Here is a 144,179-nt window from a genome sequence, read left to right as displayed (position 1 = left end):
TGGAGGTTGCATTTTTTCCTTGTGAATGCTTGTCGAAGAAAATCAGAGCAGGGTCGTGCAGGAGTGGAGATCATGCCTCCCTGCGATACAGAGTTGCTCTGCCTCGATGCTGTGGCGAGGACCGTCCCCTCCGAGAGAGAGTTGAGGAGGCACCTCAGTTGGAAGACCTTCGGCTTGCTGCTGGATCACCACCGAGAAGGAGGTGGCTCAACTACCGAAACAGGCTTTCGATCTCGATGTATGATCTTCACCACCATGGAAGCTTCGTGCCACTGCGCCACCGACAGAGGTCGATGATCACCACCCGAAGCCTGCCCACCCAACAAAAAACTTCTGGCTCCGCCACTGGGATACCGTACTTTTTCCAAAATTTCAAAGTTAGAATTGCATTGTCTAGCGATTTCGATCTTCAATAGCCCAAAACCACTACATTTTGTGTTTTTTTGGGCAAACCAGCTTTATCATCTACTTAGTGTTGTCCCATGGAGAGTATGCCATCTAGCAACCTTTGTGTCATCCAACACTCTTTGCACTGTGCAACATCCTTTGTAACATCGACCTATTTTTTTGTCTTCTAATGCAGGCTTTGCCATCTACAAAGCATGTCGTCTGGCACTCTATGTACCGTCTACCTTATTTTCTTCTTTCTATACAAGGCACTGCCATCCATAGAGCCCGTCATCTGGCATTCTCTATGTTGTATGCCTTATCTTTTTTCTTTGTCTCATGCTATGCCATTTACAAAGCCTATAGTATGGCACCCTTTGTGTCATCTGCCATGTTTTTCGCCTTTTGTCCCAGGCTTTGCCAGCCACATAGCCTATCGTCCAGCATGCTTTGTGTCATCCATGTTTTTTGCCTTATGTCGCAGCTTCTGCCATCCACAGAGCCTATTGTCCTGCATAGTTTGTGTTGTCTGACCCATGCCATTAGCAGAGCCCTTTTTGCAGGTTGTGTCATCCCAGGCAAAAGCCACCCTTGCCCTTTATCGTATGTGCCCTTTGTGAACTATCGTCTATCGTCTTACAACCCCTAACTCATGGGGTCTATCATCTAAAAGGCCCTGATTCATAGGGTCAGTCATCTAGATCCCTAACTCACATGGTATGTCGTCTCCTAAAACTTGAGATTTTTTTTTTGGTAATTAAAATGAATAAATGATAAACTTTATGTGCATCTATGACATGAGTGCAATTTCTTGGTTTTCTTGAAATTTTTGAATTATTATGAAATTATGTCTCAAGTTATGCAGAAAATTATAATAATAATTATAAAATTTAAAATATGTGGACTAAACAAGAAAGTAATTGATTTATATATTTTTAGATTATAGATACTAGATTTAGATCTTGATCCTATCATTCGTATCCAATATAGATTTTGACCTTAAATTGGGTAGTGAGTTTAACTCATGGTATTTTGGATTCAACCCAATTAGGTTGGACATAATTCATAATATTTGAATCTAACTAGTGATGGATTTGATTGGATATAACTCATCCAATTTCATTGGATTGGACCCACAGGGTGGGACACTCTAATAACGTCATTATTATTTCGACAGAAATTTCAGCTGATTGGTGACTCACCTACTAAATTATATTAGACATTCATATTTCTCATTTCGAGGGCATCAAAATCGACTATCTACACGTAAATTGGTGTTGGTTTGAACGTTTTATCATCGACCGAAGTTCATGCCTAATTATAGGTCAAAAATTAACGTTCTTCAATATCGACTAAATTTTCTTGTTGATTCGTATGTGTATGATTAAATATAATATCACTACGATGATCTACGTTTTGAGGGCTATCAAATCGATTATTTAAACATCAAATTATATTGAGTCTTTGGCTCTATAGGCCTTCCGAAAGGTTAACATGTCGCTAGAGCTCAAGCCAGGGTAAGTAGTTTTCGCTTTTCTTTTATAGCTTAAGTAATTTTGAAATCTAATAAATTATAACTCATAATTTATTTACTTATTTTATTAATAAATAAAATTAATAGATATTAATCTCTTATAAATGTGACTCTTGTCTAAGCTCATCTATAAATATAAACTCTCATGAGAAGAATTAACAAGTTAGTTCTTTCTCCCTCTCCTCTTCTTATTAGAATTCTCTATTTTCTTTTTTTTTCATAGAACTTTTCTTAGCAACCATTGAAGTTGTTCCAAGGTGTTAGGATAGAAGACGAAGGTCTTGGTGGTTCCTAAAATATGTTTTAGGTAGGATTCATCCTACGCGTAGCATAGATCAAATGCAAACACATAAACTGTGCGTCTTGTCGATTCTATGGGTTGATCCATGTTGGATTAGATCTGAAATAAGTTTAAAAAATATTTTGAAAGTGTTTTTAATTCAATATAATGCATTAAAATAGATTTACAAAATCATGATTGTATAGATTTTTACCTTGAATTTTGTTTTTTCTCCTTCGATCTTGCATGAGATTGAATCTTGGTTATTCTGTTTTCATTTTTTTATCCTAACCCGTTTCAAAAACAAATCAATATCTCTATAAAAATGAAGTTAATAAATAGAACTAAAAATATTAAAATATTTTACACATTTAGGGCTTGAATTTAGAATCTTGTTTCACTTCGTTTGAATCTATTTTAAGGTCGAAACATCCATTGCAACAAAGCATAGGTTTTCTGTCCTATTAGCAAGACTGTTTCGACTAACAATTTTGATAGTTCTAAAGACCCAACCAACACTGATAAAAAAAAATAAAAAAAAAACTGGGTGAAAGGTAACATGTATAAGATGATTATGTAAAAAGAGTTTTGTTAAAAGATTTTTTTGTAAGTTTGGAGAAATTTTCCAAACCAGGATAAATTTTTGCAATTAACCGGATCTGTCTTATAATTTTTCTGAACATGGTTTAGTCCCAGAATTTTTCTGATTTTATTATAAAGAATTTTTTGGTTCTATTTTTTGAACTGTTTTCTTGAGTCATGGGGCTTTACCAATAAAATTGAGAGAGTGTAATTCGGTTCCTGTGATTTTTGGTGAGTTTTTTCAAAAATGGGTTAATAGGGATCCGAATTTATACATTATGACATATATAGATGCTTAATTGTATTTTTCATTATGCGGTATGATTAAACAACATATTATTGCATAAAGAAATCATGTTTTAATGATTGTTTAGGGTTTTTTATGATTCTTGTATAGATAAAATCATATTTAAGATATTTTTTAAAGAGTTTGTGATTCTTGGATAATGTATTTTATTGTTTTAGCAAGATTAGCATGAATATGATAAAATATGCATTATATGAAGATGTAACAATGTTTAGAGCATAAAAAAATCATAATATATTTTGATAGTTTAGATTCTAAAGCATGTATTATGATCATATGACATCTTTTTATGATTGTAGATGATGTTTAGGTATTGTCCATGAGCTTATGCATGATAAAAACCTGATATTCCATATTTATACTTGATTTTTCTTGTTTTTTTCATTATTTATATTGTATTTTCTATGTTGTCTTGATTTCTTGGTCGATATATTTTGGTAAAATAATTATACATCTCAAATCAGATTACCAATGACCAAACTCTTTCATAGAGACCTTTCAAACATCCGTGAGGTGTCTCAAAAAAATATTGGGCCTTACTGGTGTATGAAAGTGAAGGTTATAATTGCTGCAACCCAAGATAAATTTTTTGTCTTGCATGCAAAGTGATTCTTGACAGTCGGTTTTGATAAATCAATGATTTTGAGTTAATGGCTGATTTTTGCATATGTCATTCATATTATATAAATAGATCTAATAAAAATAAAATAAAAATATGTTTCTTTTTTTGTAAATCTTGAAGTTTCACACACATCATGAAATATTTAAGATCTTGTAGAAAACCTGGATCTGGAACTGTCTCAGGTAGGGTCCGATCCAAAAAACCTAGAAAATTCATATGCTGGAGTTTTTTTGCTAACTCAAATGATTCTAAAAGCTAACAAACATACCTTTCACTAGAAAATTTGAAAGGATGAAATCTCTTTTGGATTGGGCCTGGTTATTGCTTCTTTGAGAAACAAGATTTTGGCAGGTTCTGTCAAGAATAAAAAAACAGTTCCAGTTATATAAATTTTTATGGGCAAACAAAATCGTTGTTTTTAGATTTATCACTTAAATTTAAAGTTAATATCTTCTGACATGATGGTGAATTTTTATATAGTTATATATGTTTATTTTGATAGGCTTTCTGATATTATACAATTCTTGATTTTAGATAATATCTTGACTTGTGAAATTATGTTTCTAAAATCATTTGTTTTTTTCGGGGTTTCTCACTTTGGAGCCAAACACATATGTTCTATGTTTTCCATGGGTTTTCACCTTGGGAAGAAACTTTCTTGAGAGCCATCGTGGGCATTCAAGCAAAACATAAGGCTCACTCACCAACCACCTTTCTTGTACCATGAAGACCCTATTTGAAGCATTATATCGTCACCAACCTCCCACTATCACATGCCTTAAAATGATACCACAGCCCATCTCAACTGAGTCTCTCTTACATGAGAAAGAACAACACTTGAGAAAGTACGATATATCCTCAAGGAGCTCAAAGGGGAAGGCAACATCAATCCCACAAGCACCCACATGAGCAAGCATTGCAATTGGATGAATCTCTAAGTTTTGGCCTTGATGACAAGGTGACTTTTCAGAAGGCAGGATTGATAGCATACCATTTTATTGGGCATAGACTGCTTGTAATAAGAGGGCTATTGAGTGGTATTTTGGGGTCCTCTCATGAAATGTATGAAATTCAAGATCCAAATATGAGAGAATTGAACCATGAGTGTATTCATTTGGTTTAAACTTTTTGTGCTTTTGGTCTTCTTTTATATGGAACAGGTCTTGTATAACCTCCCACTTCATATATTTGGATCCAAGGATCCATAGAGGGTGTATGAGGTAACTTGAGACAATGAAAGAGCAATTTTAGTCTTTGAGTTGCATGGACTCTTGATATATATCCATGTTAGCGTTTGATCATACTTTTTAATAAGAATTACTCTTTTTTAGCCTCACTCTTGTAGAGTGGATTGACTCATCTTCTTTGTGCTTGAGATTAGCTCATTAGGATTTCTTAGTGAGAAATACCCTTCATTCTTTTCCAAGTCACCTCCATCAACCCATCTTCTCTTTTGTTTCTACCCATTTCCGTCATCTCCTCGTGATCGGCTACCAAATTATGCATAAGACAATAATTGTTATAAAATTTAATCCAAATCCAACATTGTAGGCTTTGTAACTATTTCTTTACGGCATAATATTTGGTGATATTAAAGGCACAAAACTATTAAGTACAAATCACATATTTTTTTTTTTATATATTTTATATATTTTTTATAGACTAGTTCTTATAGATGTGATTTACAAGGTCTATTTAGTAAATAATGAGTTTTGAATCATGTTTTGTGACATATAAGCAGGTTTTTTAAATGCTTCAAAAATCAATGGTTCACAATGCACTAAAATTTTGACTAAAAAAATCATATTTTTATTCCAAAATAGCACAACCCAAGGTTTGATCCTCGGGTAACAATCCATGCTGAACACATCCATGTGGTCAGATTGAGTTGATAATGCTTGAACTTATATTTTTCAGCTCAATAGTTTTAGTTTTGATCCTTCAATAACACCAAATATTAAACCTTCATTTACGAGCTTATATTTGGTACAAATGAAGGTATGAAACTATTGATGGAGCTAGAAATTATAGGTTCAAGTTGTATCAACTTAACTTACTATTTAGACATATTCAACATAGTTTTTTTTTGCTAAGGATCAAACCATGAATGATGTTTTTTCAATATAAAAATATGATTTTTTGATTTGTGAAATTTTGGTACATTGTAGGCTATTGATTTTTGAAGTCCTTAAAAATACCTGCTTGCATGTCACAATCACATTATTAAAAACTCATTTTTTACTAAATAAACTGTGTGGGTCACATATATAAGATTTGATCTACAAAAAAAATCTAAAAATATGAAAAGAAGGTATTTTTCACTCAATAGTTTCGTGCCTTAGTTAGCACCAAATATTGACCCTTCTTTTACTGTTCATCTATCACATATCTGTGTGTGTCTTTATTATTGGAGCCAAATCCATCTATCTTTCTTCAAAATGAATGAATAAATATAAAAGTTGTTTCTTAAACAAAGATCTAAAATGAATTCAATAATAGAAATGATCAAAGCCATTGAAATACAGTTGATTAGGATTGAGTAATTAAATTGAACTATTTTATCATAATAGACAAAAGTAGAAGTTGCATCATCATGATCGTTTTTTTTCTTTGCTTATCACACTTTGACACTATAATCGAAATGATACTCGTGAAATTTTAAAACCTATTCTGTGCTTCATACATGATTTGCAGAAATACTTCTTCACCTTGGACCAGAAAAAAGGTGTACAACTCGATCCAAATAGTGGCTAAATAACCTTGCATTTAACTTTTCTCTATTTAATCTTGGCAAAAGTTGTAACTTCTTAAATCATAATTATTATGTTAATCTTATGTTGAACCTATTTTGACTATAAAAATTAAAATTAAGATCAAAAGCCTTAAAAATTAAAAGTAATCTCCGGGTTTCTCACTTCAAAATTAAAAATCACTTTCTTTTGTGTAAGATGTTAGTTCAAAACTTTTGATTTATAAAGCAAATGCACACACACACACACACACACTCTCTCTCTCTCACGCAATAAAAATAAAACAATTAAAGAATTTTCTAGTTAGATTTTGTTAAACAACGTTGAAGGTTCTCATTAACATATACACGACATTAATTATTCCCATAGTTGCGATTGAAAAAAAATTAATTAGGTAGAATTCCATTTAGAATCTCACCTTTTTTTTTGCGTGATATTTCAAAAAGAGTCAAGTATTTGGGAAAGATATTTCAAACTCAACTTTTCACTAAAACTGTCAAATACAATATTAAAATACAATATTGAGGTTACTTGCATGCTTAAGAACCATATAAAATATCATTTTTAGCATTTGGTTTGGTTAGGTGTTTTGCCTATTTACCTATTCACTAGGGGCAATTCCATAATTTTCTTATATGCAATGCAACTCACAGACAACTTAAGGAGAGAGGATCATGTAGGGGCAGCCGCATATAGGAACAGCACCAAGGCACCTTGAATGTCATCCACGAGTAGGGGTGGCAATCGGGTCGGGTTGGCGGGTCAGCATACCTCAACTCAAACCCGACCCATTTATTAAACGGGTAACCCGACACAACCCGCCAACCCGCTTAATAAACTGGTTGGGTCGGGTAAACGGGTTGACAGTTTAGCGGGTCGGGTTGGTGGGTTGGCAGGCGGGTTGACCCGCCCGCCTAACCCGTTTATTAAACAGGTCAGCCGGGTTGGCAAAACCCTAACACGAACCTGACCCGTTTAATAAACGGGTTAGGTGGGTCGACCCGTTTATTAAACGGGTTCATTTTTGCCCAACCCGAACCCGCCTAAGAGGCGGGTTGGCGGGTCGTGTCAGGTTTTGCCACCCCTATCCATGAGGGGCATGCGAATGACGCATTGTGACATTTTTAAACCCTACAATCGTTCATCCTAAGCATGAACAACACTAGAAAAAAAGAGTGACCCGCATTTTTCTCTTAAGGGCGAGGGTGTGTGTGTGTTAAGGTTTTACGCAATCGAAGAGGCGATCGTAGGCTGGCATGCGTATGTTGATTCCTATCATATGATAAATCTTGAACAGTACGGTCTTTGATGTGAACGGGCAGGGTTAACATATGATATTGCAGGTCATATACCGTATGACTTGATCCGCCTTGCGCGAGTATACAGTCGCCGCCCGTCCAATGCCCAACGGCCAAAATGTTCACAAAGTATTTGAAACTCCCGAAGGCTCGCCTGTTGCCGCCGTCCGCGTGTCTGCGGCAGCGTTGCTACTCCGGCCGAAGCTTCCGGGCGGTCCGATTCCAGCATCGGAAGGAAATCTGGGGACGACCCTAATTCCTTCTTCTTCTGGGGCAGCAATTAGCTAAATGACAAGGGCATCGAGGCCCAAGAGGAGGAAGAACGGCGCACAGCCACGGGCTGAGACGGTGGTCACGGAAGAGGAAATCGGGCCGTCGGATTCTGCCGGAGCCAAGCGCCGGAAATCCGTGACCGTAAGAGCGGCAAATTCCTGCAACGTTGAGCCGGAATCTCCGGCCGTACTAGCCGAGCCCTTCCTCCCGTTGGAGGGATCGACGAGAATCCTGAAGCCGGAATTTTTCCGAATCGACGCGCTCGATTTGGCGCCTCGCCTCCTCGGCAAGCTCCTCCGGCGCGATGACGTTGTTCTCCAAATCACGGAGGTACGACCCCGTGGTTTCTCCTTCTCCCTTTTCCGTTTCTTTATCCATAGGCTCTTAGATTTAGGGTTTCAGTTTTCTGCTTCGACTGCGTCTGCTTAGTAACTCTTTGTTGCTTCATTTCCGGATCCAAAAAGTTTAATAAGAAGGAATAAAGAGAAAGAAGAAGAAAGAAAAATGGGGGTTTCTCCCAACCTTCCAAACTTGTTTGTTTAGTTAACAATTCATTCATTCGGAATTTATTGCTCATTGGCAGGTGGAAGCTTATAGACATAACGATACAGCTTGTCACGGCCGTTTCGGTCCTACACCCAGGACGGCTCCACTGGTATGTCATCCTCTTCGAATGGTTCTGTGATGCACCCTCAAATCCGGGAATGCGAACTAAGCTATAGTTACGCCAAAATAAAACTGAAAATTCAATTGAATAAATGAAAGTAATAGGGGAGATCAACAAGGAAAAGAGAAAGGGTTCAGAGTTTGAGAGAAAGAAAAGAGATCACAATCAATGTCCCTTACCAAATCCCTATAATGAGCATTTATAGGGAATATAAAAAACCTCAATCTTAAATTGGATCTGAGAGAGATCCATTACATACTTAAGATTCAAATAAAACCTAAATTAAAAACTAGATCCAAATGAATCCCTTGGATCCGGATTGCTAGTTGCTCCTCCCCTGAATCATTGTGTTGTTATGATTCCCAAAATGTATGTTGATGCTTTGATTTTAGTTCGGGCCAGGAGGGCATGCCTATGTATACCTGTGCTATGGTCTCCATGTCATGCTCAATGTGGTAGCAGATAAGGAAGGAATTGGTGCTGCAGTCTTGATTCGGTCATGTGCACCTATTAGTGGTACGTTATTCCCTGCCCCTCCTTTCCTTGTTGGCTCTTTCTATCTACTCTGCTTGCTGGTGAAACGTATTCCCCTGTTGAAAAGTGTGATCACTACACTTTTATTTCTGTGAATTTTCAACAACAATTTAAGGTAGTGAATCGTGAATGGCTACTACAACTATCTCAAATCACATTAGCCATGAAGTGGAGAAGTTGGACTAATTTGATGGCACTAATTTCAAGCATTGACAACAAAAATTGATGTTTAGATTGATGGATTTGGAAATTGCCTATGTCTTGAATAATCCGTGCCTTGTGGTACCTTCCACTCCAATTCCTCCTTTAATACCAACTTCAATGGATCTGATACAACCCGGACTCCATCAATGTCATTGATTGAAGCATCGAAAAAGAAATGGGAGCATGATGACTACTTATGTCTGGGCCATATTCTCAACACCATTGCTGATTCACTTTTCAATCTTTATTCAAGCATGGCAATAGCAGAAGACCTATGAGAGGTATTGGAGATGAAATACAAAACCGAAGACTATGGAAGTAAGAAATTTCTTCAGAGTTCTTATTTACATTTTAAGATCCATGACGATAAGGCGTTCTTGCTCATGTGCATGAACTCCAACTTATTGCTCATAAGATCAAATCTGAAGGCATGCTTCTTGGTGAGGCTTTCCAAGTTTAAGTTATTATTGTGAAATTGCCAAAACCTTGGAAGGACTATAGAAATATTCTCAAGCATTGTAGAGAGACCATGGCTTTAGAGAATTGCTCCAACATATAAGAATTGAAGAAAATAGAATTTGTGACAAGAGAGAAGTTATAGTGGAGCAAACTTCTAAAGTTCATGTCGTCGAAAGCAATAGTGAGAAGGATTCCAATTTTAAGTATGCAAATCCTAAGCTTCCCTATAACCCTGAAAAGAATTTCAAGTTCAAGAAAGGCAAACAAAAAAAAGACCATGTTATATTTGTGGATAGAAATGGCATATTGCCAAAGAATGTTTACATTGCAAGAGGAATAAAAATCAAACAAAGCCATAAGAAGAGAAGTTTGTTGCCATGATCTCTGAAATAAATGTAGTAGGGGAAGAGAATGAGTGGTGGGTGGATTCGAGATTCACTAAGCATGTATCCAACAATGGAAATATGTTCAAAACATATGAAATGGTGGAAGATGGCCATAACTTATAGGAAATTTGTCTTCGGCAAAAGTGGTTGGTAAAGGGAGTGTGGATTTGTTTTTCACCTCCAGGAACATCCTTACTTTGAGAGATATGTATCATGCACCTGATGTTCGAAAGAACTTGGTATCTGGGTACTTATTGAAAAAGAGTGACTTCAAACTTGTATTTGAGTCTGATCACTTTGTACTTTCTAATAATGAAAAATTTGTAGGCAAGGGATATGCCACTAATGGAATGTTTAAGATTGATGTTATGAATAAAAATAATAATTCGGCTTATATGATATGTGAAAAATTCTCTTTATGTCATGATAGATGAGAGGACATGTTCACTATGCTTCTATTAAGAAAATGGTACATGATGGTTTGTTGCCTAATGTTGCTAATAATAATTATGAAAAATATCACGCATGTGCTTTTTCTAAATTTTCTATTCTAATGATTTTGTATAATTTTGTCATAATCATATAATAATTCGCCAAACCACCGCACCTAATACACCCCAAGAAAACAGAACTGTCTAACGTAAAAATAAGAAATTGATGGAAAATGTGAATGCTTTAATACTTAATTCAGGTGCTCTTTTTTATTTGTGGGGGAGTGTTATTTAATGGATATTACATATTAAATAGAGTTCCATATTCAAGAGAACACACTACACCTTATGAGAGCAAGAATTGTTAATAACTTAAGACCTAAGTTAGGACCAAAATTCATTATATGTGCATTCATGAGATATTCTCTAAATAGTAAAGCATATAGGCTTCTTAATTTTGAAACAAATACAATCTTTGAAACTATTCATGTGATTTTTTTTAAAAATGTTATGTCATTTAAGAATAGAATGAGTCATATACAAAATATAATAGAGGATAATACATCTCATTATCATAACTCAAATATCGATAATGAAGAGATTATGAAACTTAAAAGAAGTAACCGCAAAAAATAGAGGAAAGTTTGGGACTAGACTTTTATACATATTTAATTGAAGTCTATCTTAAAACTTATCAAGAAGCCATGTTCTCACATGATGCGTCCTTTTGGAAAGAAGCAATTAAAGATGAAATAAAGCCAATAATGTATAATAATACATAGAAATTAGTTGGCTTACGACCCGGTGCCAAACGCATAGGATGTAAATTGATATTTAAGAAGAAAATGAGATCAGATAGAACTATGCACTAAACTATTAGATTATTGATTGCTCTTGCTGCTGTTTGTCTTTATGTAGATGACATGTTAATTTTTTGTTCTACTTTAGAGCATATTCAAAATACAAAGAATTTTTTATGTTCTAATTTTAATATGAAGAACATGGTTGTTACAGATGATTCTTAGAGTTAGACTTATTAAAATAAATATTGGATTTGCACTGACACAATCCTATTGTATTGAGAAAATTCTAAGAAAATACATTCATTTAGATTGTAAGGAAGTATCTACACCTTATGATCTAAATATCAAATTAGAACCAAATAAAAATTTGTGTATTTCTCAATTGGAATATGCTACTATTATTGGTAAATTGACGTAGGACATGAATTGCATTAGGCCTGACATAGCATATATTGTGCAAGTTATGTATATTTACCCATAATCCAAGATATATGCATTGTGATGTGATACATAAAGTTCTTAAATATCTTAATGGAACACTGAACTATGGAATTCACTTTAGTGAATATCCAGCAATATTAGAAGGGTTTAGTGATGCTAATTGAGCTTTAGTTTCTGATGAATCTAAAGCTACAAGTCTATATATTTTCATTCTTGGTGGTGGTGCTGTTGCATGGGGATATAAGAAACAAACATGTACATTGCATTTTAATCATAGAATATGAATTTATTGCATTATCAATAGCATGTAGAGAGGCTGAATGACTTGGAAATTTATTGATGGATATTTCATTAATAGAAAAAGGTTTACATGATTTGTGCATGCATTGTGATTGTAAGCCACAATATTAAAACAAGTGAGGTTTATGGTGGAATATTAGTCTTAGACATAATTACATTAAAAAATTACTTAATAATGGAGTAATTAGTTTGAGTTATGTGAAATTAAGCCAAAACATGGTCAATCTACTAACAAAAGGTTTTAATAGAAATTTAATACATATAACTTCTGAAAGGATGGGGCTAAAGCTTATAAATTCTCTAAATCACCAATAATGGAAACCCTACCTAGGGTTCTTGGAGATCCCAAACCCTGGGTTCAAAGGAAGAAACAAGTTATGGAGTGATTGGAAATTCAAGCACTTAATTATAAGAAAATTAAAGGGAATTTCTTAAGGAATTATAGAGAATTTTCTAGCCTCATATATGGAAGAAAGTGCTTCATGTGACTGTAATGAGAAAAACAGGTTGAAAATTTATTTCTCTTAGTAAGTCTATAGGTCTATGTGGCTACAGAACTTTAGTCACAGGATTCTTCTAATATACTTACCTATGTATATGTTGAAGCAAGGCCGCTTCCTATAAGACTTGGGCAATCTCTAAAGCATCTATTAGATAGGAAATAATATGTGTAATATTTGGGCTCATCATATAAGGTCGTGAAGTTCCAGATTTAATTCACTTCAACACTTTGATGAGCTTTAACTTATTTTTACTAAAGAAAGGTTCAAACCTTAAAGGTACCTTCCTTTATGCATGTTATTTCACTTTATGCCTTGAATGCCATTTATTTCTCATTATTTTGAAACTAGGGAGAAATGTTATAAAATTAGTTTCAAATAATTTGTAAAATCATATATGAGTTTCTAACGTTGATTTGAGGTTAAATGTGATTTCTAAAAATCATTTGCAAAATCTCTTGTTTTTTGTCCATTTGTGGTACATGGCCATTGAGGGTTATAGTTGTCCAAGTCGTATGGCTATGGACTTTGCCATAGGTGTATAGAGTCAAACTTGCCCATCTTTAGTACTTCACAAGGAGGGTAGAGTAATAATTTGAATTTAAAGAAGCAAGCACGGACTATTTGATGTCTCTTTATAAGGTGACTTTTAAAAATTTGACTTTAAAACTTGAAAGTTAAATAATATGTTGACATATGTCAAATTCAAAGAGAAGAGGCCCTCAACCATTGGCATGGTTGGTGTGTCTTCCTCATCCATGTAGATGAAAATGTATGACACCCATTATAAATGGGTGTCAACACCTATCATAAATGAGTGTCAACCAAGGTTGCCAAACTAGGAAGCGGAAGCGAGAAACTATACAGGAAGCGAAAGCGAGAAGCAAGGCATTTTAAAATTTATACGAAGCGGGAAGTGAAGTTTCAATTTAAAAGCGAAACATGAATAAAAAATGAAGCAATATGGAATCAAACAAGAAACAAATAAAAACTAAAATAAAATTGATCATTCTTATATTTCATGATTTTTCTGTAAAAGAGTTAAATTTTTGTTAAAATCTAACAATGATGGTTACCAATTTAAAGAAAGTACATGAAAAGTGAGTGAAAGCGTAAGAGAAAATACATGAAAAAGATGAAAATAAATGTGAGAAAAGTATATAGTATGCATAGACCATGTGTATGAGAAGCATAGAAGAAGCGTGGGGGAATCAAGCTTCCCATGAAGTTTCGAAAGCGAGGAGTGTTAAAATGTATCATGCAATCTTTGTAATCTTATATATATTTTATATATATAAAGGATGATACATATACATATATGGTATATATGCATATGTATCTTCCTAATTATATATATAAAATATATATTTCTCTATTATTAGGCATAGGGGTAGTTTAGTCATTTCCCCTTTTTACGCATATTCCATTTGGAATATGTTTGTAATTTTATTTTTATTTTTATTTTGTTATTTTTTCCTTTTTGTGGTTTGCGCCACCTAGGGAGGCTCCCCAAAGAGTCGTTGGGGAGCCCCCAACGGTCACAAATGTGACCGTTGGGGGCTCCCAACGACTCCTTTGGGAGCCCCCTATGTGGCTCCTCTCTTGTTATAAATAGGGGTCTCTCCCTTGTAATTTATTCACTCCTTTGGAGGAGCCTTTGCTCCATGTAATGGGTGTTACACCCTTCCTCTTTTCAATAATATCAACTTATGCGTTATAGGCATTTTTGCCCCTTTGTGGGTTTATGTGTTAGCACATTATGTGCTTGTGTTTTCCCCTTTAGTGGGTATATTCACACTTCATGTGCATGTATATTGGTTCATTATTGAACCTAATATATTCAAAGCCGTTTCCTTACATGGTATCAGAGTGAGGTTGGGATCGAGTTGCTCTTTGTTGCATTGGGAAGCATGCTATTCAAGAAATTTTAAAGAAGAATGGTGATGTTCTCGTTTCTCTCTTTTACTTCTTAAAATTATTTGATATGCATTATATTTCTTTAAGTATTATGCATTATGAAGAATTATATGTTTTTTTCATATGTGTTTCTCTCTTTTGCTTCTTAAAAATGTTTGGTATGCATTATATTTCTTTAAGTATTGAGCATTATAAAGAATTAGATATGCTTTTGCATTTGTGTTCTCCATGTCATTATGAGTTTGGATTCTTAACAATTCCATTGAACTTTTTATATTATTCTCTTTCGTATGTCTTTTCTTGAAAAATAAGTTTTTTAAAGAAAGTTATGTTAGAAGTAAAATGTTTGTGAGAGATGTAGCATTGCTCACATACTCTCATCATAATTATTTCATATTAAAGGTATGTGTTTATCCTCTAAAATGTCCTATATGAGGTTTTTTCATAATAACATGTGTCTTTGAAAAATGATGTTTTATTTTCCTACCTAATGAGTTCTTTTTCATACGAGCAATGTTTGATTAAGAAGGCATTTTTATAATATCGGTTGAATTAAGTTTTAAAAATGATCTCATAAAATATGGTTATCCTCTTTTCATTCTTCAATTCAATTTCAAGAATATGTTTTATTATAAGATTTATGGTCTTCATTAATGTTGCATACTTATTACATAAGTTTTAAACATTTCATGTTGTGTTTATTTAAAACATATTCATGCCATTGGTTATAATCTATTAAGTCATATAATATTATGAATTTTTGTTTATAGATTTATGCCATAACGCAATCCTAGTATTCTCTTTGGGGATTTTCTCCACTTTAATAAAGTTTTTCCTCTTCATTTCGTATGTATCCTCATTTGAGAATCTTGTTTGTTGGATCTCTCTTTGAGAGGCCTTTTTATCCTTGTGAATCTTCTTATGAGTATATACTCTTTGAGAAGATTTCATGATTGTTATAAGCTTCTTTTTAATATTGGTTTTTTATGAGATTTTTTTAATATTACCATCTTTGTGAAAGCTTGAGAGTCTCAAGCATTTGCATCTTTTATGAAATACATGCATTATTGCATGTTTGCTATTATTACACTTTTTGCGTATTTTGTTCAAGTGTTGTGAGAGTGTCTTCGTATACTTCTTTTATAAAGTATTTATGCTTGTATGCGTATTGTCTATTCATAGACATTTTCACATGGTACTCTCTTTTCAATAAAGAGATGATATATATTGCCTTCCTTAGGGCTTGTTTTGTCCCTTAGTGGACTTGTGAGTTTGTTCCTTTTATCATTACAAGTGCTTCCGCAATTTCTTGTTACATGTTGTCCTAAATTTGCTAATTTAAGATTATTGTCATTTGTAAGGAAACGACTTTGAATATATTAGGTTCAATAATTAACCAATACACATGCACATGAAGTGCGAATATACCCACTAAAAGGGGAAAACACAAGCACATAATGTGCTAACACAAAAACCCACAAAGGGGCAAAAATGCCTATAACGCATAAGTTGATATTATTGAAAAGAGGAAGGGTGTAACACCCATTACATGGAGCAAAGGCTCCTCCAAAGGAGTGCATAAATTACAAGGGGAAGACCCCTATTTATAACAAGAGAGGAGCCACATAGGGGGCTCCCAAAGGAGTCGTTGGGAGCCCCCAACGACTCTTTGGGGAGCCTCCCTAGGTGGCGCAAACCACAATAATGAATAAAAAAAAAAAAAAAAAAAATAAAGTTACAAACATATTCCAAATGGAATATGCATAAAAAGGTGAAAAGACTAAACTACCCTTATGCCTAATAATAGAGAAATATATATTTTATATATATAATTAGGAAGATACATATGCATATATACCATATATGTATATGTATCATCCTTTATATATATAAAATATATATAAGATTACAAAGATTGAATGATACATTTTAACACCCCCCCTCAAACTTTGCGTGGGGGAACGAAAAGATTGAAGAATGCAAGAGGAAGAATCGCAAGGCTTCAAACGCCTTCAGTCCGAATGCCATTGAAATTTGCAAATGTCTTCCTCCAAAGTCTTTAACGATAAGCACCTTTCATGATCTATCCAAGGTACTTCTTTTCCTCTCATCTTCAAGATCCTGTGGAACAAATCAAGAAGAAGTCCAAGTAAAAGATATCTTTGCACTTGAATCAAGTGAAATATTCCAAATAAGATGAATTAACCAAAAAAATCATATCATATAATTCATCCAAAAGTAATGGTGCAAAAAGATATTCTATGCATAATTCATCACAGGATTTGATGGGACAAGATAATTACTTATGTATGCAAAATTATTTTACAAAACCAATTTTTCATTATCATATACCATGTTGAAGAGGGAGCGGAAACAAATTACAAGAATGCATAATGCATTCATAAAGTCCAACATTGGACAACCACAACCTCATAACGAGGAATAACATAATGGTCCACAAGAAGCCTACGAAGAGGCACAAGTTGCACATAATTTATTGAATGAGGGCCAAAACGCCATAATGAGCATATGCATAAAATATCATGAAATGAATCAACACCTAAAAGAGTCATTAATGATCATGCTCCAATCATACTTTAGTCAAGTAATATGAACCGATAAGATAGAAAGACAAGTGTTATTGATTTTAGCAAGTCCTTTAAAAGCGATTTCAAGAGGGAAATGCTCAAAAGAGTGTATAAAACACAAGAGTTCAAAAGTTTTTAAGTTCACTTAAGAGGCAAAAAAAAAAAGTTATTTGAGTAGAGAACCTTACACATTTAGGAACATCTCACTCAAATTATTGCAATTAAAAAAACTCATTTTGCATATCAAATATAAAAGATGACCAAAAAATCAATTTGATTTTAAAATATGCATATTGATGATATGATTCACTTGTATTTTTAAAAGACAAAATATGAATGAAATTTCACAAATTTCAACAATAATTCATCCATTACAAGCAACTACCACATTAGTCCTCCAAAACCCACAAATCAAGTGTGTAAGCTACTAGATCAAAAACATAAATATAATGCCATTAAAGGTCAAGGACACACACAACGGTGTCTAAAAGAACCTCTTGTCTACATGCAATAATACTTGAAATGAGTGCATCAACGATAAGAACAAGAGAATACACGTCAACATGGACCAAAAACATCTCTTGTCTACGTAAAAATACACTCAAGACCAAGTATGTTCAACTACTAGAACAAGAGTATCAAGCCAACCATGGGCTAAAACACAATACATCTCTTGTCTACATAAAATGGCACTTGAAATGAGTGAAAGAAGCCAACCATGGGCATACATCTCAGCGACTAGAACAATGACACAAATGCCAACATGGACTAAAATCACACACCATGGTGTGAATCAACGTGCCTTGTCTACATATAATAACACTCAAGATAAGTGTGTTCAACTACTAGACCAAGAGAGCAAAGCCAACAAAGGGCTACCAACACACAATGGTGTAATAATATGTCTTGTCTACATATGATGACACTTAGATAAGAGGCATAAGAGGAGAAGACTTTTGAGGCAATAAAACTTTGTAATGACAAACATATAAATAAAACCTTGGACAATATTTTGAAAATAAATACGTGCACATACGCACAACAAGAACACTTGGAACACTTGTGCATAAAAGTATGTAAAAGTATCTTTAACAAGATACTATAATCGATGGAACGATATAAATGTAAGAACATACATATACCAAGAACACTTGGAACACTTGTGCACAAAAGCACAAAACACGAAATCACAAATGTGTAAATGCACTCATAAGATTCATAAGTAATAAAAGGTTGGGCAATAATCCCCAACACCCTTGAATTAAATATACCTTAAAACATTTAAGGTTCCAAGACACCATATATCCATCACATTTATATATAAATAAGAGCATCCATAAGATCAATGGCCAAAAGAAAATGAGTGACACACTCATAATTAGAGATCATATAACAAATCATTCTAGAGTCCCAAGGTGCTCATAACTCACCTCAACAACCATCTTTAACATGATAATTGGACAATCTAAAATAACATAACACAAGGTGCCCTTAACTCACCTCAACAATTATCTCTAATATAACAATAAGGCCATACAAAAAGGATTGATGCATCATATAACTTGTGATGGATAAAAATAAATGTCATAAAAAGGCAATAAACACTTGGGGAAATCATTTTCCAAATATGTGATTTTACAAAGAGGGCCGATTCAAAGGTCCAACATAATTAATCACAACAATATGCCTTATAATAATTTTGCATAAATACGAAACTATGTTCAATCATGATCATTATCAAAAGACTCAATAAACACAACATGAAATATTTAACCAATGTCATGTTGTGAGGACGGATTTGGAATAATCCAAGAATCAAATCAAGCCTCTATAAATTGCAATTATATGCATACCAAGATGTACAATGGCAATAATCTTAAATGAGCAAATTTAGGACAACATGTAACAAGAAATTGCGGAAGCACTTATAATGATAAAATGAACAATCTCACAAGTCCACTAAGGAACAAAACAAGCCCTAAGGAAGGCAATATATATCATCTCTTTATTGAAAAGAGAGTACCATGTGAAAATGTCTATGAATAGACAATACGCATACAAGCATGAATACTTTATAAAAGAAGTGTACGAAGACACTCTCACAACACTTGAACAAAATACGCAAAAAGTGTAATAATAGCAAACATGCAATAATGCATGTATTTCATAAAAGATGCAAATGCTTGAGACTCTCAAGCTTTCACAAAGATGGTAATATTAAAAAAATCTCATAAAAAAACCAATATTAAAAAGAAGCTTATAACAATCATGAAATCTTCTCAAAGAGTATATACTCATAAGAAGATTCACAAGGATAAAAAGGCCTCTCAAGGAGAGATCCAACAAACAAGATTCTCAAATGAGGATACATACGAAAGGAAGAGGAAAAACTTTATTAAAGTGGAGAAAATCCCCAAAGAGAATACTAGGATTGCGTTATGGCATAAATCTATAAACAAAAATTCATAATATTATATGACTTAATTGATTATAACCAATGGCATGAATATGTTTTAAATAAACACAACATGAAATGTTTAAAACATATGTAATAAGTATGCAACATTAATGAAGACCATAAATCTTATAATAAAACATATTCTTGAAATTGAATTGAAGAATGAAAAGAGGATAACCATATTTTATGAGATCATTTTTAAAACTTAATTCAACCGATATTATAAAAATGCCTTCTTAATCAAACATTGCTCGTATGAAAAATAACTCATTAGGTAGGAAAATAAAACATCATTTTTCAAAGACACATGTTATTATGAAAAAACCTCATATAGGACATTTTAGAGGGTAAACACATACCTTTAATATGAAATAATTATGATGAGAGTATGCGAGCAATGCTACATCTCTCACAAACATTTTACTTCTAACATAACTTTCTTTAAAAAACTTATTTTTCAAGAAAAGACATACGAAAGAGAATAATATAAAAAGTTCAATGGAATTGTTAAGAATCCAAACTCATAATGACATGGAGAACACAAATGCAAAAGCATATTTAATTCTTTATAATGCTCAATACTTAAAGAAATATAATGCATACCAACCATTTTTAAGAAGCAAAAAAGAGAAACACATATGAAAAAACATATAATTCTTCATAATGCATAATACTTAAAGAAATATAATGCATATCAAATAATTTTAAGAAGTAAAAGAGAGAAACGAGAACTTCACCATTTTTCTTTAAAATTTCTTGAATAGCATGCTTCCCAATGCAACAAAGAGCAACTCGATCCCAACCTTGCTCTGATACCATGTAAGGAAACGGCTTTGAATATATTAGGTTCAATAATGAACCAATACACATGCACATGAAGTGCGAATATACCCACTAAAAGGGGAAAACACAAGCACATAATGTGCTAACACAAAATCCCACAAAGGGGCAAAAATGCCTATAACGCATAAGTTGATATTATTGAAAAGAGGAAGGGTGTATTACCCATTACATGGAGCAAAGGCTCCTCCAAAGGAGTGCATAAATTACAAGGGGAAGACCCCTATTTATAACAAGAGAGGAGCCACATAGGGGGCTCCCAAAGGAGTCGTTGGGAGCCCCCAACGACTCTTTGGGGAGCCTCCCTAGGTGGCGCAAACCACAATAATGAATAAAATAAAAAAATAAAAATAAAAATAAAGTTACAAACATATTCCAAATGGAATATGCATAAAAAGGTGAAAAGACTAAACTACCCTTATGCCTAATAATAGAGAAATATATATTTTATATATATAATTAGGAAGATACATATGCATATATACCATATATGTATATGTATCATCCTTTATATATATAAAATATATATAAGATTACAAAGATTGAATGATACATTTTAACACCATTCTACATCTTGGTATGCATATAATTGCAATTTATAGAGGCTTGATTTGATTCTTGGATTATTCCAAATCCGTCCTCACAACATGACATTGCTTAAATATTTCATGTTGTGTTTATTGAGTCTTTTGATAATGATCATGATTGAACATAATTTCGTATTTATGCAAAATTATTATAAGGCATATTGTTGTGATTAATTATGTTGGACCTTTGAATCGTCCCTTTTTGTAAAATCACATATTTGGAAAATGATTTTCCCAAGTGTTTATTGCCTTTTTATGACATTTATTTTTATCCATCACAAGTTATATGGTGCATCAATCCTTTTTGTATGGCCTTATTGTTATATTAGAGATAATTGTTGAGGTGAGTTAAGGGCACCTTGTGTTATGTTATTTTAGATTGTCCAATTACCATGTTAAAGATGGTTGTTGAGGTGAGTTATGAGCACCTTGGGACTCTAGAATGATTTGTTATATGATCTCTAATTATGAGTGTGTCACTCATTTTCTTTTGGCCATTGATCTTATGGATGCTCTTATTTATATATAAATGTGATGGATATATGGTGTCTTGGAACCTTAAATGTTTTAAGGTATATTTAATTCAAGGGTGTTGGGGATTATTGCCCAACCTTTTATTACTTATGAATCTTATGAGTGCATTTACACATTTGTGATTTCGTGTTTTGTGCTTTTGTGCACAAGTGTTCCAAGTGTTCTTGGTATATGTATGTTCTTACATTTATATCGTTCCATCGATTATAGTATCTTGTTAAAGATACTTTTACATACTTTTATGCACAAGTGTTCCAAGTGTTCTTGTTGTGCGTATGTGCACGTATTTATTTTCAAAATATTGTCCAAGGTTTTATTTATATGTTTGTCATTACAAAGTTTTATTGCCTCAAAAGTCTTCTCCTCTTATGCCTCTTATCTAAGTGTCATCATATGTAGACAAGACATATTATTACACCATTGTGTGTTGGTAGCCCTTTGTTGGCTTTGCTCTCTTGGTCTAGTAGTTGAACACACTTATCTTGAGTGTTATTATATGTAGACAAGGCACGTTGATTCACACCATGGTGTGTGATTTTAGTCCATGTTGGCATTTGTGTCCTTGTTCTAGTCGCTGAGATGTATGCCCATGGTTGGCTTCTTTCACTCATTTCAAGTGCCATTTTATGTAGACAAGAGATGTATTGTGTTTTAGCCCATGGTTGGCTTGATACTCTTGTTCTAGTAGTTGAACATACTTGGTCTTGAGTGTATTTTTACGTAGACAAGAGATGTTTTTGGTCCATGTTGACGTGTATTCTCTTGTTCTTATCGTTGATGCACTCATTTCAAGTATTATTGCATGTAGACAAGAGGTTCTTTTAGACACCGTTGTGTGTGTCCTTGACCTTTAATGGCATTATATTTATGTTTTTGATCTAGTAGCTTACAAACTTGATTTGTGGGTTTTGGAGGACTAATGTGGTAGTTGCTTGTAATGGATGAATTATTGTTGAAATTTGTGAAATTTCATTCATATTTTGTCTTTTAAAGATACAAGTGAATCATATCATCAATATGCATATTTTAAAATCAAATTGATTTTTTGGTCATCTTTTATATTTGATATGCAAAATGAGTTTTTTTAATTGCAATAATTTGAGTGAGATGTTCCTAAATGTGTAAGGTTCTCTACTCAAATAACTTTTTTTTTTTGCCTCTTAAGTGAACTTAAAAACTTTTGAACTCTTGTGTTTTATACACTCTTTTGAGCATTTCCCTCTTGAAATCGCTTTTAAAGGACTTGCTAAAATCAATAACACTTGTCTTTCTATCTTATCGGTTCATATTACTTGACTAAAGTATGATTGGAGCATGATCATTAATGACTCTTTTAGGTGTTGATTCATTTCATGATATTATATACATATGCTCATTATGGCCTTTTTGCCCTCATTCAATAAATTATGTGCAACTTATGCCTCTTCGTAGGCTTCTTGTGGTGTCCCTTGTGGACCATTATGTTATTCCTCGTTATGAGGTTATGTTTGTCCAATGTTGGACTTTATGAATGCATTATGCATTCTTGTAATTTGTTTCCGCTCTCTCTTCAACATGGTATATGATTATGAAAAATTGGTTTTCTAAAATCATTTTGCATACATAAATAATTATCTTGTTACATCAAATCCTATGATGAATTAGCATAGAACATCTTTTTGCACCATTACTTTTGATGAATTATATGATATGATTTTTTGGTTAATTCATCTTATTTGGAATATTTCACTTGATTAAAGTGCAAAAATATCTTTTACTTGGACCTCTTCTTGATTTGTTCCACAGGATCTTGAAGATGAGAGGAAAAGAAGTACCTTGGATAGATCATGAAAGATGCTCATCGTTAAAGACTTTGGAGGAAGACATTTGCAAATTTCAATGGCATTCAGACTGAAGCCTCTTGAAGCCTTGAGATTCTTCCTCTTGCATTCTTCAATCTTTTCGTTCCCCCACGCAAAGTTTAAGGAGGGGTGTTAAAATGTATCATTCAATCTTTGTAATCTTATATATATTTTATATATATAAAGAATGATACATATATGGTATATATGCATATGTATCTTCCTAATTATATATATAAAATATATATTTCTCTATTATTAGGCATAGCGGTAGTTTAGTCATTTCCCCTTTTTACGCATATTCCATTTGGAATATGTTTGTAATTTTATTTTTATTTTTCTTTTGTTATTTTTTCCTTTTTGTGGTTTGCGCCACCTAGGGAGGCTCCCCAAAGAGTCATTGGGGAGCCCCCAACGGTCACAAATGTGACCGTTGGGGGCTCTCAACGACTCCTTTGGGAGCCCCCTATGTGGCTCCTCTCTTGTTATAAATAGGGGTCTCCCCCTTGTAATTTATTCACTCCTTTGGAGGAGCCTTTGCTCCATGTAATGGGTGTTACACCCTTCCTCTTTTCAATAATATCAACTTATGCCTTATAGGCATTTTTGCCCCTTTGTGGGTTTATGTGTTAGCACATTATGTGCTTGTGTTTTCCCCTTTAGTGGGTATATTCGCACTTCATGTGCATGTGTATTGGTTCATTATTGAACCTAATATATTCAAAGCCGTTTCCTTACAAGGAGTATCGCGCTTCCGAAGCGAGTTTTCGGGAAGCGAGCTTCCCACCTACCTAAGAAGCTTCTGGTAACTCTAGTGTCAATACCATCCCTAAAATGCAAAGCTATGTCACACATGAGACACAACTTTTGACATTACTACCCATGCATGTCTATATAAATACAACAAAATCGACTATTTGTACATGAGTTTCTTCTCATATCTCCCTGGTTTTCTACCTAAATTCAAATCAATTTTTTTGCATCGGATTATTAAAAGTTTAGCTTCTAATTTGCAATAAAGAGACATTTCTTTTAGCGGTTTAAGAAGTTATAAGCAAGACATTGCCAAAGTATTCCAGCGTATTATAACACTTATAAAAAGTCATGCAAGCCCAAGGAAATACAACAAGTAGGGTTGGCTCATTGAATCCCTAAGGTAGACATCAAAACCCCTCACACTATTGAGGGGAACATGTATCATGCCTCGAGTTGGATCCCCTATTGGAAAGTGTGATCCCTATACTTCTATTTTTGCAAATTTTCAACAAGTTATGATAATGAGCTGTATTATCATCTATTATATGTGGAACATTATTGTATTCTCAAATAGTATGACATTTTCAAAAGATTCTACATGAATAGTTTCAAAGATTGTATTTGTTTCAAGATTAAGAAGCTTATGCGTTTTACCATTTAGAGAATATCTCATAAATACACATGTAATAAATTTTGGTTTTAACTTGGGTCCTAAATTATTAATAATTATTGCTTCAGCAAGACAACCCCATACTTTAAAATAACTACGTTTAAGCCTTTTGTTTTTCCATAACTCATAAGGTGTAGTGTGTGCTCTTGAATGTGAAACTCTATTCAATATATAACATGCAATAAATAAAGCTTCCCTTCACAAATCAAAAGGAGCACTCAAATTAAGTGTTAAAGCATTCACTATTTTCATTAATGTCCTATTGCCAAAGAATGTTTCTATCGCCTGTGGAATGGAAATCAAGCAAAGCCACAAGGACTGACATGAAATTGTTGTTGAAAATTCACAAAAATACTATAAGGGTCACACTTTTCAACAGAAGATTTGGCTTGAGACACACATTCGCTTCTTTAAGATAGTGAATGTCTCCCCACAATGGTGCAAGGGGTTTTGATGTCTACCTTAGGGATTTAACGAGTCATCCCTACGACACTTTCTTGGGCTTGCGCGGCCTTTTAGAAGTGTTATAATACGCTGAAATAATTTGATAATTCCTTATGACAACTTCTCATGTCACTAAAAGCGAAACCTCTTTACTGCATATTAGAGACTAAACTTTCAGCAATCTGATGCAAATAATGCATTTGAAAGTGGTTAAGAAACTAGGGAGATATGAGAGAAAGAAGGTAGGAAAAATAGAACTCATGTACAAATAGTCCATTTTGTTATCTTTATATAGACATGCATGGGCAATAATATCAAATGGTATGTCTCATATGAGATATCCCTTTGCATTCTATAGATGAGTGTTAACACCCATTTATGATGAATGTCATACCTTTTCATCCACATGGATGATGAAGGGACACCTACCATGCCAACTGTTGGGTATTTCTTATCTTTGAATTTGACACATGTCAATATATTATTTGACTTTTAATTTTTAAAGTCAAAATTTTAAGCGCCACATTGTGAAGAGGCATCACATAGATCATACTTGCCTTTTTAAGGTTAGATTACCACTATGTCCTCCTTGTGAAGATGTACTAAGGATGAATAAGTTGACTCTACACCCATGACAAAGTTCATAGTCATAAGACTTGGACAACTATGATCCTCAATGACAATATATCACAAATGGACAAAAAAAAGAGATTTTGTAAATAACTTTTAGAAATTACATTTAACCTCAGATCAATATTTAAACAACTCATATATGATTTTATAAATTATTATGAAATTAATTTTACAACACATACAAGATTCCCTTTTTAGTCCTCTTCATTGGTTAAATTCTAGGAAGAAGTTCCAGGATTGTTTTAAGATCTTGTTTGTCTTATGAAAGTGATGCAGTCCAGTCATACTGTGAGAAGAGTTTAGGGCACATTCTGCTTTGTGTGTTGCCATGGTGCCAAGCTTGAGATCGTAATTGATGCAGTTCTAGGAAGATTAATGTTTTTGTGTATGCAAGTCATATCGTCTTTGTGCAAAGTATGTTACCTGTATCGAAGGTGCTGCAATGCATAGTAATTTTAATGGGGAAAAGCTCAGTAGAAGTAAAAGATGAAATTGTATTTATCTTGATAGACTACTCACGATAACATCAGAGAAGCATCTTATTTGTATCTTACTAAAGTTGTGTCATGTTTCCCATGTTGATCCGAGTTGTGTCCTGCAGATGTTTATTCAATATTCTGGCGTGTAGTTTTGTTAAAAAAAAAAGAGAAGTAGAAGCAGCCTTGACAGCTGATCGCTGCCATGTGCAATTTAATAAAAAACTTTCAACAAAAAATATTTCTTTATTAATTTCTAAAATGTCTTTGAATTTTGTATAGCTGGAGCCATGAAATGATGAAGATATAATATTTGGGTTCAAAGCTCAAACCTAGTGATTGTCATTGTAACATCCCTAAAAGATCCAACCTTTTAAATTTTTTTTCAAAACTCAAAATTTCGAGAAAATTTAAAAATTTTCATTTGTTATAAAGTTTTACATGACTCCCAAAAATAATGTGTCAACGAGTTCATATAGGGCCATGTTCCAACCATTCCAAATAGTGGACAACCCACTTGAGCACAAGCGCGAGCGTATATTAGCTTCCCAATAGTAGATACAGTATCAAACCATCCATAGACATAACTCGATTGAGGTCATTAATCTAAGAAAATCACATATAAAAATGCGGAAGACAAAATTTATTTAAGGGTTAAGATCAGAGTTACCGGAAGCACCCTTGGGAGTGGGGAAGCGTGAAACATCGTGCTTCTAAAACGTGCTGAGAAGTGCACCAAAAAAATAAGAATCTCGCTTTCTTCTTTTTTTCATTTTTTTTGTATTTTTAATTTTTTTTTATTTTTTTTTCTCTTTTTTCTCTTTCCCCTCGCTTCCTAGGTCACTTCTGGTTTGCTTCCTAGGTCGGTTCTGAGACGATTCCTGATTCACTTCTAAGTCGTCCCACGCTTTCCGCTTCCTAAAATTTTGAAAGTGCTTCGCTTCCCGTTTTCGCTTCCCGCTCCTGCATCCTCGACTGACAACTCTAGTTAAGATAGTTGAAGAGTTATGTAAAAATTGAGATTTTGCAATCATATCTTAATCTTTGCATAAAGGAAAGGACAACATCCATGAATCACTCATTCTAAAATATTTACAAGTCATTGAAATAGAAAATGATCAAGAACAAAAGTGTTTACAAGTTTGAAAAGGAATCAAGTCTGGATCCCCAAGAGATCGTATCCGCAACTTGTCTTTCAGTATTGACGAACTCAGGCTCAATCTCTTTTTCTTCAACTTTCTGTCTCACAAAGTATTGGTCAATCTCAATGTGCTTAGCACGACTGTGATGTACTGGATTGAATGACATGTTTATAGCACTTTGGTTGTCACATAGCAAGATAGTGTGGGAGATCTTTTCTCCTACTTCAGTTAGTAGATGTTTGATCCATGTGGCTTCGGCAGTAGCAGCAGCCATAGATCTATATTCAGCCTTAGTACTTGATCTAGCGATAGCCTTTTGTTTTCTACTGCTCCAAGAGACTAAATTTCTTTCAATGAAGGCACAATATCCTGATGTAGATCTTCGTTCGTCAGGGTCTCCTGCCCAGTCTGCATCACAATATACAGTGAGTCTGTGCTCATCTTTGCCATATGGCTGTGGTGAGTATATCAATCCCTCCCCAATAGTCCCTTTCAGATATCTAAGGATCCTCTTGACGGCCTCCATATGTCCAGTACGTGGCGCATGCATAAATTGCGACACTTGATTGACTAAATAAACAATATCAAGTCTAGTGAATGTGAGATACTGTAACATTCCTATTATGCTTCGATACCTGGTGGGGTCATCACACAGATCTCCATCATGAGCGCTAAGTTTTTGATGAAGCACACTCGGGGTTTCTAGATGTTTGCAGTCTTTCATGCCTGCCTTGCTGAGAACATCTACGGTGTACTTGTGCTGAGTAAGTGTCAAGCCATGAGCCTGATTATCAACTTCTACACCAAGAAAATAGCGCAGAGCTCCAAGATCTTTCATTTTGAACTTCTGACCTAGTAAGTCTTTTACTTCTTGGACGTGGGCCGCAGAGTTTCCTGTGATAACAATATCATCGACATAAATTAATAACAGAGTGGTCACAGTCTGACTTCTGAAAATAAACAATGAGTGGTCCAGCATAGAACGTGAAAATTCATGTTTCTGAATCTCTAGTGAGAAGCTATCAAACCAAGAGCGAGATGCTTGCTTCAGACCATAGATAGCTCTTTTTAACCTGCACACATGAGTTTTATAATTTTGTTCTTGATATCCAGGGAGTTGCTCCATGTACACTTCCTCCTTCAAGTCCCCATGCACGAAAATATTTTTTACATCAAGCTGACTCAACTTCCATCCATGTTCAACAGCCAGAGAAATAATAATTTGAATTGTTCTCATTCTTACAACCGGACTAAAAGTCTCATCATAGTCTTGCCCTGCTTCTTGAGTGAATTCTTTTGCCACGAGCCTTGCCTTGTATCGTTCAATGGTTCCATCTGGCTTGTACTTTATCTTGTAGACCCATTTACATCCGACAACATTTTTGTCAGGTGATTTGGGAACAACTTCCTAGGTTCCACATTCATGCAAGGCTTGCATTTTATCATTCATGGCTTCTACCCACTTGGTAGAAGTGGCTGCCTGGTAGTACATAGTGGGCTCATCTTCCTTATTGAGAGCAGTTAAAAATAGTTGAAGATCCAAGGAGAAGTTGTTATAGCTAACCCACCTGTCAATGGGATGTCGTATGCGGCTTGATTTTTTGACCTCAAGAGTGTGAGAAGGAGTCAGATGGCTGACTGAGACATGATCTGAGTGACTTGATGTTGTCGGTCTCTGTCTAGAATAGACAATGCCTTTGTATCTGCCCGGTACTTTCTCTGAATTATGTGGCCCCGATGTCTCAGTGTTCTCAGACATCTCTTCTTCTTGCTACACGCAATCTGATGAACATGCTTCATTGGAACCAACAAAAAGTTCTGAACTCAACCAAGGATAGTAAACTTCAGTTGGTATATTCGTTGCATCAGCTCTGTCATCAAAATTTTGTTCATCAAAGAAAACATTTCTTGAGATTCTGATACGTTTGTTGGTGGGATCATAACACCTATATCCTTTGTAGTCATCTGTGTATCCCACAAATCTACATTTCTGGGCCTTGTCCTGAAACTTGTTTTTCAGGGACCAATCAATATGCACATAGCAAACACATCCAAAAACACGCAAATCATGATAATTAGGATGAGCTCCAAAGAGACAGTGATAAGGAGACTTATTTTCCAGAACGACCATGGGCAATCTATTTATCACATGCACGGCATAATGAAAAGCTTTTGTCCATAGGTTGATAGGAAGATTGTTGTCATGAAGCATACTCATGGCACTTTCAATGATATGTCTATGTTTTCGTTCAGCAATCCCATTTTGTTGAGGAGTGTGAGGGCAGGACACCCTTCTTCCTATTCCGTTATTTCGAAGAAAAGAAATAAAATCACAGGATGAGAATTCCCCACCTCCATCACATTGAAAAAATTGAATGGACTCAGAAAATTGATTTTTGACCAAGGAAAGGAAATTTTGAAACAAAGAGAAGACTTCTGACTTATTTTTTATGAAATATATCCAAGTGTATCGAGAATAACTATCAACAAAGATTAGATAATATCTGCTTCCAGACCCAGAGACAATTGGGGCGGGTCCCCACACATCAAAACAAATAATCTCAAAAGGTTTTGAAGCTCTCTTATTAATGGAATGGAAAGACAATACATGACTCTTGCTTGAAAGACAACTAGAACATTTATGACTACTCTCATCCCCATTAAGACTTTCTTTTGGAATGAGATTATTAGAAGCAAGTTTCTCAATAAAATGACTCCCACAATGTCCTAACCGACTATGCCATAAGAATGACTTATTACATTCAGAGATACTAAAAACACTGGCAGAAGAGGATGAACACGACTCTAATGAAGGCGTCGAAATCAGGTGAGCAGGGCGAACATCATGACATGAAGCTTCTTAAAGACATACATGTTGCCTCGTCTCTTTCCTTCAGCGAATATTTCCCTCGTGTGTAGGTCCTTGACCTGCACAGAGAAGGGAGTGAATTCAACTGAAGCATTATTATCATTAATAAGTTTGGAGACAGAGACAATATTTTCTTAATGTCAGAAGTATGAAGAACGTCAGGAAGAGTAAGAGTGGAATGTGACATGGGAATGACAGTCTTTCCAACATGAGAAACAGGATGGTGGGATCTGTCTCCAGTGACAATCTTACTTTTTCCGAAATAAGGAATAGGGTTAGAAATTTTACCTGCATCGCTGGTTACATGAGTTGCTGCCCCTGAATCGACAAACCATGTGCCTTCATCACTCTGCTTCAATTTTAACTCTGACAAGGCAGATATGAGCAAATCTTTAATCTCTCCACTGTCTCTGGTATTTGTGAACTTTCTTTTGGTTTCTGTCTGTGGACCCTTTCCTTTATTCTCTAAATTATGCCAACAATTCGCCTTGATATGCCCCTTCTTGTTACAAAGTAAGCAAGTAGGAATGGATCTTGGTCCCTGCGCATGAACTAACATGTTTGGAGTGGGAAGCAAACCATGCCCTCCGTGTCCACTTCGCCCTTGTCCTCCTTGTCCCCGTCCTCTATCATAAGTCACTCCTATGGTCAAAACTTCTTGAGTATTTGGATGATTATGAGTTTCTTCAGAGAATCCCTTCAGAGTCATTTCATACTGGATCAATTTGGCTCGTAGCTCATTGAAGGTAGGAAGAACCAGAAGACACAATAGTGATGTAACTATCATATTGTAGTCAGATCCCAATCCACTCAGAGTTTGTTGCATCATGTCATTATCACTAACAGCACACCCTATAACTGCAAGTTGGTCTGTGATGATCTTTATCTTGTTCAAATATTCCATGATGGTCATAGAATCTTTCTTTAGCAACTGAAATTCCCTTTTTAGAAAAACCACTCTTGCTTGAGAAACCTGCGAATACGTCTGAACCAGTCGTTCCCAGAGTTGTAGTGTTGTACAATTGTCAGGAATGACAACAAAGACCTCTTGAGACAGAGTAGAGGTGATGTGTGCAACAACTGATTGATCTTTCCTTTCCCAATTGAGAAATTCAACATTTTTGACATACACGATTGAACTCACCCTTTGGTCATCTTTTTCTTCTCTCGGGATAAATTCTGGTGGGACTGAAGTGGTTCCATCCAGGTGACCTAAGATGCCTTGACTCCTTATGAAAGGAATAATTTGTCTCTTCCAAATCAAGAAATTTGAGGTGTTTAACTTTTCATAAACAAGCTGGTTGAAAAAACTTGAAGAAAGGTTTGATTGAGAGTGATAAGAATCCATTGAGAATGAGAATCAACAGGAGTATCCACGAAAAATTCTAACTTTTTTTTTTTGGAACAGAGGGTCGTAAATTGTCAGAATCGGAGGATGCAGAAACTGATGTTCAACTTATGAAAACTGCTATTCAACGACGTGCGAAAAACATCTTCACACGTTAAATATATTTGCAGAAATAAGAACCAGGAAGGGAACTATACAGTAAACATATATTTGAATGTGCAAGTACGAGGAGAAGGTTGGACACAGGAAGATCGAACAGACAAGCAATAAAGAAATGTCAAACAGGCAATATCAATAAAATGAAATAGGATCGTGATTGGTCTGGTGTTTCACGTGAGTCGATTTCAGCGATTCATGTGAAACACAACCACTCCTTTTACAGTCTGGGTTCATGTGAACATGATTCACGTGAGCCTCAGATCCAAGAGAGAAACAGACCCACTTGAGGTGTGGGTGCACAGAATAATTCAGGAAAGAGAAGAAGAATGAGGGAAGAAAAAGAGAAATGAAGAAGAGTAGATAAGGGGAGAAGCGAAAAAAAAAACCCTCAAAATTCCGATTGGATGTCAGAACTCCTGTTTAGAAGAGATGAGGGCTTCAAATTGGGTTGTTGATGGGTTCAACTGAAGAAGATGAAGAGGACTCGTTGAAGGATCTCGACCTTTGATGGTTCAGCTGAAGGAGATGAATGGGACTTGCTGAAGGAAGAAAAGATGAAGACGTGCTAAACTCCGATTGTCGCACCTGACAGAAACTTTTTCCGGCCCTTAGACAGATCTCTGCTCTGATACCATGTTAGAATTCCATCTTGGTACCTGTATTGAGAAAACGAGAGAGAGAGACGAAGAAAAGATTACAAGAGGGGGGCTGCGGCTATCACGATTTCTCTCATCAGAGAAATCGTAACCTAATGGTTATATTAATACACTTAAAGATTACATTATGGGTCGGGTCGGGTCTGGTGTAATATCTGAACCCGGATACAAATAAGAATACAAGCTTATACATGAATGAACTCGGGTCTGGTACAGGATCCAGACCCGAAACACTGTTCACCTTTTTCAGAGAGCCCCTCCGAGTGCGCAGTAACCCGTCTTTCGCTCTAATCTTCTTGTATGATATTTGTAATGTGGTAGGGCATTAACAATGTTCTCGTAGGAAGCCCAAAATCGAACTTGAAGAATACAAATCAAGTTTGTAATAGTACAACCAAAGTGTGGTTTCCATTATTTATAAAATGAGGTTCAAGAGAATCCACATCAACATTCATTCATTCATTCACGTCTATAACATTCATTCATTCATTCACATTCATGACATACATTCACATAAATGAATAATAATTAAGCAATTCAAATATAATTGCATAAAGTAATATGTTAAATCCCATTGATCATGTCCAACATAGCACTCTCCCGCTGACGAAGAGTGATACAGGTTTGCACGCACAACAAGGTGGTGCTGAAAAGTATTTTCGCACAAAAATCAACATGAATTTGAGATCGGGTAGGGGAAATTTACTCAAAAAATGGCCCAAACAATAAGGGCTGAGATGGTTGACTATGCTAGGTGTCTTCTACAGTCTGCACACATTCTTAGACACCTTCAACGTTGTTGCACGGTTCTCGAGGCACCCAATTCGCAATAAGAACCCAATTTCCTTGGAAAATTGATTGAAAATCGAAGAAATGAAAGAGGAAAGGGATGACGTGAATGGGGATGGTATTGTTGAACATAGAACAAAGCATAAATTAGTTGGGCATGGTCCCCAATGCTGGGTATGTGCACAAAATTCAAGAAATCCATTTTAGAGAGATAGACTAGTAGGGAAAATGCTCAAAAAGAGGGAATTGATGGCTAAGATGATGGAGGAGGAGGAATACATACCTTTACATGTCAAAGGGCTTTGGGTGGTACAAATCTGCTGGGACACGGTTCCCATGGCTGAAAATGGGCATAAATCCCAAGAAAAGCCTCTTTAGGGAAAACGGCTAGGAGAAAATCCTATAAAAGAGAAGAAAAAGAGGAAGAAAAAGAGGAAGAAGAAGGAGATGGGGAAGAATCAACTCACTTATGCATCGATGGGGTTGTGGATGGCACAAATCCCAAGAAGAAAAGCTGGGCACATTTTCCAATACAGCCGGCTAGGGTAGAAGAAGAAGATGGGTTTTCTTTCAAAACCCAAAAGAGAGAGTGAGAGAAATGAGGGTGTCGACCTCTAGGGAAGGAAAATAAAAGTGGAAAAGCGGTTGGGGTGCCCTAGTGAACCCCACGTGACCACTTATTAACCCCCCTTGTGCGCCTATTCAAACCAGGTCCAAATCGGATGCGCTTCGGATCCATTTTGACACAAAACCCTAAATCGGGTTGTGTTGAAATAAATACAAAAAAAATAAAACCAAAAATCCTGTATCTTACATATATTATTTCTAGATTAAAAATAGAATAATTTAATTTTCTTTCATTATTAAAATCCCATAAAAACCTAATTTTGGATCGACCCAATTGGGTCCAATCCAAACCCATATGGACTTTGGGTCCATACTAAAAGTCTACTTCTTTTCCAAATTTAAATCTCACATTTTTCTAAAAAAAATAAGTATTCTAACTCTAAATAGTCCATTGTTTAGTACTTCTAAATTAATAAAAGTTATTTGATTAAAATATTTTACTTAATTTATTTATGACCAAAATACCCTTTTGATCAAAATCCTTTTGCAGGCTTCCTATATACATCTTGTTCAACTCAAAACACTTTGAAAACACCTTGATGAGTCATAACTCACTAAAGTATAAAGTTTTAATTATAAATTAAATATTTTTAATAGTGAATTGTCTGAAATGATTCTAAAAATACCAATTATTAAACATGTAAAATAACAGTGAATGAAATTTAAAAGCTAGAAACACATTTATAACTCAAGGATAAAATGTTTTTCTTTATTTATTTATAATCCTCAAAATTTACAGGTTTTACAGTCACTGCTTGTGAATTTTTCTTCTCTCAATTTAAACAAATTAATTCCATCTTTATGTGTAGTGCATTAATAATCAGCACAAATATGTTGAGCAAGTCATTGGCATTTTCAGTCGACCTCTCTGTCATTGTAGTTTGTTGCAATGTGTTTTTTAAGATGGGAAATTTCAAATTCCCATCAAGTTATAGAAGAAAAGTATGTCAAATGATGTTTTATATCTGACAATATCAATAACTATTTGATCTTTCCTGATCAAACATGAACATTTTAATGGGTAAAAAGATAAGGTCTTATATGCATGTGAAGCCGTTTCCTTCCTTTCATTTGGCATTCTACATTTGATCACCCTTTAGCTGCATTTTTATAGTGGCCATTATTTTTCATACACATACTCTTTCAGGTCCCACTAAAGAGTCTAATGTTTGTTATTAGTGGATTTTGTCATGGGATATATACAAGTACGCTTCCTTATAACCAATTTTTGTGCTTGTTTATGACAAATTGAAACCTGCTTCCAGGTAAATATGCTTTACTCATCATACCTATATGAAAGTTTGCATTTTGTTTGTGCTAAATAATACCAAAACATTTGGGTCTTGGAGCACTTCTTACCTAATTTATCTTAGGCTTTGTGCTTCATGGACAATTTCAGGTTTGGAGACCATACAAAGTCGTCGTGGTCAAAGGACAGAGAAACCCATCCTCCTTACTGGGCCTGGGAAGGTGAACTTATTATTTCATATACATTGGCTTCATTTACAATGTTTTCTCCTAAGTCCTATTGTATTTTCATGCCATTTATTTCTTAAGTTTTATTCTGAGTTTATGTGATTGTTGTTATACAAGTAATTTAAACATTGTCTTCATGTATATAGTGTAAATTTAATTTCCAAATGTGATAACCCTTGATGAATTTTCCGCATACTTGTAGGCTTAAAAAGTTTGAAAGGTTCAAAGCTCATTCAGTATGATCTAGATAGTGAAGTTGATCTTATTTTAACTATTGCTTTAATTTGAAGTTTTAAAAATGTGGAAAATTTTGGCATATTTTCCTATAAGCCAGATTAAGATTATAATTGATACTAACCATTTTTTAAAATCCTAGCTTTTGCATCTCCTTTTTATTGAAGGAAGGCAAATTAATTTACCCTATTCTCTTGTTGACTTGTTATATATATTTATGGGGATTGTATTTGGTCATGTCGCCATTACCTACGAACATCCCTATTTTTTATTTTTTTCATTTTTTTGTTGTTTTTCATGAAACTAACCTTACAGATGTGATATACATGTTTCACTTAGTGGGAATCGACTCTTGAATCGCTCGATTATGACACATAGGCAACATTTTATAAGGCTTCAAAAATTGATGGCCTACAATGTGAGATACTTTCCTGGTAATAAAATCATATTTTTCATTGAAAAACATGATTCAAAAGCCGGTTCCCACTGTTTTGAACATGTTGAAGCCATCCATGAGGTCAGATTGGATCAAAACAACCCGCACATGGGAGATCTAGAGGCGTTTGTACGTAATGCTGCCGTTACCAAATGTTATCCCATCTCTCTCTCTCTCTCTCTATGTATATATATATATATATATATATATATATATATATATATATATATATATATATATATATATATATATATATATATATATATATATATATATATATATATTATGGTGCTCCAGGGGAACCCTCACCTAGTAGAAGTTACAAATTTCTTGAGTTTTTTTTGTTGACCAGACCTTATAAATATGGTTACATATATTTTTTAGTAGAAAACAAGTTTTGGATCATGTGATTGTGAGATGTACGTTTTTTAAGATCTTCAAAAATTAACGACCCACAGTGTACCAAACTATGATGAGTACATCTTTGAGGTTTGATTGAGAAGATGCAATCCCCTTTTTTTACATTTAACCATAAAATCAAGAGGTAAAAAAGAAAAAAAAAGTTCTGATACTTACCCTGTGGGTTTCAAACAAAAGTGTTTTATGTCTCATCTCCAGGACTTGTCATCATGTAAGGATGTAAAGTATTCAGATTCTATTCGGTGTGAGCATCACTTAATCCTGCATAATCGAATGACATAATTCAGATTTTGCTTTAGTATTGGATAAGGAGAGACTCTACCCTATCTGGATTGCATTAGCTTGTATTCAATTTCAGTCAAACCCACATTCTTTTTCAATTGCTGATGTGAATACCAAAAACGAGATTCAACAGTTTAGCTATTGGATATGGATTGAGCTTACGGAACCCTGTTAAATGGTTACCAGTTTTTGATATCTGAACCAAACTTGATTCCTTGACATCCCAAGCAATGAGTTTTAACTTTATAAAATATTATGTTTTATGCAATTTTAATTTTGATAATCAATTAAAATGAATATTTTCTATGAAAGACTCGTACTTCAAAGAGGAAAGGATGTAAAAAGAGAAATGGAGGCTGGGATGCAATATGATAAACTTCTGCCTTTGTTCATTGGGTTCTTTTTTTTTTTACTGCTATAAGATTCTTTAGTGCTGCTTCATTGGTGGTGTGGCTGCCTACTTCATATTCTTTTTATACAGGTTGGTCAGGCACTAGGGCTTTCAACGACGTGGTCAAATCATCCTCTCTGTGTTCCTGGTATGTTTCATTTGAATTGCAAGGTTCAGAATGAAATTTTGTGCTACTTTTTATTTTTAAATGTTTGGAATACTCCAGGTGGTTTGGAAATTCATGATGGGCCTGAGCCAGAGAAGATGTTGGTGGGTCCACGTGTTGGTATTGAATATGCATCTCCTGAGCATGTAAATGCATTATGGAGGTTTGCTATTGCTGGTACTCCATGGATAAGCGCTCCTAGAAACACCCTTAGATCACCTTGATGATGTAGCAAGTTACTGTGTTTACAGACAAAAGCAAAAGCAGCAAGAGTGAAAAGATTAAAGCTACTTGCTTTGGAAGAAAAAACATGTATTTATTCTGCAGTTGATGAAAGAAGTACGGAAGGCCTTCCTGCATAAGTTATTTGAGTGGAATCCTTTTTTTTTACTTTGTGATACCAAACGGGAAGCAAAAGTAGTGATGCAATCCAGAAGCCGTGTGATCATGATATTTTTGGATATACTGTGATGCAGGAAAATGATCCACTGTTATGGTCACTTTTTGGAATATTTTGAGATGCGTTTTGTCCCTAAGCAGGTTTTGTTAGTACAAATTGTGTTTTGTTGTTATTCTTACTATTTCCATGTTAAAAAAAATGGTTTATTTGTAGAGTAGCTTGTAGCATCTTTTTTTTGCATTGAACATTTGTGTAATTTACTCGTGTTTTGCATTTAAGAAATTGTCCATCTTTCTGAGATAGTGTGAATTCAAGATTCCTTCGAAAAATCCTTTACCATTTATCTTGATGGAAATAGGCTTAATAGTCATATGTTCTTTAGTTTGCTGAATATTCAAAATACTTGCATTTACAAAAAAACCTTGCAATTTAGAAGTTGCTCTTCTAAGAGATATGAACCAGACAAGAAAAAGCTCTGTTATTCTAGATGGTGATCTGTAAGTCTAGAGATGTCCCTGTTCCAGCAAGAGAACCAAAACAATCACAGTGTGCTGTTTCCTATGGTTCTCTTTCTCCACGTCCATGTGTTACTATTTACACAGATACTCCACTTCCTGAGCTACAAACAACTGTAATTGATTTTCAGTCCATGGTGGCTGTTCATTAATAGTAGTCAATCCTACTTAGTATCGGTGGCACTTCTTTAGATAATTCAGTATTAGAGCTTTTTGTAAGTTTGAGATGTTTACATGCTTAATCTTCTTGTCACGTTCTTTATGAGCTCATCTTTTGGAGATCTCTCCACTGTGTCCACTTTCATCTCTGTAAGCCTTTATCATCTTAGCCAATCATTTGTTATGCATGTGGTACTTTTCCATAGGGAAATGAAAACCGACAAAATGAGCACCAGTGCTACATGAAACATGCTATTGGATTTTTGTTTTTTTAAAATTTCAACCCCATAGATGTGTTCAGCATGATTAATTTCTTAAAACACTTGATCTTGATGCATTAGGATGGTTGGAAAATTTCTTTTTCACCCATTTAACCTTACATTTCCTTCAAAGCTTTCCTGATCAATCATTATTATGAGACGGCCCTAAAAGAAATCCAACGTCCTTGAGCGTGGAAGAAAAGATTGATCAAACATTTGATCTATGAAAAGGATCAATAACTGGAGACCCAACTTATAGCAAAACATAAGCAGATCGAAGATATCTCCACAAATCTCGATCAAGGTGTAACCATGTTTGCTAAAAAACCAAGCTATCGATATGGTTGCCGCTACACAGCTTAAGGGGTGATGCTAAGCGCAAAAGTGCAGTCTTTTGTTTTTTGCTTTTTTGGCTAGGCCAAGGGGAAAACCCCAATCACTGACCGTGCAGGCGTCCTGTTGGTAAAACCCTTGAGGTCCTCCCTGTCAACCGGATAGTACACGAAGCTTTGATCTTGCATCAAGAGACACTTGTGGGTTTAGACCAAAGTACAGTTTTGTTTTTAGAATGTACTTTATAGCAATTTGTCATACTAATCAGGAAGTATAATAGTCAATCTGCGCTTAGCAAATTTTGTATATGTCAAAAGAAGGCTCATAGGGTCTTTGGATGTTTCAGAGTTGAATATTGAGATTCTTTCCCTTCACAAACAAAGGGCAACATATATGAAAGGTCCAACATATTTTTTGCTTCCATAATCGATTGGTACAGCGCATGAATCTATTTTACAGCACTTGGAAAAATGTTCTACGACAGCATATATATATATATATATTCGATTGGGCATATTGATGGACGCCCAATTGTAGAACGGGGGGTCAACGCAATCAGCGCGTCCGATTCAATTTTTTTAGGTTTCTTGACCTTTAGCAGCAGTCTAGACCACCGCTAAAGGTTTGGGTGGAAATAGATGAATTAGTGGCGGTTGATTAAAACATGCAAACAAAATTTGTAGCCGCTGATCTGCGCGGGATCAGTGGCGAAAAAGCGCCCACTAACAGTGGACACTTTGTGTGTCCACCAGTATGCGCAAATCTGCGCCTTTAAATACAAGCGTAATGCAAAATAGGTAGGAGTATGCAAAATTGTGTACCTGACAAAATCATATATATGTATATATGATACATATATATCACAGCATAAGCTTCTGCATATTTCAGCGTGACCACAATGTAAATGATATAAAGCCAGACTTGATGTGCGAAACCACACATTAAGTTAAATAAACTGTGTAAGCCATACACGATATACGAAACCATACATTGGCTAAATAAATTGCGTAAGAAGTACACAATGTATGAAATCGTACATTGCTAAGTAAATTGCGTAAGCTGCCTGTGCACGTAACAATGTGGCGGCAAAGTAAATGACATAAAGCCAAACTCGATGTGTGAAACTACACATCAAGCTAAATAAACTGCATAAGTGATACACGATATATGAAATCATACATGAGCTAAGTAAATTGCGTAAGCAGTAACCTATGCACGTAATAGCGCGGTGACAAAGTAAATAGCATAAATTTTAAATGAACAAGAATACTCAAAACTGCGTTCTTGAATTTAAAACATATATATGTATGTGTATATATATGTATAAGTTAGAAGTATTATGTCATTTGTCCTTGTATGCAACTTTCCTCTACCTTAGAGATAGTCAAACTCGTGGACGATTCTGAGCATAGGTTTTCAAAGGCTCGTGTCTTGGTGCATGTGTCACATCCATTGCGCTAAAAGGTATTTTATCATGCTACGAAAGAAATGATGAAACCTTTTAATTTATTGAAGTAGGCAATGCTTACGTTGCAGGGGTCGAACTCGAACCCAGTTCGATCCGGGCTCGATACCAGAGTGAACAGAGTTGGGGCCTTGTACTGGTTGGGCTCAACTCGGCTATGTCTAATGATCATGCATACATTTTACATGTTTATTCATCTTATTCTATGCATGATCCAGTATAAAATTGTATTAAAAATCCATCTTTATCGTTGTTTTCAAGAAATTGTTTTGAAACCCAATTTTCAGAAAAAAATCATATTTTTTTATTCAGCCCTATGTTTTTCGGTATTTTTATTAGATAGAATTTTTCTAATTCATAATTTAGTTAGATTAGGACTTACTTTATTACTTTGAATTAGTTTTAAAAAATACCCCTTTGAAAAACACGTTTTTAAGAGGGGACTTGTTTTGGAAATTGAAAAATATTTTGGACTCCTTTTGAAAACTTTGTTTTAACCTAATTAGGCATATAAATAGTAGTTTTGAGGGCTGAAAAATTGTTTTTTTCCAGTAGCCCTCTTGCCTCCCTTGCCTCTTGGCTCCATCTTCCCTTCTTCCTTCTTCTTCTTCATTCTTGGCCGATTTCTTTTCTCCTTCTATTTCTCCTTCTTCTTCCTCTTCTTATTCTTTATTTCATCGATCCTCTAAACTCCGTTTTCATCGACTTTTCTTACCTTCTTCGTCGGGGAGGCGTGTATGCAGCTGGGTTCAACCACTTTCTCCTCTCAACCTTTCCATTAGAGGCGATCCGTGACAGGTCGTTTCTTTCTCCCTCTTTTCATCGTAGATTTAGATTTTACATTACATAAAGCATTGCATAGCATATAGTTTTAGTTGTTCAACGCATCATCTGAATACTAATCTAGCTTTATTTAGGTTTATTGCATCTGAAAATAAATAAAAAGAAAAAATATATTTTGTTTAGCCATTTTCTTGATTTAAGCAGTGGAAAATCATGATTTAGGTAGATCATTATTTTTATTATAGGATTTAGGTTTTGTCTTCTTGAATCTTGATTAACTTAGGATTAGATTTAGTTTAGGATAATCTGCAACATATATATTTTTTTCAGTCAGCGTTTTTAGATTATATAAACAAATTTTTTTTATTAGCTGATTATTGTTTCTATCATTTTCTGAAATCCGGTTTTGATGCCCAATACTTTGCTATTTGTTTCAATGTCAAGTTAGTAGTTAGAGTAAATCAGATTCTTGATCTTTAATTGAGTCAGTATTGGCTGCATTAGCATATTTATTTAGTTTTTTATTCTTTTGGTTATTTATTTTGTTGGCTTTATTTACATTAGTTAGCAGGTGGTATTAAATTTGCTTTTCTTGTTAGACGTTCATCTATTTCATTAGCTAGGTATTACATTGATGTTTTGTTTTAGAATTAGTTATTATTGCATTAGGTTTGATGGCATAAGACATTATTTGCTTAGGTTGTTTATTTTAATAGTGTGTTAAACATTAGCCGATTTCCAGTTTTTCCTAATTTTTGGTTTGTTTAGTAGTCAACATTATTGTTACGTATTGCATGTGGCTGTAGATTAGAATAGTTGATATTTAGTTAGTTTAAATTAGATTGAGTGCACGTTAGCTATTTTAGCATTATTAATTGTTATTCATCATGCATGTGTAGTTGAAATTAGGATAGCTGATTCTCCTTTTTATCATTGCACTTGATATTTTTTTTTGCATAGTTTACATCAATTGATTCTTATGTTATTTCTTTTAAGAATTTAATTAAGTAGCTTAGAGTTAGTTATTCAGTTAGATTCAATTCAAATCTGGTAATTAGATTAGTGAGTCTGTGAGTATTAACCGATTTCTGGTTCCCTTTTTAATTCATAGTATAAGTTGATTTAATCAATTAGTAGATTAGCCTTTGTTTATTTCTAGATTCTATTAGTTTATATTCATCTTCCATACAGCATCTTTCATGGTGTCATTCCTTAGTTAGTTAATAATAAATTGTTTTTTATCTTGCACATAGTTAATAAATAGTTTTAATTAAATCGGATTAGCCGATTAGTGTAGCTTCCTTTAGCCGATATTTTTTTAGTTCTTGTTACATGCTTGGTTTTTTTATTATCTTGTTAATATTAGATTACTTTTTTAGTTCAGCTGATTACATTCTTGATCCACAACTTTCTTTTCTTCCTTGAATTCTTGCTTTCTTGATCATTAGTTCTTGAATTCTTGTTAGTTAGGTGGTTTTGCTATTTTGTCTTGTAGTGATAGTTTGTTAGTAGTTAGTTCATAGTTTAGTTCATGCTTAATTTAGTTAGTTAATTCAAATCTTGTTTTTGCTGAATTTGTTAGTCATTAGTTAGTCAATTTCTTGTTAGTTTTCCTCGTACAACTGTGTTTTGTTTTTATGTTTTGTAGGGAATGATCGAACGTGCGATAGAACCCTTTTGTACTCTCTAAGTACCCTCTAAGGTCCCAGAAATGTCACTTCAAAAAGCCCTTCAGGCCCTCAGAGAGCCCTCCATAAAACCAAGCAACCCGCCAAAGAAAGAAAAGATTATAGCAACAACAAAAGGGAAGCAAAAGAAGGGACATAAAGAGGATACGAAGACCTCGAAGCACTGAAGACCTTTGCTTTTATTTTTAGATTAGGATTTATTTTATTATTTCATTGGGTCTGTAATAAAACCATTTATTTATTTGTTTAAGCTCTCTACGTAGAGAAACACACTCTTAGTTCTTTATTTAATTAATTCTTTGATTTTGGAAATAAAGAGTAGTTTAGATTGTGTGTTGAATACAAAATATATTTTGTTCCCTGAGATTGACCCAGACTCCACCACTCGTGCGAGCCGATTTTTATATTTTTGGTGTCTGGCTTTCACTAGATTTTAATTAAAAATATTGTTTTAAAAAACATTTTCATAAAACACACACCATCTAACTAGTAGAAAGTGGGGACCAAGCTGAGCTCGATAAAGATCAAGCCCAACTCTATCGGGCCCTCCCAGCAAGGCTGAGTCACTACTGCAGACAGTAGCCAGCCCACGGATAGGCAGGCCACAACCGAGCCAGGCTCGATTTCTATGCAACAAAAAAGCAAAGAAGGGTATGCTCGACGATCAGGTCGAGCCTGGTTTGGAACCTATTCTATGGGATCGAGCCTAGGCTCAATCCTCTAGTCGAAAGAATTGGGATGGGCTCGATTCAGACTGAGCCTAGCTTGGTATCATGCTTCAGGTGCAGCAGGATACTGTAGTTGAAGGCAATAGGGGGATGAGAGAGAACAGGAGGGCCACCCCTCCTAGCTACTACAAATAGGGAGATGAGGGAGGGCAGGAGGGTTGTCCCTCCTGCCTACTGTTAAAAGAGAAAGAGAGGGGGAAAAGAGGTAGGAGGGACAACACCCTCCTGTCATGCCTTAGCAGGGAACGACTGAGGGCAAGAGGATTGCCCCTCCTTCTTGCATCGATTTAACAACACTACAAGAAAATATGTTGTTAGCGACAAACTTTAGCGACAGAAGTATTCCGTCGCTAGTTAGCGACAGATTAACGAGCGAAAACCATCCGTCGCTATAATGAATGAAATTTACGAAAATCACGACGGAAGATATCCCGTCGCACAATCTGTCGATACTTAGCAACGAATTTTGCGACATAGTGTTTTGTCGTAACGGACGCAACATTTGGCGACGGCCATTGCGACGAAATATTTTTCGTCGCTACTTAGCGACGGAATGGGCGACGAAATATATTCCGTCGCTAGTTTCGTAAATTTGATTTACATCGGCTTAGCGACGAAATTAATCTGTCGCTAAGCCGTCGCGAATTTTCGAATAACCCTAATCCCAGACAGCTTTTCCTTTTCTTCTTTCGCTGCTCCCGCTCCCGCCGTTCGCCATTTGCTGGTTCCACCATCCGCAGGCCCCACCGTTAGCCGCCGCCCGGAGACAGGTAAACGAGGGGTCGACCCCCACGCATTTTCCGCAGGGGGTCAACTTACTGCCGGAAAGGCTGGGGGTCGGTTAACCCCCTATGTTCCGTAAGGAGGTCGACCCCCTACCGGAACAGCAGGGGAGTCGACCCCCTGCTGGAATAGCCTCATTTTTTTTTTGTGGTGACTTAATTTTAAAACAGTGTTTTTTGTGTGCAGATTTTTCAACGGAACCAGCTTGTGCTCAGCCACCTGTGGTAAGTAAGTGACAAAAACAATGCAAATCGAGTAAATACCCGTGGTGGGTAAGTGATGCAAGCATATCACATGTTATTTAATTTATTAGATGTAACACTTTATTGTTCACACACTCACTTAGTTGTTGATATTTAGGGTTGCTTTGTTGGAGTTCGGAGATCATGCTGAGCATGATTTTAATGCATGAATATGGAAGTGTTCTTATTTTTGGAGTACAGAGTCCATGCTAGGCATGGTAGTAGTTAGTGAAATATTGAAGTGTGTTTGCTGCAGGTACATGTTTGTCATTTGTTTGATATGAATGATTACGATGTATTGCAATGTTTGATGTAATTGTATCCATGCTTGCATGTAGTTACTTTCAGTTTGATTATGACTTCCATGTGAAATTGTATAATGAAAGTATGCTTCAAATGATTGTATCGTGTCATTAATAGTTTGCACATGAAAATATTAAGTTATTAATGCATGCATCAAAATTCTTATTATTGTATGACATCATATATTGCATGATAAATTTGATATTTTCTTCACCGTAGCATTCTGATTGTTCTCTTTTAATTTGTTAGGTTATTATTCGTAACATCATAAGAAAATGACTACAAACCGTGAATGGATGTACCGTAGGATAGTGGACAATGAGTTATCGCATGAATATATGGATGGTGTTGAAAGTTTTATTGAATTTGCAACAACAAGTATCAGTACAGTGGATCCCACAGGTCGGATTAAGTGTCCCTGTAAGATTTGTAAGAATAATCGATTTGTAGAACCTCATGGCGTTAGACATCACCTATACAGGAAGGGTTTTGTGAGTGATTATCAGAATTGGACGTTACATGGAGAAGAATTTAGAAACAATTTTGATACACGGGTGAATGTGGTGCACGATAATCCATATATGGATTTGATATTTGATGCCACAGGAACAGAACTGGGTTCTGCTATGAGTTCTAGTGATGTAAGAACTGTCGTAGATGAAGAATCACCAAACGATGCAGCTAGTAGATTTTATGATTTACTTAGAGATGCTGATGAGCCACTTTGGAACAGTTGCGAAAGTCACACTATCTTGCCTGCAGTTCTTCAACTAATGAATTTGAAGTCCGAGTATAATTTGAGTCAATCATATTTTGACCGTTTGTGCATGATTGTGAAGAGTATGTTGCCTAAAGATGAGAAATTGTCACAAAATTTCTATCGTGCGAAAGTTATGGTCAACGCTCTAGGTATGGGTTACAAAAAGATTGATGTTTGTCCAAATCACTGCATGTTGTATTTCAAGGAGCAGAAAAACAATATATCATGCCCGTCATGTGGGCATCCTCGGTTCAAGCCAAAGACAAGAGGCAATGGTAGCACGAGATCAAAGGAAGTTTCATACAAGTCGCTCCGCAACTGTCCTATCACTCCTAGATTGCAATGATTGTATATGTCTTCAAGGACAGCTAAACACATGAGATGACATGCAAATAAAGTTCAACACGATGAAAACAAGATCACACATCCTGTTGACGCTGAAGTTTGGAAGCACTTTGATCGTACTCATCAGAACTTTGCAATGGAAGTGCAAAATGTTAGACTCGGTCTATGTACAGATGGATTTAATCCATTTGGGGGTAGATCAACTCCATACTCATGCTGGCCAGTATTTGTAACTCCATACAACCTTCCACCAAGCTTGTGTATGAAACGTCCAAATCTTTTCTTGTCTCTGTTGATCCCTGGTTCGACCTCACCTGGCCAAAATCTTGATGTATATTTAAGGTCATTGATTGATGAACTAAAAGTACTGTGGGATGACGGTGTTACCACGTATGATGCCCACAAAAAACAAAATTTCAACATGAAGGTCGTTGTTCTATGGACAATCAGTCACTTCCCTGCATATGGTATGCTATCTGGTTAGAGCACACATGGGAGGTTGGCATGTCCGTACTGCATGGAGAATTCCAAAGCTTTTAGATTGACGCATGGAAGGAAGCCTTGCTAGTTTGAGTGTTATCGTCAATTTCTACCCAGCGACCATCCGTTCCGACGACAAAAGAATGCGCTTAAAGCAGGCACAACTGAAATAGAAGGTTCATCCTCAAGATTGTCTGGCATAGAGATTCTAAAAAGATTGCGATACTTTCCAGATGTATTAACAAGTGCCTGCAGTCCTACACCTTTCTGTGGATTTGGGAAGGATCACAATTGGACGAAGAAATCTATTTTTTGGGAACTACCGTATTGGCCGACCCTATTGATACAACATAATTTGGATGTGATGCATGTGGAAAAAAATGTGTTTGATAATGTGTTCAATACAGTAATGAATGTTAAAGGGAAAACGAAGGATAATCCGAAGGCCCGTATGGATTTAAAAGTAATATGTAAAAGACCAGAATTGAAACTCAAAGAGTATAATGGCAAAGTACTGAAATCAAAGGCAAAGTACATGCTTAGACTTGATCAAATAAAACATGTATGTCAATGGTTGAGACAATTGAGATTTCCAGATGGATATGTCTCTAACATTGCTTGGGCTGTGAAGATTGACGATGGACAGCTATATGGGTTGAAGAACCATGATTGTCATATCTTTATGCAACGATTGATACCCCTAGCATTCCATGATATGTTAGACAAATCTATATGGGGGTATTATCTGAGTTGAGTGGATTTTTCAGAACATTGTGCGCATCGGAGGTCGTAGTATCAGATATAAAGAATCTTGAAGACTCTGTCATCACCACTGTTTGTCTTCATATGGCAAATGTATGATCAAATATTCCATAACATCGAAAAATGTTGGCGGAAATATCTTTTCTAGGAATTGTAAAATCAATATCTTCGTACAAAGATACGATAAAGTCCTAATTTTTTTAGGGTCTTATATAGATATCCTAAGGGTGTTTGGGTCCAAGTTTCAGATCCAAATGACTAACGGTTTGGGCTAGAAAACTTTTGCAAGTTTGACAAAAATTTAGCTTCATCGGGAAACAGATTCTGGACAAGTTTGGATTTAAGAGAAGTTAAGGCTTGAGAGAAGCTAAGGAAAAGGGTTTCAATGACTTAAACATTTTAAAATGAGTGTTCTAAGGTTGGAGAAGGGTCTGATCCATCCGGGTTTGTCCAAGGTTCCTCGTATAAGGCTAAGTAGGGTCGAGTCCTTCACGTTGTTGTTGCAATCCACACGAACACCAAGTAGAAGTGGTCCTACTTGATACTTAGACAACTCTAGACCCAAGCAAGAACTGAAACACCTTGAGTTGATCAGAAAAAGAGCCCTCATAGAAGGGTGAACGAGTCAAGGGGTTGAGACTCATCGAGGTAAGGGAAAAGAGAGAGACATCCACAAGAGAGAGGGATGTTAGCTAGAGAGAGAGAAAGAGAGACGTCCATAAGAGAGGGAGAATGTTAGCTAGAGAGAGAGAGGGGTGTTAGCTAAAGAGAAAGGAGATAAGAAAGAGATGTTTTTTTAGATAAAGAGTATTTCATTTCATATCTTCAACATCGAAAATGAGCTCCTTTTATAGGTCAAGGTAAAAGCATTACAAATATCAAAGCATAATAAAACAATAACACCTATTTAGGTACTACCTAATTTCCTACTTAGGAAAAAGATTAGAGCAAGATAGGCACAATGTTGAAGAGTAAAAGAATCATAGGACACAAAACAAATGGGAGAAACAAACCCTTTAGCGCTTCTACATACCTGAAGAGGTGAGGGGACTAAAGATGACTCTGAACTTGTGTGCTCCAAATCAGTTGGGAGAATCAAAATTTTGCCTTTCAAAAACTAGTGTCTACTTCATTATTGAATGAGCTTCACATGATCGACAACAAAAATGAGCATTATAAACATCCCAAATTTGATAGAGTCATTTTATGCTAGAAGTCACATACCAAAATTCAGTGTTTTTGTCTTATTTATTAGTAATTTTAACTTTAATTTCATTTTTTTATCTCCAAATGATATCTTCAAGATTTTTGTCTAAAATATCAATTAAACTAGATGATCTCAGCTTTCAAACAATCTAAAAAACAGGTCAATATGATATTGGAATAGAAAATTATGAACAAAACAAGGTGACTTGTTCAGTAAAAACATTATATGTTCAAGTGGGTCTCATTTTGAGCAATCACCTTAAAAGGGCATCCTGATAAGAAGTTATGCACAAAACAAGTTAACCTATTAGCCTATTTTAACATGTTTTGCTAACGATAATCCATGTGTCATTAGCAAAGTTTTGACAACACATGGATTGTCATTAACAGTTTTTCATATGTCATTAGCAGTTTTTCTCATTTGTTAGGAGGGTCCAAAATGATGAATTGTCATCACTAAATACCATTACATCGTTAGCATTTTGGATTATTATTAGCACTGTTGGCACATTTTATAATTTAAAAATGTGTGCCATTTGGAAAAACTTGAATAAAATCCTATCCATACCCTACTAAAAATAAAAAATTAGACATATCATAATCCCAAACCACCTAGAATCTATCTAACCCCTAAAATCAGGCTAAAAAAAACCTGGTCCAATAAAAAAGGCCTATTTAGGATCTTGCCATGTCAACTTTGGATGGATTCATATCTACAACTCTTAAATTTACAAGAATCATGTCTAGATCTGCCAAAAAATCTATAAATAGGCATATCTAATTTCAATATATAGAGTTTGAATCTTGACTACACCCACACTCTGCTGAAATCTCTACACAACTAGACCCAACAAACCTAGCCTTTTTTCACCCACTTAATCAAGACTAAGATCTAGATCTCTTATCTCACCCATCTTCGAAGCCCGCGCCTAACAATGTGTTGACTAAGTTTAACTGCGCTCATCGTGTTATAGGAATGGGTCATCTAAGCTTGAGGTAAGATTTGACTAGTTGTTTGAGCATAACCCTTATATAAAGCTCTTTTAAAAAATAACTCCCAATGCATCAGGATGATCCAAAGCTCATGTTTGATTCTAGAGTTGCAGCAATTCAGAGGGCCATGGTCTCCACTTTGGGGGCAAAGTAGTGCGAAGCATGGTAGTGGATCCTAGATCCAAGATCTATATGCCTTTCCCTTCAACCTGTGCCTTAGGATCTACACGGCCTTCTATAGGGATCTTGTGGTTCCCTATTGTGCACAGGGCTATATCTCTGCCATGTTCAGGGATGCACTCGATCGATAGAGAGCTCAACTCCTCTACTATGCACAATTATGCTTCTTCATTGGGCACGAGGGCATCCTACTCCACATGCACGGCACTGCGAGAATATTAGTTGTTGTCCTCAGGGTGGCAACCATGTGATGTGGACTGGTTGAGTTGCCAACCTGGCTCGACCTGCACCTAGTCCATGGTGCGTTGTTGGGGTATTGACAATGACGATGCCATGAAAGGAATCACCTCCAGTTGCTATTTTTTTGGTGGGATAGTCAACTATCGAACATAGTAGTGTAGGGGCAAAGGCCTCCAAAGGCCACTATCGTAGGTGACCTGCGGCAGAGCTGTATGTGCATGAACTACAGACACGCATACGTCGCTCATGCGTATGTACCCAGTCACTACATTAGTCAATTCATGCAAGGGTACTACACCATAGGAAGGAGTGCAGAGATCTGTGATCACTCATCTCCATTCAGATGTGTATCATTTGAACACACGCAACTGTGATTCAAAACCTATCTAAGGGATTTCTTCTCATAATTTTCATTGCAAGTGTTCTAAGGAATGACACAAGTCACGTATGCACTATTCATTAACAGTACGAGCTCCTATTGTATCATAGTCTTTTGCACATTGCAAGAATCTTGTGACAAGTGCTTTCAACTTTAAACAAATTTTAAAATTTGGACCACAATATGTCATGTGCATTCGGTCAACAATTTGTGGTTAGGTTCGTGTGCAATTTTAATAGCCTATTAACCATCGTATTCAAGGTTGTGATGTGCTTTTGCAACACCCTTCTCTAATACCACTTGTTTTGGCCGCTACCCGTAACCCAAAGATCTATGTCATGGTATATCTCAGCCATTTTGGAGGTACAAAAAAATAAGGTCAAACGACTAAATCGGGTAAGTCAAAAATGGGATTAGTAAGCCGTTCAAGTAGTGTTTTTGGTCCAGATCTGCAAGGATATGATTCAGGGCTTCTAGAGAGACCTAAGGACATGTGTTGAGGTCTGATATAGGTGCTAGAAGTTAGAGAGGTAAGTCTAGGTCATTATAGAGGTTGATGAGGTCAAATGGGCGAAACTACATATTATGCTAAATCGACAGGGTGCGATTTTAGTGTTTCAGGTCCCGAATGTGGGTATAGTCTTAGTTAAGGCTGAAAACAATTTCAAAAGTTGTAGTAGGTCTAGAGAGGTCCTAAAGGGGTATACACATTCATGTATGGTCAGGGTATGTGCAGGAGATTAGAAAAGGCAAACAACTTGCATAACAGAACTATATTGCTTATTCAAGTGCAGTCTTGGTCTAGACGACTTAGGCAACTTTAGAAAAGGTTAGGGACTGGTCCTAAGGTATGATAGTGGTCCAGAAAGTGTATAAATACCTGTAACAAAGTTGGAAGGATGACTGGTCAGCAGAACTACGCCTGACAGGCCTCCAACGTTAGATTCTGTAGGTAAAAACATACTCTGCTACAAGACAAGGGTACAAAAAGGGCTTAGGCCCTTAGAAAGGATAAATGATCAGCCTAGGGAGGCCTCGCCTCATGTGAATCATAGAGAAGAGAGGGAGAAACATGATAGAGGAGAAAGAGAAGAAATTAAAAGGGAAGAAAGAGACGTAGAGAGAGAGAGAGAGAGAGAGAGAGAGAGGTTTTGAGAAAACTTCAATATTATTCTTTTTTCATAAAGGGATAACCTCATACCTCTATTTATAGATGGGATGCCTGAAATATAGTCCTTACTTAATCAGATGAGTTATAAAGAGTCTTATTGTGAAACAAAAATTAGATTAGAAGGAGGATTCAAGAATCCTACCTTTGTCATGACTCCTACTCTAATTAAAAGTCTTAATTAAAACCAACTTGAGAAGACCTGATTTGACTCTCCCTAATCACCTTCCTGAAAGGTGAAAGAATCCTTAAGAGAGGTGGGGACATCTCACCCTAGACTTCTTAATTAATGCCCTCTTATGTGGGCCCTGTTGGCCAGCTCTCCCTGCTTCTAGTATAGACAAGTGTCATGATCTTTTTTATTCTAATATGAACATGTGTCCATTAACTTTTTTACATGTGAAGAGGACATCTCAGCTGCCACATCACTCTTATGGGTCTCAGCTAGGCTTAGACGACCCTCATTGCTTGCAGGGAAAGGCATGTGAATCTTGAAGCCCAAATCCATACCATTTTCTAAAATTTGGGTCATAATAGAAGACAAGATAATAATGAAAAATGGTAAGTAAAAATATTTAATAAATAAAATAAAATAATAAAGGTTTTTCATTTATCAAACCTTCACAAAAGTCCCTATAATGAGTATTTATAAGGTAAAAAAGAAAACATGAATTCTAAAATGGATATGAGAAATCCATTATATTAAAAAATACAAATCTAAACAAGAAAAGCATAAACTAAAATTAGATCCAAATGGATTTCTTAAACCTGAATTAAATGAAGATCCATTATTGCATCATTCTCCCCGAGTTAAAGAAGACTCATCCTCAAGTCTGCATTGCTTACAATTCTTCTCAACTTTTGGGAACCATAGAACTCATGTAGCTCCCATTGATATGGATTTATTAGGTATAGGCTTGGAGGAGTTCAAGGTGGAATGATCCATTTGGAAAATGTCTGAAACCGGTATGGACTCAAGTCTAATTTAAGAAGGCCAAAATTGGGATGAAGCTGGGCCAAAAACTAGGGTTTTTATTTGGGTTTGGAATTGAACCGGGTCCAAATTTAGGTTTGGGATGGAAAATGGGTCAATCCGTGTTGGAGTTATAGCATTTACCCAAGAAACAGGTTCAAGACCCATGAACCAATCCGAACTAGGTCCGGGACTCTCTGAGTCGGGTTCTGAACCCAGGAATCGACATGTTATGCCGAGGCTGGACTGAATTGGTTCTTGCAGGATCCCATTCGTCCACAACCTGACCCATCATGCTGCCTCCTTTCCAGGGCATGAAAGGGCCTCCTAAGCATGACAAAGGTCCTCGCTCATCCGACGACGGTTGCCAGTCAGAAGGTGTGGGCACAAGAGAAGGGGCAGACAGTGGTTTGAAAACCACCGCTGCCACTGGGTACCACATTACGGTCATCAATGCGAGGCACCGCCGATGATTGATTGTCGCCAGTGACCCTCGTTCTGGTGGAACCCCTGGCTGCTCTTGATTTGGGGCCAACTCCATTTCGAGGGAGGAGATGACTAGGGTTGATTCAATAGCAGGCCTTTCCTTCAATGCTTTTTGTACGAGTGGTGTGAGACCACCCCCATCGGCCTCCATAACAATCTTGTCTTCCTCCACAATCAGCGTATTTTCTTAATTGGGATCGCTGAAAACTTCTGACATACAGATTTTTGGACGATGAGATCCATCAACGCAGTTTTTTGCTCAGGCTTTGAGGAGGGGCAAACGTGTGTTGAAAAGCTCGATCATACTTTGGATCATGTGTTGCTCCATCCCATCATCAATTCAAACGGTAGTGCTCGTGATTCTAGTTTTCCAATCACCATGTTCAACTTCTTATCGATTTCGGCTAAGTGAGCTTGCAACCCTTTGGACATCGCTTGCATTCTTCATTATCGACTTTTGAACTTTGCACCATCACAGAGCTCGATCTACTAACTCTGATGCACCTTTGATCCCGAAGATGCAGGAAAATCCATGTTACTCCTACTCAGAATTTACGCTAGGAAGACAAGACTAATGGAAAATGATGAGTAAAAAACTCAATAAATCAAAGAAAATAATCAAGGTTTTCATTCATCAACTCCTTGTTAACAATCCCTATAATGAATATAGGGTAAAAAAAACTCTATTTCTAAAATGGATTCAAAACTAAACAATAAAAAACTAAAGTAAAGTTGGATCCCAATGGATCTCTTAAACCTGAATTTCATGCGGATCCGCTCATGCAACAAAAGGTGAAAATAACCCTCTATCCATAAGTGAAATAGCACATGAAACCGTGTACTTTCAAGCAGTGGGAGGATAATTTAATCTCTAACCAGGTACCTATTGAAGAATGAGCTGGCGACTTGGGCAGTGGCTTGGTCAAGGGAACCCACCAGAGTCATAGTGAAAGGAAGTCTTCATAGGGCAATTGTCATATGAACCCGAACCAAGGTGATTCCATGGCTAGGATGAAGCTTGGGTGAAACTAAAAAGAGGTCTGAACCCACCGATGTTGAAGAATTAGCTCAGATCATGATAACAGAGATGTGAAACCATGTATCTGGCCATAGTGGAATGTATTCTTTACAAACAGTTGATACACTTTATAACCTATTAGTGACGAGCTATTCACATTGTAATTAGGTTGCCCCTTGCCATAGGCATGAAGATCTATTGATAGTTTATGCCACGTGATCCAATGTTACTTTTTAGCCATCAATCAAAGCAATCATGCTTTGATCTATTGAGCTTGAACTAAAAAATGTACATCTGCTTTCACCTATCCATGGTGGTGGACTCCCACTAAACGGCCCCAACCATAGCCAGCCACTGCGACACAATTGGTTCTAGCGCTTTAGCCTAAAGTTATTCCCATGCTTTGGGTGAATCAGGGAGCAGCGGCAACAGCTACCCAAGAAAATGAAGAGAACAGACTCATTTTTATCATTTTAACTCTTTCTGTTTGAAACTTTGAACTGAAGATAAACGTTTACTCAATTCCGTTGTATCAGCTGATCCATTAATATTTAAGACAATCCATACGAATTGAAATGGAATGAACGTGCGTTCCATCAAATGCAAATAGTTTAGCATTTAAAAAAAAATAACATAATTTTTCCTATGTGTTTGGTCCATTGATTCAACACTAAAATCGGCTTGGTCTATAGGAATGGTCACGATAGGCATAACGTTTGATTAATGTGCAAGATTTCCATGTCATCAGCTTATCCTGACAAAATATGATTCGTTTATAAATTGAATAGCAATCAACCGATCAGTTTATACTGATCAAATATCAATAAATATTTCATTGATAATGGAAAGGGAAAGCTCATATTAAAAAAAATCAACAATCTCGCAGTTTTTTACAGTAAAAAAAACTAAATTGAATAGAAATAAACTGAGAAAGCAGGAAAACTGAATATCTTTGACAATATTTTGAACCTAATTACAGGTTGGCAACATGCAGCTGAAATTACTTCATGGAATAGGACTCCACAATGCTGCAACTTCTGGCTGGTAAAAAGGCATGCTTCAAATCTATGCAAAGTGATCAAAAAAATGCAAAATGAATCCTGTTGTTTGCTGCAAACAGGCTATATTCTTCTATAATTCCTTCTTTCTTTGTTTGTGCAACATCAAGTTGCACAGGAGCAGCAATCTGTGACCGTGAATGAAAATCACCAATAACTTTGTCTTTTAAAGAGAGTGCACTCAGGGAAAATCTAGCAGACCCTGCATCTTGGCCATCAAAGCGGAACAGTGAAAAGTCTCGGCCATCATGGCATGTGATATTCCCAGGATTACCATCTTGTGCATGCGGTAGAGCTTCTAATGAATTATGGCACGGGTTCTTGGGAAAGGGCCTTTCAAAATGCTCATCTACCTTTTGAAGTGCATTGGATTTGTAGAACCTTATATCATTTGCTTCATGCATCACTGGCTTTGATGGCCTACCATGTTCCTTTGAGTTCATGACATTGGCTTTAAATGGATAAAAAGGAAAGTTGCCAACATTGAACATTGGGGTCAAAGGTTGTAAAGCTCCATACTTCATGCAAAATCCAGGTGATCCATCAGTTGATAAATTGAACCCCAATTGTCCGGACATCAAGAAATGATGAGGCTGAGGAAATGGTGTTGGTTCATTGGTAGCAGCAGCTGACCAAGAAGCTGCAGTCTGGTAGTAGCCCATACCATGTGCAGGAAATACAGGGAAAGGGTTGCACTGAGTAGGCACTGTATGTTGCTGAGATTCCATGTCAATGATACTCTCTGCAGAGCACATTGGCATTCCATTGCCATCCGGGTAACAAGTTTTTGTTGCCTGTTTAGCTGAGAACCTATCACAGCCATCCAAGACCAAAGGTGCAGCTGTCATGCTTTGAAGTGAGTCACCAATTGTTTTGCTATTACCATCAGTCACATCAGGGCAGAAATGGAAAGTGTCCCTTTCATATGCACTGGAGTTTTCTCTTGCTTGCGATGGGCTAGTGTATTCAGAATCAGATGCAGAGGAGAATTCTGCATTCTGGATGCATGAGTTAGCAGTGCAGAGGTTTCCTTCACTGAGACATAAACTATTATCCGAGCAAGAGGTGCTCATCAAAGGATCAGAAGCATCATTCATGGAATGTGCACAATGTGTCGTCGAACAAGAAGAAGATTCTCCATAAACAGAGTTTTCCACGTGCAGATGAGATAGATCATAACCAAAATCATCCTGCCCACAGTTGTACATCTCTAAGCTCGAATTTCTGAAGCTATTTATCCTCTCATGGCAATCAGAATTATTAACAGAATCAGATTCAGCTGAAATTGTTGAGACTTCAGAGAAATGCTCATCATATGAGGACTTCGCTGAATCATTTGACTGATGATCATTCCCATTTTTAACACAAAGAGTCTGCTCCTTGTGTCTATCATCATTCTGAGATTCTGCACACTTCGGAGTAACATCAGAGTTTGAGTTGCTTCTGGTAAATTTTCTCCTGAATTCTATACGCTCCCATACCTTTTTGGTATGGGGAACTCCACGACCAGCATAAGTATGCCCTGATACCCCCTTGCCTCTTGAAACTCCACAATCAGGTGAGAAACTACTACTGCTAAATTTTCTAACCCTACAAAATGGCCCAGCTATATCCACTGGTCTGTCATTCTGATTTGTAGTTTTGGTTCCTCGATTTGATCTCATGATAGAAATTTGGCTGCTTTTCACTCTATATCCATTCTGAAGATTATGGCTGCAGTAATGAGGAATATATCGATCATCTGCCATGGAACTAGAATGTTGTAAGTTATCAATGAATTTTGGAGCACAACTTCTGATGATGGGCTTTGAAAGTTGGCATCTTGATTGTCTTTGAATTCCATTAGCATACCTGGAAGAAGTTCCTCTGTAGCCATGCAATTTTGCATCTGATTCTTCAATGTAATCAGTACACCTATTCCCTATATCAGGACCACGCCTATCATACCATTTTGATGCAAGATCCACAAGGGCCTGGCCTCTAGACTTTATCTTCCTCTGTGAAGATTTAAATTGTTCAGCCATAAAAACACTATTATTATCTCTCACATGGAGCACTTCATCATTCACATATACATCCTCCATGCTGTTATTTTCCATTGGATCGTTTCCATCTATGACCTCAGGAGAATGAGAGGTGGCTGGTGTAGTATCTCCTTTTTCCTCTATTGAATCAATTGAACAAAACATAGGAAGCGGCTCATCTTCAGCACCCAAGGAGCAATTGTTTGAAGACATTGTCGAATAGGGAACTTTTTCTGTCAGATCAATGTCATTACCTGCCTTTTTTTTTTCCCTCAGTTTTTCCTTTCTTCGCAACTTTTTCTCTCTTTCCTTTGTTCTCCTCTTCTCTTTACGCTGTTCTTCATCACGCCTTTCTTTTTCTTCTTCTTCAAGTAACCTGATCTGTGAATGGGAAATAAACAATGCATGAGATGCTTAGCAGTCAGAATAATTTCCTACAAAAGCAAGCAACTTAGCAGACTCCTACCTGCTTTTGTAGTGTAATAATCTCTTTACAAGCTACATGAACACGATCTTCCAGCAACTTTGATGCAAGGCAGATGAATATGCTATGTGCATTTTGCCGGGCAGTACCCTCACGAAATGCTTTCTCAGCCTGAAAGAAATTTCTATAGACCTCAGTTTGCATAATTTCAGATGCAACAAACATGAAATCAGCATTACAAGGAAGATTCTCCGGATATATGGTCACATGGTACAATATAGACTTTACTTAAGATCACCTCCATTGACAACCTCAACATTTACATTTTGACATCAAATTTTTCTGCTCAAGAAACACCAGAAACAAGCCCAGCAAACTATCTGTTATGTGCTATCAGATCTCCTATAACGCATGATGCTTAGAAAACACAAAAAAAAACTGCTTCATAGGAAAAGACCACGATACAAACAACTACATAAGGAAATGCTCGTGAAATAGTTTATAAGCCCATTGGGTTGAGCCAGTGGTTCATCCAAGGAAATCGAAATCAACCCTTGTCCCCCATGTGGGGCCAGCCCGGTTGGTTGACCTGATCTGAATACATCCAGACAAGATAGGAAAACAATTATTTAGGAAAATGCCCAAGTGCATAGCTTAAAAACCATGGTTCTTCCAGCAACCCAGATTACTGTAATGAGATACTGCGGAAATATAAAGAGTGCATGCAAGCACTTACAACAATGAATAAAAGAGACAATATCACAAGTCCACAAAGGGACAATACAAGCACAAGCCTTTAAGAAGGCAACAATATAAAAAGCCTCTTATTGAGAAGAGAGAAAACTCTAAAGAATGAATATACACAAGGGGTTCACCCCTATTTATACAAGAGGGAGAGGAGAAAAGAGGAGGGCCAAAAGGCCTCAAAAGAAGAGCCAAAAGGGGGCTCCCATGGAGTCGTTGGGAGCCCCCAACGGTCACATTTGTGACCGTTGGGGGTTCCAACGACTCTATGGTTGGAGCCCCTTTTAGGTTCTAAAAAATACAAAAATAAAAACTAAAAAATAAATAAAGAAATTTACATTTAAACAAAATAGTTGTTTTCTAAAACAACTATGTAAAATTACAAAAATACCCCTATCGGGTATTGATGTAATATATATATATGAGGTACATTTTAACACCCCCCCTCAAACTTTACGGGGAAAAGACGAAAAGTTTGCCAAGAAGAAACATGAAGCGGGGAGCCGGAAGAGCTTTAGTAAAGAAGTCCGCCAACTGATATTCTGAAGTGACATATGGTAGAGCAATTGTTCCACGAAGGTATTCATCACGAACATAGTGGCAATCCATTTCAATATGCTTGGTACGCTCATGGAAAGTATGATTGCTTGCAATATAGATGGCACTCTTGTTGTCGCAACATAATTTTGAAGCTTCGGTAATATTAACCCCCATGTCATTAAGTAGACTGCGAAGCCATACAAGTTTCATTGTTATGGTTGCCATCGCCTGATACTCAGCTTCAGTAGATGATAGCGAAACTTTCTGCTGCTTCTTGCATCGCCAGGCAATCAGAGAGTCTCCTAAAAAGACACAAAAACCAATAGTTGAGACTCGATCATTAGGGTTACCTCCCCAATCTGCATCAGTATAAGCAATAAGATTCAAGGAAGAAGAGGAGGATATGAATAACCCTTTATTGATGGTGTTCCGAATGTAACGGATGATCCGGAGAACCACACTCATGTGAACCGTTGTAGGAGCATGCTGAAATTGGCTAACTGAGTGAACCGCATGGGCGATATCTGGTCTGGTGATGGTTAAATAGGTAAGAGACCCAATGAGTTGTCTGTAAGGTGTGGGGTCTTCCAGAAGAACCCCATCCTCCAACCGTAATTTGGCATTAATAACCTCGGGAGTTTCTACTTTCTTGTCATAAAAAATCCCAGTCTTAGAGCAGATATCTGCAACAAGCTTCATTTGTGACAAAATATATCCTCGAGAAGAATATGCAACTTCAATTCCAAGAAAATATCTAAGAAAACGTAATTCAGACATATCAAAATTATTTTTTAACATATTTTTAACATCAATAATACTATTTTGATCATTCCCAGTGATAATCATGTCATCAACATAAAGCAACAATATTACGATACTAGTACCTGCATTTTTAACAAAAAGAGCAGTGTCAGTATAACAAGAATGAAATCCCAACTTGACCATGATATCACTGAAACGATCATACCAAGCCTTAGGAGCTTGTTTAAGACCATACAAGGCCTTCAAAAGCCGAAGTGTTTGTCCTTGCTTAATATTAATTCCGGATGGCGGATCCATGTAAACTTCTTCACTTAAACTTCCATTTAAAAAAGCATTTTTTACGTCAAGTTGATAAATAGGTCATTTTTTGGTTGATGCGACAACTATTAAGGTCCTGACACTGGTCATTCGAGCTACGGAAGCGAATGTTTCTTCATAATCAATGCCATATTCTTGGGAGTATCCCTTAGCGACTAATCTAGCTTTATATCGTTCTAAAGAGCCATCGCTTTTAGTTTTAACTTTGAAGACCCAACGACAACCAATAGGTTTTTTGTGTGAGGGTAGATTAACTATTTCTCAAGTATTGGCCTTTTTTAAAGCATTTAGTTCAACTTGCATTGCTTCAACCCAATGTGGTATAGATTTAGCTTGATTATAGTGAGCCGGTTCAAAATAAGAATGTAGGGTTATTAAACATGCCCCGATAGTTGGGGGTTAAGGAATCATAGGATACAAACCTATTTGGGGGTATTGATATTCTAGAAGAATGTCTAACTTGTGGTTCCTCAGTGGATTTAGAAATTTGAGAGTATTTTTCGAGGGCACTAATAGGATTTTCTTGATTTCTTCATGAGTAAACATTTATATTTGTATCACTATCATAAACATTTATATTTGAATCACTATCATTTGAGGGAGTTATATCAGGATGGGACACCTCACATGTATTATTTATGTTTTCAAGAAAATCTTCTTGTATGTCATCAATAAGATCATATAAGAATATATAATCAATTTCATTTGTTTCTTCTATTTTATCAAAACCGTTCTCTTCTTCTAGAAATGTTACATCTTTTGAAACATATAATTTATCATTCTTAAAATCATAACATCTATACCCTTTTTTATTTTCACCATATCCTAGAAAAACACATTCAATTGCTTTTGGAGATAACTTATCCCTTTTATGTAATAGGACAAAACATTTGCAACCAAAAATACGAAGACGATTGAAATCGGGTGAAAATTTAAAGAGTTTTTCATAGGGAGAAGCATTTTTTAACTTAGAAGAGGGCATTCTATTGATTAAATAGGTTGAGGTTAGAACGACTTCGGCCCAAAACTTCTTTGGAATATTCCTAGAAACAAGTAATGTTCTAGCGGTTTCTATAATGTGCCTATGTTTCCTTTCCGCTAGGCCGTTTTGTTGGGGAGTCCTAGGACATGACTTTTGATGGCAAATGCCATTTTGGGTTAAATAGTTTTGGAATTCGTGAGATAAGTATTCGCCACCGGAATCGGATCTTAAAATAGATATGTTATTTTGAAATTGATTTTGAACCTTTTTATGAAAATCTTCAAAGAAAGTAAATACTTCTGATTTATGACTAAGAAAATAAATCCAAACATACCGAGTAAAGTCATCAATAAACGTAACATAATATGAATAGCACTCTTTAGACATAACCGGAGAAGGCCCCCAAACATCCGAATGCACCAATTCAAAAGGTCTTGATGAAAGAAAAGTTCCACTTGGAAATGGAATAGACTTCATTTTTCCAAAAATGCAATCTTTGCAATTAATTTCTTTTTCCTTACAAAATTTGTTTCCAAAAAGAAAGAGATACATTTTGGAATAACTTGGATGGCCAAGTCTTTTATGCCAAGTTTCCATGGTTTTTTCTTGGACATAAGAACAAAAATAATTTGTAGGGAGATCGAGATGGTCCATATAATAGAGGTCTCCCTTTCTATGGCCTTGCCCAATCCGCTTCCCGAACCGGAGATCCTGCACAAAGCAACCATTAGATGAGAAAGATATTTCACATCCATGGTCGGCAATTTGAGAAACCGAAAATAGGTTTAAATTTAGTTTGGGAACAACTCTTACTTTTGGAACACAAAAATTTTGAGAATCTTTAAAAAAGCCAATACTTGAAATTTTTAAAAAGGTTCCATCAGCCGTAGAGACACAAGAGTCCTTTGAATTGGTGCAAACATCAATAAGTGCACTTTCATGAGGGGTCATATGAAAATAAGCTCCGGAGTCAAGGATCCAAGAATATGTACCGGGTGATGATGTCGAGGCAATAGTCGCACCCGATGTGGAGGAAGAAACTTTTAGTATTTGTTGGAGAGCCATAGATATTTGTCCAAGAGTTTCTTTGATGTCATTGTTCTTGCCTTCATCTTCTTTGCTGGTGGTTTCTTCAAGAGAGACCACCTTAGGCTTGAAGGTTCCAATAAGCTTTGGACAAGCGAGTTTAATATGACCCGGCTCATTGCAATAATGACAAACAATCATTTTTCTTCCTCCATTGTGGTTTCCTTGTTTCCCAAAATGAGAAGGCTTATAGGTTCTAACATTGTTACCCGGTTTTGATACGACAAGGACTTCATCAACATGCTTACTCATGCCAAGCCTTGTCTCCTCTTGAGTGATTTCGGCAATAGCATCCTCAATAGGAGGAAAAATAGATCTATGGAGAAGTGAGGATCTCACTTGCTCAAATTCGGGACGTAGCCCAAAAAGGAATTGAAACAATCGCTCTTGTTCCATTTGTTTTTGCCTTAAATCAATATCTTCCATAGAAACCCATTTTGGCTCCAAAAGAGCCAATTCATCCCATAGTGGGTTTAGGGCACTATAATAGTCTTGAATGCTAGAATCACCTTGCTTGGTAGTTCTAATTTTTTCTTGCAAGAAGTATGCTCTTGCAAGATCCTTTTGGGTATACATACCCTTCATAAAGGACCAAGCCTCATTGGCTCTACGAAATTTAGCTATATTAGCACATACCTTAAGCTCAACATTGTTCATAAACCACGCAAGGATTTTTGCGTGATTGTTTTCCCAATCTTCCACTTCTTTTTGATGATTTTCAATGGCCTTGAGGCGAGCATCTCCTTCAAGAGCCTTTTCTTGACCTTCTTCGTCCTTAGTGAGCATAAGCTTAGGTTCCGGAACGGTACCCATGACAAAACCCCAAAGCTTCTTTCCTTTGAGATTATTTTCCATTGCCGATGCCCACATCATATAATTCTTTCCATTGAGCTTGAAAGATAGGTCAATCTTTGCCTCCATGATGTTGCCAAGAAGTGAGAAGATATCCACTAAATATGATATACACGAACCAAACCTTTCCTTCAAGAATCGAGTGGCTCTGATACCATGTAATGAGATATTGCGGAAATATAAAGAGTGCATGCAAGCACTTACAACAATGAATAAAAGAGACAATATCACAAGTCCACAAAGGGACAATACAAGCACAAGCCTTTAAGAAGGCAACAATATAAAAAGCCTTTTATTGAGAAGAGAGAAAGCTCTCAAGAATGAATATACACAAGGGGTTCACCCCTATTTATACAAGAGGGAGAGGAGAAAAGAGGAGGGCCAAAAGGCCTCAAAAGAAGAGCCAAAAGGGGGCTCCCATGGAGTCGTTGGGAGCCCCCAACGGTCACATTTGTGACCGTTGGGGGCTCCAACGACTCTATGGTTGGAGCCCCTTTTAGGTTCTAAAAAATACAAAAATAAAAACTAAAAAATAAATAAAGAAATTTACATTTAAACAAAATAGTTGTTTTCTAAAACAACTATGTAAAATTACAAAAATACCCCTATCGGGTATTGATGTAATATATATATATATATATATATATATATATATATATATATATATATATATATGAGGTACATTTTAACAATTACCGCCCGTCCACTTTCCCCATATATATATATATATTATTTATTTATTTATTTATTTAGAGAGAGAGAGAGAGTAATATGTATCTTCCAGACCATCCCAGACCTCTTTGAAAAACATATTTGTACAAGTTTTTTGTTTAATCCAAACTAGTAGATGTGTTTATCATTGCTTATTTATTAAAAAACATTCTTTGGATCAAATCAATTTAACCAAAATTCTTGATTTTTAGTTAATCAAGTTTTTGGTGCAATATATACCATTGATTTTTTCATTGAGCTAAAAACACATCTAAACATCAAAATTGCTTAAACTAATACATGTTTTTTTACTAAATAAAGTGGGTTTAGGTTAATCAAGAAACACATGCAAGTATGTTTTCTAAAGGAATATGGGACGGTCCAAAGTATATATATATATATATATATATATATATATATATATATATATATATATATATATATATATATATATATATATATATATATATATATATATATATATATATATATATGCTGTCCCTTTTTTCGTTAGGTTTGTTAGGTCACTATTAGGGCCCACCAAAAATCATAGTTTTAGTTGTTTTATGCTAAATTTGAACCATTAGATGTGTTTATCGTTGCTTATTTATTAAGAATCAAGCTTTGTTTTGAATTGATTTGATGTAAAAATGTGAATATTTTATCATCAAATTTTAGTACAATATCAACCATTGATTTTTTACCTCTTTAACATACACATTGGAGCATAAAGATGCTTAATCAAAAACATGTTTTCTATTGAATAAACAATGACAAACACATCTAATGGTTCAGAATCTTCAGATCTAGCATAAAACACCTAAAACTATGATTTTAGGAGGGTCCTAACAGTGACCTAACAAAAAAGGGGGCAGCACAATCCCCAGTCTCTCTCTCTCTCTCTCTCTCTCTCTATATATATATATATATATATATATATATATATATATATATATATATATAAAAGAGTCACTAGAATATGAGAACTAGAAATATGAGCATTTCCAATGCTTTTTTTGCAAATCCAATGGAAGATATTGGCATAGTGAATTTGCTAGGAATCAACCATTGGATCGTGTATTTTTGATGAAAAAATGTGTTTTTTGAATGCTTGAATATTTATGAAGATTATGAGCCATTGATTTTAAAGCCTTAAAAAGTCTCGTTTATGCATCAAAATCGGGTTCTTATAAAACCAAACACGTAGATCACATCTATACGGTTAGATTCAAGAGAAAAGAAAAAAAAAAATCATGAAAATCACGGTTCACACAATAATTTTTATATTTTCAATTCTCATATTCTAGTGATTCATATATATATATATATATATATATATATATATATATATATATATATATATATAGAGAGAGAGAGAGAGAGAGAGATACTCCCCCAACACCCCCCCACCCCTCCAATCAGCTGAGTTGGTTAACCTGGTCTGAATACATCCGGCAGTAAGCAGAATTTTTTATGCCCTTGAAATCTTTCTTGCACACACACACACACACACACACACACACACACACACACACATATATATATATGCACACTAAGTCACAATGGGTGCGGGTGTAGATACAAGTGCGACATGGCAATTTCAAAAAGTGTGAATATATATGTGTGTGTGTGCATTTATGTACTTATTTATATAATATAGATAAAACTGGACTTGGTTAGGATTAACCGAATCTATTTTTGGTCAAAAATGGATGTCAGCGCAGTTGACTTCACCTAACACAAAGAAAGCCATCTTCAAATGTCACCCACATCGATGCGGGTGTGTTTCCCTTTTAAAAGTGTCCATGTTACATTGTGTATATAGAGAGAGAGACCACACACACACACACAAGAGAAATTGGTAAGTGTTCCAAGTGCACCCACCTTGAACCGTTCAATCAATATCAGATGGTCAAAAAAGCCCTATGGATGTGATGTACTGTTAAAATATATATGAGTATATATATACTTATGAATGTATATATAATCATATATATATAACTGTTTTGTAATAGCTAATGCCCATTAGGGGCATTTTTATCCTTTTACATATGTAATAAATAACTGTTTTAGAAAATAATTATTTCCTTGTATTTATTCTTTTTATATTATGTAAATTCAATAAGCCATTGGGGGCTCTATGGTCAATTGACCATAGAGACATTGGGGCTCCCCAACGTCTCTATGTGGGAGCCCCCAATGGCCTCTCTCTCTCTCTTTCCTTTTAGATGTGTATAAAATAGGGGTGTTTCCCCCCTTTCCTTTATGCTTTTTGCTAAAGCATTTGCTCATTAAAAAGAACATATTTTTTATCTTCTTGTGTTGCCCTTTGTTGGCTATTGTATTGTCCCATAGTCTCTACACACTTTGTGATTGCAATCTTGTAAGCCCATAGCGACATTGGTTTTATATTTTCCGTTATTTCATTACATGGTATCAAAGCCATAGTGCTCTTGGTCTTGTGGAAAGTGGCCACCAAGTGTTGGCAGAGACGGACATACATTAGGAGTTGGGAGGCCCCCCCGCCCCCCCCCCCCCCCCCCCCCAAGAATTTAAAACTCCCATTGGAGCCCTTACCTGGCTGCTCCCAACATACGTAAAATAAATTCTAGCCTCCCCCCAAGAAAAATGAAATATCTTGTTTATGTTTGGGCACCCCCCCCCTCCCCCAATAAAAGTTTTTGGGTCCGTCCCTGAGTGTTGGTGATTGTTAAAAGGCATCATCAAGTGCTCATGGTGACTCAAGTGAACATATTCTTCCACATTCTTTGTTCTCTCTCTCCCTCTCTCTTTTCTATCACTCTTGATAGAGCATGAACAAAAGATTGATCTATCCTTCAAGCTAAATGGCTCCAACTACATAGTGTGAGCATCCACAATGGAAAATAACCTCAAAGGAAAAAAAACTTTAGAGATATGTTATGGGCACCATCTCAGAGCTGCAACTCAAGCTCATCAAAAGATAAAAAGATCAAGACAAAGCCTTAAAAGATGATGCAGGTAAGAAAGCTATTCAAGATCATCAAACTAAGGTAGAAGATTGGAAAATTAATCATGCCAAGATTCTTACATGGTTTATGAACAATGTTGAGCTCAAGATATGTGCAACATTGCCGAATTTCGTAAAGACAATGAGGCTTGGTTCTTTATGAAGGGTATGTATACCCAAAAATACCTTCCAAGAAAAAATATGAACCATCAAACAAAGTAACATGAGTGTTCGTGATTATTTCAGTTCTCTAGGTGCACTATATGATGAATTGACTCTTCTTGAACCCAAGTGTGTTTCTAATGAAGATGTGGAGCTAAGAAAAGAACAAATAAAAAAAGAATACTTTTTTGAATTTTTACATGGGTTTAGGCCCGAATTTGAGCAAGTTAGATCCTCCCTTCTCCATAGATCTAAACTTCTTCCTTTGGAAGATGTGGTTGCCGAAGTTTGTCAAGAGGAAACTCGTCTTGGTATACTTAAAAGGGGAGATGAAGTGTGGCTGTTTGTAAACCCGACAATGTGAAATTTTATAAGCCTTCACACTTTGGGAGGAAAAATAACTATAATGGTAGCTATAGGAAAGCTATTTTTTACCATTGCCATGAACCGGGATACATAATGCCTAATTGTCCCAAACTCAATAATATATCCAAGAAGAAGGTAGCTTTCGTTAAAGAGACCACACCAAAGAAAGAAGAATCCATTAGAAAATGAGGAGACATTTTTTCACTTACTCAACTATCGGAGGTACTCCAACTACTTAAATCTCCATCAACTTTGGGGGTCGCGATAGCATCATCCTCTCCTCCCAGTATGTGTTCTTGAATCTTTGACTCAGGAGCTTCTTTTCATATGACTCCACATGAAATTTGTCTATCTGATTTATGTACTAATTCAAAAACTTTCTATGTTTTCACTGTTGATGGAACATCCTTGCAAATTAAAAGTATTGAAACCTTAGATTCCTCTCAAAATTTTTGTGTTCCAAAAATTAGAGTTCCAAAATTAAATTTAAATCGTTTTTTAGTTTCTCAAATATTCGATCATGGATGTGAAATCTCCTTCTCATCTAAGAGTTGCTTCCTGCAAGATCTCCGGTCCGAAAAGCGGATTAGGCTAGGCCATAGGAGAGAATATCTCTACTTCATGGACTCTTTAAATCTCTCCTCAAAATCATTTTTTAATTATGTCCAAGATAAAGATATTGAAACTTGACATAAAAGACTTGGACATCCAAGCTATTCAAAGATGTATCTTTTCACTTTTGGAGAAAATTTTTATAATGAAAAAGATTTAATTTGCAAGGATTGTATTTTTGAAAAAATGAAAGTTATTTTATTTCCAAATAAAACATGTCTCTAAAAGACCTTTTGAATTAGTTCATTCGGATGTTTGGGGGCCTTCTCCGATCATATCAAAAGGTGGATATTCATACTATGTTACATTTATTGATGATTTCACTAGATATGTACGGATTTACTTCATTAATCTTAAATCTGACGTATTTTCTTACTTTAAAGAATTTTATATGATTATTAAAAATCAATTTCAAAGCAATATTTTCATCCTTACATCCGACTCAGGTGGTGAATACCTATCCAATGAATTTCAATATTATTTAAAACAAAATGGGATTTGTCATAAAAAATCTTGTCCAAGAACCCCTGAACAAAATAGACTAGTTAAAAGAAAGCATACATATTATAGAAACCGCTAGGACCCTACTTATCTCAAAAAATGTTTCAAAGAGTTTTTGGGTCGAGGCCGTTCTAACATCAACTTACTTATAAATAGAATGTCCTCGTCATCCCTACAAAATGTTTCTCCATATGAAAAACTATTCGAAACAGTGGTAAAATTATTACCCTTAATAAAAAGTGAATGATCTAATGGGGACCAAGTAAAACCATAGCCTTGAATTGCAACAAAAAAACTCTCAAATCAAGACCTTGAAGCTTGTTTTAGTCCATAAATAGCTCTTTTTAACCTGCAAACATGACTTTTTGGATCATTTTCACTATACACTAGTGGTTGCTCCATATAAACTTTCTCCTTAAGATGTTCATATAAGAACACATTCTTTACATCCAATTGACTTAGTTATCACCAGAGTTACCGGAAGCGCCTAGGTAAAAGGGGAAGCGCGCTTCCGTGCTTTCGAAACGCATGGGGAAGCGTCCCCCTTTTTTGGGAAGGGCGCTTCGACGCTTCCCCCTCGCTTCCCCATTTTTTTCATTTTTTTCACTTCCCCCTCGCTTCCGGTTCGCTTCCTAGGTCGCTTCCGGTTCGCTTCCTAGGTCGCTTCTGAGACGGTTCGTAATTTTCTTCTAAGTGGTCCCACGCTTCCCTGCTTCCTAAATTTTTGAAAGTGCCTCGCTTCCTGCTCCCGCTTCCCGTATCGCTTCCCACTCCCACTTCCTTGACTGGTAACTCTGGTTATCACTCATGATCAACTGCTAGAGAAAGGGTGATCGGTATGTTTTTCAAGTACCTTTTTAGTAAAAAAAATCCAACAATTGGAAATAATGAAGCAAGAAATACCGGTGGTGTATATTTCCTAGCAAAAGAAAGTTTGTAACTTATCTTGTCTCTAGTTCCAGGACATTGATCAATTTCATCATGATGAGTGGCTTCCTATCATTCTTTCCAGGCTCATGAACTCCAAATCACAGCAGTGAACAATCAAATATGCCTCCATCAACAGGAATAAACTTAACATTGGCAACATACAAAAATAGGGAATCTAGCAAGGCTAAAACATACCTGTTCTTTAAAAATAACAGTTGCAGCATCCAATAGGAATTCTCTAGCAAGTTCAGGACTCTTGGCATGTTTTTGAGGTCGAGAACCATCACCATCCACATCATTGCCATCCTTGTCAACAAAATCATCATCCTGAAACTTAGAGAATTGAATAAATGTAAACAAAGAGTACAATCAGCAGAAACCAAGTGCTTTGTATTCACAACTTTGACACATAATTTTCCATTGTGACTTCCAGAAGAAGTTCAGAATATGATCAATTGGAAACAATTAGAAAATAGACTACCTCTTCTTCTTCAGCTTCTTCAGCATGCTCAAAAAATCCTCTAATGTCATCTCCTTTGTTAATAGTGACAAAACCATCTCCCACAATGAGTCTGCGATGAACACATGGTCTGCCCTTCAATGCATGTGCTTTTACAATAAGCTCAATGCAATGACCATCAAGCCTCCAAGCTCGCAATGTAATGAAGCATGCACTTAAACCAGACAAATTCAGTCCATCTGCTTGGGCACTCCCATTCATACCAACATCTTCAAACCCCAAAATGTCTGATTTTCCCTCCGCTGTTCCAACAGCCCATTCAAAGTGATGATAAGTGTTAGCAGTTTCACTGAAGGACTGGTGCCAGTCAGCATGAATTGAGGCATTTGATACCTGGAAATAAAAGCTTAGCTAATGTTAACAGCAATCCTAATATAGGAAATAATCAGGGATAGCCTGATCCTCATGATATCTCAAATTTGTGCATGTTGTCAAGAGCATGTGTTTGAGGTAAAAAGCCATTACAGCTTCAAGAAAAGGCATGTGCGGTGTTGCTATATTAACTGTAAAAAAAAAGTCAATAAATGATAACTACAAAAGCTATTAAGAGTTCATGAAAAGAAAGCTCGGTGATAAAACAAAAAATATTAGAAATATAGGAAAGATTATCTTCCTCAGAAACTGTACAATAACCAGCCAATGATTGACAGACACACCTCATATTGAAAAGCCGTATCTGCTACACAAAACCAATTGGTACAACAGGGTTCTCTTCTCATCCGCTTCAGTTCCTTCAACTCCTTGAACTCACGAATGACATTTCTTCTACAATCTCTGCAAAATCTCTTGCTGTCAAACCTGTGACATCAAAGTGATTCTTAAAGATCAGTAACAAGATGAACTATTGTACTGATTAACAGACCATTGGTTCACCTATACATGTCAAAACCACCAAATACGATTATTTCAGCAAGACAAAGCTGGTGATTGCTAGCTGGAGACTTTGTATGCTATGTATATATTTCTCCGGAAAAGAGATGAAGTGGAAAATGTTGAAAGAATTAAGAAGCAACCTGGCTCTTGATAAATTATTCAATTCAAAATGAAATTTACATCTGCCTGGAACAAAATGATTCCACAATCAGATAACAGTGCCATCTTGTATGAGCATGTTGGGCTATAGCCACCTGCAGCATCAATTAGGGCAGTCCTCCCAGCGCCTAGGCCACCAATTATACATAGCAAATGTAAAATACATAGGTGTTAGCCTCTCCAAGATCACACACTGATCCTGATTGATGAGAAGGCACAGTTAATTGACAGGTGAATATGAGGAGAGGTCCTACTGAAGATGAGTTTGCTGAAAGATGCCATAGATGGAGCATGGCTGATCAAAATGATGGCAGTACACATTGATAATGCATGAAATGCATTATCATATTATCATAAATTCATGCATTTATATGAACTTTTATAGTTTAAGTACCCATGTTTATGTTGTTTTAGGTACGAAGGAGCTCTGGTTCGAATTTCGTTAGAATCCGAGTTAAAACGAGGAAATTAGAACCTTTTATGGGAAATCAGATTCGTACTGAGGCGAGTTGGATTCAGATCTTCTCCAAAACTATGCCAAATGGATCTTTAGATCTGATCTATATTTCAATTAAACCCAACTCCAAAGATCCAATTAGAAAAATTTCCAAAAAGTCCTCCTAGAAGCGGCACAGGGTGTTTTTAGGAAATTTAGAAAGTTTTAAGTAGCATTTTAGAAATAGTTCTAATTAGGCCCTCTTTTGTAATTTTTTTTATAAAATTCTCTGTATAAGGGGATGCCCAACATAGAGAGGGGCATCTTTGCCTAGGGTTTCACGCCACCCTCTCCAGCCCCTTTCTCCCCTCTTCTTTCTGTACTTCTTCTTTCCCTTTTTTTTTCTCCTTTTTGTAATTTCTATTATTCTTATTTTCCATCGTATTTGTGTTTTCTTTGTCTTGTTGGGATTTTGTATTTGCTGGAGGTTGTAATGAAATATGCGGAAAAACAAAGAGTGCGTTAAGCACTTACATAATCCACTAATGAACAAACAAAAGGGGTAACACCCAAACCCACAAGAGACAACACAACATAAAAAATATAAATGTCTCTTATTGAAAAGAGAGAGAGCTCTCAAGAGTGAAAAATACAAGAGGGGTTCACCCCTATATATACATAAAAGAAGGAGAGGAGGGGTGGCCTTATGGCCTTAAAAGAAGAGCCACCAAGGGGGCTCCCCATGGAGTCGTTGGGAGCCCCCAACGGTCACAAATGTGACCGTTGGGGGCCCCATCGACTCCATGGTGGGGCCCCTTATGTGGACAAAAAACAAAAAATAAAAAAGAGAAAAAATAAAGTGTAAAATAATTACAAAAATAAAAGTAAAATAACAAGTACCCCTATCGGGTACTTGTGAAATGTCTAAAATACCCCTATTGGGTATATTAGACAATATATATATATATATAGATTACACATGTATTTTAACACCCTCCCTCAAGCTTTACGGGGATATAACCGAAAGCTTGTTAAGGAGAAACAAAAAACGAGGAGCAGCAAGGGCTTTAGTGAAGAAGTCCGCCAACTGGTACTCGGATGTGACGTAAGGTAGTGCTATGGTTCCTCTTAAGTATTCATCACGTACGTAATGGCAGTCCATCTCAATATGCTTAGTACGCTCATGGAAGGTGTGATTGATTGCAATATAAATTGCACTTTTGTTGTCTCAACACATCTTCGAAGGAGTAGAGATGACAATGCCCATATCACTGAGGAGACTTCTTAGCCATACAAGTTCCTATTAGAATATAGATTGGATATGGATCCAGTACTGGATCCATATCCATATAGAATAGCCTCACGTGGTTTGATACATCATAATGTATTTTACATTACTAACCAAGGGCAATCTTGCCATTGTAAAATATTATTGTAAACCTATTCTATATTAATGATGTTTAGTGCAGCACGCTGGAATTGAAGTGGCTGCCGATTCCAAGGAAATCCCCTCTCCTCTCTCCTCTCTTCCCACTCCTCTTTCTCGGTATTCACGATAGAACTGCCAACCCAAGCAGTTTTCACATGGTATCAGAGCAGCCGATTAATCTGGGCATAACAGTGCTCTCGTGAGGGATCGTGAAAAGGACAAGCCTTCAGCCGAGTCTTTTCTCTCGTCAGCGATCGTGAAAGTGCCAAGCCTTCAGCCGAGATTTTTCCCTCATCAGCGATCGTGAACAGTCCCTCATCAGCCGAGACCTACCGTGAGCCTTTTCCTGCCAAGCCTTCAGCCGAGATATTTTCCCTCATCAGCGATCGTGAACAGTCCATCACAGACGAGCTGAGTCTTCTATTCAGTCGAGTTTCACAGACGAGCTGAGTCTTCTCATCCTCCTCTTCAGAACAGCTGAGTTCCTCCTATTCAGTCGAGTTTCAAACAGGTCACCTCTTCAGCCGAGTCTTCTGCTCTTCATCCCCTTCAGCCGAGCCTTCAGCCGAGTTTGAAACAGGTCACGCCTGATTCATTTCTTTCTCCCTTTTCAGCGAGTTTTTTGCTCTCTTCCTTCTACTACTGAAATACTTCTTTTCTATCAACTGTTTCTTTTATTTTACTTCGCTGAGATTCCTTTCAGCTTCATTCCCATTCATCGCCTGAAAACTGTTTCTTTTCTTTCCCACGCTGTCGTTATTTTCTGTTTTTCTTCTCCATCAATTCTGAACATCACGTTACTGCTGGTCTGAAAACTGTTTTGTCACGACTGCTTTATTCTCTTCTACTTAACCTTTTATCTTGAAATTGCTCTGTCATTTTATTGCTTCAGCCACTAGAGTTTTCATTTCAGTTTCAGTCACTAATACTTCAGGCAAGCCGTATCTTCTCCTTGTCAACCAGCTACCAATGGATACTTCAGGCAATTCGGGTCTTTCTTCCAACTTCCTTGGACAACTAGTTTCAGAAAAATTGACTACCAACAACTACCTGACTTGGAAAAGGCAAATTGCTCCTTTTATTCGTAGTCAAGACCTTTCAGGTCACTTGGATGGATCTACTCCTATACCTCCAGAATTTATCATAACCGAAACCAAAGAAGATGGAGGATTGCCGAATACTATTCGCAATCCTGCATTTGTTTCCTGGATGAAGCGCGATCAAGCTCTTGTTGCATACATCACTTCCACATTATCTCAAGAGATATTGATTTCCATTCCTGATGATTGCACATCCAAAGTTTTGTGGGAGGTTTTAGCTCAGACATATTCTCAGATATCAGAGGCTAAAGTGTTGTTTCTCAAACGCGAATTTCAGATGTTAAGAAAGGGGACAATGAGCATTATTGAATTCTTAAATCAAGTTAAAAGCATTACGGACCAGTTAGCCATGGTTGGATATCCAGTATCAGATAAAGAAAAGGTGCAACAAACATTGAATGCCTTGGGATCCGAATATCATGTCCTTGTGACCTCCTTATTGTGCTTACCTACATTACTCAGTTTTGAGGAATTACGCGCCAAACTGCTTTAATACGAAATGACTCTGAAGAGCATGTCTGATACTTCAGCTGGACAATCATCTACGCATGAGGTTCTTGCCACAGGAATGATAGTTGATCGAGCACGAGGAGGACGTGGCAGAGGCAGGGGAACTGCCATCCAGGGTGGACACGGATTATTACCCACACCAAATTCCACAACCAGTTTTCAAGGAATGTTCCCACATGCTATCAGTGTAATAAACGGGGTCACATCAAAGCCAACTGTTGGTTCAACCCGCAGAATCGAAACAGAGCGCAAAATAATAGAAATATTGCTACACCAGGAACTGCAGGTACCTTTCGGGTCAGTGATGATGCTAAGGATCTTCTCTTATCTGCAATGGCCAACTTGAACTTGAAACAGAATGATGATGGAATATGGTATGTTGACTCCGGGGCAACGACTCATGTTACTGGCAATGCAGGTAAATTCTCTACTTTGGTTCCCTATTCTGGAAAATCTAATATTGTAACGGGAGATGGGACTCACCACCCTATTTCAAACATAGGCAATGTCCTTATTCCTTTGTCTGAGTCATCTATTTCTTTATCTGATGTCGTTCATGCACCAAATATAAAGAAAAACATTGTCTCTGTATCTAAACTTGTTGACTCTACCAATTCATCTGTGGAATTTACTCCTACTTCTGTCTTTGTCAAGGATCTTCAAACGAAGGAGATGTTCGCTAAAGGAGAGCGACGTGGAAACATGTATGTCTTCAATGAAGATCCAGCCTCCAGTGTCTTGAAGCCCAAGTCTGATCATGTCTCTGAAAACGTCCTAAGTTTATCCAAATGTAATAAGCCAGATCTCTGGCATTCTCGTCTTGGTCATTGTAGTCAAGTCTTTATTGAAAAGTTAGTGTCCAATGGTTTTCTTTCAGAGTCTGTTTCATTTTCATTAAAGAATAAAATGTGTTCCAGTTGTCAAGTTTGCAAGAGTCATGTACTTCCTTTTCATCAAATAAATAAAAGATCTTCTATTCCTTTTAAGGTAATATGTTCTGATGTTTAGGGTCCAGCTCCCAATGCTTCTTCTTCTGGAAGTAAATATTATGTATCCTTTATTGACAGTTTCTCTCGTTTTACCTGGATATTCTTCATGAAACACAAATCAGAGGTTTTTCTTATTTTTCGTCACTTTCATGCCTATGTTAAAAATCAATTCTCCCAAAATATTCAAATTCTCCAATGTGATGGAGGTGGTGAGTATTCCTCCAAAGAGTTTTTAAACTTCCTCCAAGATAATGGGATACATCGTAGAGTTTCTTGCCCGTATACTCCACAACAAAATGGAATTGCTGAACGTAAACACAGACATATTGTGGAGAGTGCAATGAGTATGATGCATGGTTGTAATTTGCCCATCAACCTTTGGACAGAAGCTTTTCATACTGCCACTCATGTGATAAATCGTCTTCCTATGCCTATCCTTGAAAATCAGTCTCCCTATTATGTTCTCTTTGGTATACAGCCTAATTATGATGAGTTACGAGTTTTTGGATGCACATGTTATGTACATGTTGACAAATCCATGAGAAACAAATTTCAGGACAAAGCCTCTATATGCCAATTTGTAGGTTATGCAGATGAACACAAAGGGTACAGGTGTTATGACCCTATCAATAAGAAGATCAAAATTTCCAGAAATGTTGTCTTTGATGAAAATAGCTTTCCAGAAAATAAAGCCAACTATGGTCGTGAACATGGTGATATGGCTGATAATTGGTATAATCCATGGCTCAGTGCTGAACTTATCTCACATGCTGCTGAATGTACCGCTTTGGCTCCTGAAAACATACATGATGAGACGGTTTCAGATAAGGTGTCGGAAACAGAATGTCAGAGATACAAAGGGAATGTCTACACAAGAAGACCCAAAGCGCAAACAGATGCACCTGTTGGAGAACACATGACATTCCCCAATAATGTGGAGGCACCAAGAAAATCAAGCAGGATAAGGCATCCAATTGAAAAATGGGTAAGTTACGATAACTTTTCTATGGATTTTCAGATTTTCCTATCCAAGGTTGAAAAACATGAAGAACCAATTGAATTTTGTCAAGCTGTTCAATCTGACAAATGGATTGAGGCGATGAATGAGGAAATAGAGGCACTTCATGAGTGTCGAACATGGGAGATAGTTGGTCGTCCCCCCGATAAAAATGTTGTTGGCTCAAAATGGGTGTATAAGATTAAATATAAACCGGATGGGAGCATTGAACGATACAAGGCACGTCTTGTTGCCAAAGGGTTCACCCAAGAATATGGTGAAGATTACGATGAGACCTTCAGTCCAGTAGTGAAAATGGGAACCATTCGCATTATCCTCGGCCTGGCCATTGAGAATGGGTGGAGCCTTAGTCAGCTTGATGTCAAAAATGCATTTCTTCATGGGGACTTAAAAGAAGAGGTCTATATGGAGCAACCTCAAGGTTATGCAGAGGGAGACCCAAAAGCATATGTATGTAAATTAACCAGAGCATTGTATGGTTTAAAGCAAGCCTCCCGATCATGGTCTGAAAGCTTCTCCTCAGAGATTCAGAACCATGGTTTTATTCGTTCCCAACTAGACCATTCTTTATTCATATACAGGGATGGAACCACTGTAGTTTTCTTACTTATATATGTTGATGATATAGTGGTCACTGGTAATGCTCCAGAGCGTATTCAACAAATTAAAGTTTTGCTGAGTATGTGATTTAAGATGAAAGATCTTGGAAAGCTAAGGTATTTTCTTGGTGTAGAGGTGGACAGACAGGATGGAGAAATGTCATTAACTCAACACAAATACACTCTTGATCTTTTGGCCAAAGCAGGAATGACAGATTGCAAACCTGTGCCTACACCCAGTGTTGTCAATCAAAAACTCAGCATTTGTGATGGCGAGTTGTATCCTGATGCAACCAAGTATCGCAGTTTAGTGGGCATGTTACAGTATCTTACTTTTACTAGACCAGATATTGTATATTCTGTAAATCAAGTATCTCAGTTTATGCATGAACCAAAGACTGGTCATATGGATGCCGTCAAGCGTATTCTCCGATATCTAAAAGGCACGGTGGGTGATGGACTCAAATATGCTCAATCTTCATGGGCAACACCGAAACATGACATATTGGCCTATACAGATGCAGACTGGGCAGGAAACCCAGATGAAAGAAGGTCGGTTTCAGGATACTGTGTTTTCATTGGAAGCAATCTTATCTCATGGAGTAGCAGAAAACAAAAAGTTGTGGCAAGGTCTAGCACGGAGGCAGAATATAGATCTATGGCAGCTACCACAGCAGAAGTAACCTGGGTTAGGCATCTCCTTACAGAAATGGGAGAGAGTATCTCAAGTTCAACCCTCATGTGTGATAATAGAAGTGCTGTACAAATTGCTTTCAATCCTGTTCATCACGGTCGGACCAAACATATTGAGATTGACCAACATTTCATCAGACAAAAGATAGCAGACAAAGAGATTGAACCGGTCTATGTGCCTTCAGAAGACCAAGTTGCTGATATGTTCACAAAAGGTCTCACAAGTAACCGCTTTTGGTATCTGAAGAACAAGTTGCACATGGTTCAATCCCATGTACAACTTGAGGGAGGGTATTAGAATATAGATTGGATATGGATCCAGTACTGGATCCATATCCATATAGAATAGCCTCACGTGGTTTGATACATCATAATGTATTTTACATTACTAACCAAGGGCAATCTTGCCATTGTAAAATGTTATTGTAAACCTATTCTATATTAATGATGTTTAGTGCAGCACGCTGGAATTGAAGTGGCTGCCGATTCCAAGGAAATCACCTCTCCTCTCTCCTCTCTTCCCACTCCTCCTTCTCGGTATTCACGATAGAACTGCCAACCCAAGCAGTTTTCACAGTTCCAAGGTTGTAGTGGCCATAGCACGATATTCCGCTTCCGTTGAGGACAAGGATACTTTATGCTGCTTTTTGCATCTCCAAGAAATCAGAGTCACCTAAGAAAACACAAAAACCCGTAGTTGAGACTCGGTCATTGGGATGTCCTCCCCAATCCGCATCAGTACAAGCAATTAAATCAAGTGATGAGGAGGAGGAAAGAAAAACTCTCTTAGTTATGGTGTTTTTGATGTATCTGACGATCCTTAAAACTGCACTCATGTGCACGGTTGTAGGTGCATGTTGAAACTGACTGACAGAGTGGACGGCATGAGCTATGTCTGGCCGAGTGATGGATAAGTAAGTTAGAGACCCAACAAGTTGCTGATAGGGAGTAGGATCCTCGAGAGGTGTTCCATCTTCTAATCTTAACTTTGCATTGATGACTTCAGGGGTTTCTATCTTCTTATCATCGGAGATACCAGAATTGTAACAAATGTCAGCAGCAAGTTTCATCTGAGAGAGAATGTACCCTCGAGGAGAGTACGCCACTTCAATTCCTAAAAAATATCTTAAGAAACCAAGGTAGACATGTCAAAATTTTCTTTTAAAACTTTCTTAATATCATTAATTCCTTGCTCATCACTTCCAGTGATGATCATATCATCAACATAAAGTAGTAAAATAACTACTGAAGACCCTGCACTTTTCACAAACAAAGCAGTGTCAGTATAACATGAACGAAAATTCAAACTTGTCATTACATTACTAAATCCATCATGCCAAGCCTTTGGGGTTTGTTTTAAACCATATAATGCCATTTTAAGTTTGAGAATTTTATTTTTACCAATACATACTCCTGGAGAGGGATCCATGTAAACTTCTTCATTTAATTCGCCATTTAGGAATGCATTCTTAACATCTAGTTGATAGATAGGCCATTTTTTGACTGACGCAACGGCGATAAGAGTCCTAACACTGGTCATCCTAGCAACGGGTGCGAAGGTTTCTTCATAATCTATACTGTATTCTTGAGCATATCCTTTAGCTACTAACCAGGCTTTATAACTTTCTAATGAACCATCACTTTTAGTTTTAATTTTGAAGACCCATCTACATCCAATCGATCTCTTTTCAGTGGTTAAAGAAGTTATTTCTCAAGTTTTTGCCTTTTCAAGGGCACTAAGCTCTAAGTTCATGGCTTCAACACATTGGGGAATGTTTTTGGCTTCATTATAGTGTGAAGGTTCATGAAATGAGTGCAACGCAATTAGACACGCTCTATACCTTGGAGTTAGGGACTCATATGAAACAAACCTATTAGGAGGATTGGAGATTCGACCGGATCTCCTTAAAGAGGTTTCTTCTATATTGGAACCTTGAGAGTATTTTTCTAAGGCGCTCATTTAAGCTTGTTGACCACGCCTAACATAGGTTTGGATTGGTCTATCACTTTCATCTTCAATATTGTCAAGAGGAATATCCTCTAGGTCATTCAACGACTCATTAGAGATTTCCTCTTCTTGAGGAGTCTCATCTTCTTGGGAGAGAAGATCAAATAAAAAAGCATATTCACTTTCGTCAATATCTTTAGTTTTCACAAAACCATTTTCATTTTCCAAAAAGGTTACATCTTTGGATACATAGAGTTTGTTATTTTTCAAGTCAAAACATTTAAAACCCTTTTGATTTTCTCCATATCCTAAGAAAACACATTCAATAGCTTTAGGAGATAATTTGTCTCTTTTATGTGTAAGGACAAAACATTTACACCCAAAAATTCTTAATATATTGAAATCGGGTGTTCTTTCAAATAGTTTTTCATATGAAGATGTATTTTGTAAGGATGAAGATATCATTCTATTTATCAAGTAAGTTGAGGTTAAGGCGGCTTCGGCCCAAAAACTCTTTGGAATTTCCTTGAAAATAAGGAGTGTCCTAGTGGTTTTCATGATGCGTCTATGCTTTCTTTCGGCCAAACCGTTTTGTTGAGGAGTCCTAGGACACGATCTTTGATGACAAATTCCATTTACTTCTAAATAATTTTGAAATTCATTTGATAGATATTCTCCACCCGAATCGGATCTAAGAGTAGAGATATTACTTGAAAATTGATTTTTGACTATCATATGAAATTTTTTGAAGAAGTCAAAGACTTCGGATTTTAAATTGAGAAAGTAGATCCACACATACCTAGTGTAGTCATCAATGAAAGTAACGTAATAGGAGTACCCTCCTTTAGACATGACCGGAGAAGGACCCCAAACGTCCGAATGGACTAACTCAAAAGGTCTTTTGGACACAAAAGTTCGATTTAGAAAATGAGTGGATTTCATTTTGCCAAAAATACAACTCTTGCAAACAAAATGTTTCTCATTACAAAATTTCTTTCCAAATGGAAAGGAGTACATTTTTGAGAAACTTGGATGTCCAAGTCTTTGATGCCAAATTTCAATATTTTTATCTTGGACATGGTTACAAAAAGAGTTAGTGAGAAGTTTCAAGTTGCTCATATAATAGAGATCTCCCCTCCTATGGCCTTGCCCAATCTGCTTCCTGGACCGGAGATCCTGTATAGAGCAATCCTTAGTTGAGAAGGAGATTTCACATCCATGATCACATATTTGAGCAACAGAGAGAAGATTTAAATTAAGTTGAGGTACCACTCTCACGTTTGGCACAAAGAAATCTTTGGAAAAGTTTAAAGTTCCAAAACTTTTTACTTGTAAAGATGTACCATCGGCAGTTGAAACATAGGAGTTTTTATAGTTATTACATAAATCAGAAAGCTCATTTTCAAGAGGGGTCATATGAAAGGAAGCTCCAGAGTCAAGGATCCAAGAAGACATACCTGGAGGAGAGGAAGAAGCTATGGCGGCACCCGAGGTTGATGGTATCTTGAGTAGAGTTTGTAGTGCTTCCGATAGTTGAGCAAGAGAAAAAGACTCCTTCCCTTTGATAGTTTCCTCTTTCTTTTGAGTAGCTTCTTCAACGGAAGCAACCTTATTTTTAGGTGCTTCATTCAACTTGGGGCAATTAGGTCTTATATGACCCGGTTCTTGGCAATGATGGCAAATGGCTTTTCTATAGTTGCCATTATAATTATTTTGCCTTCCAAAATGTGGAGGTTTATAGGCTTTCACATGGTTGCCGGGTTTCGATACGGCCAAAACATCATCTCCTCCTTTAATCATGCCAAGACGAGTTTCTTCTTGGCATATTTCGGCTATGACATCTTCCAAGGGAAGAGACTTAGATCTATGAAGAAGGAAAGATCTAACTTGTTCATATTCGGGCCTAAGCCCATGTAAAAATTGGAAAAAGTGCTCTTTTCCATTTGTTCTCTCCTTAATTCCACATCCACACTAGAAACCCACTTTGGTTCTAATAAAGATAGTTCATCCCATAAGGGTCCAAGAGTGCTAAAGTAATCCTTTACACTCATTTCTCCTTGCTTGATAGTCCGAATTTTTTCTTGAAGAAAGAATTGACGAGCAAGGTCTTTTTGAGTAAACATACCTTTCATAAAGAACCATGCTTCATTAGCCATCCGAAACTTAGCAATGTTGGCGCAAATCTTGAGCTCCACATTGTTCATGAACCAAGCAAAAATCTTGGCATGCTTACTTTCCCAATCTTCCACTTTAGATTGGTGATCTTCAATGGCCTTCATGCGGGCATTTTCTTCAAGAGTTTTTTCTTGATCACCATCCATCTTAGTGAGTTGGAGTTGTGGTTCCGGAATGGTGCCCATAACGTATCCCCAAAGTTTTTTTCCTTTGAGATTGTTCTCCATGGCAGCGGCCCACATCATGTAGTTGGAGCCATTGAGCTTGAAGGAGAGATCAATCTTTTGTTCCCCTTCCATTTAATCACTCACAAGAGGACAAACGAAGAGAGATACAACAAGAAAACAAAAGAATATAGCTACACAACTAGCTATATTAAGAAGAAGAGCATACACAAGGCTCTGATACCATGTAATGAAATATACGGAAAAACAAAGAGTGCGTTAAGCACTTACAATATCCACTAATGAACAAACAAAAGGGGTAACACCAAACCCACAAGAGACAACACAACATAAAAATATAAATGTCTCTTATTGAAAAGAGAGAGAGCTCTCAAGAGTGAAAAATACAAGATGGGTTCACCCCTATATATACACAAAAGAAGGAGAGGAGGGGTGGCCTTATGGCCTTAAAAGAAGAGCCACCTAGGGGGCTCCCCATGGAGTCATTGGGAGCCCCCAACGGTCACAAATGTGACCGTTGGGGGCCCCATCGACTCCATGGTGGGGCCCCTTATGTGGACAAAAAACAAAAAATAAAAAAGAGAAAAAATAAAGTGTAAAATAATTACAAAAAAATAAAAGTAAAATAACAAGTACCCCTATCGGGTACTTGTGAAATGTCTAAAATACCCCTATTGGGTATATTAGACAATATATATATATAAATATATATATATATATATATATAGATTACACATGTATTTTAACAGAGGTACCCACGGCTGAAAACTTTAACCTTGGATTTGGTGTGAACCACCATCTACCATCACGTTCGGCGGTCGAGAAACTCTCCCCTTGCAACCGAGCGATCTTTTTTCTTCTTCCACCGATTCTCCTCCTTCGACGATTCGGTTTTCAGGCGTGCTACAGTAAAAACGCAACTCCAACAACAAAAATACGTTTATGGCATGATACCCGAGGTATAAGTCCGCTCTTTTCTACCCCCAAACTCGTCGGGCAACCCTTGAGGTGCGCCTTCCTCCTCCTCTCTACTTTTCGGTTTTTATTTTTATATTTTTTTTCAAAGAAATTGAGTCTTGGCCATTTTTCTTTTGAGTTTAGCTTTGGATTTTTGATATGTCGTATTTGTCGTTTAAAGTCAGTTTTCAATCTCTGATCGTTTTCTTGTTGATGTTTTTTTCGAGTCTTGAGTCATCGGAGTCAAAAAACTTAACCGAAAAGGCCCGTCGGTTCAAGTTGGATTTGTAAAACCTGTCTGTATCAACTCGTTAATTAGTTTATTTTTATATTTTTGTTGATTAGAGTAGTTTTAGTTTAGTTTTAGAACTGATTAGTTTTATTTTAAGTTTTAGATTCACGTTTTTATAAAATAGAAATTAGATAGAAATAGTCTTTATCGATTTTTGTGATTTTCATGCATATTGTTCTTTTTAATTGAAATCGTTGAATGTAGTTAGTTTATTTTTCATCATTACGTTATTTTCAATTCAGTTTAGGATTATATTTAGGTTAGTTTAATATAAAGTAGCTTTATTTTTTGGTATTTAGGATATATTTAAATTATTTAGATTCCTGTAACTTAGCGGATTAGGGTTTTTACTTTCCTTTTAATTCTTTTTAATATTGCATTGTTAGATCTAGTTTTTGTTTGTTTATTTTTGTTCAGTAATTAATCAGTTCTTGCTAATTTATGTTTCTTGTTACTTTCCAGCAATTAATTACTCGTTCTCTCTGTATTTATTGTTTATGCATTAATATTTTTGTTACAATAGATAATCGATAATCGATAATAGATAGTTATTCTTTTATAGTTAGATTAATTCTTTCTTGTCATCTTCGTTAATAGGCTAGATTATTGATTGTTTAAATCTTGTTCTTTATTATTTTCAACATAGTAGTAGTTCTTTATTATTTTAATTGTTGTAATTAGTTTTTATTCAATTAATAGATTAGAATAATTAATCGATAGGTTAATTAGATAATTTTTAATACAGCCAAATAGAATATTTTATTTTTTGTTCTTTGTTAGTTAGTTAATCTTGTTTATTTTAATTTCAGAAACTTTATTTCCAGTATTTAGATTAGAAAATAGTTGCTTATTGTTAATTAGCGTTTTTTAATTAAAAATTTTTATTGTTAGCCAAATTTGGATAATAGTTTATTTCTGTTTTTAATTAGCAGTTTTAGTTCACGTTAAATTCAGTTTTAAGTTAATTAGATCAGTATTATTTAGTTTAACATAATTAAAAATTAGATTAGTTTAATTAAATTTAATTAGATTAGTTAAATTAGTTAGATCAAATTCTTTTCTTTTCTTTGAAATTATCGTTTTCTTTTAAATAACATAGTTAATATTAATTTTTCTTAAATCGTGTTTAGCTGTAGATTATTTTAATTAAGATCTTTAGTTTAGTCTATTTGATTCACGTTAGTTTAGATTTAAATTCAATCTAGTAGTTAAAATAGATTAATTTGCTAAATAATTAGTTATCGATTTTCTTGATTCTTGATGCATTGCTTGATTTAGTTAGTTTTCATTTAATTCCAGATTTGTTATTAGTTAGATTAAATGTCGTTTAAAGCATCTTAAAGCTTAGTTAGTTGTTAGATTAATATTCGTTTCAATTCTTGAATCTTGAATTTTCCTTAGTTTCTTTCTTGATGGTTTAGATTAATTAGTTTTCTTGATTAATGTTAATTTGTTAGATTAGTTATCATTAGTGTAAATCATTAATTGCATTAATTCTTTATTGTTCTTTTAATTCATTTCTTGATTTGTTTATTTATTATATTAACTGTTTAGAATATGATAGAATAGTTGTTATTTTTATTTTACAAGTTTGTTTAGTCGAGCCACGAACAAGGAGGGTGGGCTGAGGTGGTCATATATTTTCCTACAGCTCCTTGGATTTTGTTCGAGAGTCCCTAGGCTTAGTATAGAATAGTTATTTTTATTGTTTTTGCCCCTTTTATTTTAGTTAACATTGTAATTAAAGAAAAGTGTAATTTTTTTTTCTGAGATATTAATAAAGTAAATTTTAAGTGAATTGTATTGCTTAAGTCCCGTTCTCTGAGGAAACAATCAGACTTGCTACTATGCAACGAGTGCAATAACTGGTTTTAAAATTATTATTTGGTGCGTAGTTTTTGGTTTAAAAATATTGTTTTCAAAATCGCATCACACATCCCTTCTAAAGAGGATATATTAAACTCGAAACTCATGACAGAACCTTTAGTGGAATCATTCACCAAAAGGGTGACATGGTGTGTGGGCACAAATCTCAAGCTTTATATTATTTGGATGGCTATTCTCTTTGGACTGTACTGCAGCATCTTACTTTTTATAGCTTAGAGGATGTGACCTTCCAAGCGTTGTACTGTCATGAAGAGAAGCCCTCCATGTATCTCTTTTGGCATTCATTCATCAAGGAGTTCACAATAATGGCTTGGATGGACTGGAGTACACATAAATGAGCAGTCAATAATATAAGGGACCCCATTCTGTCTCACTGCTCTAGGGTAAAGATAAGAAATTGGGGATGCTATAGAGTGGTGGCTCCTCGAAATTGGTGGTTTAGATGGAAGGATAGAAATCAGCAAACCCTTGAAGGAAGGCAAACTCGCGTCATGTGCCAGTCCAAAATTTAACATTTTTTAATGCACAATCAAAATGTTGTCTTAGATTGGCTCAGCAGCAACATTGGTAATTCTAATCTATGGTAACCTATGTCACATGGGTGCGGGTGCGGGGGTGCGGCACTCTAAAAAAGCTTGGGTGTGGGGGTGCGGCAGGGCAAAAATGTAAAAAATTATATATATTATATTATATTATATATATATAAATAATTTTGAAGTTTTAACCGTTAACATTGTCATAACATCATTCATCATGCATGAAATATATCAACCTAAATATCAATCAAATAAGTAAAGCAATTACATAAATCAACCTAAATATCAATCAAATAAGTAAAGCAAAAAAGAACTAAATTACATACCAAAAGAGGTACTGCAGCAGGACCATGAATAATTACATAAATGACGATGAAGTAATGGATCTTAATAATATTCTTCTTCATCATCAAATGCATCATTAGAAGGAATACGGGGCTCAGCTAAATCCATGTTTGTCATGTTGAAATCAGAGGAAGCAGGGAAAGGGGCTCGGCCCCTCCCCTGAAATCAGAGGGAGCAGGGAGGGGGGCTCGACCCCTCTCCGGCCGAAAACAGGAAGGGGCTCGGCCCCTCCCCTGAAATCAGAGAGAGCAGGGTGGGGGGCTCGGCCCCTCCCCTATCGAAAACAGGGAGGGGCTCGACCCCCCCTGAAATTAGAGGGAGCAGGGAGGGGGGCTCGGCCCCCTCCCCTGAAATCAGAGGGAGCAGGGAGGGGAGCTGGGCCCCTCCCCTGCCGACCCAACAAGAGAGCGAGAGGGTACCTGCGACGAGGGAGAAGGAAGTGGCGTCGGGCTCCCCTACGAGACGTCGAGAGGAGAGGAGGCGAGCGAGAGAGCGGAGCTACGCGGGATAGGAGAGGATTAGGGCAAAAAAAAATTGCCCTAATCCTCTTTCGCAGCCCCTTTTGATCGGGCAACAGATTTTTTTTTATGTTTGAAAATTGGATGAAAACGACCTTGAGTGCGTTGACCGCACTCAGGGTCATGTTGACCGCACTGGGTGCTGCACCCGCACTTGCACCCACGTCGCATTGCATCGACGCGGGTGCAGCACCTGCTTTGTCGAGTCCCTGTGACATGGATGGTAACCATTATGGCTTTGGGATGATGCCTTGCCATCCATTGCATTCACGTTTTCAATTAATAATGTATTACTTAAATATATATATATATATATATATATATAGGTGTCGGGAGCATGGTTCACAAATGTTACAAGACTTGACTATGAGTTGAACATGATAGTGAGGCATGCTTTGAATTGTGATCTCATTCTTCCCGTACTTGGAGATGAGAACTATATTACATCCATCAGATAGCAATCACGAGCCACGTGTAATCTACAACCAACTGTTAAGATAAGCTTCAAATATATATATTTATATGTATATATATATATATATCGTAACGAAAATATGCGAAAATAAGAACAATGTCCTACAATGGACATTCACATATAGAAAGCAAAGAACAAGTCCAAAATGAACATACACAAAAGCCAACAATGGCTTGCAAACATAAAATCTTTATAAATGCAAGAAAGGGCTTCAAGAAGCCATGCTTTACAAAGGGGGAGACCCCACTTATTTATAGGCAAAGGAGAGTGAGAGGGAGAAAAGAAAGAGAGAGACCACATTGGGAGGCCCAACAAGGTGTCGTTGGGCTCCCAACGGTCACAATTGTGACCGTTGGGGGCCCAACGACTCTTAGTTGGGACCCCCAATGTGAATGCATTTAATGCATTTCATAAAAAGAAAAACGAAAAAATAAAAGGAAGAAAAAGAAAAAAGAAGAAAAAATATAAAAATGACTATAATGCCCCTATTGGGCAGAATTACAGGAATACCCTTATCGGGTATGATGGATATACATATATATATATTTATATATATATATATATATATATATTTATATATATATATATATTTATATATATATATATATATATTTATATATATATATATATTTATATATTTATATATATATATATATATTGATTACATGTATTTTAACACCCTCCCTCAAGCTTTACGGGGATATAACTGAAAGCTTGTTGAGAAGGAACATAAAATGAGGAGCAGCAAGAGCTTTAGTGAAGAAGTCTGCCAACTGGTACTCGAATGTAACGTAAGGCAGTGCTATGGTTCCTCTTAGGTATTCATCACGAACATAGTGGCAGTCCATCTCAATGTGTTTAGTACGCTCATAGAAGATGTGATTACTTGCGATATAAATTGCACTTTTGTTGTCACAACACATCTTCGAAGGACTAGAGATGACTATGCCCATATCACTGAGGAGACTTCTAAGCCACACAAGCTCCATGGTTGTAGTGGTCATTGCACGATACTCTGCTTCAGTTGAGGACAATGATACTTTGTGCTACTTCTTACATCTCCAGGAAATCATAGTCACCTAAGAAATCACAAAAACCAGTAGTTGAGACTCTATCATTGGGATTTCCTCCCCAATCAGCATCAGTATAAGCAATTAAATTAAGTGATGACGAAGAGGAAAGAAAAACTCCCTTAGTTATGGTGTTTTTAATGTATCTGACTATTCTTAAGACTGCACTCATGTGCACACTTGTAGGTGCATGTTGAAACTGACTGACTGAGTGAACAACATGAGCTATGTCTGGCCGAGTGATGGATAAGTACGTCAGAGACCCAACAAGTTGGCGGTAGGGAGTAGGATCCTCGAGAAGTGTTTCATCTTCCAACCTCAACTTTGCATTGATAACCTCAGGGGTTTCTGTCTTCTTATCATCTGAGATGCCAGACTTGGAACAAATGTCAGCAACAAGTTTCATCTGAGAGAGAATGTACCCTCGAGGAGAGTACGCTACTTCAATACCTAAAAAATATCTTACGAAACCAAGGTCATACATGTCAAAACTTTCTTTTAAAACTTTCTTAATATCATTGATTCCTTGCTCATCACTTCCAAGTGATGATCATGTCATCAACATAAAGTAGTAGAATAACTACTGAATGATAAAATTCATGGGTTCCTTCTGTCATAAACAAGAACGAGCAATGAAGGGAGAATGTGTAAGGGCTGTTGCAGAATCCTCAAATAAGAGGTTGTGGTATTGGGCTTTCCATTAAATACACATTGTTACAATTACTAGGGTACGAAAATACCCATCATACAACAAAGGTAATTTATAATATGCCATTAATATTATTAATGAACATGTGCATAAATCTTAATTAGATAAACACGAATTGGGTTTGGATAAGATTCAAACCCAGTTCGTGAATGATGACTTCTTTTCATCCTCCCTCAAGTTGTACATGGTTTTGAACCATGAACAACTTGCCTTTCAACATCCAGAATCTATCCTTGATAACCCCTTTGGTAAACAAGTCTGCAACTTGATCAGTAGTCCGAACAAATTCTGGTTCAATTTCCTTCTCTTCGACTTTTTGTCTTACAAAATGTTGATCAATTTCAATATGCTTGGCACGACTGTGGTAGATAGGATTGAAGGACATGTTGATGGCACTTTGATTGTCACATAAGAGAATACATTTAGATATCGATTCTCCTACTTTTGTCAATAGATGTCTGATCCATGTTACTTCAGCTGTAGCAGCTACCATTGACCTATACTCAGCTTCTATGCTCGACTTGGCAAAAGCCCTTTATTTTCTACTGCTCCAAGAGACAAGATTTAGGCCAACGAAAACACAGTATCTTGAGACTGACCTATGCTCATCTGGATCTCCTGCCCAGTCCGCATATGTGTAAACAAGAAGTTCATGCATGTGATGTTCACTCATACTCTTTCTGTACAAAAAACCATCCCCAATAGTTCCCTTCAAATATCGAAAAATGTGTTTAACAACTTCCATATGTCCAATACGCGGTTCATGCATAAACTGAGATACCTGATTGACTGAACAAACAATATCAGGGTAAGTAAAGGTGAAATATTGAAGCATCCCTACTATCCTGAGATATCCTGTAGGATCCTCATACAAATCTCCATCTTGGGAACTGAGTTTCTGATGAAGTACACTAGGCGTGCTTAGAGGCTTGCAATCTTTCATACCTGCCTTTCTGAGAACATCAATAGTATACTTAGGTTGGGTAAGGGTCATGCCTTCAATAGTTCTGTCAACTTCAACTACAAGAAAATATCGCAGTTTGCCAAGGTCTTTCATCTTGAACCTGTGGTTCAGGAGTTATTTGACCCGCTCAATATGTTCATTAGAGTTACTTGTAATGATTATGTCATCTACATATATCAATAACAAGGTAACTGTGTCTTTACATTTGAATATGAAAAGAGAATGATCAAGAAGAGATCGACTAAAACCATATTTCTCTATTTCAAGAGAAAAACTATCAAACCAAGATCTAGAGGCTTGCTTCAAACCATATATAGCTCTCTTTAATCTACACACATATTCTTTGGAATTTCCTTCTGCATACCCAGTGGGCTGCTCCATGTACACTTCCTCCTTCAGAGTTCCATGTAGGAATGCATTTTTTACATCCAGTTGACTAATAAATTAATAATCTACTGATGTTCAATAGCCAATGATAGGATGATGCGAATAGTACCCATTTTCACAACTAGACTGAAGGTCTCATCATAGTCTTGTCCTTGCTCCTGAGTGAATCCCTTGGCAACCAGTCTAGCCTTATATCACTCAATAGTACCGTCCAGTTTATACTTTATTTTATACACCCACTTGGACCCAACCACGTTTCGATCATGTGGTCTAGGAACAATCTCCCAAGTCCCACATTCATGAAGAGCCTTCATTTCTTCATTCATAACTTCAATCCATCGCTTAGAATTTACGACTTGATAAAATATTGTGGGTTGATCATCCTTACCTAAAGAGGTTAAAAAGAGTTGAAAATCCCTAGTGAAATTCTCATAACTTACCCATCTATCAATAGGATGTCAAGGTCGAGTGGATCTTCTGGGAACAGAAGAATGCATCTCCTCAGAATTGGGGAGAATTCCCTTCTCACGTTGAGAGTAAACAATGCCTTTATATCTTTCAAAAGGCAAAAGAGGATCGGAAATGACACTTTCCTGAGTCCTTTGTGCAACATCAGATATGTTTTCCTCATCTTTGTGATTACATTCTGAAGGACAAACATCATCAATACTAGAAAAGAGATCAGAGTTCAACCAGAGATGATAAAGTTCAATTGCAGGAAGGGTGTTAGCATTGTGGTCAAAATTCAATTCATCAAATACAACATTCCTGGATATTTTGATACGCTTGCTCACAGGATCATAACATCTGTACCCTTTATAATCATCAGCACACCCCACAAATCTGTACTTCAAGGCCTTATCCTGAAACTTGTGTCGCATTGAACTGTCAACATGAACATAACATACACACCCGAATACTCGCAAATCATGATAATTTGGATGAACACCATGTAAAGAAAAGTAGGGTGATTTGTTTTCCAGGATATTCATGGGCAATCGGTTTATGATATGGACTGTTGAATGAAACGCCTCTGCCCAGAAAGTAACTGAAAGGTTACTATCATGCATCATGCCCATTGCACTCTCGACAATATGGCGATGCTTTCGTTCAGCAATCCCATTCTGTTGAGGTGTATGAGGGCAAGACACCTGACTACGTATTCCAATTGTGTGGAGGAAATTAATAAAGTCATTTGAGGAGAATTCACCGCCTCCATCACATTGGAAACAAAAGATATTATCAAAGAATTGATTTTGAACAAAGGAATGAAAATTCTGAAATAACTTGAATGTTTCAGATTTACATTTCATAAAGAAAATTCATGTATACCGAGAATAGCTATCAACAAAAATAAGATAATATTTGATGACAGACATGGAGGGAACTGAAGCCGGACCCCAAACATTAGAACAAATAATTTCAAAAGGTCTTGAAGCTCTTTTATTAATAGAATGAAATGGAAGAACATGACTCCTACATTGAAGACAACTAGAACATTTTTTGTCATTGATACTTAAACTTAGACTTGACTTGGGAATAAGACTGCTTGAAACAAGCTTTTCAATGAAAAGACTACTATAATGACCCAAACGACCATGCCAAAGATTCAGCTTATTAAACTCAGAAAGACAAAGCATTCTCAGAAGAAACTGAAGAAGATGATGGTGTGAGCTTCAAGGTGGAAGGATTCTCTTGAAACACGTACATATTCCCTTGTCGTTTTCCTTCAGCGAACATTTCCCTCGTGTGAAGGTCCTTGACACGAACAGAAAATGAAGTAAACTCAACTAAAGCATTAATGTCATCTACAAGCTTACATACAAAAACAATATTTTTCTTGATATTCGGAGCATAAATGACGTTTGAAAGAGCAAGAGAAGTAGACATAAGAATGACAGAGTTTCCAATGTGAGAAATACGATGGTGAGATCCATCGCCAGTGACTATACTATTTCTACCAGCATAAGGAACAAGAGTTAAGAGCTTACCAGCATCACCAGTTGTAATAACCTTAATTTTTAGGCTTTTATTTAAATATATTATGATATATATCACATAGCAATGTGATTTGGGCCCGGGATCCAAGTCGCGGATCCGGGACCCATAAAGGGGTATTTATGCCTAAATATTTGCGTTATACTAAAATAATATAAATATTAGTAATAAAAGAGAAATATACATAAATACATATGTATATATATATATATATATTTAGCAAACTCGAGGATCCACAGTTGGACCCACATGGATCCGACTTGCGGATCCATATTGATGGGGGTTAAATGGTATGAATAGGGTTAATTTTAAATAAAACTAATAAGAATAAGAATAATAATAAGAACTAAATAAAATTTTAAAATTTTTCTTATTTATCCGAGGATCCACAGTTGGATCCATTCGGATCCAACTTGTGGATCCATTTAGCTTGGGGTCGGGTTACGGGTCTCGGGTCCGGACCCGCGCCGCGCCCCTGTAAGCTCTTTTAAAAGAAAAGGGCAACCCGATAAGGGTTGTCCGATAAAACCCTAGCAAAATCAGGAAAGGGGGGGCAAGAGGGAGGAGGGGTTACGCAGGGCGTAACCGATTCCCCCCCCCCCCCCATCTCGGCATGGAGGGTGGAGGGGGACTCTTGGCCGATAAAAGGAGTGGAGAAGAGGGGTTTTCCCTCTTCACTCGTCTCTCTCTCTCTCTCTCTCGTCGGCAAGGAGGTGCCGCCAGTTTCATCTCCGGTGGAAGCACTCTCCTCGCAACATCCGCAGCCACGGTAGGTACCCTTGGCACGGCAGCAGCAAGGGAAGTCTTCAGCCGACCCTTCTCTAGCAACGGTTGAACCTGCCGATCGTCGGAGATTTTCGCCCAAGAGGTACGGGTTTCCCTCTTGATTTCGAGTGAGAAAGAGGGTGCAGATTTGTTTTCCATGGAATATTTTAGGGGAATCATTGGAAAGAGAGGCAGATTTGGAGGTTTGAGGCGCCGGAAACCCCAAATCGACATATTTGTGAGATTTCCGTTATGTTGGGAAGCCTTTCATGATTTGTGACAGGGAAACTTTTCCTGATTTTGGTTTGCTGGGGTGGAGGATTTTGATATGTCTATTTGTTTTGGAAACTTGTCCGCAGCATAGTGGGTTGCTATCATGGGTGCTATCTTGCTTTTAAGTTGGCATAATTGGATCAGTTGGTTTGTCATCAACTTTCTATAAATTTTTCTCTATTTCAAGGAGGTCTATTTTATTGGTTTGGCTGTTTAAACTATATTCTTGAATGTTTGTATTCTTGCTAATCAGAAAGTTGGCCATTTGTGTTCTTGTGGAAACCAAATTAAAAACATAAAACATGGCCATTTTCCATTTTTGGAGCTGAAAGTTTACAGAGGTGTAAGAGTTGGAATATCTCCTTGGGTGAAATGCCTGTGATAGTTTGCTTGTCTTTGTAAAAGGATGATATACAGACCCATCATTCTCAAGTCATTTGCAATTCATAATCATCTTGATGATTATATTTAAGATACAAATAACATGAACTACATTATGGTATGTTATGGTCCTGATCCTGCGTTTAAACCCATATGTAAGTTCTATGCTTCTGAAAACTTATTTGCATCCTTAGGCTCCATAGAATTTGCAGAAACAGGTTCTATATAAAATTACTTGGCCAAAAAAAAAAAAAAAAGAAACAAATTGTAACTTGGATTACAATATCCATTATTTGACATACATGTACTGTTAAAGAAAACAAATGCAAGCTTTCTTACTTTGGTTGTTGCTCTATGAGAGAATTTGGGTTTGAAAAGATGGTTAAAGCTGCACATTGCCTTCTGCTTCAACTAGTGCACTGTACACCCTTTTTCTAGCATTTTTCTAAGTATGGGGAATATTTCCTCAATCTATTGTTCTTTTATCTATCAAATAGCAATATGGTGATCAGTTAGGACAATCTATTGTTCTTTTATGTGGGCTGGCTGTCAGCCCAGCCGAATTCGGCTGGCCTGCCAGGCCGAGCCTGGTGGTTGTGGAGCCTCATCCAAGTGCATTGGCTGGGTCATTGCTTCTTAAATAAGACTACATTATACCTGTGTTAGTCCAGCTTTGCATGGTTATATTGTTTTTATATACTCATGTGTAAGTGGTCATGTGCTTCATGATTGTTAAATTTCTTGGTAGCATAATTGATTTATGTCATGCATCCTGTCATATCTATTTACAAGGTGATTAAGAGGCATATGGATGTGCAAAGATTGTTAGGCATACACCCATGTAACCTGTATGACACAAACGTTATAGGTGTTATCAAAATTTAGCTAAACATGTAAATGTTTTCGGTTGTTATCGTACAGGCTGTCTTCCAAGGCTTAAACTAAATATTTTAGGCTGAGTTAAATTAGCTTGTGTAAGGTTCAGTTCTTCTTGAAGTTTTCATATTTATGCTTACCTGATATTCAGACCTATGTGTGTAAGAGCATGATATGTTTTGTTTCCCTGCATTTCACACATTAAGCTAAAATCAAAGTATTTGCTGCAAAGCTACATAATACACTAACTTGAGGTATTGACACGTGCACCACCACTTGAAGGATTCACATGCTGATTAAGATGTGTAATTTCATCAAGTGTGTATGTGACATGAATATGTATGTTAAAGCAGACATTGACATGAATGCATAGGCTAAATAAAATCATACATGGGATATGAGCATGTGTATAGAATGAAAGCATTTAATGGAAGCATGCGATTGATGATTTTTTTTTATGAATGCATTGATGGTAAATGGGATCATCAGGGGCTGAGTGAGCCTAGAGAACCAGTCGTTCTCTGTTTTAGTTATTTTGATGCATTGCAACAAATCAAATGTGATATTATTGTGTTACCGCACTGTTCTATGTTGTCACGGGCTGTAGTCCCGCGAAAAGCTTAGCATGCTGATGTGCAAGCTTATGTTATTAATTCTGCATGTAAATTTGCAAATGTAAAAGAGATGAATTAATAACCAGATAAAAGAAAGTAAAGAACAGTGTAATTCACTTTCTCCTTGATGTCCCTGCTTTAGCGTGGGAATCTTGGATATTGCGGTTTAGGGGAAACCGTGAGGATACAAAAACTCCGTGTGCGTTTTGTTGCCCCTGAACCCGATATTGAGGTTCTTCTCCTGGCCACGGTTTTAGGGAGAATCCGCCACTTTACCCGGGAGTGGTGTGTTAGTCACAGCTGTGAGTTTGTTTTGGTATACCAAGAAAGTGGCGCCAGTGGATGCTGTTTTCCATAGTGTCCCCGACTTTGGATGCTGTTTTCCAAGGTTCCGATGGATGGCGCTGTTTCCTGATATCGGTCGAGGGCTAAGTTTGGAACCCGATAATAAAATACAAATTTTGTGTGAAGTTACCCCGGGAACCCTACTTGACCTCGGGGTTTGTACCTGTTTGGTGTATCCGCGAGCAATGATAAATTAAAAAGAGGAACTTAAGGATTGTGTGCATTTAATAGGACATGCATATGGAAAGAGGGGAACTTAAATGAAAGATAATATGGGTTCATGCATTATACATAAATCATGCATATTCTTGCTCTGCATTAGTTCATGCATGTTTACCTGTTCACTTGGTTGTTATACATTGATCATTGCATGATGTTGATTTCCCTTACATTCAAATGCCTTTAATGATTAAATTATAATCGTTGTTACTCACTTAGTGTTCCCTCATGCTTAATGTTTATTTTATTGTTGCATAACTGGTTAATTGCCTTATAATTTGATTATAATTGTAACCTCCTAAAATATTACATGGATCTTATTTATGCTCTTTTTCTTATTTGATTCATTAGGGAATCCTGTACGCAGAATTTTTCGGATTTCTGACCCTCAATTTTTATTGGTTTTTCCCAGACACAGGGGATCAGTGAAATTGACTCGCTTCTGAGGGAATACGAGGGTCACATTTACTTCAGACGACTTCACTTACGGACAAAGTGGCTCTACTTTTGTTTTCTTTTAAGTTCTTATTTCCTGCAATTTGTTATTTCACTTTTGACATTGAATATGACTCTTATTGATTCATTAATAAAAGAGTTCAGTTGGTTGGTGATGAATGATAAATGTAAGTTGGTTTGTGGTGTGTGGTTATCCAACTGAAATTGGAACTGTAGGGACCCCAGGTCTCTGGGAAGTTTTCCGCAACTCTTAGAAAAAAAAAATTCCGCATTTTTCAAAAGTATGAGTTGGGGTCGTTACACCAGTGACATGAGTGGCTGCACCAGAATCGGCATACCAAGTGCCCTGATCATTTTGTTTTACATTCAATTCAGCTAGAGCAGATAGTAACAACTCCTTGACTTCGACACTGTTCTTCAATTTATTTGACCCCTTTTTTGTCTCTGATTGTTTGCCTCTATTTTGAAGATTAAACCAACAATTAGCTTTGATATGCCCCCTTTTATTGCATAGAAAATAGTTGGGTATTGATCTTTGTCTCTAACCATTTGGAGGAATAGTGGGTGTAGGTAATATTCCATGACTTCTTTATCCATTTCTTTCTTGACCCTCTTTTTCCCGAAAATCATACCTACCACGTCCTCACCCATAGCCAACTCTTGTGGCAAGGACATCGTGAGCTCCAACTTGGACATGAGTATTTTCAGAAAAGCCCTTCAAGGTCATCTCATACTGTAAAAGCTTGGCACAAAGATCTTCAAATGTAGGTAAATCTGGCAAACACAATAAAGAAGTAACCATCATATGATAATCCAATCCCAACCCACTCAAAGTTTATTGCACCATATCTTTGTCACTAACTGTGCATCCCACGATGGCCAACTGATCTGTAATGGTCTTTATTTTGTTCAAGTACTCCATGATGGTCATGGAATCCTTCCTCAGCATTTGAAACTCTTTCTTTAAAAATAATACTCTGGCCTGAAAAACTTGAGAATATGTCTGAACCAGTCAGTGCCATAATTGCATGGCAGAGCAGTCATCTGGAATTGCTACAAGTACTTCCTCTGACAATGTAGAAGTGATATATGCAACCAGTGCTTGATCTCGCTTCATCCAGGATACGTACTCTGGATTTCTAACATAGGTAATCGAAAGATCTCCCTCACCATTCTTTTTTTCTTGTGGTATAAACTCTAGAAGAACAGGAACAAAACCATTAGATGTCCAGAAAGATCCTGACTTTTTATGAATGGTATGATTTGTCGCTTCCAAGTCAAGAAATTGGAATTGTTCAGTTTCTCGGACATGAATTGACTAAGGAAGTTTGAGGAAAGACCAGACTAAGAGTGAGGAAATGAGTCCATACTCTATCAAAGCCAAAAAGATAAGAAGTTGCCAAAATAAGAAGGAATAAGAAGGTTCAATTACTATTAAATTCTGATAAAATTCAGAACAGAAACTTAAGATCAGCAATTTCTGTTGCCACCGCCTCTTTTTTTTTTTTATAACTCTGAGGCAGAAAAACAGAACTACCCAGTAAAGATCTGTTCTGAATTAAAAATTTTAATCAAAGGAGCACGTTATTTTGAAAATAATGTGTTTCCTATCAGAATATGTGAGAATGTAGACAAGCAATACAAAACAGAAAGGAATATAGAAAATGAGTCCAAATATTGACCAAGACAGATCTGGGATCACTTGCAGATTTGAATCTAATGTGCCGTCAATGTGCAAAAGAATTTGACGTGATCCTATTCAAGCTTTGTAATCACGCAAAGAGCAAATGATTCAAATCCGGTCTTGCGTGATTACTTAAACTGTTAATTTATAAGATCACGTGCAACAATATGGGAATATGAAAACTTGAACTGAGAATCAACAATATGTTATTTAAGCCTTGAAAAGAAGAATATTAGGCAAACAGAAAATCAAAAATGTGCTAACGTGAACAAATCCAAGTTTTGGAAGAGAAATACGTTGGATTTTAATATCAAGAGACAAGAAGAATGTAGGAGAAAGGAAAGGAATAATATGTGACAGATGATCAAGAGAGAGGTAAGAAGAAAGAAGAAAATCTTGGAGATGGAGAAACTTTACCGGATGAAGAAGCGTTACCGGATGTTCATAAGAAGATCACGATCCTTAAATGTGAACCTGTTGCTTTGATACCATGATAAAATTCATGGGTTCCTTCTGTCATAAACAAGAATGAGCAATGAAGGGAGAATGCGTGACGGCTGCCGCAAAATCCTCAAATCAGAGGCTGCGGTATTGGGCTTCCCATTAAATACACACTATTACAATTACTAGGGTACGAAAATACCCATCATACAACAAAGGTAATTTACAATATGCCATTAACACTATTAATGAACATGTATAAAAATATGTAATTAGATAAACACAAATTGGGTTTGGATAAGATCCAAACCAAGTTCGTGAATGATGGCTTCTTTTCACTGAAGACCCTACATTTTTCACAAATAAAGCAGTGTCAGTATAACATGAACGAAAATTTAGACTTGTCATTACATTGCTAAATCTATCATGCCAAGCCTTTGGAGTTTGCTTTAAACCATATAATGCCTTTTTAAGTTTGAGAATTTTATTTTCACCAATACATACTCCAGGTGGAGGATCCATGTAGACCTCTTCATTTAATTCACCATTTAGGAATGCATTCTTAACATCTAATTGATAAATAGGCAATTTTTTAACTGACGCAACTGCAATAAGAGTTCTAACACTAGTCATCCTAGCTACGGGAGCGAAGGTTTCTTCATAGTCTATACCATATTCTTGAGCGTATCCCTTGGCTACCAACCGGGCTTTATAGCGTTCTAATGACCCATCACTTTTAGTTTTAATTTTGAAGACCCATCTACATCCAATTGCTTTCTTCCCAGTGGGTAATGAGGTTATTTCCCAGGTTTTTGCCTTCTCAAGGGCACTAAGTTCTAAGTTCAAGGCTTCAACACACTGGAGAATGTTTTTGGCTTCATTATAATATGACAGTTCATGAAAAGAGTGTAACGGTATTAGACACGCTCTATACTTTGGTGTTAGAGACTCATAGAAAACAAACCTATTAGGAGGATTGGAGATTCCGCCAAATCTCCTTAAAGAGGTTTCTTCTATATTGGAACCTTGAGAGTATTTTTCTAACGCACTCATGGGAACTTGTTGACCACGCCTAACATATGTTTGAATTGGTCTATCACTTTCATTTTCAACATTGTTAAGAGGAATATCCTCTAGGTTATCCAACAAATCATTAGAAATTTCCTCTTCTTGAGGAGTCACATCTTCTTGAGAAAGAATATCAAATAAGAAAGCATATTCGCTTTCGTCAATATCTTTAGTTTTCTCAAAACCATTTTCATTTTCTAGAAGGTTACATCTTTAGAGACATATAGTTTGTTATTTTTAAGGTCGAAGCATCTAAAACCCTTTTGATTTTCTCCGTATCCTAAGGAAACACATTCAATAGCTTTAGGAGATAATTTATCTCTTTTATGTGTAAGAACAAAACATTTACACCAAAAAATTCTTAATCTATTGAAATTAGGTGTTCTTTCAAATAATTTTTCATATGGAGATGTATTTTGTAAGGATGAAGATATCATTCTATTTATCAAGTAAGTTGATGTTAAAGCGGCTTCGGCCCAATAACTTTTTAGAATTTCTTTGGAAATAAGAAGTGTCCTAGTGGTTTCCAAAATGTGTCTATGTTTTCTTTCGGCTAGACCGTTTTGTTGAGGAGTCCTAGGACATGATCTTTGATGACAAATTCCATTTGTTTCCAAATAATTTTGAAATTCATTTGATAGATACTCTCCACCTGAATCGGATCTAAGAGTAGAGATATTACTTGAAAATTGATTTTTGACTATCATATGAAATTTCTTTAAAAAGGCAGACTTCGAATTTTAAATTAAGAAAATAGATCCACACATATCTAGTGTAGTCATCAATGAAAGTAACATAATATGAGTATCCTCCTTCCAATATGACCGAGGAAGGGCTCCATACGTCCGAGTGAACTAACTCAAAAGGTCTTTTGGACATAAAAGTTCTATTTGGAAAAGGAGTGGATTTCATTTTCCCAAAAATACAATTCTTGCAAACAAAATGTTTCTCATTACAAAATTTCTTTCCAAAAGGAAAGGAGTACATTTTTGAGAAACTTGAATGTCCAAGTCTTTGGTGCCAAGTTTCAATATTTTTATCTTGGACATGATTACAAAAAGAATTAGTGGGAAGTTTCAAGTTGCTCATGTAATAGAGATCTCTCCTCCTATGGCCTTGCACAATCTGCTTCTCGGACCGGAGATCCTGTATAGAGCAATCCTTAGTTGAGAAGGAGATTTCACATCCATGATCACATATTTGAGAAACAGAAAGGAGATTTAAATTAAGTCGAGGTACCACTCTTACGTTTGGCACAAAGAAATTTTTAGAAAAATTTAAAGTTCCAAAACTTTTTACTTGTAAAGATGTACCATCGGCGGTTGAAACATAAGAGTTTTTAGAGTTATTGCACAAATTGGATAACCCATTTTTAAGTGGGGTCATATGAAAGGAAGCTCCAGAATCAAGAATCCAAGAAGGCATACCTGGAGGAGAGGAAGAAGCTATGGCGGCACCCGAGGTTGATGGCGATTTGAGTAGAATTTGAAGTGCCTCTGATAGTTGAGCAAGAGAGAAGGACTCCTTCCCTTTGATGGGCTCCTCCTTCTTTTGTGTAATTTCTTTAACGGAAGCAACCTTACCTTTTAGGGCTTCATTTAGCTTAGGGCAATTAGGTCTTATATGACCCGGTTCTTGGCAATGATGGCAAATGGCTTTCCTATAGTTGTCATTATAGTTATTTTGCCTCCCAAAGTGTGGAGGCTTATAAGCTTTCACATGATTGCCGGGTTTAGACACACCCAAAATTTCATCTCCTCCCTTAATCATGTCAAGACGAGTTTCTTCTTGGCATATTTCGGCTATAGCATCTTCCAAAAGAAGAGGTTTAGATCTATGAAGTAGGGAGGATCTAACTTGTTCATATTCGGGCCTAAGCCCATGTAGAAATTGAAAAAAATGTTCTTTTTCCATTTGTTCTCTCCTTAGTTCCACATCTTCACTAGAGACCCACTTTGGTTCTAGTAGGGATAGCTCATCCCATAAGGGTCCAAGGGTGCTAAAGTAATCTCTTACACCCATCTCCTCTTGCTTAATAGTACAGATTTTTTCTTGGAGAAAGAATTGACGAGCAAGGTCCTTTTGAGTATACATACCTTTCATAAAAAACCATGCTTCATTTGCCATTCGAAATTTAGCAATGTTGGCGCAAATTTTGAGCTCCACATTGCTCATGAACTAAGCAAGAATTTTTGCATGCTTGCTTTCCCAATCTTCAACTTTAGATTGGTGATCTTCAATAGCCTTTATGCGGGCATTTCCTTCAAGTGTTTTTTCTTGATCACCATTCATCTTGGTGATTTGGAGTTGCAGTTCCGGAATAGTGCCCATGACATATCTCCAAAGCTTTTTACCCTTGAGGTTGTTCTCTATGGCGGCGGCCCACATCATGTAGTTGGTACCATTAAGTTTGAAGGAGAGATCAACCTTTTGTTCTCCTTCCATTTTAATCTCAAGAAGACAAACCAAGAGAGAAATACAATATGAAAAATATAACTAGTCAACTAGCTATATCTAGAATCAAGAGCATACACCTTGCTTTGATACCATGTAATGAAAATATGCAGAAATAAGAACACGGTCCTACAATGGACATTCACATATAGAAAGCAAAGAACAAGTCCAAAATGGACATACACAAAAGCCAACAATGGCTTGCAAACATAAAATCTTTATAAATGCAAGAAAGGGCTTCAAGAAGCCATACTTTACAAAGGGGGAGACCCCACTTATTTATAGGCAAAGGAGAGTGAGAGAGAGGGAGAAAAGAAAGAGAGAGAGACCACATTGGGAGGCCCAACAAGGTGTCGTTGGGCTCCCAACAGTCACAATTGTGACCGTTGGGGGCCCAACGACTCTTAGTTGGGACCCCCAATGTGAATGCATTAAATGCATTTCATAAAAAGAAAAACGAAAAAATAAAAGGAAGAAAAAATATAAAAATGACTACAATGCCCCTATTGGGCAGAATTACAAGAATACCCTTATCGGGTATGATATATATATATATATATATATATATATATATATATATATATATATATATATATAAACCAGAATACCCATCAGGGGTATTCCGGTTATTTTACCTTGTAATAGTAGTCAGCCCATTAGGAGCTGACTGTTTAAATTAATACTTTTTTGTTTTTTAGTAATGTTTACTTTTTGATACCTTGATTGGGACAACTTCAACCGCTAGTTGGGCTGCTCCCTATTTCCATTGATTGTTATAAATAGGGCTTCAAGCCCTTGTCAATCTCAATGCCTTTTGAGCATTTTATGTATTCCAGAAGCCTTTATTTGACCTTTGTGTAGGTGGTGTGGATTGATCAATCAAGTGTTCTTCTTAGTTGGTTGTGTTCTTGTAAGTTCATAAGAGACACTTATTTGCTTTTGTTTTCGTTTCATTACGTGGTATTAGAGCTTTGGTGTTCATGGTAGTTATTGATTCGTAAAGGCCAAGAGGAGGATCGTGAGATTGGTGGAGCATCGGTTCATGGGATCGTTGCATCCCTCACCCGGTACTGGAGAAAGGTGTTCGGCCAGGTCAAAGCTATCAATGTTTAGAAATATTGCCTGTGTCACAACCTTGATCCAGGTATAAGTCTGTGTTTGTACCCACAGGACTAAGAAGTGAAACCTAAACGAATATTCATTAGATAGGCATGGCATGCATCATCTAAGAACGAAAAGTCAATTAAAGATAAGAATTGACTCATGCATATGATCGACTTCTGCAATGGTAAGTGCATGCATTTTTAATTATGTTCATGCAATTTTAATTATTTATGCTTGAATGAATGATGAATTAAGATTAGTTTCATAAATGTATGCTTGTATGAGAAATTAGAAATGCATGCTTAAATTCGTTGTATTTACTTTTGTTAAGCACATGAAAATTTAAAGTAATTTTAGATTACTTATTCTAGTATATATGTTCTGTATAATTCTCCTTGCTGAGACAAGTTTTGTTTGACCCCTATGGATGTTAATATTTTTCAGAAAGTAAGTGAGTTCACGTGCGATAGTGGGAGGTTGTGACGGGTACCAAGCCATGCTTTTTCTAATCTCCGAACATTTTGGATTGAGAGCAATTTTAATTGCTCAAAGACTGATAATTTAATTTAATTTGGACATATACGAACTTTTATTCAATTTTTAAATATTCAATTTTTGGATTTAAGTGCGATTTGAATGTAAACTAGAATGTAATGTGCCAAGTTTTTGTTACGTTTGATTTTTTTGCTGCAATTTTATAAAAGAATTCAAAAGTATTTCAAAAAAAAATCATGATTTTCGAAATTTAAAAATTTGAGGCGTTACAACTTTGTATCAGAGCAGAGGGAAAGTGTGACTCAAATCCTATCCAACCGACCAATATCGTTGTGAGTATGTTCTAACTTATGTGTTTATTTCATACTTGATATGAAAATCTGTGCAAATTGCTTGCAATTTATAAATTGTGCAAAATTAGAACTTAGATGCTTAGTAGGTCAGTAGAACAAATAAAACAAATAAATTGTTTATGCAAAACTTAGAAGTTAATTTAATTTAAATGTTACTGTAGATGTCTTCATGACAACCATCTAGTTGGACGGCTCAGAGGGACTTCCTCTTAGAAGCCCTCGCTACACAAACGGCTAGATGCCAGAACCTCCCTGATAACGGAGGTAATGGCAATAGCAGTTATCACCCTGATGGCAATGGAGCGACCAACGCTGCAAACCATGGAGTGTCGTATAAACGCTTCATAGAACTGAATCCCTTGGTCTTCACTGAGAATGAGGACCTAGATGCAGCAGAGGAGTGGGTATGTGCCATTAGCGAGATCTTCGAGATCCCCGCTGAGAGGCAGGTTGCCTTCGCTATCTACCGACTACAGGGTGATGTCAAGAGTTGGTAGGAGACGACACGGGAGGTGAGCTACACACTGGAGGAGCGACGCACACTGACCTGGGAGAACTTTTCTAAGGTGTTCCTAAACACCTACTTCCCCCAGTATGCTCAAGATCGCAAGATGCAAGAATTCTTAGATCTCCAGTAGGGTACCATGAAGGTGGCATAGTACACTACTCGATTATGGCATCTGGAGAAGTACTGCCCGCACACCTATACAACTGATGAGGTGTGGGCAAAGAAGTACGTCCACGGGTTGCGAGACGGGTTGAGGAGCCATCCTCAGAACCTCAACCAGGCCATAGAGATGGCCACTGTGCTTCAGGACGATTGTGAGTCTTCAAGGAAGACTCAGCTGAAGAGGTTTGATAGGTCGAAGGGCAATGAAAACAAAGCCCCTAGACCCGCTGCCAAGATGAGTAGAGCATCGCCTGCGAAGAAGGCCAGGGTGCAGCAGGGTGGTACTCGACCACAGCATACGGCTACAGTATGTTCGTACTACAAGAAGACCCACACAAGGGTGTGCCACTGGACAACAAGAACTTTCCTAAGATGCGGCGAGATGGGGGCACTTCATCAAGCACTGCCCTAAGAAGTTGGCTCAGGAGGGAGCGAACCCCATACCACGAGGGCATCCGCAACAACAACAACGACCTCGGCAGCTGCAGAAGCAGCAGTCCCAGGATCAAGGATAGAGGAGAGCTACTGGTCGTGTCTACGCGACTTCTACAGAGGAGTTGCAAGAGGATGCGAACGTCATCGAAGGTATAATTTATATTGCAAAATTCAATGCCAAAGTTTTGTTTGACACTGGCACTATGCATTCTTTTGTATCCACTCGATTTGCAAAGTTACTTAACATCACACTGATCACATTGGGTTACATATTGGAAATTATCACACCATCGAGCGACAAATCCATAGCTCGTACCTTCTTACCCAATGTAGAAGTAATAATCTCAGGGCAGAATCTCTCTGCCAATCTAATCTTATTAGACATGGTGGGCTACATTGTCATTCTTGGCATAAACTGGATGTACGAGTACTACGCTTATATAATATATCATGAGTGGCGTATTCGGTTTACTCGCCCAGACCTGCTTGTACTTGAGTATAAGGCAATTAAAAGGAAAACAAAGGACGGATGATCTCAGCGATGAAAGCGCAATGATGCATGGAAAAGGGTTGTGAGACCTTCTTGGCTAGTGTTTTTCTGGTTGATCCTAGCACGACCTCGATGAGGGACTTGGAGGTGGTTCGAGATTTCGTAGATGTCTTCCTAGACGACTTGTCAGGCATACCACTTGCAAGAAAGGTGGACTTCGCTATAGAATTGGTGCCTAGTACAATGCCAATATCGAGAGCTCCTTATCGTATGGCCCTAATGGAGATAGAGGAACTGAAGAAGCAGTTGAAAGAATTGATGGACAAAGGTTTTATTCGACCAAGCGTTTCAACATGGGGTGCTCTCTCTCTCTCATTATTGTAAAAATGGAGGATGAAAAAGAAGTGATTGTCTTCATTCCCATGAGACTCAATGATACTATGTAATGTCATAGTGAAACATAAAATATGAAAAAAGGATCTATGGGGTTTGGTTGATGGCACCGAAAGAGAGCTTATACTTATACTTAGCAAGATTGAGAATGAAAAGAAAGTGACTCTTCAAAGAGAAGAGATGTCTAAGGCCGTCACCGAATATGAGAAAAAATGGAAAGAGTGGAGGCTGGGTCATTCCAAGATAATTGGATGGTTCATCAATAGTGTTGGCATTAAAAATTGCTCTAGCTTAATTAACGAAATTTGATTTTGCTAGTGATGCATGGAAGTATCTTAAAAATATGTATAGTTTCAAGGATATTGCTCACATATGCAATGTGCAAAATAAAGTGAGAACTATGAACCAAGGAGAGATGAGCATTAGGGAATATTACAATGCCCTCTCTCTTCTTTAGGATAAATTAGCTCTTCTAGAGCCAAAATCGCATTGCTCCCAAGATGTAGAACTTCGTGAAAAACAAATTAGAACGGAGCATTTCTATCAATTTGTTAATGGGCTTAGACCCGAATTTGAAGGGACCAAATCAACCCTTCTTCATAGAGGAGGTGCACCTACCATAGTTGAAACTCTTGAAGAGTTAACCATAGAGGAAAATAGGTTGAAAAAATTATCCTCTTCAAAAGATAAAGAATTCATGCTTGCTATGTTAAAGCCCGAAAATCACACAAGGAGATAAACCTCCTCACTTTGAAAGAAATAATGAGAATGAAAGAAATTCCAATGACTATGAAAGAAGTCAAAATGAGAAAAGAGGCGATCATGAATGCAAGAAGAGTGACAAAATAATATGTTACCATTGCTATGAGTAGGGTCACATTAAGCCTTTTTGCCCCAAAAGAAGGAAAGAAGATCAAAAAGATGATAAGAAGGTGGTTTCATTGGGATCATCTTTTGAAAGAAATGGTGTAGACGACTCCAAATGCATCGGCTCATTATCCTTGGCATAACTCATGGAGACACTACAACCAATGTTCAAAAATCAAGCTTCTTCCTTCTTGGGTACAGTCGTATCCACAAGCATGGACCCCACTTCTTGGATTCTTGATTCCGGTGCTTCTTTCCATATGACCCCAAATGAGTACATATTATCTGAATGTCATGCTAACCCAAATAATTCTTATGTTTCAACCGCCGATGGAACTTCCTTGAAGATTAAAAGTTTTGGGTTTTTTAAAAAACAACAAACTTTCTTTATTCCAAATATTAGAGTAGTACCAAAATTAAATTTAAACCTCTTATCCGTTTTCCAAATTGTGGATCATAGATGTAAAATTTTGTTTTCATCTAATGATTGTTTGATATAGGATCTCCAGTCCGAGAAGCCGATGAGGCCAAAGAAGAGGAAATCTTTATATTATAGACAATCTTGAATTATCAAAACATATTTTTTGTAATTTTGTGAAAAAGAAAGATATAAAAAATTGGCACAAAAGACTAGAACATCCTAGTGTGTCCAAATTATATTTGTTTTCATTTCTTACAAGTTATAAAGAAAAGGATTTTGTTTGTGAAGATTGCGTTCTTGGTAAAATGAAATCTTTACCCTTTGGGCCTAGTCATTTTGTATTTAAAGATCCATTTGAGTAGGTACATTCGGATGTATGGGGACCGACTTTGGTTATATCTAAAGGAGGAGTATCTTATTATGCTGTGTTTGTGGATGATTATAATAGATACTCTTGGATATATTTTCTTAAACACAAATCCAAAATATTTGATTGTTTCAAAAAAATTCATTGTCATACAAAGACTCAATTTAAAACCAATATTAAAATCTTTAGAACAGATTTCAGAGGAGAATTTGTGTAAAAAAAGTTCAAAAATTATCTTGACTTACATGGAATTATTCATTAAAATTTATGTCCTTATACTCTTCAACAAAATGCACTAGCCGAAAGGAAGCATAGACATATTTTTGAGACTACTAGAACACCTCTTATATCAAGAAATGTTCCAAAAATGTTTTGGGCCCAAGGCGCTCTTATGACGGTTTATTTGATAAATATTTTTCCTATTGAAAAATTATTTAAAATATCTCCCAATTATAAAAGGTTGAGAGTAATTGGTTGTAAATGTTTTGTCCTTACCAACAAAACCGATAAATTTTTCCCAAAAGTTATTCCTTATGTTTTTCTAGGTATGCCAAAAATAAAAAAGGGTATAGATATTATGAAATTAAAAGGGACAAATTATATGTTTCAAGAAATGTTAATTTTCTTGAAAACAAAAATGGATTTGATAAAGAGAAAAACTAAGAGCATTGTGACTATTCATTTCTTTTCGATCTTGTCAATGAGCATGAAAAATGTGATAACATTCATGATATGCATGAGAGTGACAATGAGGACACTCATAATGCACATGGGAATGTGAACGAGGGACTTGATAATATAGACCTATCTCATTATGAAATTCAAACCTATACTTGATGTACCGAAGACCATCCACCATGTGCTTTAGAATGATATTCTCAAAATCAAGATATAGATTCCTCTAGTGTTAGAAAATTCATGAGAATTTCAAAGGCTCCTAGCAGATTCGTATCCTATGATTCTTTTGAACCTAAATATAGAGTTTGTCTAATGGCTATACACTCATATGTAGAACCAACATATTACCATGATGCTAAAAACCATCAAGAATGGATTAAGACAACGAATGATGAATTAAAAGCTTTAGAAAAGGCAAAAACTTAAAAAATTCAAGCATTACCTAAATGAAGAAAAACTATAGGATATAGATGGGTCTATAAGATAAAAACTAAAAGTGATAAGACGTTGAAAAGATATTAAGCTAGGTTAGTAGTCAAATGATATAGTCAAGAATACGGAATAGACTATGACGCGACATTTGTTCCAATCACTCAAATGACCATTGTTAGAACCCTTATTTCTATCGCATCAATTAAAAAATGGTCAATTTTTCAAATGAATGTAAAAATGCTTTTTTAAATGGTAATCTCAATAAAAAAGTTTACATGAATCCCCCACTAGGTTTAAGTTTAGTACATGAAAAAATTCTTCGGTTACAAAAAGCATTGTATGGTCTAAAGTAAGTTCTCGATTTAGTAGTGTGATGACACAACTTCACTTTAAATCTTGTTATAATCACACTGCATTGTTTGTTAGGTCTTCTAATGTAGGAATGATGATATTACTTCTCTACGTTGATAATATGATTATCACAAGAGGTGATAGGCAGGGAGTTAGTCATATCAAAGATGTGCTCAAAGATAACTTTGATATGACAAATCTTGGTTTTTTATGGTATTTTCTTATAATACAGGTGGCTTACTCATCTCGTGGTTATTTGTTGTCGCAGACTAAGTATACAACAGAGATCATTGAACGGTCAGGACTCTCAGATGAAAAACGAGTTGATACTTCAGAGGTCATAAATGCAAAAATGAAGAAAGAAGATGGAGAATCTCAAAAAGATCCAACTCCATATGGACAAATAATTGAAGCTTTGTCTTATTTCTCTATTAGTCGTCCTGATATTTCTCATGTTATTCATTTTGTTAGTCAATTTCAGCATACTCCCACTGCAGTACATATGAGTGCTATAATGAGAATTATTAAATATATTAGAAATTCTATTAATTATGGGTTATTTCTTTCATCTTCTTCCTCGTTAGAAGTTATTGCATATTTTGATTCTAACTGAGGAGGGGATGTGAATGATAGACGCTCAACGACTGGTTCCTATGTTTTTGTAGATAATTCTCTAATTCCATGGAGATGCAAGAAGCACCAGAAGGTATCCCTATCTTCCACTGAAGCATGAAATGAAATAGGGATCTTCGAAACACGAGCTTAGATTCACAAGAGAAAGTGTCAAAAATGACACTAAAGCATAACCCTTAAAAAGGGTATAACTGAAAACAAAATAAAAATAAAAAGGTATTCTTTATTGATATGAAAAACCAATTGCTTAAGAAGCATTGGAATATAATACAAGAGGGGCTGCACCCCTTTATATACACAGCTGAAAGAGGAGGACTCAATAGAGCTGTTGGACTGTGTCCAACAACTCTATTGCTAGTCAAGTCTGGACAGGACTTGACTAGCAACTGTCATTCTAGTTCAAACTGAGCTAGATGACATAAAGACAAAAAATAAAAATAAAGAAAAAAAGTTACAGAAAAGAAAGAAATAAAAAATATATTTATATATATATAATAATAATATAATATATATATATATATGTACAATTTTACATTTTAACACCCCCCCTCAAACTTACGGTACAATGAGCGAAAGTTTGTCTAAGAGAAAGTGAAATCGGGGAGCAGCGAGAGGCTTTGTAAAGAAGTTTGTTAACTGATATTCTAAAGTGACATATGGCAGATCAATTATCCCGTGTAGATATTCCTCTTTGACGTAGTAACAAACATTTCGATGTGTTTGGTGCGTTCGTGGAATATTTTGTTACTGGCAATGTAGATAGCACTTTTGTTGTCACAACACATTTGTGAAGCCTTTGTTGCTTCAGCTCCCATATCAGCAAGCAGTCGTCAGAGCCAAACTACTTCCATGGTCGTGGTTGCCATGGCTCTGCATTTAGCTTCGGTGGATGAGAGAAATACAATCTGCTACTTTTTACACCTCCACGAGATCAATGATTCCCCTAAAAAAATACAAAAACCAATGGTTGAGTATCTGTTATTGGGATCACCTCCCCAATCAGCATTAGTATATGCAATTAAATCAAGAGAAGAGGAGGAAGATAAGAAAAGTCCTCGTGAAAGAGAGGACTGGATGTATTTGATAATACGCATGACTGCTCCCATATGAACAGAAGTAGGAGCATGTTGAAATTGACTTGCTGTGTGAACAACATGTGCTATATCTAGTCTGGTAATGGATAGATAGGAAAGTGCCCCGACAAGCTGTCTGTAAAGAGTAGGGTCTGCAAGAAGTTCTTCATCATTAATCTTCATTTTAACATTAACAACTTCTAGAGTGTCGACTTTCTTATCATCAGTAATACCAGACCTGAAAACAATATCAAAAACAAATTTAGTCTGAGATAATAAATATCCTCTAGGAGAATAAGCAACTTCAATGCCTAAAAAATATCTCAACAAGCCTAAATCAGTCATTTTAAAATGAGATTTAAGAAGTGTTTTGATCGTTTCAACTCCCCGTTTATCGCTTCCGGTGATGATCATATCATCCATATAGAGAAGAAGCACAACGATCTCTGCATCAGAATTCTTAATAAACAAAGCAGTGTCAGTTAAACAGAATTGAAAACCAATATCAATCATAACACGACTAAACCTATCATACCAAGCTTTCGGTGTTTGTTTAAGTCCATAAAGAGCTTTTTCTAAGCGAAGGACTTTACCCTTAGGAATACTTAGACCAGGAGGGGGTTCCATGTATACTTCTTCAACTAGCTTTCCACTTAAAAAAACATTTTTGACATCCATTTGAAAAATAGACCATTTTTTTATAGAAGTTAAGGCAATTAAGGTTCGGACAGTTGTCATACGAGCCACCGAAGCAAAGGTTTCTTCATAATCAATCCTATATTCTTGGGCATAACCTTTGGCTACTAATTGGGTTTTATATCTTTCAAGAGTACTGTCACTCTTGGTTTTAATTTTATAAACCCATCGACATCATACAGTTTTCTTCCCTGGAAGAAGATTATTTTTCAAGTGCACATGGAGGATTAAACTCTTGTCGCCTGGAACATTGAATACTAGTATCCCTATGAACTTCTTCATTTTCAACATTATGATTAAGATCAATAATTCTTTGATCATCATCAAAGTTACAGTCAAGGTCATATTCATCAGATGTTGATGTTAGATCTAGCAAAAAGGAGTACTCAGTGACGTCTTTTAATTTTCTAAAATCAAAGAAGCTCTCCTTTTCAAGAAAGGAAACATTTCTAGACACATATAGTCTATTATTTTTTAAGTCAAAACATATATAACCTTTCTGATTTTCAGCATATCTTAAAAAGGCACAGGGAATCGCACGAGGGGAAAGTTTATCATTTTTGTCAGTAAATATGAAACATTTGCACCCAAATATTCTTAGTCTAGAGTAGTCTGGAGAAATGTTCATAAGTTTTTCAATGGGAGTGATATTTTGTAACGAAAAAGATGGCATCCTATTAATGAGATACGTGGCAGTTAAGGCAGCTTCTGCCCAAAAGTCTTTCTGGACTTGATTTATTATTAATAAAGTCCTAGTGGTTTCTATAATATGGCAATGTTTTCGTCCCGGCAGTCCATTTTGTTGAGGTGTATAAGGACAAGATATTTGATGTGTGATGCCATGCAATTTAAGATAATTTTGAAAATTTGTAGATAAAAACTCTCCCCTTGAATCTGTGCGAAAAATAGCAATATTATTTTGAAACTTGTTTTTAACCATATTATGAAAAGTTTGAAAGTATGAAAATACTTTAGACTTATGTTTGAAAAAGTAAATCCACGTATGTCGGGAGAAATCATCGACAAAAATAACATAGTAAACAAATCCTCCTTTAGAAATTACTGATGCAGGACCCCAAACATCCGAGTGTATTAATTCAAGTGGTCTTGAAGAGAAAAAGGTTCTGTTCTGAAATGGTAATATTTTCATTTTGCCAAGAATACAATCTTTACAATCAAATGATTCAGAGTTACAAAATTTCCCTAGATTTGAAAAATGTTGGATTTTGGCTATATGTGGATGACCAAGTCTCTTATGCCACAGTTCAAACTCTATTTTCTGAATATTATAACAAAAAGCTTTCTTCGGCATTTCCAAAAAATCCATGTAATAGAGTCCTCCTTCTCTATGGCCTTCCCCAATCAGCTTGCCTGACTGGCGATCCTGTACCCAACAACCATGAGAAGAAAAGAAAATATTACACCCATAATCAGAAATTTGAGATGCAGATAAAAGATTTAAATTTAATTTGGGAACATGTCTAATTTTTGGAATAGAAAATTTCTTTGTTTTATAAATTTTTTCAAAATTTCTTATTCCTTTTATTTCAAGAGAAGTCCCATCAGCAGTAAAGACCTTTGACACACTTGTTTTATTTTTAACACATTTGGATAGACTTTGATTATTTGGGGTCATATGAAAAGATGCACCAGAGTCGAGGAGCCAAGAAATTTTACCTAGATCAGAAAAAGATGAGGCTGCTGCGTCGGTTGAAGATTCAGATGAGGAAGAGGCACCTTTGATGAGAGGCTGAAGAATCTCCATTAGTTTGGCCAGGAAAACTGGTCATCCTGATCTTTAAGCTCTGATCCAGTAATTGCAGCTCTTTTTTCTCTCAGGTCCTTAAGTTTGAGACATTGTGGCCTGTAGTGTCCCGGTTCATGACAGTGATGACAAATAACTTTCTTCTTATCATAGTCACCATTTTGTCGGTTAAAGTGAGGAGGCTTATATGATCAAACATGATTCCCTGGTCTAGACACGGCTAAAACCGAATCATCTTCAATTTTTGAAGAACCTTTCAGGAGACGATTTTCTTCCATTGTTAACTCTTCAATAGTTTCAACAATAGAAGGAATTTTCCCCGGTGAAGGAGGGCTGATTTAGTGGTTTCAAATTCCGGCCTTAATCCAGTGATAAACTGGTAAAAATGTTCAGCATCGAGTTGTTTCTGACAAAGCTCGATGTCTTCGGCACAATGCCACTTTGGTTCTAAAAGGGAAAGTTCTTCCCAAAGTTTGGACAACCCATTGTAATATTCACGAATAGTTTTGTCTTCTTGTGTCATCATTCGAACTTTTTCTTGGAGGTTGCATACGTGTGCAATATTTTTAAGGGAATACATATTCTTAAGGTATTCCTATGTCTTATCAGCATGATCAAATTTGGCAAGACTTGAGCATTTTTTAATGTCAACGCTATTGATAATCCATGACATTATCTTCGCATGAGATATTCTCCATTCTTTTTATTTCTTCTCGTATGAGGCAAGAGCCTTGATTTTCTCTTCTTCCGATAGAGGGACCTCTTTATCTCCCTCCTTTTTAGTAAGAGATAGCTTAGGTTCCGAATCAGAACCATCCACAATCCCCCATAGGCCTTTTCCCCATATATGGTGCTTCATGATTGAAGCCCATGTTACATAGTTCGTATCGCTTAGTTTGATAGGCATGATGGTGATTTTATCATTGTCATCCATTGATTACAAGGAGAGAAGGAATAGGGATAGAAGAGAAACAAGAAGAGAAATGAAAAAGAAAGAAGAAAATACAATACAACAAGATGTGAAATCTTCCCCAATAAAGTGATAAAACACTTCTCTTCAAGTGGCGAACACTTTTGCAAATGGGCACGAAAACTGAGGCAGCTTTTTCTCAATATCTAGTACTTCCGCTACTCTGATACCATGAAATGAAATAGGGATCTTTGAAACACGAGCTTAGATTCACAAGGGAAAGTGTCAAGAATGACACTAAAGCATAACCCTTACAAAGGGTACTGGAAACAAAATAAAAATAAAAAGGTATTCTTTATTGATATGAAAAACCAATTGCTTAAGAAGCATTGGAATAGAATACAAGAGGGGCTGCACCCCTTTATATACACAGCTGAAAGAGGAGGACTCAATAGAGCTTTTCGACACAGTCCTGTGTCCAACAGCTCTATTGTTAGTCAAGTCTGGACAGGACTTGACTAGCAACTGTCATTCTAGTTCAAACTGAACTAGATGACATAAAGACAAAAAATAAAAATAAAGAAAAAAAGTTACAGAAAAGAAAGAAATGAAAAATATATTTATATATATAATAATATAATAATATAATAATATTATTATATATATGTACAATTTTAAAATAAGATGAGAGAGAATCGTTTACGGTGGTTTGGACATATTCGACGAAGGCCTAATGATGCTCCAGTTAGAAGGATGGAGAAATGGGAAAATATATTAGTTAAAAGAGGTCGGGGTAGGCCTAGGAAGACATGGATGGAGGTGATAAGAAAGGATATGAATGCTTTGAACCTCACCGAGGACATGGCATTGGATAAAAATGAATGGAGGAGAAGGATTCATGTGGAAGACCCATAATGATTTTCTTTGTTGGTTCATATCGCCGACCCCAATTGTTTTGGGATGAAGGCGTAGTTGTTGTTGTTGTTGTATATGTACAATTTTACATTTTAACAAAGCAAAGTACCATGCCATGGCAACTACGTCTAAGTTAGCATGGTTGAGACGGTTATTAGAAGATTTAGGAGTTAACATTGCAGAACCCTCTAGATTATGTTGTGACAACAAGAGCGCAGTATATATTGTAAGCAATCATACATTCCATGAAAAGACCAAACACATTGAAATGGATTGCCACTACATTCGCGAAGAATTTTTGAAGAATACCATCACGTTGCCTTATGTTCCATCTGAGTATTAACTGACAGATTTCTTCACTAAAGCGCTTTCGTCACCTAGATTTCAGTTCTTAGCAAACTCTCGATTATTACACAGTGAGTTTAAGAGGGGTGTTAAGATAAGCTTCTAATATATATATATATATATATATATATATATATATATATATATATATATATATATATATATATATATATATATATATATATATATATATATATATATGTGTGTGTGTGTGTATATGTAAAGCGGAATAACCATCAAGGGTATTCCGGTCATTTTACCTTGTAATAGTAGTCAGCCCATTAGGGGCTGACTGTTTAAATTAATATTTTTTGTTTTTTAGTAATGTTTACTTTTTTATACCTTTATTGGGACAGCTCCAAAAGTTAGTTGGGCTGCTCCCTATTCCCATTGATTGTTATAAATAGGGCTTCAAGCACTTGTAAACCTCAATGCCTTTTGAGCATCTTATGTAATACAAAAGCCTTTATTTGACCCTTGTGTGGGTGGTGTGGAATGATCAATCAAGTGTTCTTCTTGGTTGGTTGTGTTCTTGTAAGTCCATAACAGACACTTGTTTGCTTTTGTTTTCATTTCATTACAGAAACAATACAATCTATCCCTGAAAATTGTCCTCATTTCCAACCAATCACTTCTTCATCATGATGACTCGGGCAGATATCCAATTCTGAGGACCAGCATGAAACAGCAGCTACAACAATACGCTTTATTCTCCACAAGAAGGGAAACAGTTCAGGGTTGATCTTTTCACCTACAATATTAAAGATATTGGCTGTTCCAAATTTGTTAATAATGTCAGACCTAGACAGTAATTACCTCTCATATTTCATGATCAGCAGAGGTATCCATTGAAGAACAATGCTCATGGTAATATGGGTTCATCAACATCAATCACCTTCTGAACTTGTGATTTCGAAGAGATAAAGAAAATTTACATCATAATATTGGGAACCCTGAAGAGTAGAGAGGGAGAAGAAAAAAATCACTAAAGGTCACCCATGTGAAACTGGTCAGTGGTAACATGCCCCTGTTCAAAGGCCAATTTGAGGTTGACAAGGAACATTACAATATGTGGAGCCAATGACAAGAAAAAAGCCAGACATAACAGCTGATAATTAATGGGAAATTGTAACAAAAAATTTGAAGTGATAAAAAAAATTTACATCAAACTATTGGGAACCCTGAAGAGTAGAGAGGGGGAAGAAAAAAATCACTAAAGGTCACACATGTGAAACTGGTCAGTGGTCACATGCCCCTGTGAAAAGGCCAATTTGAGGTTGAAAAGGAACATTACAATATGTGGAGCCAATGACAAGAAAAAAACCAGATATAACAGCCGATAATTAATGGGAAATTGTAACCGCAATTTGTAATCAAGAGCATGGTTGACAAAAGTGGTTGCAGATCATCAAGCTGTCGCCTAAGTTCATGAGGAACCAGAGGCATCAGATTTTGATGTGTGCATAATATTGAAGGGAAGCAAAAAGTGCAGAACAGTGTCCAGTTATCAGTGTTCCACCAACTAAGATTAATCAACAATGTTAATCTCTTTGCTCTTCAAAATCCCACTTGATACAGTAGACTATGATCAAGCCTGACCAGGATTGGATGAAACCAGCTGTCAATCCTATCTCTACTAGCCTATGTAGGAGATATATTTAGTTGTAAGTCTTCCAGAGGCAGTTACAGATGTAAAATTAGTTATGCATGTCATCCTTTCTGAGTGTTTCTGTAAATTGATGTTATCAAGAAATATACATTTTTGAGTGTTAAAGATAGCAATTTTGTGTAAAGGACAAATACAAGCTCAGAAATCTGTGCTTCACAACACAATCATCTTTTACACTATGATGCCATCTTAGAAGTTGATAGTCACTCATACTCCTTACTCTATTCATTGATGCTGTGAATGTACTAGAAATTCTGTATGATAGTAAAGGAAAAGTTCTCTAACCACAGGTTCTAAATCAGATCTAATCATGATTCTGTGTCAAATAAAACTTTTATCTAAACTCTACTAAAAAAGATAGACCAATCTTGGCCAAAATAATGGATAATAGAACAATGGCCATAGAATTGGTTTTACAGTAGGCTTAAAAAGGAAGCAAGTGTCCTTTTGGGTATCTCAACAGCCAGAACACACATTTCTTTAGGTTCTTGAAATCTCATAGACATCTACAACTTCTTTTATTGATGTCCTTGTGCTTGTGTAATGAGCATTAGTAACCAAGTCTTCATTAAGCACTCATCCACTTGTAAAATTTCACATCACAAGTCACAACCTATGGCACAGGGATTCGTCCAGCAGGGTGCCACACCCGCGTCGACGCGACGCGACTCGGGTGCGGTCAAGCCGACCCTGGGTGCGGTCAATGCACCCAGGATCATACATGTCCAAATCGGGACTTTAAAAAAAAGTATTGTTAAAAATTAGTGTTACTGCTGTTAACTGTTATATATATATATATATATATATATATATATATATATATATATATATATATATATATATATATATATATATATACCCTCCCGCACCCAAGTTTTTTTAAAGTGCCGCGTCGCCGCACCCACACCCGCACCTATATGACATAGGTCACAACTGACCCGTTTCTTTGAACAATACAAATCTATGGCCTCTAACCGACCATTAGTACTTCATACTTGTACACTTCAATTTGTTGAGTCAGTCAACCAACTCCTGGATTTGGCAAAGCCATGAACCAGCAAAACAACTCAAAGTTTTGAAACTGTATATGACAATTTGCTCCATCTCAAGTACTACAGTTTGACACTGACAACCTCCCACAATGTCTTAACAACCCAACATAAATGAAGCAACAACATAATTCTTCTTGGGTTTTCCCAAGACTTCAGTTTTAATCTATGTTCAGAATTGGAAGTTGAAATAAACAAGTTGCAAATCTCAATTTAGATATCCATATACCAAAAATGGTACAAATATGCATCCACACCGACACTGACCTATATATAAGTCTTTCAATAAAATCCTCCTCCTTCATCCGCAGGAGTGAAAACCGTGTTTCATCACCCAATGCAGACCAGAAATCCACAAGAGCTTCACAAGAAAGCCTGGATGTATGCAAAGCACATGTTTCCCTTGTCCCATGTCCTCTCCCGTAGCTTATCATCCCTTGGCTTAGCCAACCTCGTCCTCCACCACCACAAGCATCAGGATAAAGCAATTCCCTCTCACGTTCCCTTGCCCGTGCACAATCAAAAACCTGAAAACTCAAATATTTGTTTTAATAACTTAGCCAAATAAGTGAAATATAGGGCAAAACCAATCAGGTCAATCTTGTCTGTGGAGCAATGCATGCATACGGTATCAAAAATATAAAAGTGTTTCACATACATTTTGAAGTGCATCAAGTGATGGTCCATCCAGAAAGCAATCCAATGGAGTCAGCATCCCATCCCGAGTCGTGGCCAAGCCTCCCCATGGATGAACCAGTGGGTCATTGGCATCATCGTGGCAGCGCATAGATGCTATATTAGGTCCATTGCAACTCCGGTTTCTACAGCTTCCAGACTTGCTTGTGAAATTCCCCCTTCCATTTTCCTGTTGTAATGACTTTCCATACATGACAATCTGTTGAAAGCTTTCAAGAAGCAACCCATGGCAACGGGAGCAGTAGAGGTTCTTCCTAGCCTGCTCAAAGAGCGCCTGCTTGTCGATTCTCAACAGCTCACGCCGTGCCGCAGGTGAGAGCTCACTCCAGAACTAATTCGAAAGAATCAATTCAAGTAAGCAACAATGTTAGAACTTAGCGAATTTGATGAGTCGAATAGCCCGTTAAGATAACTCCATAGTAAGATTCCAGAACTAATTCGAAAGAATCAATTCAATAAGCAACAATGTTAAAAAACAAATTTTATGATTCTATTGTCCCAACTCTACCGTACGACTCCAATTTAGAAAATGTGGGGAAGGAAGGAATTCAATAAGTAAAAAGGCCCAATAGAACAACAACGAGCTAGTGCCTAGCGATTGATTAAGCTGATCTCATTCCACGGAACGAAGAGTGCGTCAGGCCAAAAGGAAACTCAATGAGCAATCGATTCATATTACACTAGCTTGCTCTGGAGCTCTAAAAATAGAAGTATCCAAAAACAAAACAAAAAAAGAATCTTTCAAGAAGCTTGTCACAGATCAATGACTCTGAAGCAACTAATGAAATGGTCAATGACATAAATTTCACTACATACTTTCACAGTCTATCGTCAAATTGGATCTAAATCTCCCAGAAACTGATCAAATTTGCATCCATTTAAAAGAAGTAGAAATCACAGACGAGTCAAAATGATTAACCAGAACTCGATCGGCTAATCCGAAATGGTTACACGCATTAACTCATATCAAATACGCGATTCAACAGATTGATTCCCGTCGAAACTCGGAACGATTCTGAATCCGAAACGCAACCAAATCAATGACAGAGATGCGATCACGTCAACATGTATCAAAAAAGGAGCTTGAGAGAAAAGAAAAGAGAGACCGATGGCGATTCTGCTTTTTCACTTGCCTTCTGGAGATGATCGTAAGAGATGTCGTCTCGAAGTTTCGACCAAATGCCATTAGACGACGCCGATCCCGATACGCTCGACGGATTGCCGAATTGAACATTCTTCCGCGCAATTCCGGGCATCTTTCAATCGATCAGGATCGCTTCCATCCCCCGGCAGATTAATCCCCGGAACGACGCAAATCGAACCCCCGCCGTCTGAGCTTCGTTCGAAGGATCGGATGGGACGGACGGGAAAAGCAAGGCTGCAGGTCGGAAAACTATCAACGGAGGAGGAGACGGGGGAGAGGAGAGGAGAAGTTGTCTTCTTCTATTTGGGCCGATGGTGGTGGCGATGATGTAACTATGTCGTTACTGGTATAGGAACACGGGTCGCCTCTGTAAAATTCTTTTCTGGATCTGGGTCTCTATCTCGCTCCTTAATTTTTATGTATCTTTTGTACTGTTGACTGAACGTACAGTTTATTTAGAACAATTCAGGAGTGCAAGCTGTATTCAGTGTGACAAATATCGGCGCTTTTTTTTTGCAAAAAAAGGAAAAAAATTGTGATGATGTAGTTAGCCGATAAAGTGTACATGTCAGTAGAAAATACTTTCCTGGTTTTTTTTCTCTTTGTCAAAATTAAAATTCGGAAAATTTTTAATTTTTTTCATAGGAAAAAGGTAATTCGCAATATTTTCCCCTTTTTTCTGTTGTTTTTGAAACTCCTAAAACAACTTGCTTATGCATTACAGTCTCGTAATCCAACCCCTTTTTTCTATTAGACAGATTGTATTTGCATATTTTTTTGAAAAGCACAGATTGTATTTGCATCTTTTGGTTTCAGAAACGTGGTTCCTTCTTGTAACCATGAATTTGACCATTTAATATATTTTTTTTGAGGCAGTGAAAGCTTTTTTTTTCTAAAAGGCAAGCTGGGATTAGGCAGACTCCCACCAATTATACAATCATATTCCATTGAGATTCGAACTTGCAACATCCCAACACAAGGAGACGTGTACTAACTCTTCCGGCCAAACAAGGGAAGCCCCCATTGGTAATCCGACCTTTGAATCTCATGGTTGTCATTACCGAAAATTATGCGAACCAGTCGAGTTGTTTTGGAGACAATAAACTAGGGTAACATGGACCAGTGGTTTTGTAGTTTTACGACTCTGCGTGGGTAAGGTCGAGTGGTGGGTCCATGTATCTGTACAGTCCGGTGCAGCCTACCATGATCTTGGTCTCACTGAATTCTTCTTATGGTTCACCGTTTTTTGGTAGCGAACTTTGTTTAAGAAAAAAAGGGACTTTACGAATGGGGCTCCGCTTGTCTTGTCTGGCAGGAGCAGTTAGTGCACGTCACCTTGTGTTGGGACATTGCAAGTTTGAACCCCAAAATGGTATGGTTGTATAACTGGTAACCCCAGCTTTCTCTGTCGAAAGAAAAAAATAACTTAAAGATCACGGAAGGCATGGATTTAAGCAAATGGAAATACTTTCATCATCGACCGTATATTCACGGGCCTCATCTTGGTAAAACCCTTTTTTTTTTTGAAATGCAAGAAAAAAAAAGAGGATCAAGCGATTGGGGTGATCACAAAATCACCTTTTTTCTTTTCTTTTTTGATAAGATCACACCATCACTTATTCAAACAATGGCATGAAAGGGTATCCTTGTAGGCCCCATTTTTTGTAAATTAGGGCTTGGGAGGCCCAAACCATTTTATTTTTAATAGGTAAGCTGGGTTTGAAAGACTGCTGCCTCGTAGCATAGAGAATAAAGCAAATTACAAGAGATCAAGACCAGTCCAACACCAAGGGACACCCAACATTATTTGACCGAATTTGTTGAATAGGTGGTCAGGGTGATTAGGGGTGGCAATCGGGTCGGGTTGGCGGGTCAGAATACCTCAACACGAACACGACCCATTTATTAAACAGGTAGGATATGGCAAACACGAACACGACCCATTTATTAAACGGGTAACCCAACGCAACACGGTTAACCCGTTTAATAAATGGGTCGGGTTGACACGACATGATTACACGAGACGGCGACCCGTTTATTAAACGAGTCGACCCGATAACATAGACACGATAACCGCATAGGCACACACCACCACTACAGAGGAGAGGTCTCAGGTTCTCGGCTGCGGCTGGGTAGGAAGGAGTTAGGTGGGTGACTAAAGTGTAAAGTTAGGAGTTAGGGTTAGATAAGTTAATATATATATATAAACGGGTTGCGGGTTGATGGGTTCGTGTAAACGGGTTGACCAGCCCGCCTAAACCGTTTATTAAATGGGTCAAACGGGTTGGCGGGTTGGCATACCCCTAACACAAACACGACCCGTTTAATAAATGGGTTAGGCGGGTCGACCCGTTTACGACACGAACCCGTTTAAGACAAACCCTAACCCGGCTATGAAGCGGGTTGGCGGGTCGGGTCAGATTTTGCCACCCCTAAGGGTGATTGCCCAGATCACTTGATGCTTTTGGTTAAAAGTTTAAAACATGGATCAAGTTCCTGGCATAAGCACTTTCTATAGTGGTTCCACGCAATATATATATATATATATATATATATATAGGAAAATTGGTTTCTCCTAATCGTATGATCATACGGTGTGGACAATGCAATTTTTTTATATTTTAGGCCATGTTTGGTAAATCTAACCTCACATGTGTTTAGCATGATCCATTGGTAAGGAATCAACTCTTTGATCGTATTTTTTTGACAAAAAAAAAAATTATGAGCTTTGAAATTTATAAAATTTATGATCCATTGATTTTTTTTAATCCTTATAAAATCCTGCTAAAATATCACAATTGGATGATTTAAAAGTTGATTTCTACTAAACTAACCATGAAAATCACATCTGTAATATCATATTTCAAAAAAAGTGTTGAAACAATGAAAATTGAGGTCATCCACACCCTCTTACTATTAGGAAGAATCTCTCTCTCTCTCTCATGTATATATATATATATATATATATATATATATATATATATATATATATATATATATATATATATATATATATATACATACATACACATGTGTGTGCGCATGCGTATGCGCACCACAACCACTAGAATGAGAACTACCAATTGAACTAGGTGATTTTGACATTTTCTCGCAAATCCATTTGAGTAGTAGATGTGTTCAGCATGGTGAATTTGCCAGGTATCAACTGTTGGAGGCCTAGCTCTCTCTCTCTCTCTCTCTCTCTCTCTCTCTCTCTCTCTCTCTCTCTCTCTCTCTCTCGTGCAGCTACCAGGAAAGATGTCATTGGCGAGGCGAAAGATCTGCTCTCTCTCTCTCTCTTCTTTTTTTCTCTCTCTCCACCCTTTTTTCTTTTTTCTCCTTCTTTCGTTCCTCTCTCCCTCCCCCCTTCATCTATCGTTCCTCTCTCTCTCTCTTTCTTTCCCTTTGTTATTCGTTCTTTGTTTTCTTCTTCTTTGATCAGAGCTTTTTTTCTTTGATTTTCTTTGATTAGGTTTTTTATTTTCAATGATTAGTGTTTTTCTTTAACTTTTATTGATTATGGTTTTTTATTTGATTTTTATTAATTAGAGTTTTTCTTTTATTTTTATTGATTAAGATATTTTTTTTAAATTTTTATTTATTAGTGTTTTTTTCTTTGATTTTTATTGATTAGGAATGGCTTTGAATCAAATATTTTTAATTAAGGCTTTCATTATTTAATTTTATTAGGGCTTTCCTTTGATTTGATTAGGACTTTTTTTCTTTGATTTTTTTTATGACTTTGAATCAAATATCTTTAATTATGGTTTTAGATATTTAATTTGATTAGGCTTATTATTTTTTCTTTGATTAGGTTTTTTAATCAAATTTCTTTAATTAGGGTTTCTTATACTTAATTTGAAGAGGGTTGTTTTCTTTTATCTTCTTTCACTAGGGCTTGAATTAGGGATTTTTATATTTAATTTTATGATTTATTTATGGTTTCTTTGATTTTATGGTTTATTTTTCTTATAGTTTATGGTTTTTTGGTTTATTTATGATTTATTTTAATACATTTTATGATTTATTTATGGTTTGTATTTGTATCTAAAAAATATGAATTCTTATTTTTTTCTCAAATTAATCAAAATTTAAACATTTTTTTGCGTGCTTGGATCCAGTTTTAGATCCAATATGACACCAATTAAAGCATTTATGTATTAAAAATATCAAATTTTATTGTTTCTCAAATTATCAAATGTTTTTTAGATTCAATATGAGGTCTATATCATAAACTAAAATCCATAAAAATATCAAATTTTATAGTTTGCAGATCGAGTCGTGCGATCCAAAATAAAGTTATCTGATCCATTATCCATGTGTTCAAGTTATCCGTACAACATAAAAAATCAAATGTTAGACATATGGAATACAACTTCTTGTCTAGTCGAAACAAACAATGAAGGTAGTATAGTTACTGAATAGACAGAACATGTGCTTTGTCTATTATGTTCAATCTTGAATGCAAGCTGATCAGGTACGAGTATAGTTAAGCTTCACCTGATATTAGATTCGAAGTTTGAAAGTTTTGCATTCGTATATAACTGTGATATTATAATAAAATCCAACGTCCAGATATGGTCTTAACACTCTCGGATACTTGATCTACTGAAAAGAGGTCAAATATATTGAATTTCATATGGAATGTGTAAATTTGTCATATTTGTCTACCATTTCTCAACACCAATTGAATTTGACCTGATCATATTTGTTCTTTATCCAACACAAACATGTATTATCTGAATCTGAAAATGTGCTTAGATCCAATTTGAAACTAGGTAAGAGTTCCCTTCCGACCCATTTGCATCCCTATATATCATCAAACCAATGTGCACTTTTTAGTCCAATTATGTTTGTGAAATGCCACTGAGAAAATTGTCCTTCTAAGAGGAATTTGGACTTGTGCTCTGAGGACTCATTTGAATAAAGCAACACTTGTCCCTTACAACAGAGTCGCACTGCTAGCCTTGACCTTTTTTGTACCAAAAAAATGGAAATGCAAGAGAGGGGGAAGGAAGGCAACAGTCCCTCTCGCTTTTGTCTCTACTTTTGATTCCACTGTGGGGCCGCAAGAGTCCTTGCAAACTGTTGCATCCCTTGAATCCAATGCCCCCTAAAGACTTGTTTGTTTCATGTGGGGGAAGGGAAAATTGTTTCACAGGAAAGTGCGTGTTTCTCCTTCTTGAGGCGCACACTGCTGCCAACACGGATGGTGATTAGAAAAATGGTTGACAGGTGCGACTGAAAAGTCACATGAAAAAGAAGGAACTGGTAAGGAAACATAGGTCCCAACATCACCACTGTCAACTTTTTTGTGTGGTGCTTTTAATCAATGCTGGGAGCCAGTGGATACTACAGAGTTACGTCCGTTCTCAATGGAACAGGAATAAGGGTATTAATTAAAAGACACAGGATTTTAACGTGGTTCGGTTCGGTTTGGTTCGGTTCAGTATGGACCTACGTCCACGATCAACTCTCACGCACACTCTTAGCCTTTTTCATCCATAGAGTTCAGCTTTTTATACAAGTCTTTTACCACTATGGTAATTCATAAGGCTAAGTACAAGTTTTTATTTTGATGTTCTGCCACATAGAAAGCCTTATTTGACGTGATGGACTTTCCATCCTTAGCCTCATTTGAGGGGACGTGGTGACCTTCCCATCCTTAGCATTCTTAGCTGGACACTTACCTCCAAATAACCTCTCTTCATATTAGTTAACCTTCATTTACGTTACCATTTGATGGTAATTGCTTTGTTGGGTCTGGCAAGTCCTCCCTCTTATCCATCTTTCCTCTAATATTAATATTAATAGGGATGCAAACGATCACATCTGGATAAGTTAAATACATAAGAAAGACTCGGATTGAGTCGGAATAGCCAAAATTCAAAAAAAAAAAAGTATCATACTGGATCATGCCTGTTTGCATCACTGGGTATTAATTCCTAAGGATTTAAAATCCTAACCCCTTTTAGAGGCTAAATACAGGTGCCAAAGAAGAAGAGATCATACTGGATCATGCCTGTTTGCATCACTGGGTATTAATTCCTAAGGATTTAAAATCCTAACCCCTTTTAGAGGCTAAATACAGGTGCCAAAGAAGAAGAGATCATAAACCCAAGAAAAGCAAAAAGATGCTGCCAGCTCGGAATTTTTCCACGTTTAGAACCTCTGAAACTAATGGGCCCAAAATTGTCTAGCTGCTCTCTGTTTTGTTTCATTTTTGCATATCTGTGTTAGCTGCCATTCCAGCTCTCTTTTTTTCAACTCTTATCCTCAAAGATCGTCATTGGTTGGTGACTTTACAGTCATCATTTGACCTTTCTCTTTCGATGCGATGGAGGGCAAGGCAAATCCAATTGATCCAAAGCAGTGAGTCAGAGATTATGAAAGACTAGCTAGTTAGGGACTATCCTGAAACTTCAACACTCATATTTGCCTGCTTGAAGAACATGATTGATATATAAAATATATTTATAAAATGCATGGTATGGAGTTGAAACAAAAACAGAGAGAGCACAGGAGATATACATATATGATATATTCCTTATATTACCTATTAGTCTACGGAATAGTAGAAAAAGAATGGGGTTTCTTTTTCCTAAGATTTTCCATTGCCATATTCATTTCATACATCATATTTATTTTGCTCAATCAAATATCAAGATTCATAATGGGACACAATTTATGCATAATAAGTATTGGTATTATCCTATTTGGGTTCTTTAATTATCGGTTGACAAGGTAGAAGTTATTATATTTGCTTACTTTAATGAGTAGCTTTCATGAATAACTTTTATTTATGGGGCCACGTATACAACCCTTCATAGTATATCACGTAACTGTCACCTTAGCAAATATTTTGAGAGAAGAAAGATTTGTGTATTACCGATAAATTAGGCACTTGATGGTATTTTTCCTGTACACAACTCATTTTTACGTCTCAAAGAAGCCAACATCTGAGGTTTCATCATGTAGCAAAGCTTTCATTTTCACGAGGTTTATTTGATCCAATCACACTGCATAATTTTTTAACAGGCTTAAGAGCTTATGCTACCTCAAGAGTTGAGAAAAGGTTATTAAACACAACAAGCACGCATACAAAATGTTGGAATTTCTCTGCAACAAGTGAGACCAAAAGCTTGTGGACGCACAACAATGACTTTTTCTTAAATAAGACAGTTGCCCCACTCAGGCGAAACCAGGTGCAGTACGGATACAACCTTGCTTTTAAGATACAATCAAGCCTGCACCTCATGTGTAATGCCAACCACTCCTAGCATTGATAAGACTGACCACCATGACATGGCAATCCTCAACCAGCTCCAAGAAAAAATGATAGAGAAAGAGAAAGGTAGTCTACCAAGAAGAGAGTAGAAGGGTTAAGTTTGGTTGATAGAATGACTTAAGGCAGCCAAGGTTTATATCGATCTCAACAGAACAATCACTACAAGAAACTTGTGGATTAGCGACGACCTAAATCCGTCGCTAAGCCGTCGCTAAGCCGTCGCTAAACAGTTTAGCGACGGCTTAACAACGGATTAGCGATGGATAAAGGCCATCGCGAATTTTTACTCTCTAATTGGCGACAAAACTTATCTGTCGTTAATTCCGTCGCAAATTTGTGACAGATTAGCGACGGACATTATCCATCGCTAATCTGTCGCAAAATTTAAAAAAAAAAATAAAAAAATAAATTGATCCCTGTCGGGCGGTATTCCGGCAGCAATAAGCCAGACTTATACCGCACCCGACAGGGATTTCACAGACTTGTATCGTCCTCTGTGAACCGGTGCTCTCCGGCATCGCTGTCCTCCGTGAACCGGCGTCGCCTTCCTCCAACAATCGCTCAGCCTCGTCGCCATCCACCGTGAAACGGCGTCCTCCGAACTCGTCGCCGTCCTCCGTCGTCACCGTTGCCGTCCTCCGACGTCGTCACCGTCCTCTGGTGCCGCCGTCCTCCGTGAAACGGCGTCCTCCGAAGTCATCGCCGTCCTCCGGCGTCGCCGTCCTCCATGAAACTGTGTCCTTCGAAGTCGGCGCCGTCCTCCATCGTCGCCGTCCTCCGTCGTCGTCGTCGTCCTCCAGCATCGCCGTCCTCCGTCGTCATCGTCCGCCAACGTCGCCGTCCTCCGTCGTCGCTGTCCTCCGTCGTCGCCGTCCTCCGTCATCATCGTCCGCCGGCGTCGCCGTCCTCCAACAATCTGCCTCATCGCCGTCATGCTCTCCAGCGCGCTCTTCGACGGGGAGAGAGCGGTTTAAATCGCGCGGTCGATTTAAATTTCGAACGAGAAGAGAGGGAAAATTTCGCGCTCGGTTTAAATCGAAAATTAGCGAGGGATTTAGCGAGGGAATTTTTCCGTCGCTAATTCATCGCTAATTAGCGACAAATTAGCGACGGAAAAATTCCCTCACTAAATCCCTTGCTAAAATGGTTTCTTGTATTAAGAATTAGCGACGAAAAATTGTTGTCGTTAATCTATCGCTAATTAGCGATGAAACAACCTTCATCGCTAATCCGTCGCTAATTAGCAACGGATTCATGAAAAAAGTTTTCTCTAGCTAATTTGTCGCTAATTTGCGACGAAAAAAATCCGTCGCAAATTTCCGTCGCTAATTAACAATTTTCTTGTAGTGAATCTACCAGACTGTTTGCATGGGCCAATAAAGGTCAAACGGGTGGCATGCACCCATTTAAGGTCCAAACAGGTAGCGTGAACCCATTTAAGGTCTAAACATCTACCCACAATGGGCTGCATGCATCCACTCGCCATCTTAACATGCCAAAGACATTGAAGCTAGCCATTAAGGCTAGGTGTCGCTCCCCAAATAGGTTGAAAATGACTTTTGATTGCCTTGATCAACCACAAAATGGTTTGAAAAAAATGAAAGTTTTTTAAGACATTTTACGAGGCACAAAATTATCCAAAATTAAGTGATAAAAAGATTAGTCAATGTGAAACCAAAAACTAAGACAGGATTGAAATCCAAATCTAAGATTCAAAGTACAATTGACAAGCTTCCTAAGGGCTTTACCATTTAAGTCAACTCTACACATTTTAAACCTAATCTAACGTTCAACGTGAGACTAAACATATTTTATAAAGTAAACTTTCTCTCCAAAATTTGTTTCTCAACAAACAAGGCAAAGAGAGGGTTATTTGGCCAAAGTGCTTGGCTCAAGAGGCTATAAATTTTGAGCCAAACAACACAAAACACACACACGTGCCTAATTGTATATTCAATGTATATAAATATGAACTGACTAGATGTGATGACTTCAATACCCATAGGTGCACATCCTTGCTGGTGTTTGTTGTAAGGCCAAAGCTGGTTGTACTCCCATACTCCATAGAAATAGCACCTTTTAAACCCTCAGCAACAGTAGATGACATCTAATTTTGCCAAGTTTCCAGGGATCAAGTTGCAGTGTTTTTGGCACTCTTACAACTAGGATTCTTTGAAACTAGAATGACATATAAGCACCACGTAAATTGATCATCAATTGAAGCAGATCTTGGACTTCATTCTCTAGGAAATTTACAACTTTGTTATCATTCCAACAAATTGCCCTAGTATCGTCCTTGTGCAGATGTCTAGTCACAAAATCTGAAGATAGTGACCTGGAGGCTTGATGCAGAACTAGTGTGGCTTTTCTATGTTTTGCAGCATTTTATCTTTATTAGTGTTTGTCAATCACTGTTTTTGATGTGTAGATCTTGTTTTCTTTTTCTTTTTCCAAACCCTTTTTTTATTCATTTTAATCACAATCTTGCTACGTCCAAATCAAACAAAATAAGCTATGGTCTAATAAGAAGATTTGTATAATAATTACACCATGATCTTTTGATATGTATGTCCTCTAAGGCTCTCTTGGTTTTGTCAACCTTGGGGAAATCCAAATGATGATCACTCTTAGTTCATGTGTGACTCTGGAACATACCGCTGAAACTTCCTCCACGAGCTAATTCATAGTGTTTAATTATCATTAATGCTCTTTTAATTGTTGATATTCCAACTAAACGGCTGAGACATTGACAGCAATCTAATAAATGAAGCAATTTGAGAAAAGTTGATTGCCAGGGCTAACAGTGGCATGTAACCCTCCATAGTTGGACTCATTAACCTTTTTTTTAAGTACCTTTCCTTATTATCAACCAAACTGTATGCACCTGCCGAAAGGCGGCAATTATATATTTTTAGCTAATAGCCACTGTTCTTCAGGGTAAAGGTTGGCAAACTTATGCTCATTTTCTTCTACTTAGCATTTTGCTTGTTGAAATAGGACATTAAGCTTCTGTTTCATTTTGTACCTTGTCATGGTTGTGTTTTGTCCACTTGTGCTTTTTTCATAATATCTTTTTTTCATATTATATTCGCTTATTGTGCTTGTTTCATTGCTTGGATTGCTTCAAACTACAACTGCTTTGTGCTTATTTTAAAGTGGAGCTGTGTGCTTTGGAGTTGCCTGCTTGCACTTGCTTTGGTGCATGGTTGATCCTTTTAAGGGTATAGATCATGAAAGGTGAAGATTGTAACTTCGTGAATAATAGCATGCATCGACGGAAGACAATGAGGCTTACGTGGTTCGGCAGAGTTTGCCTACATCCACGGGAAGCTATTGCTCTCTCACTTTTTATTATTTTCACTCCCACAAATCATCAATTACGCGTGAGTGTATACATATACAAGGTGCACATAAAACAGAAGGCAGTTACAAGAGATAGCCCAAATGCTGGCAGGATAGCGAGTATCCAGAACAGAACTCAGATGAAGAAAGGAGGTCCATGATATGTGCGATATGGGATGAGAGCAATAGCTGGCAGGATAATCATTATCTTTAACAAAAGGTGAATGTGATCATAGAATCAATTGATACAGAATTTGCACCCCCCCCCCCCCCCCCCCGGGTCTCTCTTTTTATGTGTGTGTTGTTAGCTTGCTTGACTACCCATTGTGCTCTTGATTTTTGAAACATAATCCCACTGCAGTATGTTCCTTTCCTCGTCTATACACAAGGGCAATAGAGCCTGCACAGCCCATTTGTTGTTTTGCACCCTTGCGTACCATGTCAATGTTAGGAAGCTAGAAGCTGTGTGTTCTGCCATCTTCTCATTTGTATGGGTTAGCACTGGTCGATGTTTAAACATGGACTCCCATGAAGCCATCTTGCATTGAACGCATTCATGCATTTAGTACCTTTGAGTTGATTATCTTGCAGAAAGCTGCAGCAACAGTGACAATTATGTAATTGTATGAACATTGCGTTTTTGCAGAATTTTGCAGGTTTGCGTTCCTTTTTTAATTCTCTTGCTGATGGTGCATTTGCATGAACATTGCCACTGAAAAATAAATTCTTTTGTGAAGACCATGTGGGATCTACAATAGATATCAAACTAGATGCCTCTTTGGGCTTCACATCTATTAGGGATATTCAGTGCTTTTTTGTCTCTTGTAAGTTCTAACTGTGCAGATGAACTATGTATGGTGGCATGGTGCCTCATGACTTGTTCAAAAGATTGCTCATCTGTTTTAGCATGTAAAATTAACTTGTGCGAGAGTATATTATAGTCAATCAAGATACCTTAGGCTGAGACAACCGATAGGTTAACTTGTTTTAATCATAACTGCCTATCCGGATGTTAAGATTGTGGTGATTTTTTATGCACATCCTCTACTTTAATTCATTTTTTAAGTGTAAAGAAAATCCAATCATTTTGATTGTTCAAAAATGCACAAAAAATAGGCTCTACATGAAAAACAATATTTTTATTTAACAAGCCACCTTGTTTTGGTCATAACTTTCAATTCGGACTGATTTTTGTCTTTTTTTTAGAGCTCAAATCATCTAGTTTAATGCAGCTTTTGAACAAAAGCTTTGAATATGTTTTTCATCAAAAGCTTTGAAAATTAGAATAATGTTGTACGTGTTTGAGTAGGCATGTCGGTTTGTGACACTAGGGATACAACCAAAATAGTGTGTCCATGTGATAGTGTATGGATAATATTTTAATATAGTTTTATTATTTTTAATGTTTTGAGGTTTTATTTTATTAAAAAGTAATTTTTAATAGTAAAAATATAAAAATTAAATTTTTATGGATTATTATTTTTTTAAAATTTTTGTCATTGTGTCATGGATGCGACAATGTTGGTGTATTCGCAAAAATAAACTGGAATGCAAATACATACCAGTAGACGCCATGAATGCGACATGTGGGTGCTCGGCGTTCTCCCCAGCCTATTGATGCCCACGATGAGCCCAAGCCTTATGTCGATGGTGAGCAAGACCCTCCACTCTGTATTTGAAAGAAGATGATGCACCTTATGGTTGTTCTCATCATGCAACCATACCCTTCTTATAGCCTTCTAAGGAAGGCCTGCTGTGGGAGAAGTGGGTGGTTACCACTTCTAGTGGTTAGCATGTATAGGCAGTTACAACAACTGCCCTGTAACTCCCATGAATCATGCACCACCCCATGATGTATCCATGATAAATCGGGTCACATCATGTTAGATTTGATCCATATTTCAACATTCTCCCACTTGACCCATTGACATGAAAAAACATTATATCAAGGTTTTACTGTTATCTTGATTCAATTTTCATGAAGGTTTGCATGCTATCCTTTATCACAATAATGAATCATGGAGATGAGCACTTCTTTATGAAATGTCATAGTTTCATGTATTACAATACAATTCATTTTGAGTGCTTTAGCATGTTAAGATTACCTTTATGAATATGTTGGTCTCTAACTCATTCTAGCGGTCCTTTAATATTGTTATTTTGCTATTCTCTCTAACCAAATGAGAGATCGTTTATATAAAATCAACAATACACAAAGCCATAGAGAATCAAATGATTTTTACAAATGTGATCACATAATGTATTGTCATACATCAGAAAGAATAAAAAAGACCAATCTCCTTTACATGTTGGGAATACAATCCCGGTGCTAGAGTCATTTTCTTCGTACCAATTGTATCAATACATATCAGATGATTTTCAGTTCTTTCTTTAACAATAAAATATTTTAACTCTATGTGTCGATACGAGGTTGAGCTCTTGTTGTTATTTGAAAAGAATACGACTGCTTCATTATCACAAAAGATCTTCAGTGGTATCTCAATAGAGTCCACAATACCAAGACTCATAATGAGGTTTTTTATCTAAATAGTTTAAGACAAAGTCTCCTATAGAGCAATAAATTCTGCCTCCATTTTATGAGCAACAGTTGTAGACTGTTTTCCACTTCTCCATGAGACGACACCACCTGCTAATAGAAAGATGTATCTAGTAGTGAATTTTCTACTATCGAGACATCCTCCTAAGTCCGCATTAGAGTATCCAATGACCTCTAGGTAGTCAACTTTTCTGTAGGTCAACATGTAGTCTTTCGTTCCTTGCAAATAGTGCATGAATTTTTTCGTTGCCTTCTAGTACGCAATACCTGAATTTGACTGATATCTACCAAGCATGCCCACAACAAATGTTATATCAGGTCATGTAAAGATATGCGCATACTGCAAACTCCCAACTGCTGAAGCATATGAGACAATTGTCATCTGAGCCTTTTCATTATCATCCTGAGGACAGTTCTTTATGCTCAATTTATTCTCTTTCACTATAGGTGTTGAACCAGGAGAACAATTCTCCATCCCATATCTTTTAAAAACTTTAAGAATATATGATTTTTGAGAGAGGCCAAGGACACCTTTAGTTCTGACACAACGAATCTCGATTCCAATGACATATGTGGCCTCACCCATGTCCATATCGAAATGAGAGGATTTTTTTTGTCTCATGTAGTAGACTCAAATCATTAGTTGCAAGAAGAATATCACCAATATGTAAAACTAAAATCGTGAACTTACTTCCACTAGTCTTAATGTAAATGCACTGATCAACAATGTTTTCAATGAATCCAAAGTCCATAATTACATGATTAAACTTTTTATACAACTAGCGGGAGGCCTGTTTAAGTTCATAAATTGACTTCTTCAATTTGCAGACTAAACAATTTGAGTCATCTACACTGAAACTAGGAGGTTGTTGCATATATACATCCTCTTCCAGATCCTCATTCAGGAAGGCAGTTTTCACATCCATTTGATGTAGCTCTAAATCAAAATAAGCTACGAGGGCCATGATTATCCTCAACGATTTTTTAGTTGAGACACGATAAAAAAATTCATTATAATCAATGCCCTCTATATGTGTGAAACCTTTTGCAATAAGCCTAGCCTTGTACCTCTCTACTTGACCTTTAGAGTTTATCTTGGTCTTATAGACCCATTTATAACCAATAAGTCTAACTCCATCAGGTCAAGGTACAAGATTCCGTAGTTGGTTCTTTACCATAGAGTCAAGCTTTTCTTTCATGGCATTGATCCAATGTGTTGATCTTTTACTTGCAATGGCTTTTGCAAAGATGAAAGAATTATCATCAATATCTATGAAATTATTGGACTCTTACAAATACAACACATAGTCCAGATGTATAACAGATTTTCTGGTACTCGTAGACCTCCATACAGGTGGTTCAAAATGAACTTTTGTATCATGTTATTGTTGTATATCTTCATCAACAACTGGCTCTATTTCAGATTGATGTTCATTGACCGGACTTTCCCTCAAATTATCCAAAAGGATAATAACAAAAAAATTGGGTCTTTATCTTTCGCAGGTATGGAACCTGAATCCTGCATTTTCTCAAAATTAATATTTTGAAATACATCTATCCCAATAGAATCATTTTCAAGAAATCTCGCTTTATCTGTTTTCACCATCTGTGGTGTATCAGATGGACAATAAAACCTAAAGCCCTTGGATATTTCTAGATAACCAATAAAAAATCTACTAGTTGTCTTAGGATAAAAGGCTTTTATATGTGGGTTATACAGTTTAGCTTCTACTGGACATCCTCATATGTGCATATATGACAAAGAAAGTTTTCTATCAACCATAACTCGTAAGGAGTCTTTTGAACAACATTCGTAGGGACCTTATTCAAAATATACATTGTTGTCCTAAGAGCTTTACCCCACAAGGTCAAGGGAAGGTTTGAGTGATTCAACATTGCTCGAACTATTTTTTTAAGCGTACGATTTCTTCTTTCAGCTATATCATTCTGATAAGCACTACCAGACATGGTATACTGAGGTATAATGCCTTCCTCTTTTAGAAATTATGCTAATGGCTCTTCCTTTTATCCCATCTTGATGAAACGATCATAATATTCGCTACCTCTATCAGACCTGACAACCTTAATAACTTCATCAGTTTATTTCTTTACTTCTTTCTTGAAGTCTTTAAAAACCTAAAAGACTTTTGATTCTTTAATTAATAAGTAGAGATACATATGCTGTGAATAATCGTCTATAAAGGCGACAAAATACTTTTCACCTGTATAACATGGTGAAAAAGAACCGCAAACATTCGTATGCACTATCTCCAACTTTTTATTGTTGTGTTTAGCATTTTTCTTATACGTATTAGACTGCTTAGCTATTATGCAGTCAACACATGGATCTATATCTGTGAAATCAAGGGATCTAAGGATTCCTTCTTTCACAAGTCTTTGGACTCTCTCTTTCGAGATATGTCCTAACCTTCTATGCCAAAGCAAATAGGATTGATCTTTCTTTAAACCACGTTTATTGCCAATCATTGTGTTTTCAACAAAATGAGATTCTTGAATTTGGAATTTGGTTTTTAATCGATACAAACCATCACACACATATGCAAAACCTATATTAATAATTTTTTTTGATAATAACAAGCTTGGAGTTTTCAAATTTAAAACTAAAATCAAACTTATCAAGTTTCGAAATTGAAATCAGGTTTTGACTATAGGATAAAACATAAAATGTATCAACCAAATCCAAAATAAATCCTGATTTCAACACAATTTTGTAGGTTTTAACGTTCTTGACATGCGAACACATCTTATTTCTTAAGAAGATGCTTCTTTCATACTCTGTTGGTTTTCTTTCGTTTAGAAATGTCTGCAAAGAGTTGACAATGTGCATCATGATACCAAAATCAATCCACCAACTATGCAATGGAATATGAATCAAATTGTACTCATAAGAAATGAATGACTTATTACATTTATTTTAGAGTCATTTCTTATGCTTCAAGTAGTCCACCTTCTTATGTCCCTTCTTCTTGCAGAAGAAATACTTTATAGAAAAGCCTTCTGCTTGGGATTTGGCTTTCGCCTGAGAGTTAGAACTCTCCCTAGAGGATTTCTTCTTGTTCTTTCTTTTGAAGAAACTTTTCTTTGGCCCCGGCCTCTGTTTTTCTTATGAGAGGCCATATGTGCATTCGTCACCCTCTCACCCTTCAGTCTCTCCTCCTCTTCAAAATACTTGGCCAAGAGGTCATTAAAAGACCACTCATTGTTATGTGTATTGTAGGAGATTTTAAAAGGTCCATATTCAGTAAGCAATGAGGTCAAAATCAGATGGACTAAGAAAGAATCAGAAATAGCGAACTTCATATCATTCAGCTGAGATGCAATGTTCCTCATTTTCAAAATGTGTTGTTGGATGTGACTATCACTAGTATATTTCAGAGATACCAGTTTGGACATCAATGTATTGGCTCTTGCCTTATTAGAACTGACAAATTGAGCCTCAATGGCTCTTAGAAATTTCTTCATTGTTCTGCAGTGAGGAATGACGACTTGAATATTCTTAGCCACTCGATATTACAAAAGCAATAAGCTAAGTCTGTTTGAGCGCTTCCACTTCTCAGAGGCAACCTTTTGTTCGGCTATGCTCTGCTCTTTAAGAGTAGAAGGTTCGTCAGTTCTAAGGGCCAAGTTAAAGTCCATGTAACTGAGAGTGAACAATACTATTTTTTTTCAATCTGAAAAATTAGATCCGTCTAATAGGGGAATGTTACTAGAATCGTCGATAAAAAAAGAACCTGATACAATAAGAAACGAAAGAGAAGACTTTATTATTGCTCAGATGAGACTTATGATGAAAAGGTAAAAGTGAGACCCTTTATTATTCACCTTTTTTGAAACAAGCAAAGTTAAACCATTATCGTTCCACTTTCATGGAAATGACAATACTCATAGTTGCTTCGTCTCTTCAATTCACAAGGAAATGACTTTAGTTGGTGAAACTAGTAGATCATGTAATCAGACACAATTCAACACTATACTTTTGGGTACGAACATGCTTCATGGGCTGGAATACACATCTACTATTACACTCTGTGTGAATTTGGAATACAACAACCTACCTTTGGGTAGAATCGTTGTTTCATAAAGTCACACACAATCATAATAACGAATCTCAATACGGTCTAAAGAATCTTCAATCAAAACAACTCAGATCACTTTGACGATTGCATGAATCAGTCAATCATGATCTTTTATCAAAAATATATTCGTATTATGGAGCACGCCCATGCACACATATTAATGTTTATATTCATGACAAAATATGCATTATATCATCAAAATATAAGTTTATGCTTCAACTTATATGCATAAACTAATTTTGATGATAAAATGTCATGAATTTAGTCATAATTCATGCTTGAAAAGATTATGCATAACTTAACCAATATAAAACACATGAATTAATATGCATAAGTCATGCTTTCTTAATAATAAATCACTTATAATGCATGAAAAATAATAAAAAACATGCTCATTTGGGTAAAACCTGGGGTACTCAAGCTAGAACTGGTTTGAACCGGTCATCTAAGGGTTTGAACCGGTTCTAGACCTAATGAACTGGTATAAAAATATGAACAAAAGCTCATAAAACCCTATGACCGAATCAGAAAATTCTTGTCTTTTCATGGATTCATGAAAACAGGGTCTATATATTGCGGAACCGGTAAAAAACTGTAAGGAACCAATCAAAAATGGCTCCAAACTGGTCCCGAAAAGGGTCGTATCGATCACTGATCCGGTTCAGGTATAAATAGTATCTGGATCCTATTACGGATCCTACTTCATTCAATTCGGATCTAGATTCGGTCCATAACAGAAACCCGGGTCTGACCTGATCTAAACAGAATCTGGGTCTAACCTGGTCCAAACAGGACCCGTGTCTGACCGGGTCCAAACAAGACCCGGGTTTGACCCGGTCCAAACAAGACTCGGGTCAGACCCGATCCAAATAGGATCCAGAGCCTACCTGGTCCATACAGGATCCGGGTCTAACCCAATCCATACATGATGCTGGTCGAACCCGATCCACACAGCATCTGGGTTTGAACCGATCCAAACAGGATCTGGATCTGACCTGATCCATACAGGACATGGATCAGACCCGATCCATACAGGACCCGGGATCTTCATATCATACTCAGACCCGGAACCCTAATGGGTCTGGGTTCGATCCTGGGACAGGACCGACCCGATATACTGGCAGACCCGATCCACCCAAAATGGGTCTGGATCGGGCCCCGTTATCGAGTCAGAATACTCGATCCGACTTACCAAAACAAAGTTGATTAATAAGGCTAAGGGTTTTTGGTTTCTGAGATGATTTCTCAGAAACCGAAAACCACCACCGTGTCGCCCCACGGCGACCCACAGTGACCTACGTCGCCCCCACGGCGGCCAGCTGAAAGGCTGCCGACGATGGCGACTCCCACCATGCCTGACTATAGAGGGGAGGGAATGATGCTCCGAATGTCGCATGTCGTCAGACTGACGATGACACTCTGACGAAGGTCACCCCCACCCCGACGACGTCTACGGTGACACCCTTGGCGATAAAGGCAGCTCCCACTCCTCAGCGACTGCCCAACGACGACGGATTCAAAGAAATTAGAAAACCAAAAAGTTTTTCTTTTCTTTTCTTTTCTCATGATCAGCCAGGTCACCCCTCTGCAGAGGACGGCCGGTGTGCCTGCCGAAGTGCTGACGGTGAATAGCATCACCCCCCACCCCACCCTTCTCGATCGATGACCCATGGTTGAAACCCCTCTAACAGAGAACCCATCCAACAAGGGTTTTGGGGTTTCGACTAGCTCAGTGGTTCGACGACCGATTTCAACTGCCAGCGGCACCGGCAAGGTCGCCGACAATCGTCGCCCCTCTCACCTCCCTGGCGAAAATGCCATCGACAGGTAAAAGGTTACCTTTTTTTTATTCCACCGGATCACTGACCCAAGCAGTCGGGACAGAAGCGCATCTTTCAGTTTCTTAGAAACTGAAAAACACTCTGAACGCCAGGCAGCCACCGTGGCAGAAGACCTGCCTGTGAATGCAACAACAAAGGCCGATGGTGACAACGACAGCGTTCATCTCCTGGCTTCCCCTTCTGTCCCAGCAAAAACTGATTATGCGAAGGGGTACAATGATCCTCCTCTATTTTTAAAATTTAGCAGAGGTTCAAAATGTTGCCAGTCACCTCGTAGAAGAACGATCATACACTCATGTCGGCCTCGATTCTGCTACCTGCCTTACCGATGACTGCTACTGCCGGCGGCACGGGAAAGGCGATAGTAGGCTCGAGTTTGCTCACCATAAAAAAATGGATACGCCATCGTCAGTGAGCGTAAACCAAACGCTTCTGCTACCTGCCTTACCGATGACTGCTACTGCCGGCGGCACGGGAAAGGCGATAGTAGGCTCGAGTTTGCTCACCATAAAAAAATGGATACGCCATCGTCAGTGAGCGTAAACCAAACGCTCCTGATGCACCCACACGCCCAGCGGAATGCGCGATGAGTGAGCTCATAACCCAATGTTGGCATATTCACAAAAATAAACTAGAATGCAAATATGTACGAGTAGAAGCCATGGATGTGACGTGCGGGTGCTCGGCGTTCTCCTCAGCCTATCAATGCTCACGATGAGCCCAGGCCTTAGGTCGATGGTGAGCAAAACTCTGAACCCTGTATTTTAAAGAAAGGGATGCACCTTATGATTGTTCTCATCATGCAACCATACCCTTCTTATAGCCTTCTAAGAAAGGCTTGCAATAGGAGTGAGTGATTACCACTTCTAGTGGTTAACATGCATAGGCAGTTGCAACAACTGCCCTATAACTCTCATGAGTCATGCACCACCCCATGATGTACCCATGTCAAACTGGGTTACATCAAGTTGGATCTGATCCATATTCCAATATTCTATTGAACTTGAGAATTGAACACACATCACGCATCCTCATGTCGAGGTGTCTCTATGAGAGAGAACATTTTCATGCCACCTTTGGCAAAATTCCATAGCTTCCAAATCCTGGATATGCCCAACCCCAACACCGGCTCTAAAACATAGCTAAAAGTTTTTTCCAAAATGACTTTTTGAAATAAACATTTATTCATGTCTTTTGAAAATGCCATTTTAAGGACCTAAACAAAATTACGAGTGGCAAAATTTCATAGCTTCCAAATCCTGGATATGCTTAACCCCAATACCAGCTCCCAAACACCTCTAAAAGTTTTTTCCAAAATGACTTTTTCAAAGAAACACTTATTCATGTCTTTTGAAAATGTCATTTCAAAGACTAAAACAAAATTGTGAGTGTCACTTGTCAGCCAAAGCACTTCTCAATTATGCCTTGAGAAAAAATGGCCTTCTAAACAATGGTTTAGGGTCTGGACGACAGCTAAATGCACCCTCAAAATTTCAGGCTCTAAAGAAAAAAAATCATCATTTTGGTTTATTCGTGTTACATAGAGATTTGACCATTTTTTTTCAGAATAGATATCCCATTTTTGCAAGCCTTAATTGGTCGCGGGAGTCATTTTTCGCAAAAAAAGTCACCCTTAAAATCCACGAAAACCCATTTTTCTTTAAGACATTTTTTCCTCCTAGTAGTAGCTGGGTGGACGCACCACTTTTGCACGGCTTTCAATGCAAATGACACTCCTACCCAACAAGCAGCAATTTCAAATTTTAAATTCATTGAAAAAGGGCATAGAACGACAGCCTATCGAGGGCCGAGACAGAACCTGAGTCAGTAATTGAATCGACCTGTGCCCATGAACTCTCAAAGAAAAGGCTGAAATTATTCTTCCAAGTTCCAACCCCGCCTTCCAATGTGAAGTAACGCGAAGACCTGCCCTAGTTGCTTCGAACCTTCGGGTTAGTCAGGACACAGTCAAAAGCTGGTCACAAACTTAGTCAAAGCTCGTGCCTAGAGTAGGTGCTTTCTGAGAAATGAGCTCACCTATGTCACAGGGATACTTCAACTTGTGCCTGTCTTGTCTCCTTATACGTTATCCCTAATGGAAAACTACACAAAAATAGTGTCTCATGCCCTTTTTGGTTGTGTCTATGTAACATAGTGTAACGACCTCAAATTTTACCTCCAAAAATACATGATTTTTTTTTAAAGTAAATAACACCAGGATTGATCTATTGTCATGCTTCAACCAGATTAAGCTCTAAAGAGTCAACTTGTACGCAAACGCTAGCATTTAATAGTTTACTAAAACTAAGTTCATGAAATAGACACCAAAGACAAGATCCCTTTTTGTCAAAAATATGAAATACATTTTTTTAATGCAGAAAACATCTCATGAATCTAGGTTATCTCACATATTTACATACACCACACTAACCGTCTATTTCAAACAAGAATTTAAAATGAAATAGTTCAAATCATAATTTGACTTAATAAACTCTAACTTAAAGTTCACAAAGTTTAAATCAATCCAAATGTTTAGAACACAACAACCAATCATAAATATCGCCATCTCCAGCAAAACAGTTTTGCTATCATGCCGCTCAGTTAAGCATGAGTCTCACTATCTCAAAAATATTAAATGACGGATCAAAACTCACATTTTTTATATGAAATCTCACATTATCCAACAATAAAGGATAAAATAGAAATTAACCAAAAATCAAGCTTAGAAAATATCTATGCACCCATAACATTTATGCATATATAACAATACAGATAAACTTGCAACATAAACCAATTTAAATATTCTTGCAATATCACCTGATACATGAATCAATGTGTATATTATGCATACACCAATGCATATACGATGCATAAATAACTTTTATTTTCTTTATTGACAATTGTTTTTTAATGCATGTATATAAATATTTAATGCAAAACAATTTAAGTTCTCATCTTGACCACTATCCACGAATACTAACATGGGTAAAAAATGTAGAGGTTTAAGGTAGATTTTAGTTATATCTTAATCACACATAATTATATTTTATTATGTACTAAAATCCCACACGTGTTCATCGATCGACTTAGGGCATCCTCACCCTCTATCGAAACATTGTGACTCATTACCCAAATATCGGAACGACAAGGCCTATACATCATCCGACACCACATTACTTGGTATACCAATATGCTACAGCTGAGCCAACCTCACCATCCCCAGGCAAAATAGTGAAAAGTTTCCTACAACTGTAACTAAGAACATGAACCTCCATATCAAAATTTTGAGGTAAACAATACCCACAACATTTCATATCTTCAAGGTTTCCCATGACCATCATTCAAGGACTCCACTATCATGAGTAGGCTACCAAGAAATCAAACTAATACATTGTTTAGGTCTCTTATACCTCTTTTAAATTTGCATACGTTATTACCACATGAACAAAATTTATTCACGCATCCATAGCATGCACCTCACCATGCATCATATGATTGGGCTACCACCCCATTCGGTCATAACAGTGTATCATTGTGTGCTAACAATTGCACATAATCATATGCATCATAACGTAATATAAATAATGCATTTACATGATTATTACAACAATACTACACCAGCATACAACCTTAATAAGCCCTTTGTAGCTCAACTACAAGCAACAATACAATCCAGTTCACATCTCGAATTATCTCATGCATTTAAGTAAACATTACACATTATACAGTTCATCACGCTCACAAGCCACATACCATAACAACATGTTATACATAATCAACATAAGCATACATACAATGTCACATTATGCTATACATTATCATCATACTACACATGATACATCTTGTTCAAATCTGTAAACATCACACGCATGCAATTCAACACATCATATTCAATTAAGCTAAAGCAGTTTACATATAAAATAGTAAAAAATAGAATTTATTTGTATCAATGTAAATTTTATCACACATCACACTGAATAAAATAAATTCTAATATTTCTACTATAGATTCGGATACATGTTAGTTATTTACAAGAAGAAACCTTGACCTAAACTCATTACAGATCATAAAATAAAATTTTTGGAACCACTGATTGTTTTCTGTTCACAAAACAGTCTGGCCCTATTTGATTTTTCTAAAGAAACATCAACCAACAATTCTACAATATGAAATAAATTCTGAATTTTTTATTATAGTCATCTTGGTGTATCTGACATAAGGTAAAAAAAATGTAATTAAACTTCTTACCAACAGATAATTAAAAATCATACAATACAATCTATTTTTGTTATTTGATAGACCGCAATCCAAACATTTCAGGTCCTGGGATGATATTGCGTAATTTTTAATTTTCAAACTATAATGAATCAACACACAATATTTTTATCGTGTATTCTTCGATATAAAAACTAACATACATAAAAATCTCAATAATAAATCCTAGATATATTAGGAGCTATGAGTTTTACAAAAAACATGAAGCCTATATAGAATTTTTATTAGGATAGAAATTCTGTGTTGACTTGCAGAAGTCGTATCTTTCAACCAGAAACTCAATCGAGTCCAATTTTTTTTTTAATTTTCTTTCATATGTATAGAACATCCTCCTAAATTTTTTGAATTTATGGGTTCACTAATTTGGAGAACCAATTTTTTGTTCACATCAGGTCAGAATAAAAATACAAGACAATATATAGTTTTTAAAAAAATATATCAAGAACTTTAAGTTTTTCATTAAAAACATCAAAAACATTTGATTCATCATAAACACATCATAATCATTCATATACACATTTAAACATGTTGTAAATACAAAGATCTAATTCATATAACTAATCAAACATAACATCTGGCATTTTTTACTTAAGATAATTTGTTTTTCCCAAAACCAATTTTTGAAATAGGATTTTGAGTTTATGAAAACCTTCAAACAAATTTATAATCCATCAAAATCATATTAACTACAAGCATAAACATATCTAGCATGCTTGAAATATCAAATCTAACATGTAACATGAATTTAAACATGAATCTTAATCATTTTTTATTAAAAATGGGTTAAATCATTTATAATAATTAAATTGCATATCACAGAAGCGAAATACGGTTTTAAATATCAAAACTACTTAAAATGAACCGTAGAAATATGATTCCATACTTGATTGACCTATCCTACATTCTAAACATGTTGAACAATATAAAATCTCGTATGTTGATGCAAATACTAATGAATAAAGTACTACACACGTGAACAAAGATAAAAACATGACAATGTTCTCTCGAAATACCATCAAAACATAAAAGAGGTCATATATCTCTTCTCAACTCAAGTGGTTGTTGTCCAAGGCCAAGGTACATACCTTGTATTATATCAAACACTTAAAAATGAAAGGAAAAATGAGCGTGATCGGCTCCTAGGATTAGTCACCAGAAAAAAACAAACAAACTCATTTAGGCTTCAATGCTCCCTAGGGTTGGCCGGTATTTTTCTCCCTTAGCTTTCTTTCTCTAAAAATTGTGTTTATCTCTCTACCATTCTAAAAAAATG

General features: G+C 36.6%; 2 protein-coding genes across 4 annotated transcripts; one reads left to right on the top strand and one right to left on the bottom strand.

Annotated features, from left to right (window-relative positions):
* Positions 1-7,929: 7,929 nt before the first annotated feature.
* LOC149841089 (DNA-3-methyladenine glycosylase (MAG)) lies at positions 7,930-37,760 on the top strand. The gene is made up of 6 exons (XM_090004651.1): positions 7,930-8,363; positions 8,617-8,688; positions 9,093-9,216; positions 35,492-35,562; positions 37,422-37,479; positions 37,558-37,760. The coding sequence occupies exons 1-6, from the start codon at positions 8,049-8,051 to the stop codon at positions 37,719-37,721; spliced, it is 804 nt and encodes a 267-aa protein (XP_089860777.1). The 5' UTR covers positions 7,930-8,048; the 3' UTR covers positions 37,722-37,760.
* A 17,154-nt stretch (positions 37,761-54,914) lies between these two features.
* LOC149841088 (uncharacterized) lies at positions 54,915-119,825 on the bottom strand. 3 transcript variants are annotated; one of them, XM_090003582.1, is made up of 8 exons: positions 119,496-119,825; positions 118,325-118,693; positions 117,934-118,193; positions 70,384-70,525; positions 69,689-70,060; positions 69,403-69,540; positions 57,695-57,823; positions 54,915-57,609 (listed from the first exon to the last, which is right to left on the bottom strand). In XM_090003582.1, exons 1-8 carry the CDS (start codon positions 119,616-119,618, stop codon positions 55,225-55,227), a joined length of 3,918 nt encoding a protein of 1,305 aa, XP_089859708.1. In that variant the 5' UTR covers positions 119,619-119,825; the 3' UTR covers positions 54,915-55,224. The 3 variants fall into 3 exon arrangements, with proteins under 3 accessions (XP_089859708.1, XP_089859709.1, XP_089859710.1); XM_090003583.1 differs by having other exon boundaries at positions 69,403-69,534; XM_090003584.1 differs by lacking the exon at positions 57,695-57,823.
* Positions 119,826-144,179: the final 24,354 nt, after the last annotated feature.

Source organism: Nuphar pumila, chromosome 4, assembly GCF_984573655.1.
Source record: "Nuphar pumila chromosome 4, dmNupPumi1.hap1.1, whole genome shotgun sequence".
NCBI lineage: Eukaryota > Viridiplantae > Streptophyta > Magnoliopsida > Nymphaeales > Nymphaeaceae > Nuphar > Nuphar pumila.
The sequence above is the reverse complement of the archived record's forward strand: the minus strand, read 5'-3'. Positions and strand labels throughout refer to the sequence as shown.

Bases quoted from the DNA above. Each gene is read 5' to 3' on its own strand.
- LOC149841089 (XM_090004651.1), top strand. From the start codon at position 8,049: ATGACAAGGGCATCGAGGCCCAAGAGGAGGAAGAACGGCGCACAGCCA. The intron at 9,217-35,491 runs GTACGTTATTCC...GGACAATTTCAG, and splicing joins GTCATGTGCACCTATTAGTG to GTTTGGAGACCATACAAAGT. The intron at 37,480-37,557 runs GTATGTTTCATT...GGAATACTCCAG, and splicing joins TCATCCTCTCTGTGTTCCTG to GTGGTTTGGAAATTCATGAT.
- LOC149841088 (XM_090003582.1), bottom strand. From the start codon at position 119,618: ATGCCCGGAATTGCGCGGAAGAATGTTCAATTCGGCAATCCGTCGAGC. The intron at 118,194-118,324 runs GTATGTGAAACA...TTGAGTTTTCAG, and splicing joins CACTTGATGCACTTCAAAAT to GTTTTTGATTGTGCACGGGC. The intron at 70,061-70,383 runs GTGTGTCTGTCA...TTTTATTTCCAG, and splicing joins ATACGGCTTTTCAATATGAG to GTATCAAATGCCTCAATTCA.